Here is a 143,375-nt window from a genome sequence, read left to right on the forward strand (position 1 = left end):
ATGAGAGTTCAGTTCACTCCTATCCATGGAGATAAATTCTGTATAACTGATGAATCTAGAAGTAATTAATCTCTCTAAAATCCAGGATTCAGTTGCCTAAAAGCAGGCGTCTAATGCTATTTTAGGTGTCATGGAGTATCCTGGTTGGCATCCAGTTGCTACACCAAAAAGAACATGGTCTTCCTCTGTCTTGCGTCATGTCTGCCAGCCCTGTGCAGATGTCTCATCTGCCCTGGAGTATCAAATGGCATCAGGAGCCAATGTTAAGGGAACTGAAGACTACCCATCCTGGTAGGGCATCTGAATCACCCTCCAGGCTCCTTTGACTCAACCAGCTCTCTGATGATTATAATAGGAGCCAAGATACTAAATTTGAAGAGAACACAAAAGCCTAACTACCCAAAATAAAGCTATCTCATGGTAAAAAAAAAATCACAGGAGTTGGGACACTGAAAGCCCCTTTTTATATGCAGTTAGATGATTTATGGGTGCAACTGTGTGTGCCACCTTTCTCTTGCCTCCCAAAATGGCAGTCCAGCTTACATGCTGATGGTTATTTTTAATTCAGTTTTCCACAGTCCCTCCTGTTGTAACTGTACCCGTGCTATGAAGAGGTTTGAGCATCCCTTGCTACCTAGAGAAGGGTGCCATAGCATGCATTCAGCCAGGCAGTCAGCAGCAAAGTAAGACGTGAGGCAAAGACTTAAACTTGGGTCTTTCACTTGCAAGGTCGTCATGGTTTAACCTGAGCTAGCAATACAACCGTGATAGCCGCTCACTCGCTCCCCACCACCTCCACCCCCCAAATAGGGAGAGAATTGAAAGGGAAGGGAGAAACTTGGATTAAGATAAACACAGTTTAATAAAATAACAAAGTGCTAGTAAATATATATATAAAATAGAAATAGAATATGAAATAAAAAATACTTAATACAATTCCTCATGGACTCTGTCCACACCAAGCAGCCAGTCCCAGGAAACAGCACCTGCTCCCAAAGCTGATCCAGGAGAGAGGAAAGTATCTCTGAGAGCGAAAAGAAGAGCCAGAAAGAGAGAGAGACTAGAAGATCCCAACTGTCTTTAAATATGAATCATGACGTTATTGAGATGGAATACTCTCATTGATCAGTCTGGATGTCAGTCAAGCCCTGCCCCATCCATGCCCCACTTCCCTGATCGCTCAGAATGTCCTTGGCTCTCAGACCAGAGCAATTAAAAACTTTAACTCTCTCCCGGGGCGTTACCTTCTTCTTCTCAAACTAAGTCCAAATAATGACCGTGCTAGCTATGAAAAAGAAAGGTTTATAACTGCATGAAGAAAATTAACTCATTTTCAGCCAAACCAGCACAAAGGTGGAATAGATGGGAAAGCATCTCTTTGGGAAATCCACCAGGTCTTGTGCTTGGACAAAGCATTTGGATTTGACTAATTGTAACTATGGCCAGCAGCTGATGAAATGGAGATTCTACCATGGAAACAGAGCTACAGGCAGCTTAGGACTTAGCTGCCCAAGTGGGGCTTACAATTGCCAGTTGTGATTTAGACTTTTTCCTATCTTTGTCAACCCTTAGGAGAACTAACAGGTAAAATGGGATGGAAAGTATGTCCTCTCAATCAGTAAGCTGAAAAGGATTCTTTTCCCAGAAGGAAAATATTCTCTTTTCTCCAATCTTCTCTTCTTGGGGAAGATATCTAGGTAAACTTAGAAAGGTTTATGAGCTACAGAAAAACCTGTGTAGTTAGTATAATTTCTTTTTAATTTTGACTGCTAACTAGAAGCCATCCATGTAGTAGTCTAACTGTCGTGTAGCATAATTTCCTAAAAGTCAGAAAATTGGGTTGCAATTGCTTGTAGAAGGCCATCCTTACAGCCTAATGCAGGAGTAACTATACCTAAACCATTCCTGGCAGAAGTTTGTTTGTTCTTCAAGATCACCAGAGAGATGCAGGCTTCATTTTTCTGAGGCTTGTGATGAACAGCAGATTGCAGATGAAGGGCCATCTGAGGGTGAGAGCAGGTTTGCGTGGTTTGTTTTTGTACAGCCTCAGGTTGAAGCTCCAAATCAGACGATCATTCAGCAGTAGCACAGTCATTAAGGACATTCCAAATCCCATTAAATCCAATAAGATTAAACTGAAAAATATATGTGAGCACTTTGCTGAATGACAACTGCAAATGTGTGTGAACGTGAGGTGGGATTACTTGCCACTTCACCATATCACTCGATGCCTTGCTAGACTGAAACTTACACAGCAAGAGGCTACTCCGACCCCTTAAGAGCCAACAAGTTTGACAGAGAACAGTAGGTGTTGAGTGTCCTCCAAGTTAAACTGTGCTTCTTAGCAAGATTACAGGGAAAAAGCTAATTTAAAAAGAATTAATAGCATAGGTAGACAGATACAGTACTCCTACCCCCTCTAAATTTCAAAAGTATTTCTAAACTGAAAAGTTGATGTCACTCATTGGTGCAACATCTATTCTGACAGAGGAACACATAGAAGGAAACTTCTCTTTGGCACATTGTTTATTTATTTATTTATTATTTTTTTCCTTTTCCAAACTACATCACTCTGAAGACCGGGCAAGAATGTACTCACTTTTGAAACCTGGAATGAGATCCTGCAAACAGAGCTATATCCAGCAAAGTTTTATAGACTCAGAATTATCTCCAGCATCTGTGCAGGAAACGTGAGAAAGGACATTCTCCCTCTGAGGTTTACGATGTTGCTAATGAGGGTAAGGTTGCCTCCACTCCCTCTTGTCAACTCCCCTATGCACACACAAGCTATTCCATCATTTCAAGCTGTGCCCTTCAACACCAAACTGCTAAGTGTTTTTTTTCTAAAGGCTACCATCTAATGGGTTGGATGTGCTGAGTACACTTGGAAATGCAAGAAGACTTGTCTCAGAGCGTTCTCTGCGGCATCGGCCACACTTCTCTATAAAGCCAGCTCACTGTTTTGTGTGTTGTCCAGCTGTAAAAAACATTTCTGAAACATTTCTCTGCCACACTACTGATGGGAGAATTTGGGACCAGCTAGTCATTGCCTTAGTCCTTGGTAACAAAATGAATCTTCAAAGAATGACACTGGCATGACTATCCTGAGCATTGTAGCACAGCTCTTTTCACCCAGCTGCTATCCAGGACCAGGACAGCAATAGCCAGAGGCACCAGAGTCAACTGGAAGCAGCCAAAGCAGCAGAGAATTTCTTAAAAACAAACAAGCAGACAAAACTTCGCATTTTCTTTTTTTTTTTTTTTTTAATGTTTGACCAAAAAATATAGTCTCAGTTGAAGAGGACAACTCCTGCAAATGTACTACTTAGCTTACAGTGTTTTAAAGTTTTACTTCTGCACTTCTAGATTAATATCTGGCTATGCTGCTCTGAATAGAAGACTTGCTTCTATGCTCAGAAGCTCCTTTAATAAGGATCTTTGATTTGTTGGTTTCGAATTACAGCTCAAAAAACATCAAAATTCTTATTTGCTACTACTATATAATAAACAAAAGAGGAAAAACATGCATACAGCTAAGCTTGTCCTATGTAATACTTATCTTTTTCTTTAAATTCACCAGTGAGCAGTTGTGACCTATTATATAGTAGAATGCCATGCCAGTGTTTGCTAATCACTCTTCCTAACAGTAACAGATACCCGAGATGGTCCAACAAAGTGTAAGTCAATCTTAAGGTTCAGTGCAAAGCAATATCCTGAAAGAAAAATGACTTGGGTGGTTTGTGATCAGCAACTTGAATTACAGCCTTGGTACTCTGAAGATCACACCGTTTCATTTAAGAAGCATGACCACATGTTTGTCAAGTGAGGACTGGTTTTTTATTTCATTGCAGAAGCCAAGTTAGAAATCATAAAGATAGCGTGATAGCAACAACCTGCCTCATCCAGAGGAGGAAAAATCAGACACTAACTGTTAAGAGGGAAATAATTATATATATGTATATAATGGATAGACTAATTATAACATTGGTCTGATGTTTAATAAGAGAGCTTCTGTGCTTGTTCCATTGTTCTGATCTCTGAATGCAAACATGATAGTCATTTTTTTTTTTTCCATCATAAGTACCAATTCTTACCAAATTACTGAAAACACTTCAATGACTGGTGTCCTGTGTCTCCAGAAGGTCCTTTTGATATAATCTGGGCTCCAGAGCATTGCTCAAAGGTGAGACAGAAGAGAAGCAAAGGCCAGGGTCTGCCTCACTTTGTGTCCCCATTGGTGACATGAAGGACGAGGCTGTGATCCTGCAGGCTCTGCCCGTGCTGCTGGAGCTGACTTGCCTGAGGATGTGGGGATGACCTAAACAGTGCCCAGTGCCTAAAGGGAGAACCTGCTCCAGTTATTATTCTGGAGGAGTTCAGTAATTTCTGACGTGCAGTCCTCAAGGCATAATTAGCTCAGGCTGAGTTTCCAATGAGTCCTGAGACCCTCCTGAGTCAAGCATCACAACATCAATCACTGGATCCTAGATCTGACCTACTCAGCGCTCCGGGACAGCCTGCTTGGGCACCCAAGCTGGTTCCCAGGAACTCTCCAGGAGGGGGACCACCAGCAAGCCAAGGCTCATGGGGAGCTTGACACTGTAGCACCCACCTGCTCACCTGTCAGCGTATCGAGAAGTAGCTACCCTTGGTGCAGCCAGCTGGCAGATCACCCTCACTGAAAGCAGGACATCTTGTGGTGAAGGAGAGAGAAGAGGAACCACATTCTTGCTTCCAAGCACCATCTCATGCTGGCATGGAGGCTCCCATCCTGCCAAGAGTCCTGTGGCTGACTCATTTAAATGAATTTAGTGGGGTACTCACCAGGAATGAAGCCTGTGTTCTGAGGGCTTGTTTTCAACAGGAGAGCTGCAGCCGCCCCTTCTCTGTCTCTTCAAATACCATTTTTTAGTATTGAAATAGCTATCATCCTGCTTTATCCTTGGAAGAAGGACATCCTGTGTAATTATGGGCTGGAAAAAGGTTGTGCAGCTACAGACATATGTGATGGAGCTAGTTATATATGGAGTTGGACTCGATGATCCTTGTGGGTCCCCTCCAACTGAGGACATTCTATGATTCAATGATGATGATTCTCCAGCCAGATTTGGGAGTACCTGGATCCAGCACACTTGCATTGTACATGGAAAGCAATAGAGATGTTGAGAGGTCACCTCACTCATTTTTTCTTCATCCTCCTTCTTACCCCTGCTGTGTTTCCAGGATGCTCTCCTTACTTCTTGGCTAGAAAAGTCACTGGCAGTTTTACATGAGCAAAGACTCCATTCACAGAAATAGGAGCTTTTCTAATCTTGGCCTGCTTTAAAGACCTGCATTTAGACCTCTGACCACGTGCCTAATTAGTTGTTGTGGTTATTATGGTAGTTCTAGTTCAAGAGGACAGTGACTAACTCAGGCTGCCTTTTCAGCTGGGCTGCTGGATCATGGGGAGAAGTAGTCACACTACCTCCCCCAGGCACCTCAGTCAGGTGGCTTGAGAATGCAGGAACCAGGATTATTGGTTCCTGATGGAAAGCTATGACTAATAACCAGTCAAATGTAATTTAAACACACCTAAGAAGTGCACAAGTGCACTACTTATTGCATCTACACTACAATGTAACATGGCCTCAGCAGACCGGAGACTCTGGCCCTTCCAAGCCTGCTGAACTCATACCTAAGCAACTGCGTTATTTATTTTCACCTTTCTACTGTCAGTTACTTTCTCTTCTCGAGCAGTGTTGAATTTTCAAGAGAAGGGACCATGTCAGTTTGCCTCTAAAGCATTCAGCATAGTGAGGTTTCCGTGGCCAGCTGTCCTTTCGTCTCATCCAGTTGCAGATGTCTTGTCTGGACGGGGATTTCGCCTCCTCCTTCAGGTACAAGGAAGGAGAATGGAGAGGTGGTTAATCCTTTGAATTATAGACTTTAATATACACACACTGTAACTTCTCTGATTCAAAGCCACCTAGAGCAATGGGACACGTTTGTGCTGGAATGGAAACACAATCTTGTTTGTTAGAATAAAGTTCACTATACAAACCAGGCTTCCTAATTCAACAATTTTATTTCACTAAGAAAGGACCCCAAATTCTAATTCAATAAAGTTCATGGTGACACAGGTCTAGCTCGTCACTTGGACATGTGTAGCTCTAAGCATCAAATAATGCATGGCATGCTCAAGTTATGGATGTGCTTAAGAGCTTGTGTTTGACGTTGGTCCTCAGCAGCAAACTCCTTTGGATCTGACGTGGATGTGATGTAGTTTTAAGTAGTCCCTTCTTTGGTTAAATATGGCCTGGAAAGCAGCTGTTTAATAAGCTGCAGATGCATTTAGGGGTCTTCATATTTAAAATTAATTCTTATTTTAAAAGAGCCTGGGGGTGTTTATTTCTATCAGAAGGTGCAACTCTTCACAAGTAATTATTCTTGTCTTCTGCAGTTTCCCAGCTTCCCTCAGCAGCTTTTCCAAAAATCCTTTGATTTTACTGTATAGGAGGATCCTGAAAGTTTTGGGAATAACGTGTTCCCTTATCTCAATGCACTTCAGAGGTATTACCCTACTGGAACAGCCCTGATACCCCATTCAACGCTCCTGACTATACGTACACCTAAGATAAATTAAGTTTAGATTGAAATCCATACGTGTGTACATGGACTCCACACATACATGCGTACACACATTTCTTTTAAAAAATCCCTCACAAAGCCTTTGACATGCACCTATTTAAAAAAGCGCAGTGAGCTTTTTGAACCCAGGTGAACACATTTCACTTCAAGCACCCCTGAACACATCTGGATCTTTACCTGCAGCTGTATCCCTGCAGCACTGAGAAATACAACAAAGCTGGACACCTGACACGGCCAAGCACCGTCAGGCCAGCACTCCCCTGATTTTGCTCCCAACATTTCCAAGGAAAGAGGAAATACCCTGGCATGGTCCTTCCCTGGGAAACTGAAACCTGCAGTCAGAAGCACACGCTCCAGCCCCGCCGCTGCCTCACCTGCCGCTCCGCCAGGATGGTGCCAGAGCGTAGCTTCTGATATCTGTCATAGTGTCAGAGGGGTTAACACCCGATTACAGGAAAAAATAAGCTCTGCCACCAAGGGAAAAACTGATGCTGCCTTTCTGGTGTCCTACAAGATTTATCTCCTTGAAGAGAGGGCTTTTTTCCCAAGTGTGAAATAAATAAAATTACTGTGAGATATGCTTCCATTAAATTGAAAACAACGGGTTCTTTAAATGTGTAGATATTCTTCCAAAGTACAAGAGATATTATACACAGAAAGATTTTGCTAGTATATGAGAATTAAACTGTCTAGCATTATCAAAAACTGAAGATATCTTGATCAACATCTGAGACCTCACCAAGTTTTGGAAACATAATTTACTTTTCTCCATTTTTATTCTGTTAATTTGACATGTCCATTGGCATGGGTTTTTTATGCTTGCAGTTTCCAGGGTCTGTGGTGAGCTGTTATGTGAGTTATAAAGGCTGATGCAAAGAATGGCACCAGACATCACCCTCTGTAGATGAGTATTGAGGAACCCCTGGCTCTGCAGGGATTAGGTTACTAGTGAGTGAGAAGGCCTTCATGGTCAAAAATACCCTGGGGACAGTCCACTTCCCAACTTTCCATAATAAGCAACAATGAAAGAAAATCAGCCGTGTGTACCCACAGACGTAGCTGCTCTCTTCCCTCTCTCACACAGATTTGGGGTGTCTCTGCCCCAATGAGCTGGGGTTCCTCCCAGGAGGAACTGGGAGACACATCGTGTCTTGAGACACAATCCCCTGGGGTGACAGAGGCTGAGCTGTCCCTTTGCAGCTACAGCAATGAGATGGTGAAGTGCCACTCCTGGGACCAGGCTGTTCGACTGCTCCGACTACTCCTCTCATCCCACAGCGTGCTGATGCGGAAAACAGTGTGGGCAGGAAAACAACCCTCTATGGGCAAAACTAGGAAGAATTTTCTCCATCTTTTTGCTTATTCAGTTCCCTGAGTGCAGCAAGACTTTCTACAGGAGCATCATAAAGCAACTCATTGAAGGAACACAGGAGAGAGAAGGAAGAGGACCAGGCAGACAATGATGGGGAAGCAGAAAAGTTAAAGGGAGTGTAACCTCGTATGTCCACCTTCCCATGGGATGTGGACATCTTGTCTCACAGCAGGGGCTGAACCACATCTTTGTAACTTCCAGCAGTCAGAAGAAAATGGAAAGAATATGAACCTTTGAAGACTTTCTTCACAGCAGGAAGTCCAGCCCTGCTCACAGCCTCTCCATGAACTTGCTGCTCAGTCCCCAGCAGGGTACAGGCAGAGCGATCTCCCTCTCTGGTGACTGAAACAAAGAGAAAACTAGCCATTACCTCTTCTCCCACAGCCTGACCCGGTGGCATGCTGGGGATGTCTCCTGCCACCAAGAGGATTGTCACCTCTTCCAGACCAACCAGCAACTTGGGGTGCCGAGGACAAGATGGTGGTGCTCACTTGCCCAGAAAACAAGAGTCAAGCCAGGGAATGGGAGCTATGGGACACGATCCAATCGGGCTTTTGCAGGTACCTCTCCACAGCCTGGGGCGATACCCAAGCACAGCAGTGATGGAGGTCAACTCATGCATTTGGCAACCTTCTCCACAACCATTCCTGGCACTGCCTTCCTTGCCCTTCCTGCAGGCACCTGGCAATTTATTGATTGTTCCTGGTGTCATTTCAAACTCCACCACTCTGCTAGGCCAGAAAGCCTCAAAATTACTGTTTGGGACATGGTGACAGGAGGGTGGGAGGCTCCTCCAGAGACAGACATTGCAAGCAGTTAGGGAAGTGGGCCCTGAGAAGAGCTTTGTGCTCCCCCCAGACCACTCCTGTCTCAAACACAGCTTCAAACATGATATTGTATCAGCAGAGCAAACACTCTGACCTGCTTACCTCTTGGTCACAGAGCTGCCTACTAATGCTATGTAGATCAAGTATGGCCTGAGGAGCATATCTAAAAAATTATGTTCCCCGGGGGACACTGATCTTGCAGCATCTGAATGCTGAAGGCGAAGAGGATGCTGCTGCTGACTCCCGCAGCCCTGCCCAGACACAGACATTTTCTGAGGTCACTTGTAAGCCCTGCGGCACACATGAGGATGTGCTGCCCTCACCTCTGTGTCATCAGTGGTCTCTCCGGGGAGACCTTATTGTGGCTTTTCAGTGCTTAAAAGGGGCATCTAAGAAAGATGGGGACAGACTTCTTAGAAGGGCCTATTATGATAGGACAAGGACTAATGGTTTTAAACTAAAGGAGGGGAGATTCAGGCTTGACATGAGGAAGAAATTTTCTACAATGAGGTTGATGAAACACTGGTCCAGGTTGCCCAGATAGACGGTTGATGCCCCATCCCCAGAAACACTCATGGCCAGGCTGGACAGGGCTCTGAGCAACCTGATCTAGTTGAAGATGTCCCTGCTCATTGAAAGGGGATTGGACTAGATGACCTTTGAAGGTTCCTTCGAACCCAAACTATTCTATGATTCTATACATTTTGCCTAAGCTGCACGTTAGATGCCTTTTGTAAACGTGGTGTCCCTTGCACAAAGACTTATTTATTCATATAATGCTGACTGATTGATGCCAAAGGATCAGGATGTCAGGGAGATACTCCACACATGTTTCTGCCCTGTAGTTACGCCTTCAAGCTCATTACCCTAAGCACTGGTGGCCAGTTACCCACCGCAGCATGGGGTTCCGTCTAGGCTTTAAACCCTGTCCTACAACTGAATGAAACAGCTCAAGCTGTAGTTATTGAAGTGATTGTGCCACTGTACTTGGCGCTGGTGAGGCTCCGCCTTGAACAGTGGGTTCAGTTTTGGGCCCCTCATCACAAGAAGGACATTGAGGTGCTGGAGAGAGTTCAGAGGAGGGCAACGAAGTTGGTGAGGGGTCTGGAGCACAAGTCTGATGAGGAGCAGCTGAGGGAACTGGGGCTGTTCAGCCTGGAGAAAAGGAGGCTGAGGGGAGACCTTATCGCTGTCTGCAACTACCTGAAAGGAGGTTGTAGCATGGAGGGTGTTGGTCTCTTTTCCTGAGTAGCAAGTGATACGACAAGAGGAAATGGCCTCAAGTTGCTCCAGGGGAGGTTCAGATTGGTTATTAAGAAAAAATTCTTCATGGAAAGGCATTGGAACAGGCTGCCAAAGGAAGTGGTGGAGTCACCATCCCTGGAGGTGTTTAAAAGGTGTTTAGACGAGGTTCTTCGGGACATGGTTTAGTGATAGTTAGGTTATTGTTAGACTTGATGATCCTGAGGGTCTTTTCCAACCAAAATGATTCTAAGCTGAGCTCCATGCTGCAAGGTTTTACTGATTTGATGCTACTGACCTAGAAGCGTTTTTGAGGGGTTTATTTGAAAGGAGGGCACTACAGGCACACCTCAAGCTGTGTTCACAGCACCACTGCTCTCCCACTTCTGATACGTTTTGATGTGTTTTGATGCGTGTTTCTGCTGTTTGTGGAATATCTGGGGAAGAATTTTCTGAAGGGAGCAGCTGACCAGCAAGGGATCCAGCCACCCTCGAAGCTGTCATGTGAGATCTTTTACAGGATGCCAGAGAGGGCAACAAAATCAGCAAGCTCACAGGTTTTCCAGGCATGGCTTCCCAGTCACTATTAACACAAGCATTACTTCACAGTGAATGAACTCTACCTACTCCCCTTGCAGAGACATGGTATGAGGATCCTGCAACATTTAACGCTATTTAAGCTCTCAAAATAGGACTTTTAAAAGGTTTAAATGCTGAGTTTGTGCTAGACCTTCCAGAGGGTGTCCTGCAGGCCTAGTATTCATGAACTTGAAAGCAAATTTTGTATAGGTAAACAAATAAAGGTGCTGTTTTCCATGTCCATAAGCATATCTGCATATTTTTGTGGGTATTCCCATGTGCTGGTATTTGAAAATGCACCCCATTAAGTTTCTGATCAAAGACTGGATGATATAAATATAAACATGAGAAGAGATGAGGTGTTTTTCTGCTATATTTTATTGCCTGCAATAAGCACCATATTAGCACTGGAAATGAAAAATGGAAAGCTTCGAAACTGTGAACATAGCCCACCGATGTGTACAGATTGCAAACCTCCATGTGTACGCATGGTGCACTGGACAGGAAGTGTTACCAATGATCCCTGTGGTCCCTTGAAGCTCAAGATGCTCTGATCAGTCCTTGTGATTTGGAAAATCCTTTTATAAATTGCCTGCAGATTAGTCAAGACTTGCCTGTTGTCATATAAATGGTGTAATAAACGTACATGTATCTTCCAAAAATGTGGCCTTATTTATACAGCTGGTTTGGGACTGGGAAAAGGAAACTTTTCTTTATTATTTTTTATTTTCTGTCATTTGCTTCCCTTGCTTTTCTCAGCAGTTTCTCACCGTCTCTGAGACACAGCAGGAAGAAGCCTATGGTTTCTATGCTCCTGCAGTTCTGGCTAAGACAGGCTCCAGGAAGACCATGCACTTCAGCACAAAAAGCCAGCAAAAGGTCATCCATACAGATGAACACCTAACTTACTTGCAATATGTAGTAGCATTACCAGCATGGCTACCATTTTGGTGGCTTCAGTGCTCCTGCTGCTGAACCAATATCCTGTAGCATATGCAAGTGCAGCAGAGGCCAGGCTGCTTGCATTCAGTATGAGAAACTGTTGTCAGCAATAGTAACGTCTGATTAAGCCTTCCTCAAGCTGATCACAAAGAAACACGGCTGCCACTGGAAGATTTAGGGTAAAGCAGAGAAAGAGCAGAAAGAGGAGGGGAGGGGAGGGGAGGGGAGGGGAGGGGAGGGGAGGGGAGGGGAGGGGAGGGGAGGGAGGCAGGCAGGCAGGAGGGAAGGAAGGAGAATGAGAGAGAGAAAGAAGAGAAAGAGAGAAAGAGAGAAAGAGAGAAAGAGAAAGAGAGAAAGAGAGAAAGAATGAGAAAGAAAGAGAGAAAGAAAGAGAGAAAGAGAGAGAAAGAGAGAAAAGAAAGAGAGAAAAGAAAGAGAGAGAGAGAGAGAAAGAAAGAGAGAAAGAGAGAAAGAGAGAAAGAAAGAAAGAAAGAGAGAGAAAGAAAGAAAGAAAGAGAAAGAAAGTTGAGGAGAGTGTCCTTAGAAAGGTAAAGAAAGGGACGTAACTACAGGAGGAGAAAAAACAGGACAAGAACTCATAAGCACAGGAACTTAAAGGAGTACTTCATGAAACTGGGAAGTTTCCATCTCCAGGTTTTCCACATTCTCTGGGTGTTTAGCCAGTGTCTGGTGGTGAGACCTCAGAAGGGTTTGCAATTCACTGCTCAGATTCACAGAGTTCTGCATGTATCCAGGAGAGATGTCTGTCAGAAGAGACACTCGGCTGCTGACTGCTTGACTGTCACCTATCCAGTTTCACCACCTTGGTAACCAACAACTTCAGCCCATCCGTTTCCTAGGGAAGTAGGTGAGGGCTGACAATGCGGCACTTCTGACCACTCTGCCACCCTAAAATGTGGAGGTGGGCCTGCAACAGTTGAAGTCAGAGGACATAGAGATGTACGGAAGTCCGTCCAAGAAAGAGAAAGCCCCAAAATGGCATGTAACATCCTCCAAGTTCTTCTTGATGGATTCACCTGTACCCACCTGAGACCCCTGCTTGTTCTCAAGTCAGAACAATCTGCTCAGGCCAAGCAACCTGGGGTGCCCACAAACTATGCCAGTCTGCAGAAAATATGCCTGCCCTGCCAAAAGAAAGGAGAAACGTTCTGGGGAGTAGTTGAGTAAACACAGTATGAAACTGTGAGTACAGTTCAGTATTAAACATTATGAGATGGCATTTAGCGTTATACAGGCAAGCCCTGGGAGTGGGACTTTGCATTTAAATACTTTGTCATATGAACATTAAAATAAACATGCACTAACCTGCACTGTGTCTGCAAATAGAAAACAAGCAATTAGTTTCAAAAGAAGATACATGGTTGGTTGCACACTTCCGCTAGGCAGAGGGTGACAGGACAAATATCTGATGATAATATTCTTTAATATTGGGAGTGAGAGGGCTGAAGGGAGTAAACAGATTTCCTGCCATGTTTGTACTGACGGAGTCTCTTCCTTCCCATTTGGGGCTGTGTCACTGCAAACACAACGACTGCTGCCATAACAGAGTCTTAGAAGTTCTCAGCAGTCACCACAGCAAATGTCATACAACACTGTACTGTCAGGGACAGGACAAGATTACATACCTGGCTTCTAATTCCGTAATTTCTATGGTTTTAGGAAGATGCCCTACTACTTACAAGAGACTTAACTGCAGTGATGTCAAAGCATCAACTGAGATGTATTTCTTCTGTGTTTTGTTCAGTGGGATCCCACCAATATATATTGAAAGAAAGATTTTAGGAATTTTAGTAGATTGATGTATTAATGCAAAATTCATGCAAACCCATTATTTTCTTCCAACTCTTATCTGACAGATCAACTGACCAATCTCACCAACCAACTGAACTGACCTCCTTTACTGATACAAACTCAGACCTAGTTTAGATAGGGTACAGAGCACATGAGGGGCTATAACCTCAGCCCAGCATTTAGACAGGGCTAAGAGCTCAAAATGAACCAAGCATCTGAGAGAACGACAAGTCAATAAACACAGTTGGCCACCTAAAACTGATTTGGCCACAGTACAAGACTGGGATAAATCTGATCTTCATCCAAGCTGAGGGCTGATAGATCTCCCTTAATCTGGAAGTGATTCATTTTCTTAAGGGTCAAAATTCTGAACTGAATGGCCAGAAACCCAGCAGACATTCTCTCTGGAAAATGAAAAGAAAAACAAAACAAAACAACAAACAACCCACAAAAAACCAAACCAAAAACAAAACCACAGAGAGTAAATACCCCTTTGGAGCCTAAAACATTGCTGCTTTCAGTCCTTCCAATTAAACCACAAAACAAATAGCACCATAAATTCTATCTTGCAGATGATCTTTCTCTAGGTCCCCTTTTCACCACCCCTTTCATTAGCTCTGCCCCGTCCAGCACGCTGTAGTGCACAAGGCCAAAACCTCTTCGTGTGCACCAGCGCACGCTGGCACAGGCGCAATGCAGTTTGCCAAGCTGCCACCTTTTGCCTCCATCACCAAGTTGCCTCTTGACTCCAGGAGTGGTGTGCCTGATGTCACCGCTCAGACATCCTCAGCCTGATTTGCTGCCATTGGCAAAGATCAACGAATTCCCCATGGAAACAAGTCCTCCAACTTCTGAGTGTAATGTTACTATCCTTAGTGTTTTCCCAGAAGGCCAAAGTGTAATGAGCTTTTTTTTATTTTTGGTTGTTTTTCAGCTAATAGGGTTAATTGCAAAACAGACATGTGACAGACCTGTGATCTTAGATGCAATCTCCAAAGTAAACGACTTGGTTTTGCTTGTTGAAGTAACCAAGTGACCAAGGCAACGCTGCATGTCCCTAAGCTCAAAGGTTAAAACTGGGATGACCAGTCCCACATAAATAAATCGCGTAATTCTACAGGATCTTTGAAGTACTCACCGTAAGATGAAGTCCTGCGCTTCATCTTTCTTCTAAACTTATTTGTGTCATATAATCTATTGATTTATGAGTGCCGAGGAAAATAAGTGCCAAGCACGTCTGGGGCTAAAAGCTGTCACATGGACACCAGTTAATCTGTTGCCCCTGCAGCGTCTTGTGGAAGATTTTCCAACTGGCACTAAATGAGTTCCTGTAAAAAGCAGGCAGATTCTGTGACGGGCAACCCATAAATTCAAGTGGAGGTCAGGATACCTGACATCACTAACTTCACATAGCAAGAAGCTCACAGAAGAAATAGGTCAGGACATATTTAACGGCATATCAGAGAAGCTCTTACAATGTTCAACTTTATTTAAAATCTGGATTTTAAATGAGCCTCATGTACAATGTGAATGTTACTGCCTCTTGATTATCTACCAAAGGTCTTGGGAGTCTGGGGAGGTCCCTGCTGACTGGAAGCTAGTCAATGTTATTCCAGTCTACAAAAAGGGCATGAGGGAAGACCCAGGGAACTACAGACCTCTCAGTCTAACCTCAGTTCCTGGAAAAATTATGGCGATAATTATAATGGATACTATTGAAAGACATTTAAAGAACAATGTAACATCAGGGACAGTCAACACGAGTTCACAAAGGACAAGTCCTGTTTAACTAACTTGATATCCTTCTGTAATAAGGTCACCTGCCTCATGGATGAAAATAAGCCAGTGCACTAAGTGAAGAAGTGGCTGAAGGGCAGAGCTCAAAGGGTCGTAGTGAATGGGACTACATCTACATCTGGCTGGCAACCAGTCACCAGCAGAGTTCCTCAAGGGTCAATCTTAGGACCAGTTCTGTTCAATGTATTTATCAAGGGTTTGGATGTAGGAGTTGAATGCATCATGAGCAAGTCTGCTAATGATACCAAACTAGGAGGTGCTGTTGACTCTCTAGAGGGACAGGAGGCCTTGCAGGGGGCTCTAGATAGATTGGAGCATTGGGCTATGATTAATGGGATGAGATTTAACAAGTCCAAATGCCGGATTCTGCACCTAGGATGGAATAACCCTGGGTGCAAGTAATGATTGGTAGAGGACTGGCTGGAGAGCAGCGCTGCAGAAAGGGATCTGGGGTGCTGGTCAGCAGCAGCTCAGTATCAGCCTGGCAGCCAAGAAAGCAAACCCCACCCTGGGGTGCATCAAACACAGCATCACCAGCTGTTCAAAAGAGATGATTATCCCACTGTATTCAGTGTTGGTGCAGCCTCATCTCAAGTACGTGTGCAGTCCTGGGCCCCACCATTTAATAAGGATGTGAAGGTCCATAAATGTACCCAGAGGATGGCAAAGGAGTTGGTGAAAGGGCTGGAAGTCATGTCCTATAGGGAGTAGCTCAGAACTTGTGGCTTGTCTAGTTTGGAAAAAAGGAGGCTGAGGGGATAACCTCATGGCTCTCTACAGCTTCCTGAGGGGGGGGAAGTGGAGAGGGAGGCGCTGAGCTCTTTTCCCTGGTATCCAGTGACAGGATGTGTGGGAATGGTTCAAAGCTGGGAGGTTTAGTCTGGACATCAGGAAGCATTTCTTTACAAAGAGGGTGGTCAGACACTGGAACAGGCTTCCTAGAGAGGTGGTCGATGCCCCAAGCCTGTCAGTGTGTTAGAGGCATCTGAACAATGTAATTAACAATGTGTTTTAACTTCTCGTCAGCGCTGAAGTGGTCAGGTAGTTGAACTAGATGATCAATGTACACCCCTTCCAACTGAAATAGTCTATTAAACTATTCTGTTACATATGCCAATGCATGACAATGTGTAAGTTAAAAGAGGAAAATAAGGAGAAGCCAATAATTAGACCTTTCAGTTCAATTTCAGTTCCTAGGCACTTTTAAAGTAAATGGACTCTCTTGAATAGTCTCAAGAATGGATTTGCTAAGTTGCATCGAACCAAATTATTTTTCCTCCTATACCAGTGCAGCAGATTTTGTGAACAGCAGTAGATGTTGACTTTAGTAAACTTTGCTGCTGCTTCTGTCAAACTAGAGAATCCTAATATATATTAAACTTCCAACAGCAGACATGCAAAGCCAGAAAACCCTTCTCAGTGATGCAAGTGATATCCTATCGGAACAGAAGAATAAATCAAAGAGGGTTCCATGTGCTCCTTTCTGGAACTCACTATGTTTAGAAATATCTTGGATTACTGAGTAGATAATGTGCTTCTTAAATATACAGGTAATATGAGACTGAGAGGGATTGCTGAAATGCTTTGGAGAGTGGGGTTACAAGGCAAATGTCTGCATAAATGAAAGAAATTACCTGGAGGAATGATAACTGAGGAAGGTACGACAGACATTTGCAGAGTCTCAGGGTTACTCTGCAGTTGCTTGTGCTCTGACAGCTTCTGTACAAACAAAGAGCTTCATTTTCTAATTTGTGTGAATCTGTGTGAGTTAAAGAGAGGTGCAATGTCATTTTCTGCACCTTAGAATAAATCAGTCTGTTAATGGAAGTGGTAATGGCCTAGGAGCTTGCAACAAGATGCAAAATGAACTGAGTTCCCGTATTTAGGAGCTCTAACATGGTGTTTATAATTATAAATAGCAATAAACTCCAGATAAGTAACTCACTTGGATGACAGATGACATGAATGCAGAGGGTATCAGTTTTTTGGACTGAGAATTAAATGTTAAAGAGCCTCAGATCTTAACACAATGTTCACAATAAAGGTAATCCTAGCAGTGGCAATAACATTCTTTACCGTCCCTAACCAAGCTAATCCTCTGAAGAAGCAACTGACAGAAACACAGTGAAACTTCAAAGTGAAAACACACACGGAATTGAGTTCAGCATTCAAAGATTGTACGAACAAGCCAAAACTATTAATTCTTCCTTTCCAGCAGCGGGAGCAGAAAGGTTTGTTCCACTGGCTCCTGGCCAGGCCAGTTCACCATCAGCCAAGAGGAGAGAATAGCCGGAGCGACCTCCTGCCAGCAGTCCCCAGTGCAGTCCCAGCACACGCACGAATTGTAACAGCTGCCACTGGAAAACAACAGTGTTTGCATTAATTGAGAACAATGAGGGAATACAAAATCCCTAACAAAGACCCTGAGAAATGTATAGCATCTGAAAGTTGCCATCCAGAAGCACACGTTGTGATGACACCTTCCTTAATTAAAGTAAGGACCTTCCATTTAGCACAATTTCAAAGCCAGGAATGTTCCCAAAGAGTCTCGTGGAGTTCGAAAGGGAAAGTTTTTATACACTGCACATTTGTTAGCTGATGTCATCCATGCTCCCAGAGTTTGTGACCAAGACAATGCTGCAAAGGACACCAGTTCTCTGTACATGTCATAGTTTCATAAAAATCATTATCTAACAAATATGCATTACAGTAAGTGTGTTACTGTTGTATTACGGTGTGAATATGAATAGGGTAATTAACAATGGATGGATACAATGAGAAAGTTGAGATCACAGGAAAAATTAGAATAATAAAACAATGATATTGTTATTAATGCCAAGTGAATAAATCACCTAATAAATACATTTTGTCAGCCTGAATTACAGAATTACCAATAATAGGAATGGTTTCAGTTTGGCTGGAGTAATTCACCTTCTGACTAGCCTATGCTCCCAAGGGAAGTTACAGCCAAGACAGTTTCTGAACTTGCTGGTGGTTGACATCTGTCTCTGCAGAATGTTGGGCACACAGCACGGGCACGTGTTGCTGCGTATCCACGTGAATCCTCAGGAAAAGAAAAAATGTAGGGTCTTGGTCAAAAGCCGAGTTTCTAATTTGGAGAGAGAACTGAACTTTTGAAACAAGTATGTATATCTCCAGCCTAAAACAAAGAAACCAACGAATCCCTTTGTGATGGTCTTTTATTAAGAAGCTTGAGAAAAGACAAACATGGTCTGTTTCTCATCCCCACATACCCTTCAGTCTTTAGTTATTTTGCACTGAAATACAGTAAAAATCCTCATACTTTTTTATACTTTTGTAATTATTTTTATACATTATAACAAATCTATTCTGACACATCATTTGTGGGAAAGGCCACAGAATCACAGAATCTTAGGGACTGAAAGGGACCTTGAAAGATCATCTAGTCCAATCCCCCTCACTGAACAGGAACACCTAGATGGGGCTACACAGGAATGCGTCCAGGTGGGTTTTGAATGTCTCCAAAAAGGGAAACTCCACAACCTCCCTGGGCAGCCTGTTCCACTCTACTGTGAAGAAGTTTCCTCTCATATTTAAGTGGAACCTCCTGTGTTCCAGTTCGTACCCATTGGCCCTTGTCCTATCATTGGTTGTCATCGAGAAGAGCCTGGCTCCATCCTCGTAACACTCACCCTTTATGTATTTATAAACATTAATGAGGTCACCCCTCAGTCTCTTCCGAACTAAAGAGACCCAGCTCCCTCAGCCTTTCCTCGTAAGGGAGTGTGGAGGATGAACAGAGGACTCTGGCAGGGCACAGATCAAAGACCATTATTTACACAAACTTCTATGCTTTATAGCTCTTTCTGCTATCCACGCGCTATCAGCACTATGCTGATAGGCTAAAGCCTTGTAATCATGCGTATTCTTCTATCACTGTATTGCTTAAAGTCCTTTGTTTACGCAGTGCTGCAGCTCTGGAACCACATCCTGTTTCTTGCTGTTGCTTTCTCAAAACTTGCTCATTCTGCTTCTCAAGGGCACAGGCCTGTCTCATCAAGGTCAAACCCTTCCTCATATCCTATAAGGGAGATGCTCCACTCCCTTAATCATCTTTGATGCTCTGTGCTGGACTCTCTCCAGCAGTTCCCTGTCCTTCCTGAACTGAGGGGCCCAGAACTGGACACAATATTCCAGATGGGGTCTCACCAGGGCAGAGTAGAGGGGGAGGAGAACCTCTCTCGAGCTACTAACCACCCCCCTTCTAATACACCCCAAGATGCCATTGGCCTTCTTGGCCATAAGGGTACAGTGCTGGCTCATGGTCATCCTGCTGTCCACCAAATCCCATCTGTTGTTCCTATTGCGTATAATCCTAAGTCTCTGATACGAAAAGCTTTATTTATAATACAAGAAAAAGAACAGGGATTGTCTGATGTGCTACTGAAAGTTAACAGGTCCCAAGTTTAGATTGGGGATAACGTCATTCTTTGATAAACAGCCAGTGTTTCTTCAAACCTAGCTGTCTGTGGCACATCAAACCTGTCAGACATGTTTACAGCAGTGCATAGGTTATTATAACACACAACATATGTTCTCACTAAGACACGTCAGATCACATACCTGTCATAATTTTCATATTTGATGACAAATTTAGATTATTATGCACTATATAGTGTTTTCAGAATAAACTTTCTATTTCCAGAAGTGATGTAAGGTTGAAGTTATAAAATTATGACATGCATCTACAAAACCATGTTTTCTTATATGTTTATAACATTACTTCGGAAGTTCAGAAAATACTCATAATCAGGATTTTCAGAAGTGGGAACTTAGACTCTTAATTCATATTTAAGCATGTAAAGGAAAGCATTATGATTTTCAGTGACTCCTGGCAGCAAATACTTCTGGATTTCCAAAGCTATTCAGCACACTTCAAAATCAACCAGAATCTACTTAAAAGTCCTTCTAAACCCCGGAACAAAAAATACACCCATGACTTCGAATCTAATACATGTATTTATATCTAAAGTTCCTGACCTTTGGCATATTAGCAATACTTGGGCCACTGGAAAGGACTGTTGTCTTCCAGAAGTAAAACTATTGCAGAAAAAGCATGGCAAAAATAGACTGGTCTGACCGTGTTCCCATGGACCAGGGCATTAAAGAACGACAGAGTCTCTCCTTCCTCTGCAAATTCACATGTTCATGTGCATTGCTTAGGACTATACCAGTTCTTAGCCAGCCTCCCTTGAATGCTGTGCTTATGTAGACTTTTAAGTACTGAAAGGAGATCTGGGCTAAGAAAATAAACAGAGAAAATAGAAAGTACACTGGTGGCAGCTTGCTGTATGCAGAAAGCATAATAAAATAGTTTTCTAGTGGCAGGGGGTTACAAATGGATAGATTTAATAGGATGCACATTCCACGAGGACTGCTCTGGAAACAGCAGGTGAATAACCAAATGCAGGTGAAGAGGGAGGAAAAATTTAAAAAGAGAAACTGCAAAAATCAGACCAAGAAAGAAGAAAACCACCACCAAAAATAGAAACTATACCAGAGCACATAAGCGTCCATCAAGTATAGGAAAGAAAGCAATGAAGAAGGAAAAAGTAAGAAAACTAATACAAAGTTTTCCTTAACTCTTCTTCCTTTGTTCTGAATTGAGATTGAGGCTGAGGCTGCCAACTGCTTCAGGATAACAGATCTTCTCAGTTCCCTTTTGCCAAGTATCTCCTTTATAAAGCCTTTGTTGGTGTTAGGTATTAATTGGAATGGTGTGATCTGCACCCAAGGCAAGTAAATCTGGCATCAAACTGCAGCAATTTCTTTGCCCTGGTCTTCTGGGCTCCCTGAATGTGGCTCAAGGAGCAGTTGCCTCAACACCATCTGCAGCTCAGCTCCCAGTGAAAGGCATACAACACGTGCAGGCTGTGCTGGTGGCTTTCATTCAACTTTACATTTCTGCATCTCGCTTTAGTCTGACATTTTTTTAGGCAAGGTAGACACTGAGACAAATAAACCTCCCTGTCTTTTTCAGCTTGATTACAGCTGAACTTCTCCGGTTCTGTCCTTAACACGTTTTACGATAACAATGCCTGGGCTGGGAAATTGCCTGTGAGGCCAGCATACCTTGACGGCACGGGTGGTCACTGAGATACATCCAAGCTGCCCTGCTGGGTTCACTTCTCATGGGGCTGCAATATTTGGATCCCAGTGTTTGACAACACCCAGCACAGCAAAGGCAAGACACTCAGAGCACAGGTCAGAGCACACTTAATTTCCAGCAGATAAATATGTGAAAAACAAAGCTCCACTCAGTGATGGCATCTTCAGTCCACTAAATAATAGGGTCTCCTAATTTATATGTTTTATACACTGATAATGGAAGAAAACATTATCTCTGGCTAAACACCTTGCCATAGATAATTTTAGAAATGTTTTTTTACGTATCTGGGAAATACTCAATACATAAATATCGCAAAGCATTGTTGTAAAATACCGGTGCTCCCTTCCATCAGTTAAAGGCTGCTTTTACGAACACACTATTTTTTTTTGTATTATTATTATGCAATAAAGCACAGCCTAGGGGACAACTCTATGTTAGTACTTAAAACATTAGCCATGTAGTCTGTCTCTCCTGTCTGTGAATGCTGTGTAGCTCATGTGCTGACAGCTGCCAGAAAAACCACTTGATGCCACTCTAGGGACCCAACACACAGTAAGGATCACATCCGTGTTCCTTGAAGTCAGTGAGAACACGATTTTCTGAGCAAGTGCAAAGTAATTGTCTTTATTTCTTCCATATTATCACTAGCTGTCTATTTTCCACTTGCGGGTAAGAAGTATTTATGCGGATTGGCGTGAACTCTCCAAACCGCGTAACTCAGATGCAATTAATCCAGCAAATTAACAACGATCACTTTTTAAATTCCCTCTCTAGTCACTGTAAGACATGTTCCTTCTTGACAGACCAACACATTTATAAAAGCACAGTTCCTAGCCCCTGAGGCCCACACGATGTGCACAGAGTCACCCCGGTGACTGTGGCGCTGTCGCTTCGCTGCAGGCACCGACCCGCTGCCCGACGGGCCCCAAGCGCTGCGGGGTCTCCCCACGCCCATTCAAGGATCGCCTCCCGCCGCTCCCCGCAACATGCCTCAACCCGATCCCCGTTCAAAATTCCCTTCAGCGCAGCCCCCGCCTGCAGCCAACACCTGCCCGCCCCGGGGCTTGTGGCTGCCGCCTCCACACGGGCCCCCGTCCGCCATTATATTTCCTCACAGGCGCAGGCCGGCTCTTCACCCTTCAGAGCGGGGCCTTGCACACCTCTGGGCCAATCAGACACGGCGGCAGCCACCCACCTGGGGAAGCCCCCTGAAATGGCGGGGTGCTATTGGACACGAGGGTTGTCATCCGCGGGACGTGACGGGGGCGCTGCCAGGAGCGGGATGAGCGGGCCGGCAGAGGTATGGCTGCTGCCGTTAGCGCTACTCCCGGCGCCCAGCCAGCCCGGGGAGGGCTGAAACCAGCCGCCCGTGGAGGAGGCTGGCGGTTCAGGGTGTTTGTCAGGACGGGAGGCGGGCTGCCCTCCTCGGCCGCAGCCTGCCGAGGGGTCCGTGAAGCCCCGAGCCGGGGGCGGGTTTTGCGGCCTGGCGGGCCCGGTCGCCCTGTGGGGTCACCGGCCTTTGAGGCCGCCCCGGGCTGCGCTGGAGGGGCCGCAGCGCTTGGCCTTACCCAGCAGCTGCGGCTGCAGGCGGCCCAGCCTCCCGTGGGGGTTCATGTGCCTGTTTTGCCTTCGAATGTGTCAGGTCCTGCACCAGCTGCCATCCCGTTAGGAGCCTCTGTAGCCAGGGCTGGGTGTGCAGCCGCTGCTGCCTTCCTAGGAGGGGTGTAAAATTGAGGGAGTGTAGTATTTCCATCTTGATTGAAGAGAAGCTTCTAAATTAATGTATACTATGACTGAGTTACAAACGATGTACCCGTCATTAGCCAGTTGACGTGGTAAATGCTTTCTGACCACCTGCAAACAAGGGGATATTTTTCAAGTTTTAGAACCTTCTGCATGACAAGAGTGAGACAGAAGATTAAGTGATACATTGTTTAGAAGCAGAGTGCTTAGCTTATATTTAACTAATAATTAATAGATGTAAGTAAGAAACTAATTAATTATAACTAACTTCATCAATTATTTGTTAGTATAGATGTGTGTTCAAAATTTCCAAAAATCGTAATGAATATGAAGTAATTGTGTGAATATAAGCAATGCAAGACCATCCAGTCACTGGAGCACTTATGGAGAATAATTCCCAGTGTTCCCCAGTGCTGTCAATAAAGAATACCTGCTTGATAGAATAATTGACTCTGCTGTTAAGTTTATTTCTTTGTTTAATGATCTTAGTGTAGGCATGTATATATAAATTAATCCAAGTGATTAGATGGGTCCAGTTACTCGTCTGTTGTTTATACCTTCAATGAAAAGGTCCCAGGTGGCACAGTAGCTGATTGTGGGATGTTGTCTCCAGCTGGGTACTTCAGCTGCATAAACGAGAGAAATACAGGCCATAAAGACACAGCCCAGCAAATGTTTCTGAATTAGACAGCAGTAACCACTCAGCGGAGGAGCAGCCGGCATAAAGTCAAAAACTGAACTTCCCCAGGGACAGGAGAGTGACATCACAGGCTCAGACAAAGCCAGCATTGGGCTGGCAGAGGACCTCCAGATGTGACAGACCTCTGGAGGAGCTGAATGAGACACAAGATCAGCTGATGTTGAGCTGAGTGAAAGGGGACTGGACAACACATGTGCCCCTGTACATGCTGAAGCTTCTGAAAGCAAGAAGGAAAACACCCAGGGGATGGGATGAAATACTATTTCATGCCACAGCTGCCTCTCAAAGGCTCTTTTTGGCAGTGGTCCTACACAGACACTGTGCAGGGAAGAAGGAGGTTGTTGGTGGTGTCATGAGGCTGCCACCTTTACAGCCTCGGCCCAGCTGAAATGGGTGGAGGATGCCAGAGGATGGCAGTCAGATGTGTGGGGCAGCCGGCAGCCACGTCTATGTGGCAGAGATGTGCAGAAGCCTGACAGCCAGAACTGCTGCTGCTTCATTTTCTAATGGAGAAAATAAGGAATGGAGTAATGAGGTGACTTGCCCATTATTGCATAGAAAACCTTTGAGTCAGGGATAGAGTTACTTGTTAATACTCTTAAAGATAAGGAGTAAAAGTGGACTTGAAATTTTGGTTTCTTTCTAAATTGTCTGATTTTTCTTCAGCATAATAGGGGACCGAGAACATGCTTTCTTTTTGGTGGTGGTGGTGGTTTTTTTTTTGTGTGGGTTATTGTTATTGTTATTATATTGGGTTTTGTTTCATTTCTAGGTTAAAGTGACAATACCTTTTGGAAACAAGTATCTTGATGCTATCTTTTCTGTCCCAGAGAAGAAACCAACATGTGGAGTGATTCTTACCCATGGAGCTGGAGGAGATATGAATTTCCCTCACTTAGTGTCTTTGGCAACCTATCTTGCATCCCGTGGAGTTCTCTGCCTGCGGTTTACTTGTAAAGGCCTCAACATTGCTTATAGGACTAAGGCCTTCAAAACAGTTGTGGTAAGAAGTGACCGAATTCTGCCAAAGCTTAGATCCATGTGTGTCATCCTATGGATTTCTTAAATTATGACCAGAGATTAGTCAAGCAACAGTGAGAAAATAGAAGTGATAGTTAGCTAAATGGAGCACTGTCTGTGAACAGAAACAGCAGGAACAATATTTTTATGGGCAGTAGCTGGAACAGCTGCAGCAAGTATGTGAATTGAGTATTTCTCAAGCAAGCTTGAGAAGAGGATGTGAAGAAAGGAAGGTTGTTTTGTGGGAAAACTTACAGCTTGAAAAAATGAAAGTATTTAGACTGGAAAGAAGAGGTAGGTGTTCTGGGAGGGTTGGTGAAAGGAGGGAGATTAAGGGATACAGCTTTGGGAGTGGTTTTGAGAGTAAAGAAGCTGACCTGGGAATTGTGCTGGGTCTCTGAGAGTTGGCAGCTGGGACAAAAAGACTTGGGGGAAAGAGAAGGGGCCTCTGGGTCACAGGATGAGTTGAAGAAAAAGAGACTGGGAGTAGCATATGAGAGCACTAGAACCTAAATAGTCATTGATTTCAAAATCAGTTTAAACTGTTATATGCAGGTATTGATCTCTTTCTGCTGCTGCTACAGTATTTAAGATGTTCTCATGTACCTAGGTTTTGTTAAAATGAACAACCTTTTGTTATAATAGAATCAATTTAGAAAGGAGGAGGTGTGGTCTAGACAGTAGAGTACTGAGGTGGGCTGCAAACTGGCCTAAGGAGAGAAGCCAGAGAGTGGTAGTCAATGGTGCGGAGTTCTAGTTGGAGGCCAGTATCTAGTGGAGTGCCTCAGGGGTCAGTACTGGGGCCAGTATTATTCAATATGTTCATTAACGATTTGGACGAGAGAATTGAGTGTGCTATCAGCAAGTTTGCTGATGCCACTAAGGTGGGAGGAGTGGCTGACACGCCAGAAGGCTGTGCTGCCATCCAGCAGGACCTGGACAGGCTGGAGAGTTGGGCGGGGAATAACCTGATGAAATTTAACAAGGGAAAGTGTAGAGTCCTGCATCTGGGCAGGAACAACCCCAGGGTCCAGTATAGGTTGGGGAATTACATATTAGAGAGCAGTGTAGGGGAAAGGGACCTGGGGGTCCTGGTGGACAACAGGATGACCATGAGCCAGCACTGTGCCCTTGTGGCCAGGAAGGCCAATGGCATCCTGGGGTGTATTAGAAGGGGGATGTTCAGTAGATCGAGAGAGGTCCTCCTTCCCCTCTACTCCGCCCTGGTGGGACCCCATCTGGAATATTGTGTCCAGTTCTGGGCCCCTCAGTTCGAGAAGGACAGGGAACTGCTGGAGAGGGTCCAGCGTAGGGCAACAAAGATGATTAAGGGAGTGGAGCACCTCCCTTCTGAAGAAAGGCTGAGGGAGCTGGGGCTCTTTAGTTTGGAGGAGACTGAGGGGTGACCTTAGTAATGTTTATAAATATATAAAGGGTGAGTGCCATGAGGATGGAGCAAGGCTCTTCTCAGTGGCAAACAATGCTAGAACAAGGGGTAATGGGATCAAGCTGGAACACAAGAGGTTCCACTTAAATTTGAGAAAAAACTTCTTCTCAGTGAGGGTGCCAGAGCACTGGAACAGGCTGCCCAGGGAGGTTGTGGAATCTCCTACTCTGGAGACATTCAAGACCCACCTGGACATGTTCCTGTGCGACCTCACCTAGGCGTTCCTGCTCCAGCAGGGGATTGGACTAGATGGTCTTTTGAGGTCCCTTCCAATCCCAAACATACTGTGATACTGTGTAGGAAGGAGTGGAAATTTTCTCCTGATTATATAGCTACTTTTACTGGGGCATGGGAAGGTAGCTTGAGCTCTTTGCATTAAGCATCAGAAATTTCATAGGGGACTCAAGTCCAGTTCTGAAGGAATTAATTTGTATTATGTCATTTTGATTATATGTACATTAATTTGAAGTTAGACTTTGCGAGCTTTAATGTGGATCTGTTCTTTCTTTTTTGAAGCAGCACAGTGTTGTTAGTGAACTTATATTAATATGCTGCTGTATAAAGGTAATTCAAAGACCTCTGTGAAGATAGCATCTGATTAGTTACCTTCTAAAAACTGAAAAATCTGTTGCTGAATTATATCTTTTCTGTCAGACATAACTATTTGTGTCTTATACTTCTCATTGGAAGTATGGGACCTCAGGGAAGCGCATTTTTGCTGACTTATTTTGCCTTTTGATGTGCTAAGAGTGTGCATGCAGTCTCTTACTGTAAGTTGATAGACAGTAATAATTTATGTTTTGGTAACTTGATAGGGCATCTGATATTTTAGACTTGCTGAAATCTAATTTGAAGTTGCTTATGTTTATTATGTTGTTGCTGGAAAATGTTATGAACTCACTTCTGTCAAAAAACAAGAGAGCACCTTGTATGTATCTGTTCTTTGTTAAATCTGCAGTGCTGAAAGAGCTTCCCATTTTGTATTTCGTAGCTACCAGCAAAAAAGTTCCCGATCTCTCAGCTGTCTTAATTCTGACTTGTAATGTTAATGTTTATCTTATTTCTTTAGGAATACTTAAAGCTTTCTGATGATTATAAACTTTCGAGTGTCTTCCTTGCAGGTATTGTTTCAGTATGTATGATTTTCTCTTTATACTGCCTCTAATTATACCAATCTGTAATTACTCCATTTTTGAAGTCTGTCCCACTTTGGTAAGAAGTGAGTGAACAGATGTGCACGACAGGTTCCAGGTTGAGGTGGGCACTAAAAGCTTGCTGTCTAACATGGGAACAAGCTGAATAAAATCGCCCTCGTCAGTGTTGCCTAGGGAAAACAATTCAGCAGTTGGATGCTTTATGGCCTTAGTTAATTAATTAGAAGTCTGCAGACTGCCATGGGAGCATAGGTGCCAGACCCCCTTACAGATTTCCATTGGGGTGTCTGAAGGTGACCAGCCCTGTGCTGGTGGTGGTTTTGCAGCTCAGCTTTCTTGCAGCTGGCTGGGGCAGCTACCACTTCTCATGTCGCAAATGGAGACACCCAGCCTGGCGCTTTCACTGGATTCTCTTGGGAACATGGCTGTCTAGACCTAGTCCTCGTGATGCCACAGATCTTGCTCCAGAAGGAGGAAGGGCAGAGCAATAGACCATGTTTTTCAGGTACTTTGGGGAAAAAAAATCCTTGTCACTTGTAAGTGACAGGGTGCAAATTCTGTGATGATCCATGTGTGCTTTTTAACTGCAGGTCGTGAAAAATTCTGGTTACTGGTAAATGGAAAACCATTTTCCCCAAGCAGATTTTGGTAAATAAAGCCTAGTGGCAGATAGAAAATTGGTTATATTATGTGAATAAGGGAAGTAGATGGCTGTGATGAGGAATAACTTGATCTGGGAAACCCTGAATGTTCTCTGACTAAGCGAAACGAAATCTGTGCTGATGCAAGTTAATCCCACTGGAATCAGCCACTTCCAACACTCAATTACAGAGCATTGTCAGCTCATATGCCTCTTTGAGGAGGTATTTTGATATCCCCTTGCTATTACTGACTGACCTCAATGCTACAAGTTCACGCTTTATTTGTTTTTTTCATTTTCCCCTTCTGCTTTTAGGCTGAAGTTTGAAGTGTGTGTAAACACTTGCTGGATTCGTTTGGGGAGTAAGGAGCGTAAAATTTTGGTTTTAATTTGAGCAGATTTAGGTTGCATGGGAAAAAGGTACAAGATAATAGCATTGCTATCTGGAATTTCAAGTGTCTGGAGCATAGGACCTGTCCCTCTCTTCCCCTGCTCCCAGGATGGGCTTTTCCTTCCAGTATTGCAAAGGATCCATTATCATTTTTATATGTATATACATATATGTATTTTTTTTTTAGTGGGGATGTGAAATCGTAATATAACCAGACAAATATTTTAGCAGAAAATGTTGAAATTAGGATTAATATTTTTCACAGAGTAAGTGAATAAAAATATCCCTGGCATTTTGTACTACTGCTACACTGAAATACGCTCAGTTGGATTGTTTTTAGGAGTTGTTTCCTCAAACAGAATGTAGATGAAGTGACAGCAGATACACTTTTTTTTCCTTTATTTTAACATGGGAGAAAGGCCGTTCCATGGGCTCACGAGCTGCTGCCTCTGTGATACACCAGCTTAGCCTGGAGGATGATGATGACTTTATTCAAGGTCTAGTATGTTTATCTTACCCACTGCATCGACCAAAACTTCAGTCCAAGCTCCGGGATGAAGATTTATTGTTTATCAGGTGTCCGGTGCTGTTTGTCTCAGGATCAGCAGATGAGATGTGTGAAAAAGTGAGTACCCCTGTAAATCCTGCTATGAAGGGGCAGTATGGGGGAATCGGAATTCCAAGTCTGAGTGACACCTGGACTGATATACACAGCTGTGACTTTGATTAATAGCCTTCTCTAAGATATATATATATATCTAACTTCTGAAGGAAGCCTTGGGTAGAAAACTTCATTGGACATAAGGAAGCCTGGGGGTACTTGCTTTTGCTGCTTAAAACTTCTGGATTGTGCTTGATCATCCGCTTTAGCAAATTGATCTTCGGGCCACTAAAATACTGCTGATGTAAATGTTTTGTCTTTTTTGATAAGACTGTACAAATTAAAAGTGTCCTATGGAAGGAACGAGTTATTTGCTATTCTGTTTTAACCATTTCAAGTTACAAAACAAATACTGTGCTGTGCTATCAGTTTCATGTTTGGCACATTTTCATGACTAATTCTAGCAAAGCAGCTCTACCCACAAGTCAGACTTCTGTGGCAGTGATATTTTTGTAGAGATAAAGAGCAGGTGTGCAGAGATGAGAATATGGCAGTTTTCTGTGTTGTTTTCTTGCAAATAAGTATCTGTTTTTCGTGAACAGTTTAGATTGAATTTGGGACTGTGTGCAATTAGCATTTTCCATGCTTGGACAGTTTCTAAGGAGTCATAATGATTTCATGAGGAGTCACCACCAAAGTCAGCCAGGCTGGCAACCAGCACAGCCTTGGGGTGCCCTCTTAATGGGGGAATCGTTAAGACTTTTTGAGCTGGTGCTTAGATCTGTTTGCTGAGAAAGTGGAAGGTAATCAAAGCCTGTCTCTAGGGAATTATTAATACATTGCTACTCTGCCACTGTAGCCAAATCTGACTTGCGAAGTTCTGTGATTTTATTACTAGCACTATCCTCTGGCAATAAAAGTGGATTCCTTCATCAGCGTGGGGAAGGAGCCTGCACAGGCTTGTGACCTTTGCAGGTTTTGAAGTTCTAATTTTCTGTTGTTCTGTGTTGGAGTGAGGGCTAACCTTTGAGCAAATGCCATCACTGAGCACAGTATCATCACATCTTTTCCATCAGCGTGTTTTTAATGTGCACGCAGATCAGTTTTAAGAGCTTCCCATTATGTGTTGCACAGGCAAAACGAGAGACATCTATGAGTTGCACAGTTTGTAGCAGCTCATTCTCTAACTTTTTCATCCTTATTTTCTCTGTAGCAACTGCTGGAAGGTGTGGCAAGCAAAATGAAAGCCCCTAAAAAGATCCACTGGATTGATAAAGCAAACCATGGGATGGCCGTCAAAGGAAGAGCAACAGATGATGTCATGGAAGAAATAAATGCACAAGTTTTTTCTTGGCTTAGAGAGAATGTTGAACTGGAGCACGAATGATTTGCTGTGTTTAAGTAGTATCTTCATGTAGCTTTTCCTAAATGTAAATTGGAGTCTGTTATTTCTGAAAAGGGTATTTTCAGAGGCGTAAGTGTAAATGCAAGTAAAACTTTTTTGTGTGTGAATGAAAAAAAAGTTATGCAAAACAATAAAGAACTTTTTAAAGGAGGGACAAAAAATGTACCAAGTATCTAATATCACGGCAGCATTGTTCTCTGTATTTCTGTGCACGTAACTGAACAACATTTTGTGTTCTACATTAACAAGTAAATGCTGTTGACTGATTATTTCAAGTAATACAGTGGAAAGAATCTGTTTTGATGGCAAACCTTTAGATGCATCTCATTTTTGACTATATTACTGATTCTATACTTGTTTGAAATTAAAAACTCATGATTTGTAGAATTCTGCAGGCGCATCCGCTGCAGCTGGCTGGCACGGGGCGCTACTCCACCTTAGTGCTGTGCTCTGGCACTCCACTGTACTTCACAACCTGTGACACAGGTAGAGGAATCCTTCATCATTTACAATGTCACTTCCCTAAGGAGCCAGAATCTTGGTTTGTGTGGGGAAGAGGAGGAGGAGGGAAATGGGCATGTGCTAATGGAAGCAGGGCTGTGCATCAGGAGCAAAGAACACAGAACCATAGAATAATTTAGGTTGGAAAAGACCTTTAAGATCATCAGGTCCAACTGTTAACCTAACACTGCCAAGTCCACCTCTAAACCATGTCACTAAGAACCTCATCTATGCCTCTTTTAAACACCGTCAGGGATGGTGACTCCACCACTTCCCTGGGCAGCCTGTTCAAGTGCTTGACAACTCTTTCCATGAAGAATTTTTTCCTAATATCCAATCTAAACCTCCCCTGGTGCAACTTGAGGCCATTTCCTCTTGTCCTGTCACTTGCTACTTCGGAGAAGAGACCAACCGCCTCCTTGCTACAACCTCCTTTCAGGTAGCTGGAAACAGCAATAAGGTCTCCCCTGAGCTTTCTCTTCTCCAGGCTAAACAGCCCCAGTTCTCTCAGCTGCTCCTCATCAGGCTTATGCTCCAGACCCTTCACCAGGATGGATCACAGTTCTGAAAAGTCACCCTCCAGCAGCTTCCCTTGTGTGAAGGGCTGGCCACACGGGCCCTTTGGGGAGATGGGCATGGACTGTTGAATAAAAACTGATAGTAGACAAATTATGTTTGTACCAGTGGAGGAACTCCTGGGGGAGCAAGCAGTTCTGCCTCTGATGTGACACATTGCACAAGGCTCCTGTCAGGAAGACCCCAAAGAGGCATGTGGGGGTCTGGGCCTCATTACCCATTTGTGGGAGGAATTTGGGTCTTCAGCTGAGCTCTGCCATTGCAGGGTGGATAAAGCACTGTGTGAGCTTGCAGCTGTAGACTTCTCTGTTATGGGTTATGGGTAACCTGTGAGTATAACCAAAGGTAAGAGCAATATAATAATGGCTTTCAGCCAAGCCAATAGCAAGTAACAGCTGAATGATGACCCCCCGAGATGAAATAGCTGGTCGATCCTGAGAAGTGCTTCTGGGCACTGTCTCTTGAGACGGTGGTCTTATCTCCATGACCAATAGTCCCCCTGAAAACTGCTTTGCTCATTCTGCATCTTATGGCTTGCAGGTTGCTGAAGGTGAGCTGGCAGCTTTGGCTGGATGTTGGTCTTGGGAGGAGCTGTTGCATTTGACAATGCTGAGCTGCCTAAACATACGGTGAGTCAGTGCTAGAGAGCTGGGACAATGTCTATGGTGCTTTGGCCAGGTGCTGAGATCGGACAGCTGCATTTTGGTGCTGTATCATATATATTAAAAAAATCTATTCATGACTGTAGGTTAGTATATTTAAATTATATATACTGTTTACCACAATCAAACAAGCTATTCCTTAGGTGTGCTTTTACTATACTAAAAAATAATAGGCATGCAAAATTTAAAAATGTTAATCAGATAGATACAATATCATTCCACTGTTTCTCACAAGGTGCTTCAAGAATGCTGATCTCCCAGCAGTAATGTTGTTGAATAAGCACAGCACACATCTAAGTGTTTGCTAAGAAGACAGCTGTATGGATTTTTAAACTTGCTGGATGTGTTACAGATAAAAGAAATCCTCACTTTAGACTGGAAACATTTGCATTAACTTTAGAATTTGATAAATTTAGACCTGACTTTAAATCCATGTATGGATCATTTTCTGATGATGTTGATATGCTCAAAATTAACAGTTGAATTACTTAATATCAGTGGGAAGCGAGTATTTTAAAAATAGACTAGACTCTTGAAACAATTATATGTCTAACTTCAGTTCTACTTAATCATTTTCATATTTCTAAAGAGACAGAGTTTCACAGACAAAGCATCTGTTAAAAATCATATGGAACTTAACACTTTTATCCAATATTCCTGAAGTACCCAATAGGAACGTGCTCTTCCTTCGGGTTACAAAAGATGTATTATAAACTTAACATAATTTTCTTTGAGAATACTAATTCTCCCAGAAGGAACAAAGTTAGTGTCTGAAGAAGATGAGTTTGGATGGATAGATAGATAGGGTGGGGGGTAGATTTACAATTCTTATCTGCCCTTTTTTGCAGAACACACTTGTGAATAGACTCAGTATAACAAGCATGAGTAAAAAAAGCCCTGCATTTTCAAGGTATCTCAGGACAGTAACACATGACTGATACAAACATGTTTTTTATTAAAAAAAAGGTTTATGAAAAAGGCTCTGCAACTACTGCATGATTAAAAAGGCAACAGGGGTGGTTTTCTTCCATATGTAGATCATTATATAGTAAACTTCATATAATATCCATTGGCATTATCCACTGGCACTTTAATCCACGTTTTTCTTCTTTCCTTAAGAAGACAGTCTGAATGTAGATGAATATTTAAACAATTATTTTATTTCTGTCAGAGTTCATCTTTGGCCTGTAGTCAAGAAAGAAGAAGCATTTGTCAGTTAATTGGAAACTCCATTTTTAACTGTCTAGTCCTGCAAATACATTAAGAAAGGTTTCTAAGTTCGAAAGGTGTTAATGGTCTGGTAACTGATACCATGGGGTACTGAGCAACAGCTGTTCCAATCTGGTTGAATAAGAACCAAAGACATCCAGCATTTATAATTTCATGCTGTATGTCCTGTACCTTTTTTCTGTGGCAAGTACATGGAAAAAGGTCATCCTCAGGCTGCTGCACTTTCTCCATCCCATCTCTGATTTTTGGCTCACTCACTTGCAAGTTGGCATATTCCTAGTTTTTAAAAAAGGAAGGTATCATTACTTCATAAACTCGTAGACTGTACATCTAGTTGCACTCTGTTTCCCTGAAAATAAGCCCTACCACGAAAATAAGCCCTAGCATGATTTTTCAGAATTTTTGAGGACGCTCAAAATATAAGCCCTACTCCAAAAATAAGCCTTAGTTACAGTTCATAAAAAAAAAAGTCAATTTAAATAGTGTCCAGGCAGCTATACATGTAAAAAAGTACTACGTTTTGGAGCAAAAATTAATATAAGACCCTGTCTTATATTTGGGGTAACAGGGTAAATACCTCAAGAAATCAGCTGAGTAATTCTGTAAAAACTCTGGGGCTACACAGTCTGTTACTCCATATTGTGTCATGGATGGGTTAAGCAGATGCCTGAGTGCAGAGAAGGGCCGCTTCGGGTGCCTCACTGGAGTTTTGGTATGTCGGTGCTAATGCACAGATATTTTCAGCTGTGGTTCACAGGGTGTGTGCGTCTGACATGGAATTCTTTCATCATTGTGGGCAACATATTCTTGCAGATTAGATCAAGATTTATGGGATCTGATCACTTCTCTCAAAGTGCCAGCGTAGTCTGAAGGGTTTTCATAAGGAAGAACCACATGCAATGTTTGCAAACCAGCTGAAGTTCTTAATTGCTGCTGCTTGATTTGTGGCTTCAACTACTGGACTGGCCAATTTCCAGCAGCTCTGTAGCCCTAAATTCTTTCTGTGGGACTTCTGTTTTTGCGGTAGTAGCTGTTAAAAATATACCAACCTGGAAAAGTTTGAAATAGTAACAAAAAATGTGGTCTCCCATGAGATTATTTCTTGCAAATTCTTGTCCAGATTTTGCAATATTTTTTGCCTGTCAAAGAAAATAACATGTGTTTTTTTTTTTAAATTCTCAATCAATATTTCAGGATGCCAGTAACAATTCTGGAGTTAAGTATAGCATTGATAGTTTAGGATAACTTATTTTTATTTAATCATTCTTAAAATTAAGGCATTCTTATGAAAATACTCTTTTAATTTTTCCAAAGTTCAATTTAATTTCAAATTAAGGGCAGTATTATGTATTTTTCAAAAAGTGTTTTTCTTATTTGTAGAATTGATGACAATAATTTTCTAAGCCCTTCTAATAGATTTTTTTTGCTTTAAAGAAATGCACTTTTTGCTCTCTCTGTCTAGAAGCATTGCTGAGTGCTTCTAAATGTGTATTTACCTCTTCATCGTGCTCTTTTGCCCACTGTAGTTTTTCCAGTAGATCGCTCAGGTCGCTTTTAAATGGAATATAATGTTTCCATGGCTGCAGCTCATTATAAAAATGCTCATAGTAGATGGAATCTTGCTTCAGCACCACACTGTTTCCTGCCAGTAGATAAGGCAATCTGTATGCTGCCACTGTGCCATCAATATTAATTTGATATTTATACTGGAAAGAAAATAACCATTATTAACAAACAGAAGACCCAAGTAGCTTGGTTAGGTTATATTATTCTGAGGGCACTGGTATTACTGACTTGCCGATTTTGAGAAATGTAGGATTGGCTAGGCAAGCATCAATGTTTAAGTAGCTTTTATTATTTAGCTTGGAATTCATCACAGTGCAGGGAACAGGGAGATGCCCTCTTCATCAATTAAGTTCTCTGGAAATTCTTAGATGCCCATCCTTGGATGCAAGGGTAGATGTGCCACTTCATCCACTGATTTTCCCACTATGTTAGTTATGTTAGTAGTCCTGATCGCTGAATCAGGAAAAAGAAATAAAAAGGGATTTGGAGTTACATAGATTACATGAGGTTCTACAGAACCTTTAGATGTAAATCAAAAATTATTATCCTCAGCATTAAGGGCTACATAGCAGTTAATCCCACTGGAAGGATGCCTGCTCATGCTTGGTACTGGTAGTGTGCTGAAAAAACTAAAAATCACTTTATTAATAATATATACAAAGTTATTAGATAATAGGAAATACTGAGAACCCTGTTTAAGGCTTACCTTAAAAAAATCAAAGAATGAAATGTGCTTAACGATGGGGCCATAGAGGCTCTCATCATGTTTAAAAAAAAAAAAGTTTGTGAAAGCAGCATCTATGATCTCTGGGTATTTTCTACTCAGTTTCACAAGCTCAAGCCTCTCTTTGCGGCTGTCACGTCCTCTCCAGAACGCGGTGGTGTTCTTGTCTTCCCACGATGGGCCAGTATTTGCTTGAACTGACATCATATCCAGACTGACTCTGGAGGAGAAAGAAGTGATTTAACAGTGAAGCCTACTGGAAATTTTTTTAAGTGCAATTACTTAAAAGAGTTTACAGTACTAATAGGCAAATACCAATGATGAAGGTTAAGTTGTGAGCATGCCCCTATATATATTGTATCAGTATTTTTGCAGCAATAAAAATAAATGAGGAATGTCAAGTTCACAGGCTTGTGGCAAGATGGCATCGGTTCGATGACAACATCGCATGTGGAAAGAGAGTACCTGTCAGTTGTCATGGAAAAAAGTGGATAAAAGTGGATATGGATGAAGGTGATACAGGGTAACGCAATAGCTGATAATTGTGATGAAGCAGTCATGATAGCCCAAAGCAAGTTTTTTTAGTTAACTAGCTTAATACAAGATATTTCACTTCCTTTGCTAAATTAAAACACATAAATTGGAGGGGCAGTGGGAAGCCAATTTAGGAATAGTCTTGGTAATAAAGACAAGGAACCTAAATGGAATACAGTGAAATGATGAACAAGTTAAAAGTGGATAACTAAGATCTGGCTTTTGAGTGTTTCAAGACAGCAACAGAGCAGTTATGAAGGCCAGTTATCATCAGTAACCAAAGGGGAGATGGTAGGTCCTAGGTTGAGTTCTGGCTATGTTGGGCTTTAAAAGGTATAGAAAAATATTTTAGGAAAATCAAGAAAAAAGGTACCTGGCCAGTTGTCAACGTGTTCATAAATATCTACAAAATATCTACCCTCAAAACATTCCCTCTAAGTGCTGTTTTCAGTGACTTCACCATGTTTAGATTGATTTTGATCTTTGAAACAGAACAGTGAAGTATTTTAATATATGTCATTTATGTTACATATTACATAACTTGGCTAATACTAGGATGCTGGTTACGCAGCTATTGCCCATCAGGTGCCAGTGTCTCAATGAATAAATAAAGAGGAAACTAATTAATATACAAATATATTTTTAAATACAATTTTAAAATACAAATATCTTTTTCAGAATTTTGTGAAAATGTTAAGCAATTTCTTACCGTCCCATAGTCTCCAAAACTGAGTCTGTCAAGTCATATGTTGGCATGACAATGTCTTTTGACTCACTGGACCCACACCATGAGAAGATGGGGTGCAGGTTCTGTGGGGATTTCCTTTTCTCCAGAGGCCAGTCCCCCAAATTAACAAAAAATTCTACATCTGGCATTTTCACCTAAACAGAAGCAAAGTAGGCACAAATGATTTTAATATAAAACACTGTTTTCCTGCTGGCATCTTGCATTTTGAAAACAACCTCAGTAAAAGAAAAAACGTCAGGTCTCTAATATACTTAATGTACCCGTAATAAATAGTTAAACTTTAGAAACATGTTAGAAGTACTCAGACCACAGAGAAAAGCCTACAAGAAAAAAAAAAAATTAAGATTTGCACAGAGTCACATAAATGCCCCCTTTTTTTAAGGGATAGGACAATGCCAGTTTAGAGGATGTTTTCTTGTTATACTTCACAATTGGCCACAGGTTAGTACTGGAATCTAGTAAGCAATCATCTAGTTCTAAGGGAAAATGAATCAGCTTGTTGACTGTATGGAAAATTGTTGTTGGGTGGTAGATTAGTTTTGTGTTACATCCATGAACTGATTTGCCCTGTGTCTGCATGATGACTAAATCCAACAGGAGAGAAGTAACAGAAACAAACAGCCATGATGAAAAGTCCACATTTAGTCAGTGCTGGGGTTGATTAATAAGCTTAACTTCCTCACTTATTAAGAATAGTCGGTAGTATGGAACCATATCTGAAATTGCTGTTGCAGCCAAAAAGCAGGCCGGGAAATGTTATAACAACATGACAGGGGGCATAATTTTGCTGCTATGTGGAACTTTAACGCACACCCATCTTGAGCATTGTGTGTGGTTCTGGTATTTGCAAGTCAAGAAAGAGAAGTTACACCAAAAGGCAACTGCTGTGATAGGGATGGACCAGCTGCCTTGTGAGGAGAAACTGAAAATGGTGCGACACTTCAGTTGAGAGAGCAGAAGGCTGAAGGCGACATATGGTTGAGTTTCACAGAACCCTGAAGGCAGGGATAATGTGTGTGTAGAACTAATGCCACATCTGTTCTTAGTTCACTCTTATTGTGACATTGATTTTTTTGACTTTTTTAAATATAAAACTCCACTACATCCCTCAGTTGCCTCTTTCAAAGCAAAAGAATCCAACCCAAATTAGGTTATCTTTGCCAAAACATCCTTCTTGCCAGACAGTTCTTTTTGAGAAAGTGAAACAAGAACTGCGCTGTTTTCACGAGATAAGATTTCACGTCGCAAGTTTTAAACTGTCACATAATATTTTTTTCGTTTTTGCCTCCCTTCCTTAATTGGGTATTTGACTGTTACGAATATCTGATTATTATATTGACATTTTTGGGAAACTCTTAGACTAACTCCAATATCTCTGTCCTGACTACCAACAGGTAATTTAGAGATCACGATTTTATGTGTGAGATTAGGAACATTTTGTTCAAGTGTTATCATCAACTCTGTCAGTATCTGTATGAGAAAATACCTTCACTGAAGAAAAGAACACTTATGAATGTTAATAATTCTCAAATGAAAATGTATTATACATATACATGTAAAAATGAGTTGAAACATATTGCTGACTCCTCATTATATATATGCATCAAAGCATTTCTCCTCTCAAACCCCTTTATTCTTCAGGTCAGACTGGCTGGTCACAGCCTAACACTTCAGGATTCTTCTGTGTCCCAAATAGGTTTTGTTAAGTTACTGCTTTAATTTATCTTTATGGACAGAGATAGAAATGAAAAATTTGCCAAATATCAAACACCCTCCTAAGTGGTTTAAGATATTTTTCTCTGTCTTGGCGACATGGAAAAACCTTTGGCAGAGATATTCAGAAATTCTAAGGGCAAGAGACCCAAAGCAGGACTTTTTGTCTTCAGTATACAGACTGACAGAAAAGGTTTTATTGTACCTTAATTTCAAAGGGTGTTTGGCTACACATTCTAACCTTCAGCACAAAACTCTATTAGCACAGTGCCATCTAATGGTTATAATGGACATAGAAAGGCTATTTATCAAACATATATAAATTCTACATTTCCTTTCCAAACTAAGTAAAGTTGGCTTGTCCACCCAAGTAAAGACCGATAGTTTTTATCTTTAGTCCAATCTGGTGACAAATCACCAAATTCAATCACCTCTCTCCAGCACAACAGCAAAGGGAACAGCATAGATGACAGAACAGCAGTTCTAGAAGAGACAGCAGGCTCGCCATCTCTGTGAAGAACTATGTTTTGCTTTGCATGGAAGCGCAATTTGTTATAGACATCAATACTTTAAGATCCTGCAATAGTTCACACTTTACTAGCAAATATATGCACAATATCGACAGAGGTGAATAATGCCCGATTCAGTAAATGATAAGCAATCTTTTCTTGTTGAGAGCTAGACAATCCCAAATCACTTCACAATTCATAATTACCATTTTCCACATGCACCAATGGGAAATCCCATAAATTTAATATTAGTGTCATTGGTTAATTCTTCAATTTGATCTTTAAGTTGTTGATATTTCTTTACTTTCTCTACTGCTGAATTGGCCAAAGACATTAATTTACTTTCATATCTAATTGTTATGTCAGCTACCAGGGCCTGGTCTCCTTTAACAAATACCAGGTCCAGTTTATACAATTCACTTTTCTCCTCTTTAAATAACAGTTCTTGGAATACTACTTGTTCTTTCTTTTTAGCTTTGTCTATCAAAATTTCTCATAATTGGTTATGTCTTTCGATCCTGGCATCCTGAACTACAGGACAATGCCCAATAATATGTGCACATGTCTCATTCTCTACCTGGCAACGTCAGCATGATTTGAGTTTCTCATCTACCCCTTGGCAAACATTTTCTTGTGGGGTAGACATTTGCTCTTAATTGTAGAGCACTAATGAGCTACCTGTGGAGAATGTCTCTGCAATATACAATCTATTTACTACAGATTTTATCCCTCTCGAAGTTTGAAATCCCACAGATATAGGATAAGAGGCTGGTCCAATTTACAAATTCTTTTTTCCTCCAGTTACAAGGCCTCTGAAAGTTGATTTTTGAAGCGGGTCTCTCCCATTCTGAGTCTGGTTCCTCATGGCCCAATTCCTCTGATATCACAAGGATGGAGCTTTATCCTTATGCCCTCTTGCTGCAATCCATTATCTTTCAAATGCTTTTCAATACCCTCATGTTTAACGACAGCTCTTATTGTCTCATCCGAAGACTGTGCAAGTCTCTGTAAGTCTTCGAGCTTGTACATTAGGAATCAGTGCTGAGAGTCTGGTAATGCCCAGCCCACTGTTCCGAGTACTTGAATACAGGATAGCACCACAAGCATTTGTTGGTAGATGTAACCATTCCTCAACAGCTGTTTGAATTGCCAAGTCAAGGCTTTCCAGGTGTGGTTCTTTTACATTGGCCTGATCTGCTAAGTAGGTCAGTTGTGGAATAGCATTTCCTTTCAAGATGTCAGCTTTCTGAAAAGGCTCCCATGACACCTTTCTAATTTTTTGAATCCAGCCCTTTACTTCTTCCAGAAGTTCTGACTTTTATATTCCTTTCCAGAGGTCCACACATAACCCTAGATACTCTTCGGAGTTACCAGGTTCATGTTCAGTGAAGTGCCGCTGATCAACCAAAAAGGACAATTAATCATATAAGAGTCTTTTGCTGGCTGAATGTAAATGCTGTGGCACTTTTCTCCCTGTATTTTGAGGCCAGTTACATTACAAAATACCTTCAAAATGTAAATACTTTTTTGCATACCTGCCCATGATCCACTCAACAATACCAGGTCATCTGCAAAGGCCACAATTGAAATACTTTTTGAGCAGTGTAGGAATCCCTCTCCTTTCTCCTTCGATTTCCACAGCAGAGAGTCCAATGATAAATTAAATAAAAGTGGAGACATTGGATCACTTTGTTTCACACCAGTCTGGATCCCAATGAGATCAAACTGTTCATTCTTCAAGAAAATATGAGTACAGATGTTATGGTACATATTTTTATTCAGGGCAATAAGAAGTTGGTTCACGCCCTTCTGTTTAAGAGCTGTAATGATACGAGAATGCCTCACTGTGTCAAAGGCTTTAGGTAGATCAATGAAGACCACCCCCAGGGCTGATTTTTCCCTTTTTGCACTTCAAACTATAACAGTTTCAAATTTTCTGTACATCCTGATGACTTCATAAGTTCGCTTTGTTGTGGGTCGATGGGACTTGCCTTGGTGAATCTTGATGTTAAAATTGAGAACAATCTCAGAATGGTTGATTTGATGGTTACTGGCCACCAATTATTGATGTCACTTTGGTGGTCTGGTAGGGCCAGTTTTGCTATCAACACAGTCTGACGTTCGGTATTGTACCAGTTACCAGTTTATTAGTACAGTGCCATCTAATGGTTATAATGGACATAGAAATGATACAAATTATATATGATCTACATCCTCAATGACAGAATCATTCAACAGGTTAAGTCTTCTTCTCCAGCCCAACAGATATACTGTCTTTCAGTGACACTGTCTTAATAGAAATTCCTACAGTGTTTAATGGAGATGAGACAAATTGTGTTTTCTAGATCTGTAAACAGTTTCTGTCTTTGGAGCTAGCAAATCTTTTCCAACATTTACCTGAAATAGCTTTGATGCAATTTAATTCCATTATTTCTTGTCCAATACTACCGACATCAAGAACAGCTTACTTCCATCTTCCACAGAGCAACCTTTTAGATAATGAAAAGCTACATTCATGTCTCCCTTAGACACTGTCAGGTGAAACAATCCCCACTTAAACAAATCTTCATTTGTATGTCCAGTCATTCTTACCACTTCCCTGTGCATCATCAGTAACTGAACAATCTTGAAGTCTAACAGCCAAAGGCAAACACAGAAGCACAACTGATGCATTCCTAATCCTGAGAATAGTGGAAAGGTTACTTTACATTTCTTTCACGTGTTTGTTCTGTTAATGTGTGTGTTTAGCTTTTCGCAACAGCACACCACTGTTGACTCATGTGAAACTTGTGATGCTGCAACCTCCACACTTTCCTGCAGAAAATAATCACACACTCCCTATTTTAAATAGGTGCCATAACTACATGACGTCCAGCCTTTGCATACTATCCTGCTCTTGTCACTTATTTTATCCGTTTTTCCATACAATTTATCTCACTTGCTAAGAATTTTTTTATTTATTATGCTGTACCATAAAGTGCTTGCAGGTTCTTTCATTTTTGTTATATGAAAATTCAATAATCAGTCATTCTAGTCCATCATTCAGTCAAAGTATAACTAACTTATTCAATGGGGACTGAACCTAGGACAGTTCTCTGAAGAATGTATTTGTAACACAATTTACCTTTCTGGAAACATTGGCAACCATTATTTAAGTAAGGCTTTCCAAGCAGGTTACAGTAGCTTCTTCTAGGCAAAGTTTTCCTATCTTGTTTGTGAGAAACTTGTGAGACCCTGAAAAAAGCTAACTAAAATTAATATACTTGAGATCCATACAGGAAACTTATTATCTTGTTATAGGAAGAAATTACATAAGTATAGCTTGATTTTTTTTTTATGTTAAATGAATGTTTTTTCACACCAATTACCTCATCTTTCAGCTGTTTAATTTTTATTAGATTTTTAAGGAATTTTTGGGGGGTCAACAACTCCGTTTTACAGTAGCTCTTCTATCTTCTCTCTCTCCATTTTAAAGACAAGTGCTTTACCATTTTACAGTCAAAACCATATATTAACTCAGATATCTTCATCTTTCTCTTACTAATCGCTTTAGACAATGTCACATATTAGCGTGCTGAAACCTTAGTCTTTCGGTCACTAAGTACATAACATCAGGTTTTTTTCCAAGGTTTTCTTAAGGAAGAGTCTGTGTGGTGCTTTTTGCTTGTTCATCAAGGGAGTTTCTCCACATGTTGCATGTTGGGCTTTTGGTGCTCTTTCTGAACCCTTCCTGTCTTGTTTTCAACTTACAGAATTCAATGCAGAATGATATAAATTCCCTGTTATTTTCAGTCACCTTGTAAGATGCACTAGCAGAGACAGAATTTTCTATTAGATGCTACAGGATGATTTACTTAGTCTATAGAAAAAAAACAAAACAAAACAAAACCACAAAACACTTTGTCCAAATCTATCAAACTATAAAAGCCTGCTATTTAATTCACATTTGTGATACTCCACACACTGATCAGATAGCATTCTAGAATATGCCAGCTTCAAACATGGCAAATCCATCTGACTTTTCCATTACCAATCAAAGAACAAGAAAGTATTTTAACAGAAATATCCTATAAATATGCTGAAGTGTATTTGTTAATCTCAGTCTTCTATAAATTAGGACATGTAGAATAAACGACTGTACAAATGTACTCACTTTTCTTGTCAAAGAAAGCAGTATGGCATCCATGAAAATTCTGAAGCCAACATGCTCCCCATATGTCTTGATATAAACCTGAAAATAAACGAAGTTTTACTGGTCTGGTGTTTTAATTTCAGAGAACAGCCAGCACAATTTAGAGCTCTTTTAATCACTTAGTAAGTAACTAGTCAGATTATATGGCTGTATAGATTTATGAATCAGCTGAGAAGCTTTAGAAATCTCACCTCTCTAACTCATCACAGAAAAATGACAAAAAAAAAAAAAAAAGGACAAGCTTTGCTTGCATTTGCAGACATTTTAGGTCTGTCTCATGGAAACAAAAATTGGTTGCCTGTTTCTGTTGTGTTCCATTGTTCTTGTTTCCATATGAAATTCTACTGAAGTCAGTTGAGTTTTGTTAAAAAGAATTGTAGCTCTGGTCCTTGGTGGAGCCAAAAGTGGTATTTCTTTACCTCAGAATTATGCACAACATAATTTATTGATGCATGTCAAATTAGATGATGAGGACACTCCACAGCAATATTACTCACAGAATGGGAAACTGAATTACCATTTAGAAGACTTGGGTCTGTGCCCAGTACTCACATTGATTGCTTGGAGAATAATTTGCCTTCACTGTGCTACGGTTGTTTCAGTTATAAGGTGGACAAAAAGCACTTTACAAAGTAGGACAGATATTACTGAGCTCATACGCAAACTGCAAAGTATTCAAGGATAGAGAAGCAAGCAAATGAAGTTCCTAAAGAAGAGACAAGAAGCCTATCAACTGGGAAGAGCCAAGCAGCCTAGTAGTATGACATGCCACCAGATGCCTGTATGGACTTCAGATCATCCCATTCCGTACCTCATTATCTTTGATGGTGTAATGACACAAACTCTGTCTCTGTCCAAACCTCTGTGGAATTTCTTTTGCAATCTTATCTGGATCAACAATGGGAAAATTGGCTAGGTCTCTTTGAATCTGTGGAATGATTTGAGGGCAGTTCATCTCTTCCAGCCATACACTGCTCTCCTCCTGAGGGCAGTCACAGTTTTCATGGTAAATAGGTCCTATCAGGAACACAATTGTTTTATTTTTAGTAGATCACAGTATTGAGCTGTTGAGATCACAAAATTGGGTCAGGAACTGAGCATTCATTTCTTAGGGCCAAACCTTCAGCAATTCTAAAAGGACATATTTGAACTTTTTTTTACTCCAATGGTGTCATGCCAAGCTACACCAGTTTCCATGTGAGCCCTCTACAGGTATTTGCTAGGCAACAGCTTCAACAGCATTTGTTTCTCCTTACTATTTTGAATAGTACATGCAGGACACATAATGAATCCATAGTTCCAATGGGATTTGATAGTCTGGAGAAATACTGAGGTCCTGCAAAAAACCTACGCTTATCGTAGAAGACATTTGGGGATACAGTTTGTGAGAAAAAAACACAATAGAAATTCTACGTGTAGTGCTGCTTCTTACCTTTTAAAATATATGGAGACTTTGCAACATGTTTATCTCCAGTTTTGACTTCTATTTTCAGGGTTTTGTAGCTTGCATACATCCTGTATCTCACAAGGAAGGAACCATCTTTCCTGTCTAACACTTGTACACCAATCCGAGTGAACTGTTCATCAGGAGCCGTGATCTTCACCTGGAATGTATTTTCACCCGGTGTTGAAGTGAACCTACCCAGAGAATAAATGGGAGCTTAATAAAAAAGGAAAAACACAGCAGCTTTCTTAGTCTGATCACTGACAGATTTCCAGTGACCTTACTGAGCCATGCTAGGTCTTTATGAGCACATCCTAATGTTCAAAAGCAAGGCATGATTTTCCCAAAGGGAATTTTGTTAGGCTACCTAAAACATCTCTGTTAGAAGCAGAAGGTATCAAGAAAGTTCCGTTCAGATACTCAGTAACACAGCTTCAAAATTACTTGGTGCCCTATATGTTGAACAGTGTTGGAAATACAGTCTTTGATTACATGAGAACAGAGCACCTTTAGAAATTCAGCATAGTTTTTAATTACGAGTAGCTCAAGTGTAAAATGATGGGAAGGTAGAGAACATGCAGATATATAAATCTTGGTGGATGTATCTTGGTGTCCTGCCCCATAGCAACAGGAAAAGAGGCAATGGTTTTAAACTGAAAAAGGGTAGATTTAGATTAGATATAAGGATTAAATTCTTCACCATGAAGGTGGTGAGGCACGGGAACAGGTTGCCCAGAGAAGTTGTAGATGCCACATTCCTGGAAGTGTTGAAGGCCAGGCTGGATGGGGCTTTGAGCAACCTGATCTAGGGAAAGATGTCCCTGTCCATGGCAGGGGAATCAGACTAGATGATCTTTAAAAGTCTCTTCCAACCCAAACCATTCTATGATTCTCTAAAAAAATACCAGAATAAGCTTCACTTTAGCAGCTTAATAAGTCTGTTATTTTACATACAGGAACAAAATATTTCCAGCTTACTTTATTTTCCAGGTATTATTTAAGGAAGTGAAGAACAAAGTTAAACTTCTAAATCATCATGGTAGCTCATACAGGGGGAAAAAAAAAAAAATATTGCAAATGCGATATTTTGGTAGGGAAAAAACATTATAGTGGGATCATGTAATTCAATGTGTATGTATGACATTTTGGTAAAATTCGTCATACATCAGTTGCAGAAAAATCTCCATAAAACCATAAAATAATTTGAAAAATAATGAAGTTATCACATATCATAGAGGTATTAATAAAATTAGCACAATCAAAATGCTGCATCTGCCAATTTTCTTCCAACTCTTTAAACATGGTCCCAAATATGTAGGGAAAGTTTGGGATAAAGAGAGTTGGTGGGAGTGGCTGGACTGACAGATTACAGCCCAGCAGTCTCATCACCTTTCCCGAAACTTGGCCAGACATACTAGAGAGCTGCCAGTTCAACTAGACACAGGAAATATTTACTGCCCAAGATAAACTGAATTGGCAGCTTCCAGACTTGTGTGTCCCATGGTGCATCTAATCTGGACAATGTGGATGGAGCACTCTCCTACCTAGCTTGTACAGTCAAGGTTTCTTTCCTGTAGAAATGTAAAGCCATGAGCGTCCTCTAAAAGTTTACTTAATTTGTTCATATGAAATTTATCTAATGGCCTACAGAGTACTTCCTAAATGATTCTACTGATCTTGTGCCTATGTGTCTAGGAGAAATACTGATGTTCCCAACAATGGAACCAAGCAGGACACCTGAGCAGGTATATAATAAATGTATTATTGCAAAGGTGTTGACAAAGTAGAATAAATCATAAATTGTTCATAGAATGCCCTTAGTTGGAAGGGACCCACAAGGATCATCAAGTCCAGCTCCTGTCCCTGCACAGGACAACCCCACAGTTCACACCATGTGTCTGAGGGCATTGTCCAGTCTTTTCTTGAACACTGTCAGGCTTGGGGCCATGACACCTCCCTGGGAAGCCTGTTCCAGTGCTCCACCACCCTCTGGGGGAAGAACCTTTTCCTAAAGTCCAACCTAAACCTTCCCTGGCACATCTTCCTGCCATTCCCTCAGGTTCTGTCATTGGTCACTAAAGAGAAGAGTTCGGAGCCTGCCTGTTCCCCTCCCCTTGTGAGGAAAATATAGCCGCCATGAGGTCTTCTCTCAGTCTCTGTCTCCAATTATTGATTGGACCAATACATGTGTTTTGCTGTTGAACATTTTCATCATAGTTTCTTTCCTCATCTCAGCCCCTTGAGCAGTTATTTGGTACTCCTAAAAAGATTAATTAACATTTTTAAAGTGATAAAGAGAAAAATTCACGGGGGCGGGAGCCTTCAGCACCAGTAGTTTCCTTTTCTGCAAGAAAACCCCATGTGAATTTCTGCCTACAAGGCGGAGGTGTCGGGGGCACAGGCAGGGAATCTCAGCCCCGCCGAGGCCGGGCCGGGCCGGGCAGCCGCTGCTGTTCCGGGCGGGGAGCAGGACGCTTCGCTCCCTCACGAAAAATCCAGCAAGTACGATTTTGACCTAGAGCCCGCAAATATTTAAGTGACTGCCCAACGTGGAGGGGGTGGCGGTGCCCGGGGAAGGGCGCGTAAAAAGCTCTGCCGCTCCCCGCCCGATCCCTTCAGCCTCCCAAGCGGGACAGGGGTGGGAACGTGACTTTGTAACCGATCTCTCGGATTTTTTTTCTGCCCGCAACCGAAGTCTCCGTGAAAAGCAGCCGCCGCCGCGCTTACCTCTGCCCTTCGGCATCCACGGCCTGCACGTAAAAGTAGCGAGCGGGGAGCGCAGCCTCCGCCCGCAGCCCGGGCCCCCATACCGCGCTGCGCTCGGGGCTCGGCCGGCCGCCCCCGCCCGCCGCAACGGCTCCTAGGGCGAGGCAGAGCGGCCACAGCCCACGCATTTACAGCGCTTCCCCCGACGGAGAAACACCGCCGGGGCGCGGGAAGGGGCGCAGCCGGGACCTTCCTCCTGCCCTCACCGTGGCACCAGGGAGTCCCGCCCTCGGCGCGGCTGCATGGGGTGGGGGCCTGGGCGGGGAGGATCGCGGGGCCTCTGCCGCCCTGACTCTGGACCCGGCTGCCTGCTTGGCTCCTCACGGTACCATCCCCGCGGCGGCCGAGCGGAGCGGAGCGGGGCGAAGCACGCCTCTCCTTCCGCGGGAGCGGGGCGGACGGCGCCGCACTTCCCGCGCCGAGCGGCGCTGCCGGGAGCCGTAGTCCGGCTGAGAGGCAGTTGGAAGCGGTTGGCGGCAGTTAACGGCCCACGCCGGGTCAGCGCGGAGCTGCCTCAGTCCCGGAGAGGCCCGCCGGCTCCAGGGACTCCGCCGGGACCTACCACCGGGATCACCTCAGCGGAAGGGGACTTGGTAAGAGGCACAAAAATCTTTCAGAAACCCCCAGGCATAATGTAGCAAGACTAAGCTTAATGTAGCAAGGCTAGGCATAATGTAACAGAAATCTAACAGAAACAATAGCTCTATACGGACATGAGGCAAAGCGGGATGTCTTCGGTTTGCAAGCTGGGAAGCGTAATGTTGCACTAAATGAAGAAAGAGTTACATGGCTTTTGCTGAGTAGCTGCACAAAATGACACCACGTGTACTCAAGAAATTAGGTCAAGAAGCTGACTCTGGGGGTGGCACCAGGCCACGAAGACAAGAAGGCACCACCAGGGACCCCTGATGAAGACTCCAGAACACCAAAGATGGACTGCCAGCAAAGGGCAGGGTTATGGAAATAATTTATATTTAAAGTTATGTGTAATGCATTAACTAAGCAGTAGAAACAAATGAATATGCAATAGGTGTATGTAATAAATACCAAGAAGTGTGAATCATGCGCACGCTCGATTAGAGGAGTAATCCTCCAAGCGTCTGGCACGCTGCAATGAAAGTGCCTGCTTTTTAATGCTTTCAAAACAGCATTAGTCTTTTTGCTGACTTTTCAGTATCAGACTGGGGAAAGCTGCCTCTGCCCGTGTCTCTGACTTGGGCATCCAGATATGTCGGTGTCACCGTTTTCTCCATGTCATGAACTTGAGTGCTGCCATGAGTCAGCAGTGTGCCCTGGCAGCCAAGAGGGCCGCCAGTGTCCTGGGGTGCATCAAGCACAGCATTGCCAGCCGGGCAAGGGAGGTGATTGTCCCGCTCTGCACTGGTGCGGCCTCACCTGGAGCACTGTGTGCAGTTCCGGGCACCACAAGATAAAAAAGATATAAAGCTACTGGAGAGTGTCCAGAAGAGAAGCCATGAAGTTGATGAAAGTTTTGGAGGGGAAGCTTTATGAGGAGTGGCTAAAGTAATTTGGTTTGTTCAGCCTGCAGGAGACTAAGAGGAGACCTAATCACACTCTACGGCTTCCTCACAAGGGGAGGAGGGGGTACAGGCACCAAATTATCCTCTTTAGTGATCAATGGCAGAACCCAAGGGAATGGCAGGAAGATGTGCCAGGGGAGGTTTAGGTTGGACATTAGGAAAAGGTTCTTCTCCCAGAGGGTGGTGGAGCACTGGAACAGGCTCCCCAGGGAGGTGTCCCAGGGCTAATGAATGTAGTCTTTTCCAGCCACCAACCTCATTACAAAACACCTTGTGGCAGGATGCAAACCCCCCTATCTCCCCCTCCTTCCTTCATCATTGAAAGAGTAGACACATCTCCCTCTCTCTCTGCTACTTGAGGCTAACAGCTTTTGTTTGTCCCCAGAGCACTCTGGCCAGGGCCATTAGGAGAAGGGAGTGCCAAGGCGCCAGGGAACCGCTGGGCACCCGTGGCCAGCGTGGGGGATGTTTGGAGGCTTCAGGGGCACCCCACAGCCAGTGTGGGGGTGCAGAGAAGCTGTTGGAATGCCTACAGTCAGATCTGATCAGCCTATAAAAAATGGGACTCTTGTCGAGACTCCGCCCATTGTCGCGGGTCTCTCGGAGCACGAGATGCTGCCGCCGAGAGTCCCTCTCCCCGGGATGGAGACTCCGCTTGCCTTGCCGCCACGTGTGTGAGTAAAACTTCTCCTCACAGGACTGTGAGTGTATTTATACTTTCCATGCACATATACACATGTAAAATTAATCCTCGCGTAATCGCAGGTGTATTTTCCTCCCGTGCTTCCACATAAGCACGTGTAACTTTCTGTGCTCAATACGAGCACGTGTATAAATTATTTCCTCGCACAATCATGAGTGTATTTTCCTCCTGTGTTTCCACATAAGCACGTGTAATATTCTGTGCACATTTGCACGTGTATTAACCCTCACAGGATTGCGAGTGTATTATAAATTTACCCTCACAGAATCGTGAGTGTACACTTTCCGTACTCACTATGAGTACGTGTATCTCTTTAAAATAATCCCACACCGTGTACAGGCAAGTGTGTACTCCTCCCGGACTCAGAGACAGCTCCGGCATTGTTTTGGGTGAAGCCATGTGCATGCACTCTGTGGACCGCCTGTCGTATTAGTTGCTGCCTATTAATAATTTTCCTCAACTGATATCTGAACCTGTATTTAAGTCACTTTTGGAGTGCTAAAACTCTGTTTCTCACCGGTTTAATAAAAGTTGTTTTGGACCCTGTTGTCCCTTAAACTAACCTTGGGGTGCCTCCGTGACATACCTTAAAAAGTTATCAAGCTCTAGCTTCTAAAGGCACATTTTCTTCTCTCCTGATGTTCCCTTTTACACGATTTTTCAGGACATTCAGCTGTTAGAAGGCTTGCAATTTCCAGTCTAAAAATTCATGCAGGCCCTAATTTATGTCCATGGCCCCTGAGCTCCTCTTCCTTCCCCATCTTAACTCTCTTGATGTGTTTCACAGGTTGAAATGCACTCATCAGCTTATATTTTGCTGCATGATACAAGGCAATCTCTTTTAGTAGAAAATAACTTTAAAGATGCTTTTATTTAAAAATAAATTTTACACCTACAGAATTTGCAGAACATCATTCCTCTTCCTAGCAGGGCAGCATCATCACGTTAAAAAAAGGCACAGCAGAGATGACGTAAAGGTGACACACTTATACCCCCCTGCCGTTCTCTCCTCCAGCTTTTCTCCCTCACATAAATGCAGCTCAGGGAATCCATGTGGAGATCTGGCACTATTTGTCAGCACCCAAACAAGTTGTAAAATAAATCATACAACCTAATTTTAGTCCTGGCTGGCAAAGCAAGCATTGCTGCTATCCTAATGTCTATAATTTGGCTCAGAGAAAAATGCTTTGGAGGCAGAATTGTTTAATTACTTCAAAGGCTGTTGGCCGACGAAGGCTCAACAGGCTTCCAGCTGGCAAAGGCATGAGGGACACTCTGCATGATGAGAGGCAGGTTGCCTTGGGATGAAGCCACAACCAATTCTGAATCTGATCTAGGTCTGGTCTTACTTGTGTCCAGGGGGGATGGCAAACTTGGCTGTGCCAACAAGCGTGAGAGGACTGCCCTCTGCCTAACTACTGAAAACTATCAAATAAGTATTAACGTCTGAGGAAGCATTTTATTATTTTTTCCATTACTTGCAGCACCTCTCACAGAAACTACTGCTGGCAGCAGGGGCTCTGTGGGCTGAGGGCATCATGCTGTAATCACGAGCATCTAATCTTCTGCCAGCAGGACACCATATAACTTTTTGATCTTTCTCTGCTTTGGTTTTCATTTAAATTTTTACAACTACTTCATTATTAAAAACAAACATTTAATATTACAAACCTGAATATTTTAAAATAAATAATTTTTAAATACTTATGGCAGTACTGAAAATGCTCCATTCATGTCTCCAGTGTCATTGTGTTTGTTCACGTTGAAAATATGATGACTGCAGTGCAGATGAGATGGGAAATATTGGCAGCAGTTCCACATGCTGTTACCTGAAATAATCTTTTGTTCCTTTATACAGTTTCCCATAAGCATTTTTGTTACACGTATTCTCACTACTGTCAGGGAAACAAAGAGAAACCTGGTGCAAATAAAAGATCTGGACGTCTGTCCCCTAGTCCCCAGGAGGAATCCAACACTCACATTTATGCTCCTACATCTTCCCCACCTTGAACGGGAAGATTTGACCGCGTTAGAGGGCGATACCAAAACTGAGCCAAGATTTGCCGTAAGCCAAACCGAGCCTATTTAACCTAACGAAGCTCGGGGTAGCAGGGCCGGGAGTCCCAGGGCACCGGGCAGAGAAGAGCGGCCTCTGACTTTCCCACATGTTTGGGTCCTGCGCTGGGCCGTGCGGCAGAGCTCCGGCACCAGCACCCGCAGCCCGACGGCAGGGAAGCACCGACCGCGGGCCCCGGTACGCGGGAGCGCCCGCATTTCAGGAGGCTGCGGTGAGGGCGGGGGGTGACCCCGCGGCTGCCGGGGCCGCAGTTTCGGCTGTCGCCTGTTCCGGAGCTGGGCAGCTTCACTGCCAGGGATGACCGCCGGCGATGGGTAACTTATATCAGGATTTTCTGCGGTCACGTACCCATTACTCATCGCAGCTTCACGTTCTGCACCTGGAGCTCCCTGTCCCCACCAGGTAACGCTGCGCGTCCCGCTCCTCCCCCTCAGGCAGTGCCTCCTCTCGCTCTCTCATCTACCTCCCGCCTTTCCCGAATCCCCGTGCAGCACCCAGAGCCTCACCTCGGCGGGCAGGGGAAAGCGCTTCCCAGCCCCGGTCAGTCCGGGGGAGCGCAGCCGCCAGCCGGGGTACGCACGGCTGCCCCCGCGGGCCGACCCTCATCGCCATCCACGAGATCCTTCCTCCCTCCCGCCTGTGGGCCAGAGGCGGAGGAGACCATGAGGGCGAAGACGGGGGGGGTACGACACAAGGTTAAATATGCGTCTCTCACAGCGCCAAGGTGTAGTCGCTTGCACCGCCGTCAGACGCGCAGGCGGCTGCTCTCACACACCGTGAGAGGCCGCAGCGGGAGGACGGTCGCCGCCGCCAGGCCGCCCCGCGCCTCCCCCCCTGCCGGCCGCGAGAGTTGGTGCCGGCCGGCGGCACTGAGGAAGCGGGGGGCGGTGGGGGCGCAGGTGAGCCCACGGCGCGGCACCCTCCCCCCGCGCGCCGTGTCTGCTTCCGGCGCGGTGGCGTCCCCGCTCCGCCGCGGCCGGGGGAGGCGACGCAGGCGGGCGCCGCGCAGGTAACGGATCGGGAGCGCGGGCCGAGCCGCCGCCATTCCCTTCTGCCCCCACTGCTGGCTGCCCCCGCACCGCCGGCCTTCGCAGGCGCTGTGGGAGAGAACAGGCCCGCCCTCCCGCCGAGCCGCAGGCCTTTCTCGCAACCCGAGGCTGTTCACTCTGGAAGCAACTGTCGGCGGCGCGGGGGGCGGACCCACGGAGCCGCGCCAAGGTCTCGATTGGCGGTGCCTCAGCCCTCCCGCCCCTCCCCGGTGCTGGGCCCCGGTGTCCCGCACCCCGTGGGCAGTTGGGCGGGTTCCCGAGTGGGTGAATCCACACGGAGGTGAGGAGAGCAGGTTGTTCCGGGGCTGGGCGCCGCTGGGCTGTGTTCATTGCCAGCAGCTGCGGAGTACGTGCGTGTGTTTTGCTATTGCCTTGTAACCTTTCAAGTAGAGCCCTGCTTGTGTTTGGTCTCAAGACGCGCTCTGGCAGAGACACGCGCTGTTGGTTTGTGTTCCGTGACCAGAAGTCGGTGTCGCAGGATTCTGCTCTTCAGTGAAACTCCTGCCTCCGGCGTGCCAGGTTTCCCATCTGCTGTGTGTGTCTTCACACCACAGACGTGCAAGCTGCTGAAATGATGGATAATGAGTACTGTCAATTTGCTTTTTTTTTTTTTTTTTTAAAAAAAAAAATCACTAAAAGCAAGCCAGCCTTCTAAGTTTGTTTTTGGTAATTCTTAGCAACTATAAACAAAATCTGATGCTTTGCTTTCTCACATCTTGAAGAATTGGAGGCGCATAAAAATAAAAGGGAACGCTTAACAGCCGTGTGAGGACAGGAGTGGAACAGATTGAGGGTAGTAGTGTCAGTTTACAGTCAACAGAGGTAATAGTTACTGTAATTTTTTGTAAGCTTGAACTTAACTTTCAGCAAACATGCAGGATTCTTCAGAATGAAGTGATTTTAGGTTACTGTCTCTCTGATTTATTAATTTGCATGAATTAGTTTGTGCTCCACATATGCAAAGTGTTGTGACTATAATAGAAGTAGTCAACCACAGTTATGTAAATGTAGGAAAGTTTTTGGTTTAGTTTTGTTTTTCTTTTTACTCCTGTATTGCTTCACAAGTGTAATCACTCATGTTGTATTCACTGTCATTACCACTATCATGTGGTATCACTATGGTGTATGGTGTGGGCACCTCACACCTCTTAAGTACGTCTAGAATTCTACAAAGACACGGTGTGTGTTGTGATGTATCTGTAAAGGTATTTCAGCTTTTATTGTATATGAGTTCATAGATAAGCTTTGTGTATATTTTATATTGATTGAGACACTTGTACTAACTTGTCATTTTCTTTCAGGTACCTTATCAATAGCTTGCAGAGACAATGGAGGCAATGATGCAAACTCTGTTGTAATTAAAACATAAAGAAAAAAATATTCTTAGCTGTACCATACTCTTTTCAGTATCATTCAATGCCTACCATTTCAGAAGATGAAAAGGAGAATGGTTCTGGAAATAATGGGAACACTGAAAACAAACCTGGGAAAGCATCCCCAGAAGCTTCTCTTCATGATCCCTTGAAGCCATACTGCACGTCAGACGCCTCCACTGCATCCTTGGTGTCCAGGGGAGATGGGCATTATCCATGGGGATGTCCTGTGACTCATACACGAGAGAAATTTTATACCATCTGCTCAGACTATGCTTTTTTAAACAGAGTACCATCTATTTGTAAAAGCCCAAGTGCTTCAGTTAGTGCCTGTCTGTCAGGCAGTGCTGCCTTAAATGCTGGAAATAACACACCTGGCTTACTTGGCATTCAAACTGGTGCTTCAGAAATAATCTACAGGGAAGATACTGACTTGGAAAGCTTGCCTGGTGATCTTGGGAAGCTTCCCTTGGCATGGGAAATTGACAAATCAGAGTTCAATGGCGTGACCACAAATCTGAAGAACAAAGCAGGTGAGGTGGTGAAGATTTTATGTTGTGATATGAAAAGGTGTTATGTTTACAGCTTCATTGTGAAGGGGGCTGGTCAGCACAGGTATCTCTTGAGGAATTGCTATAGAAGAGCCTGTATGTCATTTCAAACAATTTGCTCATCGGGGAAGGAGAGGATGAGGTAGGAGGAGTAGAAATCAAGTGTAGCTGCTGGGGAAGTAGCTCTAAAACAAGGTTGGCCTTTGCTTAATTGTCTATGGGTTTTTTTTGGGGTATTGCTTGTGGTGGCTTTTGGTTAGAGTTTGTTTTCTTTTTTTTTCTTGGGTTTTTGGGGTGTTTTCTGTTTTGTAGAGCGTAACACATTGTGCAGTGATTACTATTACATGTTAAGTACAGGTTTGTCACTTGCAGAGATGTTTCAAGGTACTACAGAGATGTATTTTGAAATTAAAGACATGGTTTACTTACGACGTGTAAATGAAATAATTACAGTTATTTAGGAAAGCAGTTGTTTTCTGTAGTGAAAACGTATGTATTTTGATTTGATATATGTATACAATGTTAGGGAGCCCATTTCTTCAAAACTGACTTCTTTGCTGTTTCCTATGTTTTTTTCTCTGCCTGGTCACAAATTGCAACTGTGAATCAGGCACTTACATATGCGTTTGTGTTTTGTGTGGTGGGCTTTTTTGGTGTGTGTGGTGTGTTTTTTTTTTTTTTTCTTTCCCCCGTAATCCCTGTTCTTTTCTACAGCTGGCTGTAGCTGTTTTCCTTAATGGGTTGCCTAGCTAGTCAAGTTCCTGTTTTGTCTACTAGGCTGAAACCAGTTTAGCAAAACTTAAATACAGTTAGGAAGTTGCCATTGCCTTTTTATGTGTACATGTAGTGTCTTTAAGAAATAAATGATAATATTTTACAGGATGATAAATTTTGCTAAAATATATGTGGTATATTTCATTTGGATATGATGGCTTTAAAATGGAACAGAAATATTCCTGCTTTAGCCTGTGGCTCAACACTTTTAATTTTCTACCATCTCAGTGGCTTACAAAAAGGAAAAGACCTCACGAGTATATTATTCTCACTGGATTTGCATTTAAGTTTTCATCAGGAAGTGTATCTGGTTACAGGACTTGGCTGTGAAAAACAAGTGCTTCATTATATCTCCTTGTGCATTTAATGTTAGGAGATGGGAAGTCCATGAGACCTGAGAGTCTATTTTTGGGATGGATGATTTAACGCATTAGAATAATGAGATTTACTGCTCTATCTGAACAGTTGGGCAGGTCACCATTAATTCTATTCAGAAAAACAAGATGTTGTTTACAGAGCTAATGACAGCCTTACAAACGTGTTGACAATCTCGACTATGCATCTGAAATTTTTCATTCAATTAATGTTTAGTCCAAGTTTGGACATACTGACACAACCAGTGTCTCTGTTGAGGTTCATGCTGTAAGTAAAAATATTTAAGAAGATAGATACAAAAGGTAAACTAGGTATTCATTTGTTTCTGAAATCTGTTTTGCAGGCAACATGAAGAAGCAAGTGACAAAGAAAAAATCCCTAGACAAAAAAAGCAAACAATACAGGGAGTGTTCTCAGCGTTCTGCTCTTGAAGATGTGAAGGAGAGGAAAGTGTTGGACCTTCGGAGATGGTACTATTTATGAATTTTATTTAAGATTATCACCATGCAGTTTGTTGGTAATCAGTCTTGCTGGTTATTTGATTTCAAACTTCTTAGGAATGTCTTAATGCTTCTCTTTCAATTAGAAATGGAGATATGTTAAACACGTAAACTAAATCTCATACTTTCTACAAGAAGAATGAGAGCTTTCCTCCCATTTTTTTAAATAGTAAAAACATTTTTCTTTCTAAAAATTTTTTTCTCTTAGTAATGGGGATTCATTACTAAAAAACCCCAAGTTCATTAGCATGGTCAAGCAAAAAGTAACCTTAAACATGGTACTGATACGTGTTATTCCTGATTTTTCTTTTGACAAGGAAATACTTGATCAGAATTTGTCAGTTCTATACAAAATATATCAAATGAATATAGTTCACTAAATTAACTTAGTTTAATGAATCGATCTGGTTCTTACTGTATATCTGTGACATCAGAAAATTAGTTAGCTTAAAGAATCTGCAACCTGGAATGACATTCATTAGTAAAGTGATAGAGATGCAACTTACTACAAGTTCATGTGTTAGAAGAGAGTGGATCAAACTGTACATTATGTTAGTACAGAACTATTTTTTCCTACAGGATCTCTTGTACAGAACTCCCATGGGGCTGTTACAAATTTGACTGATTTATATGAAATAGGGCGGTGGTATCTGGCAAACTTAAAGAAATTGTTAACGTATTTGCTCTTTTTTTTATTGTTGTTGTTAAGAATGTACTATTCTTTCTTTCTTCTTTTTTTTTTTTTTAATACCGGCAAAGTAAAAACATTTAATATAACATGGCACTTCAATGGCATGACACACAGAAAAGTAGTTCAGGTTGCTCCTCTTATTAAATCAAGAATTCTTTCTAATGTGTTTGGGGTCTTGTTTGGTTTAGGTATTGTGTTAGTCGACCTCAATACAAGACTTCCTGTGGAATTTCATCCTTAGTGTCTTGCTGGAACTTCTTATATAGTACACTGGGAGCTGGAAGGTAAGTCACACACAGACCACTTTGCCTCTAGAGAGTCCAAAATATATTGCTAATCACTTCATAAAACAACTTCTTTTTGTTTTTTTGTTTTGTTTGTTTTTTGTTTTAGTTTACCACCTATTACTCAAGAAGAAGCTTTGCATATACTGGGCTTTCAGCCCCCATTTGAGGAGATTAGGTTTGGTCCCTTCACTGGAAATACAACTTTAATGAGGTATGTCTGGTGCTTTTGATGTGGCTTGATTGTTAATGTATGCAAAAATAACATAAAGCTAAAAGACAGAACCTTTATAGTAATAGTTCATTTATTTAGAAAAAAAAAAAGTGACTGACGTGAGTTAATCCTCTTAAGCTTTAGAATAATGAAGCATACCTGGGTATTCTGACAGTGTCCGAAGAAACCTTTCCAAGAGTTTTTTGTGCTAGCTGTTTTAGTATAGTGCAATGTGGCTACACAGATCAGGTGAACATGAAATTCTGTTGGATTTTTGGTTCAGTTTGTGTAATGGTTGTATAATAGTCTAATGAATCCAGTCTCCTGGTTAGGAAATTTTTTCTTCACCCTCATTTTCCTGTTTTTGAAAATGCACATTGAATGCTTGCTAATGTCACTGAAACAGCCTGAAAAGGTGATTGATATACTGGTAGATTTATGTAAAACTTAAATTAAGAATTAAAAATGACATAGTGAGTGCTGCACCTTTGCTGCGATGGAACTGTTCAGGAAGAAGCGGGGGGGGGAGGCGGGGGGGTGGAAAAAGAAGATATGGGACTGGAGTCACAGAAGACTTGGACTTTCAAATTCTGTTTCACTTCTGCTCTGCTGTTTCCTGATCTTGATGAGTTGGGCCTAAAATCTTTGTCCTTATTTTCTTGTGTTATTAAACTCATAAATAATTTTAGGATTAAATGGGGGCAGGAGCATATCGTACTTGAGTGCTGAGCATCTAGGCAGGGCTTTGGTGTGTTACCTTCTGTGAGATTCCAAAATTTTGCAGTGTTCTTGCCTGTTTCATGGTTTGCATTTGATATATTTAGTATTTTTGAAGGCAATATATAAGGTTTGGCGCAGAACATGGGTGCTGGATTTGAAAATGTGGCAGCAGTCTGTACTTTCATGGTAGCATAATGGCTAGATCATTGCAGAGTGTTACAAAAACTTCCTTCTCTGCCTTGGGAGACTTGGATGCAGATTTTGGATCTCTATAGGAGTATGTCAGAGTATAGCAACCCTCAGAGACTAAACTGATAAAATGTTCTGTCTCTTTATGTCATTAGTCTATGCAGATAAAAGTTAAACTTGGAATTCTTCTTCCTTTTTCCCTGTGAGTGCTTTAAGTGCTGCAGAAAAATTACCCTTAATAGGTGGTGTTCTTTTTTTTCTGTGTGTGTGTGTGTTTGTTTGTTTCTGCCTGGTTAAATTATTTTTAAGTACTTGGCAGACTGGGAAACAGGAGGGCTGAGAGCCAACACCATCACCCAATGTAGCTTTGTGATTGAGATATCATCTTCAGAGATGTGAATGTGCATCTTCTAATGTGGAAAAAATATTTGAGGAAAAGTCGTCTTTGCAGACCTGTCCTCACGCCCTGCTGCTGTGAGGTGCTGCAGTATGGGACTCTTGTAATGCCTTGACATTGTGAAGCTCATGTGATAGAAGCCCAACATGATTTGCAGAAAGTCTCACTTGAAGGGTCCTGCCTTCTGGTGTCTTAGAAGATTCCCTTGGTGTAGCTTACAAATTGTGGTTGAAGCTTGACACTTCAGAATTTGAGTGTATTTTGAAAAACTGAGTAACTGAAAATTAGAAGTGACTGGATGGAGCACAATAGGAACTTTTCACATCCAGTCCTTTGTTTATTATGGATATATGTTTGGTCTGAAAAAGCAAAGTGAAGAAAAAGCCTTTGTATATTTATTTGTCTCTCTAGGATATGCTAAGTTTTGTTTGCGTGATGGTCCTCTGCAATCTATATATCAATGTGGTAGGTACTTAGTAGCACACTGAGACTTTTTTCCTAAACTGTCAAGCAGGGGAAAAGTGAGAGAAAATTGCATTTAATAACTCTTGAGTTACTACAATCTCTAAGCTTATTGTTTCAGATGGTTTAGACAAATAAACGATCACTTCCATATCAAGGGATGCTCGTATGTTCTGTATAAACCTCATGGGAAGAACAAGACAGCTGGAGAAACTGGTATGTAGCTAATCCTAAAGCATTCACCTTACAGTATATAAGCTGAAAAATCCTGCAATATGTAGCATTTGACTGGACAAATTCTTCAAGTGGTATTTCCAGTTTGAGATAAACAATCAAATAATGCCAAGTTGCCTGATATTTCTGGTTTTACTCTTTCTCTAATTTTGCTAAAACTTAAATTTTTAGTTTTATTTTGATAAAATATATTCTGTGCTCTGAATTCTGCTATCACAGAACTAGAATTTTAAGGTATCTAAGAGGACACTGCCCTTCCAGTTCTGTGTTGGTGTCCTGGAAGAGGTGTTTGCTGTAATACATTGGGGGAAAAACACATTTTTATTTTAGCATATTAGAAATCTATGTTGCATAAAAACTTAGAATGTACAGCATGAAAATATTAATATCTTTACTAAATGTTTTATACTTTTAAAAATTTATTTTTTTGAAGCTAGTGAACTCATCAATTCTGCTTGACTTCAACAGCTGTCTCTAAAAGTTAGGTGATTATTCTAAATTGGTTTATGAAGCTGCATTTTTATGTCTACTTTTGAGTGTGTTACCTAAAGAAAAATTATACTTTGATACATGGTTTATTAGCCTTTGATATAGTCTGGGTAATTATCTTCTAACGGGAGAGTTTTTAAAAGGATAAAAGGATGCTGAAAAGTTTTGGGAGAGATTGTTGAAGGGAAAATCTTTGGTGTTTTTGTTCTTGATATCCCATTTGAGAATTTTGTCATTTTTCAGTGCCTTTTCTAGTCTTTTCCTGAAACTGAGCACTGCAGTCACATTACAAAATACTGTATGCCCAAGAGTGGGAGGTGTTCCTGAGATGGGAAGCTCCAAGAAGCTCATGATATCAATAAGTTTGAAAGCTTTCAGAGGTTTCAGCAGTATCATTGATGTGTGCTACATTTGACTTGGAGCAGTGGGACTGCCTTGTGTTGCAGTGTGTATTTCCTAGGTTAAGAGATGCTTCTTTTTTTTTGCCTTTTTTTTTTCTTTTTTTTTTTCTTCCCCAGAGCAAATAACATTTAATAAGACTTTATCTAGATACAATGCATACTTTATACTGCGTTTTCCTAGTACAGACTGTGTGGCAGATTTTAATTTTCTTGCACCAGGCAGGAAATTAAATACTAAGAAGTTTGAAATCAAAACTCTATTTTGTGCATGCCTGTCAGGTCATGTCCTCTTATTTTAAAAAGCAGTGTAACTATTTTATATTATCAAACAGGATCCAAAGCACTCTGGGCTGTAACCTCATCTTTCTTTGTAGCTGCAGGGGCACTTGCAAAACTAACACGTGGACTGAAAGATGAAACAATGGCCTACATCTACCATTGCCAAAACCATTATTTTTGCCCAATTGGATTTGAAGCAACCCCCGTAAAAGCTAGTAAAGCCTATAGGTAAGATACTGTGTTTATGCTTATTTTAGTGAAGGAAACATAAAGAAAAATTTACTGGAAGTTAATAACCATTTTTCTCCCGAAATACCATTTCAGTGTATGTTGTAAAAACATTTATGTCTGAACTAGCAAAACACTACTGTGTAATTTGAAAGGACTTAAACACAACTAAGCAAACTAGATTGAAAGAATGTAAACAGAAAACTGTGAATTGTAGGAAGAAATTGTTTAAAGACATTGTAGCCATATATAGAGAAGGTAGTTATTTACTTGAAGGACAAGTGAAGGTAACAAGCCTGAAAAATAAAACTAAATGGGCTGAGAAATCCCAGGTATTTTTTAAGAAAAAAAAAAAGAAAAGCCAGCTAATTATGGGGGGAGTCTGTTTCCAGAGAGCTTGGGAGAAACAAAAGAAGTGTGTCTGTGTGCATTGGCGTTTTTCTTCATAAACTATAAGCAAAAGACCTACAGTTATATTAATCCATTACGATGTGGATGTGAGAAAATCTGCATTTTCAGAAACCCATGTTTGTGTACAGTGAGAACAGGGGATGTGTAGGTATTGCAGGATGGTAGTTATATACTTTTTTGCAGTGTTGACTAATGATAAACTGCAACTACTGGAGTGTAGGACTTTAAAAAAGTAAAGATATCTGAGTAATTTGTTACCAAGAATTGTCGAGGGGCTAGAGGAGAGAGAACCTCTGGACTACCACAGTATGTTTGGAATGCTGGAGCACTTCTCAAGAATCAGGAGAAAAGTTAATGTGCCAGTTGTTTTAGAATAAAACTACAGTTACCTGAATAATTTCAGATTTGTCAGGGTGACATTACTCATGATAAGATAATGGAATAGTTGATACAGGTGTCAATTTAATGTAGGTTTTAAAAGCGGATAATAGCATTGATATTAATACGGAGTTTAGGGAAAGTCTTGTAATAAAACCACAAATTTTAAATTTGAAAAATTTTGTAATCTTGAGGCAATGTGTGTTAGCTTTTGTAAGGCCTTTACCTTTATGCTGAGAGTAGTTTGTTTTACCTCCTTCACAGGATCATATTAAATTAAACTGTTTTTCCTCTCTCAAAGTATTAATAGTTGCAAACACAGTATGTATTGGAGGTTTCTGTTGGACTTTCTCAAGGTTCAACTGTTGGTCAGTATTTGTTTGTATTATCATTGAGCATAAGAAGACAATTCCTGACAAAATTAGCAGATACCAATAGGAGGGTAAACAATGAAAAGAGTAGGTCACTGGTGTAAGGTGAGCCTCAGTCTTGCACTTCTCTTCCCAAGCAGTCTACCTTCGGCTGTGTTGAAGATGTAGAGTCACATTAAGCAATGGAGGGTTCTAGCTCTGTTTTAGAGTTCAAAATGGTAATTGTTTGGAGGGAATAAAGCATAACATCTGGATCTCGTTTGTTCCCAGTGTGAGTCTGACCGTAGCGTTAATGAAAGCTTTTAGTATATGAACAAAAGAATACAGAAGGTGTTTTAAGATTGCATTGACTGATATGCCAGGTGAGTGATAAGGGTGTGGAAAATATACCCCAAATAGAAGTCCAACACATCAGGCTGCTTAAGTTTACCAGAAGGTTCATGGCTTACTTACTTGATAAGTTACTAAGAGTCTGCACTGGAAGAGCAAAGTGGAAAAAAAAAGTTGACTAGATGAAAAATGCAGTTTGAGAAATAATACCGTCCAATGTGTGGAAACTTAATATGCCTTATATCTAGTTTGAATTTATATTGTTTAGTAATGAGCAAGAACAACAATGTAAATACTTTACCCATGGTTGAAATGGATTATATTTCTAAGTCAGTATCAGATTTTCTTCCTAACAACAAATCTCTTCTAACAATCTAACATGAAGTAATGAGTTCAAGGAGCTTTTGTAGCCTTATTGTAGGCTGGAGGCCAGACCAGAAGAGCACCCTGTTCTCTTCATATCTTTTAATAAATTACTGGGAAAAAATATGCTTAGGTTCCAGAAGCACTATCAGTAGATTCTGCAGCAGTTCTTGTTTACCTGTTTTTGCATTCTAGTTACAAAGGCAAGCTTTTTGTAAAAGATGAATCTAAGAAACGTAGTAAGTTCCGAAAGAAATGGGTAGATAGGTTGCTAGGCTAAGTTTAGCAGGCAGTTCTTAGGTCACCCACAGACTTCCTGTATGATCTTAGGTTGCTGGATTTGGACTCGGGAGACCTGGGTCCAGTTCCCAGTTCAACCACAGACTTCCAGTGTGACTTTAGGTAAGTCAATCTATCCTGTGTCTTGGTTTCCCATCTGTACAATGATGGCATACATTGTTATTTTACAGGGAATTATAACTAAACAAATTATAGCAAGCAGTAAGACCTTATGCTGTCTAATTCCCTAGGCAGAAAAATCTCAGTTTTCGTTACAGTTGAAACTGAAGTACTTTTTCATAGGATAATTAAACACAGGAAGTCATAGAACAGTCCTCCATATCTCATCATTCTGCCCTGATGACAGTCACAAATTTTCCCTGACAAAGTTACTGCAGGTTTTGAATTTCTTGGAAGCTGCTTACAAACCTGAGCTAGTATTGGTTAAGAGTTTTGTTTTTCCTATGTGATAATGGGTGCTTAGGAGTTGTTTTATGCAGGTTACAGCTGTCTGTAACCGTGATCAGCTGAGGTATAACTTAAAAATAGTGTAAGGGACTCTTTCGTGACTGTGTGGGACATCACAGATGGGGAGGAAGATGTTTGTTCCACGTTTGTGTGGCTTTCCATGACTCTTATTTCCATTGTTATGTTTATATTTGGATCTTACAGTAAACTGCCTTTCATCCAAGTAATGCTGTCTTTCATGAAGATCTTTTTTTCCCAAATAATAAGTAATAGCTTGTATCTTGCTTCCAGGCCTTGTGATACAAAATGTTTCCCTGTATGCAATTGCAAACACTATTTATAGTGTAGGAGCTGTTTTCCAGTTTGGCTGAGGAGACAATTTTAAATGTTAGAAAATCCTAAAAAGAACAATGGAATGTTAATCTCTCTTTTTCTTTTTAGTATGCACAATAAATCTTACTAGGATTGTATCTTCTATTGAACAGAGGTCGTGTCTTGCAGCAAGAAGTAGAATATTGGATCTTAATTGGAGAGCCAAGCAGAAAACATCCAACAATACACTGTAAACGGTACGTTACTTAGTTAGGATATAAAACAGTATGTTTTCTTTCAAAACCATTTGTATTTCTTTACTAAGGGTCACCAACTGACTTTTTAGTTCTTTCGAATGAATATACTAATATATGCTAGGCTTGGATAGGTGTAATCATAGATGGGTAAAAAAGTGGCTGGATGACTGGGCCCAAAGAACTGTGGTGAACAGACTCAAATCCAGCTGGCAGCCAGTCACGAGTGGTGTTCCCCAGGGCTCAGAATTTGGGCCAGTTCTGTTTAATCTCTGTATCAGTGATTTGCATGAGGGGATTGAGTGCAGCCTCAGTAAGACTGCAGACAACACCAAGTTGGCTCGAGTGTTGATGTGCTGGAGAGTAGGAAGGCCATACAGAGGGATCTGGACCGGCTGGATTGTTGGGCTGAGGCCAGTTGTATGAGGTTCAACAAGGCCAAGTGCTGCACAGGTCCTGCACTTGGGTCATAACAACCCCAGGCAGCGCTACAGGCTTGGGGAAGAGTGGCTGGAAAGCTGCCCGGCAGAAAAGGACCTGAAGGTGTTGATTGACAGCAAGCTGAACATGAGCCAGCAGTGTGCGCAGGTGGTCAAGAAGGCCAACAGCATCCTGGCTTGTATCAGGAATTGTGTGACCAGCAGGACCAGGGAACAGATCATTTTCCCTGTAATCAGCACTGGTGAGGCCCCACCTTGAATCCAGTGTTCAGTTTTGGGTCCCTCACTGTAGGAAGGACATTGAGATGCTGGAGAGAGTTCAAAGAATGGCAGTGAAGTTGGTGAGGGGTCTGGAGCGCAAGTCTGATGAGGAGCAGCTGAGGGAACTGGGGCTGTTTAGCCTGGAGAAAAGGAGGCTGAGGGGAGACCTTATCACTGTCTACAGCTACCTGAAAGGAGGTTGTAGCACGGAGGGGGTTGGTCTCTTTTCCTGAGTTGCAAGTGATAGGACAAGACAAAATGCTTTCAAGTTGTGCCAGGGAAGGTTCAGATAGGATATTAGGAAAAAATTTGTTCACTAAAAGGGTTGTCAGGCATTGGAACAGGCTGCCCAGGGAAGTGGTTGCGTCACCATCCCTGGAGGTGTTTAGAAGACATATAGATGAGGTTCTCAGGGACATGGTTTAGTGGTGGACTTGGCGGTGTTAGGTAGCAGTTGGACTCAATTACCTTAAAGGTCTTTTCCAACTTAAATGATTCTGTGATTCTATGGTATAAAGTTGGTGTCCAAATTAGACCTACAGGCTAGGAGAGCTACAGGGCACTATGTAGAAATTTCATTTCTTAGTTATATTTGCTATGATAAATTAATAAAATAGTTTTCTGAGCTTTACTTTGCATGCTAGTTCATAATGCTTAATATTAATTTCTGAAATTATGGAACAGTACAAAAGAACAGTATTTCTTTATAAACTAATTCCATGGCCAAAGTTTTAGCAAATAGATTCTCTGCCACCTCCTGAGTTTATTATAGAGTGATTTTTCTTGATATATTAGGAAAAGACCTGGGGGGGAAATCGCACAACTTCTTTGTTCTTCTCTATTTTCTAATTATTTTGGAAAATTGTTTGAAAGTGCTTATCTGACAGTTTCATAGCCAGTCAGATCTATCCCAGTATGTTAAACTCAAAAGTTTTTTGTTGTTTGTTTTGTCAGTGGTGTGACTATGTCAGTAACTGTAAATAGCTGGATATTTTTGGCTAATGAGATTAAATGCAACAAAATAAAAATCACATTATGCATGCGGTTGCTGTGCTGAGAAATGGCATAGTATACATCCCACTGGCAGAGTTTTGTTCTGTGGTATATGGGCTACAAATGGCACAGGAAAAGATCTCTGGATATAGAATCCAAACCTTTGTAATACTATTTTTGATTGTAGAGACATTATTTTTCCTGTTACAGTCCCAATGGGAGGTATCACAAAGTTTTGTGCTTAAGATAGGAGGGCAAAAGTTGGGCTGGAAATGGATTTTCTAAACTTAGAGAGCGGCGTTAGAGAGAGGCAAGTGATTAAACATTAAAAGAACTGAAAAGGCAATATGTAGGCTTAAAGAGGTCTGGAGTATGGGGATATTGGTTTCACTGAGGCTAGAAGGAGCTATGAAACTCCGAAGAGGTGAGCGGATGGGGAATGACTGAATAGGTAGTTTATTGCAGAAGGGAATTAAACAGAATGGAGAAACGAGTTATGGTGAGACCTGTCTGATAAAGCTGGATTTACTGGGTGAGAAAAACAGACAAGGGTTCAAACAAATTAATGTAAAAGGGTAAGAGAGGATTAAATAAAGTAAAAAATAATTTTTCTCCTTGTTTAAACCACACTTTAGTTCTTCCTTTCACAAATTGATGAATTGGTATGGGTAAGCAATGCAACTAATGACTCGTGGTGCTCATATTTTGGAAACTGTTTCCCGAGAAGATGAATAATCACTGTGAATGCTTTGATTAAAAATGATGCTTTTATATCTATCTGGATATATCTAATACTGAGGGTTTTATATCTTTGCGCTTATATCTTTCGTATATCTTTAAATCACTGCTAAGAGTATTTAAAGCTGCAAATCTGTATTTGCATGTGTATGTACATGAGTCTTAGTGGTGCTGAGGTTTAATAAATACCAGCTGAGTAGTAATAATCTTATTCTGTAGGTGGGCAGATATTGTCACTGACCTAAACACCCAAAATCCAGAATATCTAGATATTCGACACCTAGAGAGAGGATTGCAGCATCGGAAGACAAAGAAGGTAAGGTAAACTTACTAAGATGGGAGGAAATTCACTGTAGACTTTTGGCAAACTTATTCATACTTCAGCAGTTTAAGATTACTTCACTAAAAGAAATTCGTTATGAGCTACTGTTGAAGACAAAAGTCAAATATGGGGGTACTTACATATCAGAGTCATTTATATTTGCTTGCAGGACAAGATAAAATACAGCCGTAGCCTGGCATACGCTAGGATGAACCAGGGTATCTGTGTATACAATATATTTGGTCACAGTATTTAATCTTGTTGGCTTAAAATATAGCTGTAGCAAGTATAGAAGTACTGTACAGATTACAGACGGATCCTTTTGGCGCGTGGCCTTCTAGCTACATGTAAGCAGGAAAGTACAGTCAAGTAGGATCAAATTTAAAAGAATGCCTGTGTCTCTGTTGCATGGACTTACTGCCAATTCACATAGCTTGCTTTCTTATAGACAGGGCTATGTCTTGTGGGTGGGGGATTGATTTTTCATTTGCAGATTGAAATTCTATGAGAAATAATAGGCTGAAGAGAATATTTCAAATGTGGAGACCCTATGAAAGAGTGTCAGCAAGCTGAGAAGATGCCAAAAGAGATAACTTGAGTGAAAGTGGCAGGAGAGTAAAAAAGACTGACAGAAAAGTTACACAAGCCATGAAAGATTAAAAGGATAACTTTAAAAGATGAGAAAGAAGGCAGTAATTGAATCTGGGAAACAATCAAAATGGACTGAGCAGAGTTGTTTGTTGCTATGATTTTGTGGAGGGTTTTTTGTTTGCTGATGTGTTGTTTTGTTTTTTTTTCTTTTTAACAAATTCTTTTACCTGCCAAGATGTTAATTTCAAATATTGATGTATGTTAGAAATGCGTCTGTGTGCATTTAACAAAGAACCTTTTTACTTTGATTAGGTTGGAGGAAATCTTCATTGCATCATTGCCTTCCAGAGACTTAACTGGCAAAGATTTGGTCCTTGGAATTTTCCACTTGGAAATGTTAGACAGGATAAACAATCCCAAACACAAGGACATGGAATTTCCAAATCTGAGAGTGAAGACAATATCTCTAAGAAACAACATGGACGACTGGGTCGATCTTTCAGTGCTGGCTTTCATCAAGAATCAACGTGGAAGAAATCTCATCTTCGTGAGAGGAGGAACAGTGGGTATCAAAGTTATAATGATTATGATGGGAATGATTAAAATTAACTTCAGAGAATGGAGTTGATATCTTAAAGTTAGTTTTAATCAAGACATATTAGGGGTTATTAGTCTTAGAATGCATATGAATAGAAATTATGGTATAAGATACAGCTTCGTAATTGTTAAATACAACTGATGATACGGTTGTAATGGATGAGATCTGTATAAATTCACAGAAAAGCACAGATTATTGTAGTTTTGCAATCAAAAGTATGACAGAAAAATCAATCATTTCTTCTGAAATAATTGTGCTGTGTCCAGATCCGTGAAAACAGAAAAGCAGATTGAAATTAGTCAAAGTAATAAACAGACTTCATTGAAAATACTTTGTATTCAAAAGCATGAACATTTATTACATGACTTTATAAAAAGGGTTATTCTTCAAATGATATAAGGATCAAGTAACCATTGCCTTCCTTTTTAACACTCCATTTTATGAAGGCTGCCCATATCCAGTGAAAATTAAAAAATCACATAGGTTAGAAAACCTCATCAGATTTCTGAAGTGAATGTACATTCCCCATTTAGTTCCCAGTAGACTTCTGTCAGATAATCATATTTTGTCAAGTAGATCTCAGTTACTTTTCCAGTAGCTAGATGACTGTTTTAGACTGAGAGGAACTGCCTGTGGCAGGGAAAGTTTGAGGACAGACCCTCTTTCTTGCTTTTGCTCTGTGGGTACAGTGGCTGAATTCTTATCCTGGAGCCTCTTGAGAGCACAGACTCGCTTAACACAAGCTTGTGAAATTTGGTATTAAAAAACTGCGTTTACCATTAACCAAATGAGCTAGCTGAACATTGTGTTCTGTTGGCAGTTCTTGTCCTTGTTCAGTCTTAAAACCTGTTGTCATTTTTTTCCTGCTCTTTTAATTTTGTATGAAGAGGATGCAAGTGCCGAAAACTGCTGGCAGCCCTAATGATATACCTCTCAGCCAGCAAACAATTAAAGCTTTTTCAGGTGTCCTTCTGCAGTCTCTTTCTTATTTTCACCCTCCTCCTCCAATTTGAAATTCATTCAGTTGTTTGCCCAAACACATCTCAACAGTTGTAGCTTTATGCATACAGACGTTAATTCATACTTGCTCAAGTATTAATTTTTTGACATTAAAAGATTTGTCATGGAATGCAGGGGTTTTGTAGGTTGCTGCTTTTGTTAACCAAAAATGGGAAACTTTTAGTCTTTTGTTCATTCAATAAAATTTGTTTTCTATTTTGTTGTTTGCTTTTCATTTGTCTTGGGAATGGTGACCTTATGTTTAGTGAAGGTTTTCAGGAAAGCAGGTAAACAAAGGATCAGATTTGCAAACTCTGCTTAGCAAAGTAATTCTGGAGGTAGGATCTCTTTGCTCATAAGCCTGTGGAGCTTTCATGACTTAACCTCTGATATTTAACTTCCCAAAGTGTACAGGCTGACAATTGAACAAAACCCACGAGTTTTGAAAGTCTAGATATTTTCCAGATGAACTATTTTCAGACTTCATTTTTGCAAGCTGAGGAGTCAGATCTTCTTAGAATACTTCAGTGGTGTTCTTTAGGGTACTTCAGGCTTAGATGAGTTGTGTAAATGGCTCCTGCTTTTCCTTAATAATGATAGCTGCACTTAGGAACAGAGAGTTGGGTCTCTAATATCAGCCTGCTGCTGTTCTTTAATAGGTGTGTTGTGAGGGACCTGATTTTTACTGTCACTTTGTTTGCTTTTGGTTTAGGGACTCACACTTCATTAAGTAGGTGGGACTGATAAGAAGAACAAAACTTTTAGAAACCCCTAGGCATAAGCTAGCAAGACTAGGCCTAATGTGGTGAGAATAGGCATAATGTTACAGAAACCTAACAGAGAAACAATAGCTCTATGGAGACTGGACATGAGGCAAAGTGGGATGTCCTCAGTTTGCAAGCTGGGAAGTGTAATGTTCCACTAAATGAAGAAAGACCTACATGGCTTTTGCTGAGTAGCAGCACAAAATGGCAATATGCATGCTCAAGAAATCAGGTCAAGAAGCCAACACGGGGTGGGGGTACCAGGCTGTGAAGACACTGGGGACCACTAGAGACCCCTGATGAAGACCCTCGAATACCAAAGAAGGTCTTCCTGCAAAGGGTGGGGTTATGTAAATAACTTATGTTTAATGTATTAACTAAGCAGTAGAAACACGAATATGCAATAGGTGTATGTAATAAATACTAAGAAGAGTGAATCACACGCATGCTTGATTAGAGGAGTAATCTCCGAACGTCCGGTGCGCTGCAGTGAAAGTGCCTGCTTTTTAATGCTTTCAAAACAGCATTATAGAGTCTTTTTGCTGACTTTTTGATATCAGCCTCTCTAACAAATGAAAGATGTGTATCCTTGGGGACACGCTGCTGGCACTGGGCAGAGACTGCCGGCAGCTTTCCAGAGGGATTCCTGGGTGGGAGAAGCGGGTGCAGTGAGGTGCATGGGGGAGGTGCTGGGAGGGGAGTGGGAAGAAGGTTGGGCTGCAGGGTGTGTATCCTTGGCATCCTTCCAGCGAATCTTATGAGAACCGTGCAGCAGTGTTGCCAAAAAACCCAAAACCAACCAAACAAAAAAAAAGTGGGTTTTTTTTTTCTTTTTGTGACGCTGTGTTTGGCACCTCACCTCCGTGCAGGCGAGGGTTGGGGTGTATCAGAAGGGGGGTGGTTAGTAGGTCGAGACAGGTTCTCCTTCCCCTCTACTCTGCCATGGTGGGACACCATCTGGAATATTGTGTCCAGTTCTGGGCTCCCCAGTTCAAGAAGGACAGGGAACTGCTGGAGAGAGTCCAGTGTAGGGCAACAAAGATGATGAAGGGAGTGGAGCACATCCCATATGAGGAAAGGCTGAGGGAGCTGGGTCTCTAGCTTGGAGGAGACTGAGGGGTGATCTCATTAATGTTTACAAATATATAAAGGGTGAGTGTCAAGAGGATGGAGCCAGGCTCTTGTCGGTGACAACCAATTATAAGACAAAGGGTAATGGGTTCAAACTGGAACACAAGGGTGATGGAGCACTGGAACAGGCTGCCAAGGGAGGTTGTGAAGTCTCCTCTGGAGACATTCAAAACCCGCCTGGACACATTCCTGTGTAACCTCATCTAGAGGTGTTCCTGCTCTGGCAGGGGGATTGGACTCGATGATCTTTCGAGGTCCCTTCCAATTCCTCACATTCTGTGATTCTGAGGACCTGGCGGGCAGCCGCTGGTCTCCTCACTGTGGCCCCTCCGCCTGGGGTGTCCCACAGGCAGCCACGGGGGTCCCGCGGGGAGGGCAGCTGGAGCCTGGGCGGGGGTGGCTCCGGGCCCGTCAAAGCTCCTCGCCTGCTCGGCAGCGCGCCTGCCATGACAGCCCCGGCTCCGCCCCGCGAACTGCGCTTCCCGGCGGGCAGCGGGGCAGCGTTGGGAAAGCGCATGCGCACACAGCGCGGGAAAGGGCCGGTGAGTCTGCGCGGCCTCCCCAGCCCTCTCCTCATCCCTCTCCTCATCCCCTTCCGGACGGGCCCCTGATGCCGCTGCCGCTGTGCGGAGCGCCTCAGCGTGTCCCCGGGGCGGGGGGCGGTTGTCCAGGGACCATGGCGGTACCTGCAGAGGGAGAAGCCGAGGCTCCTCTGAAGCTGTCGGCCGGTCAGCAGCTGTAACGCTGCGCTTGACGGGATTTTTAAAAGGTTTTTCAGGTACCGGAAGGTGAGGGGATCGTCCGGAGCCGGCCCGAGTGGCTGCCGGGGCGTCCTCACCAGCCCAGCTCGCCTCGGTATTCCTGTTAGCAGTGGTACTGCGTTCTCGTTAATAAAGTTATCTAATCATTGGGATATTCCTTCTTTTCTTCCTCATCGACCACTCTTCTCTCAGAGTGGCTGAAAAAGGACAATGGGAGTCCAAGGACTTTGGAAACTGCTTGAATGTGCTGGGAGACCTATAAACCCAGAAACGCTGGAAGGAAAAATTCTTGCTGTTGGTATCCTTTAATAGTATAGCTGAGGAAACAGATTTCTGAGGGAGATTACTTTAACTATTTCCCTTATTTCTACACGATCTATTGTGTTTAGTTTTTTTGTTTTTTTTTTTTTAATTCAATCATGGCAATGTTTTGATAAGTAGCTTTAATGCTTTATAGTATGTGGAATACTAAGCTTTTTTTTTTTTTTTTCAAGATACATTTTTTATACCTTACTTACACAAATGTTGGGCTGTAGGGTATTGTGCTTTAGAAATAAATATGCTTCTCTCAGTAGGATTATAAGATGAAAAAGTTTAAATACTTTTGCATCAACTTTCCTATCATATATACTTGGTTAAATGCTGGAAAGCTGTGGAAAGAAGTTACCCTTCATTTATTTGTGAAAATAACTGGGGAGGTACTGCTTGCTGCACAGTTATTTCAATTCTGCTTCTTGTCCAGGGTAATAGTGGCAATATGTTTTTCTCTGAAGTTTACAAGTGTTTGGATAACCTTGGCTTTGATAAGCCAAGCCTGGAACACTGGGCAAAAGCCAATCAGTCAAGTATGTACGCTTTATAGAAACTATTAATATGACATATGCAGAAGATAGCACATTTTTTTCTCTTAACGGTTCTTTAAGATATCAGTATTTGGTTGAACCAAGCAATAAAGGGAGCCAGAGATCATGGTGGTAATTCCGTACGAAATGCTCACCTCCTCACTCTGTTTCATCGACTCTGCAAGTTACTTTTTTTCCGAATTCGGCCTGTCTTTGTTTTTGATGGAGAGGCACCGCTTCTGAAGAGACAAACCTTGGTAAGTACCTTTGCTGAGTCAATGCAATACAAAATAGGATACATGTCTGCTGATACTAAGTAACCATTTTCAGTTTCCTTCTTATTCTGCTTGTGATTGATTCTGAGCCACAAGGATGGAAGGCTTGAAGTGCACTGCTGTGCAAGTGTTCTTTGCAATCCTAGTCTTGGTCAGCTGTTGGAGATGCAACAGCTCCTTTTTGATATATTCAGATTTGATTTGCCTAGAAAACAAATTGCAGAGAGGTAAATGATGGCATATGCCTGAGTCTTGCTTCATAATGGACTTGAACACAACGGTCATGACCATTTGTACTCAGAAGCTGAAAACTGCTCCCGAGTCCCACAAAGGAAACCGACGTAGGGAGATTTGGAGGATCCGAAGGCTGTGTCCCCATTGATGTAGGATGAGTTAGGAGTTGCTTGTAGACACAGCGTACAGAACTATAACATAATTCACTGGATATGTATCTTCAGCATTCAGCAATATCTTGTTTGTGTTAATCTTATTTTCACAGGCTAAGCGAAGACAAAGAAAGGAAGTTGCCATCAGTGATTCTAGGAAAACTACAGAGAAACTCTTGAAAACGTTTTTGAAGAGACAAGTTATCAAAACTGCGCTTAAAGGCAAAAGGCAAGAACAAAAATTATTTTCCCCTTGTTTGTAAGTGATAGGTGAGTTTTTACGTAGCTGTTAATCAATATTGTATTTTTTTCTTTTTCTTGCCATAAGCAATGAAGCTTTTCCTAGTATTACACAAGTTCGAAGAGAAGAGATTGATGATATGTATGTATTGCCTTCTTTAGAGGATGAAGAGAAGAACAGGTAGGTAGAATTAAGAAAAATAACTGCAACAGTTATAATAAACTCAGATAAAAGTATAAGCCTCAGGTTTAGATTCTGCTGGAAGGCCTTTGACCCATGAGACTCCATAAAATATAAAGTATATCTCTCTAATTTATGTTTTCTTTCAGTTTCTTTTTGGGTAGTTTGGTTTATAGCTCTGAAAACAGAAGCCTTCTGGTTATATATGGAAGGGTCACAGAAGAAGCTTTCAGCCCACAGATTAAATTTCTACACTGGATTAATGTTTAAGGGTGAAAGTGCTACCTCAGTCTCTGTGGCCATATCTATATGACTGCATGGAACTGATTTATGCAAGCTTGGGTAGCTGGTGTGGAAATGCAGAGCTATCCATTAGATTACTCTTTGCACAACTTGTAAATACTTTTCTATACTTTACGTGCTGACCATGTAAGAATCAGTTAATGATTTAAACAGCAACAGTTGTCTTAATCTAGTTCTAACTGAGATAAGTCAGATCTGTTCAGATCTTTTTGACCTGTGTATGTATTTGTATGTGTGTGTGTGTGTGTTTGTATGTATATGTGCATATATGTGTCTGTGTGTGTCTTTGTATGTATATGTGTATATACGTGTGTCTGTGTGTGTCTTTGTATGTATATGTGTATATACGTGTGTCTGTGTGTGTCTTTGTATGTATGTGTACATATATGTGTGTCTGTGTGTCTTTGTATGTATATGTGTACATATATGTGTGTCTGTGTGTGTCTTTGTGTGTATATGTGTACATACATGTGTCTGTGTGTGTGTCTTTGTATGTATATGTGTACATATGTGTGTCTGTGTGTGTGTCTTTGTATGTATATGTGTACATATATGTGTGTCTGTGTGTGTGTCTTTGTATGTATATGTGTACATGTATGTGTGTCTGTGTGTGTGTATGTATGTGTACATGTATGTGTGTCTGTGTGTGTGTATGTGTATGTGTACATGTATGTGTGTCTGTGTGTGTGTATGTGTATGTGTACATGTATGTGTGTCTGTGTGTGTGTATGTGTATGTGTACATGTATGTGTGTCTGTGTGTGTGTATGTGTATGTGTACATGTATGTGTGTCTGTGTGTGTGTATGTGTATGTGTACATGTATGTGTGTCTGTGTGTGTGTATGTGTATGTGTACATGTATGTGTGTCTGTGTGTGTGTATGTGTATGTGTACATGTATGTGTGTCTGTGTGTGTGTATGTGTATGTGTACATGTATGTGTGTCTGTGTGTGTGTATGTGTATGTGTACATGTATGTGTGTTTGTGTGTGTGTATGTGTATGTGTACATGTATGTGTGTCTGTGTGTGTGTATGTGTATGTGTACATGTATGTGTGTCTGTGTGTGTGTATGTGTATGTGTACATGTATGTGTGTCTGTGTGTGTGTATGTGTATGTGTACATGTATGTGTGTCTGTGTGTGTGTATGTGTATGTGTACATGTATGTGTGTCTGTGTGTGTATATGTGTACATGTATGTGTGTCTGTGTGTGTATATGTGTACATGTATGTGTGTCTGTGTGTGTGTATGTATATGTGTACATATATGTGTGTCTGTGTGTGTGTATGTGTACATATATGTGTGTCTTTGTGTGTGTATGTGTACATATATGTGTGTCTTTGTATGTATATGTGTACATATATGTGTGTCTGTGTGTGTGTCTTTGTATGTATATGTGTACATGTATGTGTGTCTGTGTGTGTGTCTTTGTATGTATATGTGTACATGTATGTGTGTCTGTGTGTGTGTATGTATGTGTACATGTATGTGTGTCTGTGTGTGTGTATGTGTATGTGTACATGTATGTGTGTCTGTGTGTGTGTATGTGTATGTGTACATGTATGTGTGTCTGTGTGTGTGTATGTGTATGTGTACATGTATGTGTGTCTGTGTGTGTGTATGTGTATGTGTACATATATGTGTGTCTGTGTGTGTGTATGTATATGTGTACATATATGTGTGTCTGTGTGTGTATGTATATGTGTACATATATGTGTGTCTGTGTGTGTGTATGTATATGTGTACATATATGTGTGTCTGTGTGTGTGTATGTATATGTGTACATATATGTGTGTCTGTGTGTGTGTATGTATATGTGTACATATATGTGTGTCTGTGTGTGTGTATGTATATGTGTACATATATGTGTGTGTGTGTGTGTATGTATATGTGTACATATATGTGTGTCTGTGTGTGTGTATGTATATGTGTACATATATGTGTGTCTGTGTGTGTGTATGTATATGTGTACATATATGTGTGTCTGTGTGTGTGTATGTATATGTGTACATATATGTGTGTCTGTGTGTGTATATGTGTACATATATGTGTGTCTGTGTGTGTGTTTGTATGTATATGTGTACATATATGTGTGTCTGTGTGTGTGTTTGTGTGTATGTTCTTTGGTGTTGTGTGTGAATTTCTATACTTACTGGTGAAGGGTTGACAAATGTGCTTTTACTTAAAATAGGACTTTTATTTTCCTAACTAAATATCTAATTTTTTTTTTTCTCTTTGTGATTTTTAGCTCTGAGGAGGAAGAGGAAAAAGAATGGGAAGTGAGAATGAGCCAAAAAAAGATGTTGCAGGCAAGTGCATCCTGATTGCCCTGTTACTGTGAACAATCCCATCATTCATGAACTATGTTTAAAAAACAAACAAACAAAGAAGTTCAGAAAAAGTGTTTGGAGGTATAGGTCTTACTATAGCATTACTTATCAGGTGAACAAGTTAATTTTAAGTAGTGAATGAACTCCTGCTAATGAGGAAAAACAAATGTAATTTTTTCCACTAGAGCACAGCAAAATAGGCATTTCTTATGGTACATTTTTTTTCTTCTTACTACTTTCTCTGGACTTGTAAAGACAAAATTGTTTTTTGTAATAATATAAGTGAAATTATTCATTTATGCACATGTATGCACATATAAGACCACATATTTGACAAAATTCCTGTGCTTCTCCAAATATGAATTGATATTGAAGCACTTTGATCCTTGAATTTTCTTGGATAAATTCCTTATTCCCTTCTGATGTGCTGATCTCATGGCAAGAGGAGAAAAGAAATATTTAACCTAAGAAAAAGGCATCATGAATAATAAAATTATCTCTGCTTTTATCAAAGTAAAAAAAAAAAAAAGAGCTCTTGTAAATGCTGTTTATCTTTGAAGTAGTTCACATTCAGAAGGAGAACCTCTTTGGAAAGATAAGATCAGACTAGCTGAGGCTGTAGGACTTGCTTTTGCAATTTATACTAAATATCTTTATAAAAAGAACAAAACCCAGTTTCTTATATACTGTACATCAATAATTATGTACTCTGTTAGGTAGTCGTTACCTTATTTTTTTTTTTTCCCCTAACTGTTGTTATTTGAAATGATGCTCCAAATGTTTTATTGTCCTTGCTGTACTGTGATATAAAATACATGTTTGTGTTGTTTTCCATTTTTGTAGGAAGAGTTATGTGAAAATCCTAATTCTGTAGATATTGAATCAGAAGATTTCAACAAGCTGCCTCCGGAAATAAAACATGAGATCCTGACTGATATGAAAGAATTTACGAAGCGAAAAAGAACACTATTTGAAGCAATGCCAGAGGTAATATTTAAAGTAGTTTTCAAGCCTTCAGAATTGAGCTATTACAGTTAATACAGATGAAGACTACATAAGAGTATCACATCTGAAAAGCTTTATTACCTCTGTATTCAGAATCTTATCTCTTGATTTCCACTAAAATTGGCAGAGCTAATTCAGTTTGACAATAATGGAAAAAAAAAGAAAATCATGCTCTGTCTCATGCCTCATCAGCATTACATCCAGGATTTCAATTTTAAGAACATTTGACAGATGTGGATAAACCAGACAGAATGACCACAACTTGGATTCCAAACCCTCAGGTTGTTTGAGGAGCTGGCAGCTGGGAAAAGGCTTTTGTAGCTCAGGCAGGTGTGTTACCGAAGCCATTCAGAGACAAATAGGAAATCCCATAGTGTCACTTCTGCAACAGCTTTTCAGAGCACAGTTGGGTTTTAAAGGTGTAATATATGTTAGATCATATGATAGCTTGTGCCCGAGTGTAAGCTAACAACCGTCATAATAAAACCATCTACAGGTGGATTCTGTTATAATTGCAACGTTTTTAAGATGGGGACCTGCTCCTTTAGCTAGCAAATTTCGTTGATCATGTCACTAAGACGTGATTGTCACCTCATTGTGTTTAGCCATCATTCAGAACTACTTAATGGTACCTGTCAAAATTGTTGTGTGTTACCAGGCTAGTGTTGCTATGACTTGGCAGTACAGCAGTCAGTAAAAGACAAATGTTACCTGCTTAAAGGAAGCTCTTAAAATTCACTCCAGAGCATGGTAAATGAACTTGCTTAAAAGGCACAGCTAGTGTAATATTATTTGAATTGACTGGATCATTGTGTTTGTTTTTTGTTTTCTTCGTGTTGTTTTTTTTGTTTTTCAAGGAGTCCAATGACTTTTCCCAGTACCAACTTAGGGGTTTGCTTAAGAAAAGCAACCTCAATCGATGCATAGAAAATGTACAAAAAGAATTAAGCCAACAGCACTCAGGTGAAATCCAAACACAATATGAAAATGAAGGTGGTTTTGTGAGAGAAGTGGAATCTAGCAGGGTATTCTCTGAGGATACTTCTCACTATATCCTAATAAAAGGTATGCCAGGTCTTAATTTTGTAAAACTTCTTGTTTAGTGTGTGCAGTCCGCAGCTATCAGTTTTAAGAAAAACTTGAATATTATTTACGGGTGCATGTAACCAATACTTTTTATGAAATGTGCATTATTCTTAGACATAATTAACTGTGATCTATAAACGGGTAGAAAACTGGTTTATTAATCTTTATATAATGATGTCCATTATGTAAAAAGCATAAAGCAGTTTTTTACTAAAAAAATAATCAATAAAAAACTTTCAGGTATTCAAGCAAAAGAAGCTACAAGTGGAGACCTGGAAACTGCTGCAGGACCCTCATCAAAAATATTTGAATTTACTAAATTGATGAAAATCGATGAATCTCCTGCTGGTCCAAAGCCAGTTGCATCTGACAAGTTGCAGACAGAAAATGATAACAATGTGGTGACAGCACCACCCCCCTCTCCTCGGACTTTGCTTGCTATCCAGGCAGCTATGGTAGAAAGCAGTTCAGAAGAAGAACTGGGGGATGAAGATACAGGACGATTGAATGTGGACCAATCTGTAGAGGAAGGCAGTGTGTCCCCAAGAACGCTGCAGGCAATTCGGCAAGCTCTGAGTGATGGTGATAAAAGGGAGGAAGTTGTTACTGTTAGAACTGATGGAGTGCTACCACAAAGATCAGAAGTGAAGGATTTTCTGCTTAGTAGCTCAGATGAAGAAGATCAGATTCTTGAAGTTAAGGAGGGAAAAAAATTACCTACATCTGCAATTCATTCATCAAACCAAGTGACTATGCAGGACACCGAACTTAAACAAAAGAATCAGGAGTTGGAAAAAAATCACATTACACCCAAGGACACCGGTATATGCAGAACTGAAAATTATTCTTTTATTGACAATAGTAAAAAAGGGAAAGATGATGTAGACAAAGAGGATGGTTCCAAAATGGACTTAAATTCTTTGGGAGATAAGGATATAAACTTGTGCACACAGAAGCCAAGCTGTTCCCCTGTACAAACTAGTATAGGGGCTTTGATTCATGCTGAAACAACAGACTTGTCTAAAAAAGAGGAAAATTTGAAAATTTCTGAAAATACAGAGGAAATAATTTCACAAACAGAAGAAAATATATCTGAGGTACAAAAGGATGTTAGATTTTTTCCAGAAGCAAAAGGTCTTGAGGAGGAAAGAGAAGTGATATCACAGTCTGAAGACAGTGATTCTGATGGTATGTGCTTTTTAATTGTGTAAAAATATAAGAAAATAGGACCTAATTGTATTTGTAACCGGTTGAAAATAACCTTTTCTCCTAGTAATAAATGCTTTAAAATACTTTTATTCCTACTGATGTAGGAAGTGGGAAGAAAATCTGATCTGTGTTTTCCCTTGGGTGTTATGTTTTGTCATTGAAATCTGAGTATAGAATATGGAGAGTCAGGAAAACATGCTGTTCTGTACATTGAACTTAACAGGTGTATTAACGGTGAATCACTTAGTTTCTGTAATTTCATAATTCTTATATCTAGTTACTGCATATAGCAAAATGAAAAATCACTGCCCAAGTTAAAAATGCATACAGATACCTCTTTTTGAACAAACTGAAGCTTGAAATCTAAATTTTCCTTCAATAGGAAGCTTTATTGAAGTGGATACTGAAATCGGTAATGAGGCTGAGTCTTCTCCTAAATGTGATGAAGAACTTGGTGATAAAACAGCAGTTCCGGAAGCTGAGGCAGACAAGCATGATATTGTCACACAGGACTTGCTGAAGGAGTCTGATGAAGTGCAGTTGGCAAATGATCAGAATGTTGAAAAAGATGATGATGGTGAAGATGCAGCAGATGAGTGGCAAGACATCAGTTTGGTAACTTCTTGTTATTTGTTTTGAGCTGGTAATGAAGTGCTCTGTCCCCAAGCAATTTTTAGGGAAAATTATTGGAGAGCTTCTTACTGTTTCATTGCTTTCTCATGTATGTATTTCAATCTATGGAAACTGATTTTTCTTTAAATATGGTGGTTAACTGTAATCTCTCTGAATTCAGAGGGAAACTTTAAAGTTTTAGCACTCTGATGAAAAGACCTATCTCTGGTCTTATAATTTACTGCATTAGGGAAGCTATCATGAACTTCTAAATGTGAATTAATGGAGCGTATACTACTAGAATAATTGTACTTGGAGACTTAGTGCTTTACTTAACTAAATATTCCTGAATTATTGAAACGATGAAAACCTTGTTTTATTTTTCAGGAAGAGCTGGAAGGATTAGAAAATGACCTTTCTGCTGAGCAGAATATGCTTCATGCGCAAAAACAGCAGCAGGAGCGCGTTGCTGCTTCTGTAACGGGACAGATGTTCTTGGAAAGCCAGGTAGTACTTGTTGAACAATTTTGATTGGATATAGGCCAGAGGTGTCAAACTAATTTTCACCAGTGGCCGTATCAGCCTCGCAGTTGCCTTCGAAGGGCCAAATCTAATTTTAGGACTGTGTAAATGTGCGAATACTCACATTTATACAGTCCTAAAATTATATTCTGCCCTTTGAAATCAACTGTGAGGCTGATGTGGTCCCTAGTGAAAATGAGTTTGACACCCTTGATAGAGGATGATGTGGTCATCCCATCTACTCCAGTCAAACATTTTCTCAAAAGCTGTTTGTGACTTTGCTTAATTATAGGTAGGGGATATTTAACTGGGGTTAAATAATGTATTTCATAAAAGCAAATTGTGTAAAATGCATCAAAATGTATGTATATCAAAGCATCATCTAAAGGATGACTAGTCTGTCCAGTGTTTTCTACTTGATAGGAAAGTTTCTAATGTGTTTTCATACTGTTTTCTAAGCTAAGGTGACTATTTTTGTTGGTGTTTGTTTTTAACCTGCATCTTCATTTCATGGAGCCCACATAATTCTAATGCATGGACTTTTCTCCATGTTAAAGCAGTGGTTATGGAAAGCACAATATTTAAGTATGCTTATGTAATTAAGCTAGTAGATTCTCAAACTGTGTAGTAGCAATATGATCAAGTAGTGCTTGACTGATGAGGCACTGTCTACCCAAGAAAAGTGGGATTTCCCCCTTGACTTAACTGCGCTTGATGCTTTTTAGTGGAAATTAAGATTTTCTATGAAATATTAAATACCAGTGTGAATCTAGCAGTTTGAGTCAAGGAGAGGTATAATAGAAGTCCATTTTTCAGATGAAATACGAAGTGATTTTTCTCTATCCTACAGGAGCTTCTCCGTCTGTTTGGCATTCCATATATTGAAGCTCCAATGGAGGCAGAGGCACAATGTGCTGTACTGGACCTTACTGATCAGACCTCTGGGACAATTACCGATGACAGTGATGTGTGGTTATTTGGTGCACGACATGTTTATAAAAATTTCTTCAGTCAAAACAAATATGTGGAATATTATCAGTACGTTGATTTTCAAAACCAGCTAGGTAAGCCTCAGGTACTGATTTGTTAGATACAGTCTTTACTAAGACAGTGCTGCCATGTTGTCTTTTTGAAGTTGTGTTTCCTACAGAATTTTGTGTGTTTGTTATTACAATGCGTGTTCTTTGGAGAGTCTCTAAAGACGTTCCATTGGGTTCCTGTTTTTACTGCCAGATGACCCCTCTGATTTAACAGCTATTAGTTCCACTTGCATTTAATATACTGGTTTAGTGTGATGATCATTAAAGCTAGAGGTGTTAACTATGGTACCACTTTCTGTGTAAATGTCAGCATGACTTTTCTGACACGGTGGTAAAATTATATTCTATTGTCATCAGATTTATACACTTCTGGAAACTGAAATTAATTTTGGACATGTTGACACATAGGGTATTAGAAGAGGATCTAGCATATCCATATCCAGCTGTGTAAAAGGTTTTTTTTCATTTAAGTAATAGTGGCAGCTTTTTTCTTCTTTCAGATTGCTCTTGTGCCAGTCTAATCAAATTGTTGCTAATGATGTTGAACTATGAAACTTCAGTGTCACGTAGTATATTAAGGGAAACATGAGCCAATTTTAACTTACGCCTTTTTGAAGCAGAACTCTTAGAGTCAGTTTTGACATTCTAATGTCTTCTGCATGTAAAATTTCACAACATTTTTATGCGGTGAAAAATATGTCTTTTGTTTATTCTCCCAGCAAATTGATTGAAATATCTTTCCCCTACTTATACCTACTTAGGTATGCTCCAGTACGTTACTTGGAAAGGACTGCTGTAAAAGCATGTGTGTGGTGTTTGTTTTGCTTTGGTTTTTTTTTTTTTTTTTTGGTTCCTTGGTGTGTTTGTTTTGTTTTTTTTTTTAAGCTGTTATTGAAGCAATAAACCAGATTATTTATTTATTGGGGAAAAATAGTCACAATCGGTCCTCATGTCACTTTCCTCTGCAGTCTTGTACTTCTGCTCCTTCTCCATGCATTGTACAATTCTTTATTGACAGTTGATGGATATTGCTTTGTGTGCTTAGACACACATCCCTCCTTTTCTCCACTGTTTTCTTTCTTTTTTTTTTTTTTTTTAATGATTTTTTTTTAAGTCTAAACTCCTAAGGCTTATCACTGAAAATCAGTCTGGTTGACTTGGATCTCATAATGTACCAATTAGAAGTGGTCCACTGCGTTCTTCCTTCTTTTTAGCTGTTTCACAGGCTCTTTAAGTTGACTTAATAGCTGAAGTAGCACAGAGCAAAAGGCTTCCAGTTTGGGAACACTTTTAAGATGCAGAGACGTTGATATTATGGCCTGGAATTCAAGATTGAGGACTTGAATGTTTTTATTTTTGATTCAGGAGTTACTGAATTCAGCTCAGAAGTAGATGAAAGCAGGACAGTAACTGGAGAAACTTATGTAAAATAATATCTCTTAGCTCTTTTAAAACCCAGAATTTCCCAATGGTCTTTATATTGTAACATTTTAATTTAGGCAAGATGTATTTACCAATTTAGCATAGTTTAGCACAGCTACTGGTGCTTCTGATGCTTGAGCTAGCTGTTGGTTATCAACACTGCTCCAAAATATAATTTAGCAGATTCTGATGTTGAATTAAATGTAATTTTACAGAGTTAATATCTTTGTTTTCCTTTTGTTTTGTTTGTTTGTTGGTTTTTGTTTGTTTGTTTTTCCTTTCAGATAATATGTTATTTTTTAATTTGTAAGAGAACAGATGCTGAATCCCCTGGTTTTATTTGGTTTATGCACTTTCTTTTACAGGGTTGGATCGAAGCAAGCTAATTAATTTGGCATACTTGCTTGGAAGTGATTACACTGAGGGCATCCCAAACGTTGGCTTTGTAACAGCGATGGAGATTTTAAATGAGTTTCCTGGGCATGGACTGGAACCTCTCTTAAAATTTGCGTATGCTTCATTCTATTTTGCTTTTTTTTGGCTCTCCATAACACAAATATTAATGAATATACTTTTCTGTGGCTTAAACACACAACAAAACAAATGACCATTATTAAGGAGACTACATTAACTGTTAAATATCTGACTCCATTATATCATTATTTGAAATGGCAGGTAAATAAGGTGACATGTTGATACAGCAATTACAGTGAGACTAATGAAGACGATAGAACAGCTATAGAACTGTGCAACGACCTCTGAGTTCATTGCAGAGCTGGATCCCTAGTGGAGTGGAGGTTGTTTGTCCCTGAATTTGTGAGAAGGTGCTGTAGCTTGCTCGTAGAGAAAAAGACTTGATGACTTGATGAGTGAGGAATGGATGACCTGGAAAGAGACAGACAGGTAGGCTGTGGGGAAGAACAAAATTTGAAGAGGGCCAAGCCAGTTGTATTAGCAATGGTGAGGATGGTTAGAAGCCTTGTTTTTGTTTTGATTTAACCAAAAAAATCTCCAAAATGATCACTTTATATGGAACATCCTTCCCAAGTGAGGCTGAATTCAGGGCCTTCTGAATGTAGGGCTTCTGGCAGCTTATGGGGAATCCAGGTGATGTTTGCTACTGTGGCTTACAATGGCTGCATTTACTCTGTGTTTTGTCTTTTCTGTTTTCAGATTAATTGTCCCTTTGTCTATTTTTATTTGAAATTTCCCACCTCATCTCGTGCAGTAACTAAAGTAGGGAAACTAATCAAGGCTACTGAAATTGGCATGGTGGCTCTTGATAGTCGAAATTGTATTTTATGTAGGCAAATAAATACTTCCTTTTTTTTTTTTTCTCTCTCTCTCCAGTGAGTGGTGGAATGAGACTCAGAAGAATAAGAAATTGAGACCTAATCCACATGACACCAAAGTCAAAAAGAAGTTGCGGGAGCTGCAGCTTTCTTCAGGTTTCCCAAATCCAGCAGTGGCAGAGGCATACCTGAAGCCTGTGGTGGATGAGTCAAGGAGTTCATTCACCTGGGGGAAGCCTGATGTAGAGCAGATCAGAGAATATCCTTTTACTATAGGGCTGCTTCACTTGGCCTGCATAAAGAGTCTCATAGCTGGACCGACTAGTTTGTTGTGGTGTTACACTTCTGTAACTGTTCTGGGTCTATTTCTAGACTTAGAGTGGGATTGTTTGCACACTCCTGATGTACATTTGCTGTCTTTCACAAATGAGTTTCAAAACCTAGTCAGAAATGGTGATTCAGTCTGCGCTTTATCCCTAGCCATTCACTGCATTTCTTGCAATTATGTCTGTCTCTTGCATCTGCTGCAACTTGAGCTGCCGTGGATTATTAAAAAGTAGATGGCAATGCATGCAGAGCTAATAGTTTTTTAAGTGGTAAATAAAACTTCTGATGTGTGCAAGTATAAAAATAAGGTTTATTTATAGCTATTTTGCCTTATGGCAGTACTGTATAGCCAGAATGAGTTCTGTGTTCACTGAGACATGCTTTTGGAAATGATGATATTAGAGAAGTTCTATAACTAATAAAGATCACAGAATCATAGAATGTCCTGAGTTGGAAGCGACCCACAAGGGTAATAGAGTCCAACTCCTGTCTCGGCATATGACAACCCCCAAAATTCACACCATGAGATATAAGTGTGATTAAGATACATAGTGTAATATTGGAACCATCCATGTAAGTCAGCTGTAATAAACTTAGAGTATTTTCTCTGGTTTTGTAATAGAAAAGGCTTTGAAGTAGAATAACTTTCCTCCAGACATTGTTTATTTGAGGAATTTTCATTTTATGTGTTTTACAAAATACTAGTATTAAACAGCCATTTTGTAAAGTTCCTTAACTTTCTGCACATTCTGTCAGGATCACTTTGGCTGGACTAAGACAAAGGTAGATGAAATCCTTTTGCCTGTGATAAAACAGCTGAACCTGCAGCAGGTAAAGTATGTAAAACTATGTATAGTTTAAGGGTAACTGGAAAGCTGTGAGAGAAGCATTTTAAAATGAACAGCAAAACTGTAAAATACATTTCTCAGAAACTGGGCTTTGGCCAGTTGCAAATTTTGTTGTCTATCGAGCACCTATCTCAAGTCCAGGTTGCTGTTTGTTCTGGATGTAGCTGAAACCACAGGTACCTCAAGCACCTTTAGTACTTTTAAAAGGCAGTGTGCTGTCTTTGGAAATGATTTATAAAAATGCCCCTAAGATTTTGGTGAAGTGAAACTGTCCATTTGGTACCATGTACAGAAGGAGTGCAGACTGCACCATTGGTTAAATGTCCATTACTAATATTACTCTAATTTCCAAATAAATGTATTGTCAACATTGTAAAACTTTAAAGTGACTAGTGGTGTATTCTGTGATACTGTGAAAGTCAGTTGTAAAACTGATCACCTAAGGTCACATTCTTTTCTTCTTCTGCTGTGAGCAAGATAGATACATTGTCTAAACCAGTCTTCTAGGTTCTCTCTATTGCTCAAAGGGGTGAAAGGTACCAAAACCTGTAATTAAGTCAGTATATTTTGACTGGAACATCTTTTGGAAGTGTCTGTCTCTCTTAGACAATTTTATGGAGAATATAGGTGACTAGCTTAATCGATACAGCAAGCCTAGATGTGGCTGGATAACACAGACCCATTGTGTGTAACTAGTACTAGTTCTCCTCTCAAATCTTGATACTGTAGCAGCATGTGTTACCCTGACCTAGAGTAAAATTGACCGAATTTGGTTGCACTAGCATATGCAAATGTCAAGTGCACTTAAAACATTTGGTTAGTAAACATTCTGTTGTTTTAACAGCTTGAAACTAAGGATGTGTTTGAAGGAAATATTTAAGAGCACTACAGACATCACTGTTTTAGGGTTGAAAATAGCAACATATGTCTGATCATTAGTGCCACAATGTTTATAAAATTTCACTGGAGTTGGTTTATTATTTAGTTTCTGTAAAGGTTCTTGTTACATATTTTATTATTAAAGTATAAGTATTACTATAGTAATGCATCTTATTGTTCACATCTATTTGCATGTGTATTAATTTTATTAGTCCATTGTCCTGCTTTATTTTGGGATACTTTAAATTATAGGTGAGATAACAACTGAGTTACCATCACAAGGCATCCAAAGGTGTTTGTGTGTTTTATTTTTGGTAGACTCAGCTTCGAATTGATTCATTCTTCAGACTAGAACAGCATGAAAGACAAGCTATTAAAAGTCAAAGGCTACGCAGAGCTGTGACTTGTCTGAAGAGAAAGGAGAAAGAAGAAGCCGATGAAATTCAGGAGGCTGCTGCTGCTATGGAGATTGAACTTAAACATGATGAGGAAAGGAAAGGGAAAAGTACTGCAGGCTGTGCACATCATCAAGCGCTGGCAACAGAAGTCCAAGGTGGAAAGAGAAGAAGAAAACATTCAGATTCCAGAAAAGAACATTTATATGGAGGTGGTTTTATTGGGAATTTGCACCTTTCAGAAACTTCTAGTGACTCCTCAGTAGAGGAATCAGAAAGCAGAGATTTAGGCAAAAGCAAAAGGAGGAAAAATGTCTCTACAGTTGGGACAGCAGACCATAAAGAGAAAAAGGGATGTAGTAGCTCAAGTGATGAGGATGAACTGAGTAATGTAGTCATGGTGACTGCCAAACCTGTGTTTGAGAACAGAAAAAAGAAATCACGGAGTAAAAGAGCAATAAAAAAGAAAAAGTCTTAAAGAAAAAAAGTCTTAAAAAAGAGAGACTCTGTGTTTTTATGACTTAAGCTTTGTAAATATTCTGATGAATTTTGGATTAAAAATAATAAATTATCCCTATTTGTCATGCATTTTGTGTCCAGAACTTAAATAGGAGGGATTTTAAACAATAAAAAAATATATATATATATTAGCACATTTACTCATGAAGACCTAGATTAGACTTTAAAGTTTTCTGTTTTAAGATTTTAAAATTGAGCCCAAATGTCATGTCTATTCATTTGCATTCTAACTGAGGCAAGAAAGCTGTTAAGATGATGTGCAAGCTGTTGCTCCCTTAACTTCAAACTTACATGAAATTTTGAAAACTACCTGGATTATTTCTAGGTACTGAGAGAAGGAAAATCAGTTGAATTAGTGTTGTTTTCCTTATTCACTGTTCCTGTCTCACAAGTTTTGTGCTTAAAGTAATGTTTCTTATTGAAGGGTTCATGAGACAATGTAAACCCTTGTAAATTCTCATGGAAAATCACACAGTACAGTAAGACCTTATAGAATCTGAGGTGCAGTAATTGTTTATGTTTCAAATGTAGATGTCATGTTTCTAGACGTGGAGGTACATGACCGTGTCCAAAGACAGAATTTGTCTGCAAAAGTGATTTTCAGAGGCAGCACTTAACACTGGATTAATTTGTGAGAGAAACACTGTGTTAAGCTCAGAATTCCCCCCCACCTCACTTGTCTCTCTGAACAGTTGTAGAATTTCCTTACAGCTCCTGTAGACTGAGATGGAAAAGCACTGAATGCTTGCAGTTGTACTTGTGCTCTTACATTACCTTTTAGACCTCCTTGCTCCTTCTGTCTTCTCATTTAATATTTCTACTTCATATCTTTTTGTTACATTGTGTGAAAGTCTGAATCTGTACAATTTAGTTTTATATGAAACATTAGCCTCCCCTAAAAGGACTGAGGTGAACTGGGTAGAATTTGGCCCTTATAGCTGCAGAGAGTCTAATACTTCATGCACAGTGTTTACTGGGATATGACTTTTATGAAAGATTATGGTATTTTAAGCAAATTCTCAGCCTGGACAGTCAGTTTACAGCAGTACTTTCTAAATCAGTTATTAGTATTACTGAATTTTGCTTTAAAAGTGTAGCTTGGGTCTTGATGATGTGTTTGATAGTTTCTAAATGTAGTAGAGATCCTATTAATTTATTCTGCCAAGAATGGTAAAGCACACAGACCTTTAGTTCTCTGTAGGGCTTATTTAATATTCTTGTTCAATTGCCACCTACAAACCCCTGTTGAGGTTGGAGTCTAATTTTACTAAAAATTGTGTAACGTAAGAGACAGTTCCTGTGTCGAATTGATTATGGTCTGAATAAGAGGCGTCTTAAAGATATACCTGTGTTTGTTCCTGTGGCAGTAAGTGGTTGTGATCTGTTGAGCAAATGCACATCTCGTATGTGCAAAAGAGGAGTGGTACATGTGTAATTATGCATGTTGACAGCTGACTCTTCAATATTTGGCTGTAAAGTGGGCTAGGATTTGGCGGGGGGGGCGTGTTCCTTCTTGCAGTTCTGCATTTCATTGTGCATTTATATGTTCCTGTCACACCTGCGCCCCTGCCCCTTTGCAAATTGGAAGACCCCTTTCACTCTGAACAAGGGCTATTTGCTCTTTGTTTACTTTTTAGTAACAGTGAGTGGTTACTAATCCAGTGCCACCATCTAATTTTTGTTAAGAAATCCCCCAAACTTGGTCACTTCGTAGGTTGGCGCTCCCTTGCGTGGGTGCCCGTGGCTGTTACAAAATCCACCGCCTGACGTCAGGGCGGGGGGTGCGGTGCCCGCTTTGTGCCGGTGCTGCAGCTGTCGGGATTTATTAGCGCTGCTGGTGTGGGGATGTTGGCTTCAGAGCAGGCGTCTGCCTGTGAGGGAAACCACCGGGCGAATAAGGACTTTTCTCTTCGCCTGCCGTCTTTGGAAAGCTGCAGCACATTCAGGTAATGTCAGTGAAACATAGATGCCAATGGTATTTCACTTCTCTCTTGTCTTTTACTCAAAATTACTTTGTATTATTTACTTTAAGCAGCATAACTCAGCATCTGAGCTTTTTCTGCACTCTTTAGTTGCTTGCAGTACTCCTGAATTAGTGTGCTAAAGTCAGACAGGTTGTTGTGTGGTTCAGTGTACCTCAAGGCTATTTTTAGAAGGAAAAAAATGAGGGAGACCATAGAATACTAAGTTTTTCCCTTTTAGGGTGATTTTATAGTGCAACGTTGCTTGTCCTTCAGAATGCAAAGGGACTGATTATTAACCCATTCTTTTTATCTTCTAATGGGAAGAAAAATTGTCTGTTTTATAGTTCTGAGGTAGATGACAAGCTGATGGATGTGTATAACAATTACTGCTTAATGTCCCAGTATTTTCTAATGCTACTTATTATTCTGAAGATCCATACAAAGACTTTGAATCCCACTGAATCTCTCTTCTGTTCCCCATCTGAAGGTATTGCTATTGCTAAGCTTACGGATAGGCATAAACCTAAGAGTAATATTTTTGTTCTACAAGTTACAGTGATATGTAGAAGCCCCCTAAGTTATTTTCCACCTTCCAGTAGGTTAATGACTGCTGGCACTGTGGTGATGAGGTTAAATATCACACCCACGTGCCTTTTGTAAGGGGAACTCAGGAGTTCAGGGTGCATCTTGTCTCAACAAGACAGGGTTTTTTTGCACTGTCCTCTTTCACCTGAAGCCTTGAGAGGAAAACCTGCCCAAGGCTTTGCACTTTGAGGAAGTTTTCTTGATATTCAGCAGTTTTACTTTGATTTTTTTTTTTTTTAATAGATACTTCTTTATCCATTGCCTTATTAACTTGCATCCCTTTGGGGTTTTTAGCCCTCAGTAGATTAACTGTTTGCTGCCTATAACCACTCCTGCAAAAATTAGTCAAATTTCCATCAAACAGCGCAAATGTTTTAAAAATTATCAAAACTCTGTATTTTTCTAATTGTAAAATATCAAGAGTTAGAAACTATTGGTTGTCTGTCTGCTTTTCTGCAGATAGTTGGAAATTGTGTTGTCCTCTGTCATACTTTTCCTATTACTTTTTTCTCCAAAGTCTCCATGTTCTGTGCCTGATTATAGAGGTGCATACACATTCTGTTCTGCATGATTTCTATAGATCCTGCTTCCTACTTATTCTCATGTACAACTTTTACTAATAGATAATTTCCTTCCCTTCCAAGCAAATCAAGATTAAATCCTTTTTGTGCAATTTTTCTTCTTTCTGACATTTGTTACTACCTTTCCCTTCAATTGTCAGTAAGCCTACTGACCCTGATTTGAATTGGTTCTAATTTTAATATTTCATAAAATAGATTTAAATATTTATCAGAGCCACTTTTTTCTTTTTTTAAAAATCTACTTGCTTTTTCACCTCTTTGAGAGTAGAACAGTCAAATTGTTTCTTTTATGCTTTGAGTATTGACGTTTATATCTACATGTCTTTATTACCAATAGAAGTAAGTTACAGCATAATACATGTAAAAGTAATTACAATCTTTTTGTGAAGGAAAAAGAAACAAAATCATTTTATTCAGACAGGTTTGTATTTCTCTCTCCGAGGTTTTGTGACACAGTATGGATTTGACATCATCACAACATAATCATCTACAAAATGAACTGATAAGAAAATTGGAAAGACCAGAAGGTAAAATATTTCTTACTTCACTATATTTTCTTGTTGCACTTGGAAGTACTGTTAAGTATAAGGAACAAAGTGTCTTTCTGACAATGAGCAATCTTCTCATTAATTTTTCTGAAGAATTTTGTTTATGACCTTTGTACAGAAAATGCAACAGATAGCGCTGCTATGGTATTCTAGCCATGCAGTCAGTGTATGCTGTGCCAGCAGACTCTGGTCCCGGCAGTTTCCTACCAGTACCTGGCATCTTGCCTGTGACTGGTTCCAGGGAATGAAGCTGTGACTATGATCAAGCTATTCAGGAGATGTCTGTTTTCAGGAAATCAGTTAGGGAGAACTGGTTATTACAAAATTGACTTCTGTCTAGAGAGCCTCAAACCTAATTTTCAAATAACTTCAGGGGCTGCTGGAAGCTTTTTCTTTTAAGCAAGTTTATGGCTGTGTATCTTTCTAGTTCATAGAATCATAGAATAGTTTGGGTTGGAAGGGCCCTGTGACGGTCACCTAGTGACCGGGAAATTTTCTTTAAAGCAATTCCCTTTCCTGTTGTGTAATTCTCACTTGAACAAAGAGCTCAAGTTGATCCTACGCAATGAAACATGATTGTTGAGCAAAGAAATATCTAGAAATATAAATATTAAACATAGAACTACTAAAGACTGAAACGTTGATGACTGCCATTATGTAATCTGTAGTACATGAGGACCAAGGTGAAGTTGCACAGGCATTTTAATGTTTCTGCAGACTTGGCTTTCTAACATTGATACTGTCTACGTGCAGGATTCAGGGTAAGGAGGATTAAGTCTGCACATAATTTCTTTGGCTTTTGGATTATGAAAATAAATTGAGTTCTGGGACATTATTTTGATGTATGCAAAATTAGCTGGTAGAGAAGAATCTTAAGATCAAATGCAGGAATATTTCACTTAGCTGACAAAGTAGCTGTTTTGGTAGCAATAGCAGGTGGTTCTCTTCCATGTCTGGAAACACTAGTTTAAGAGGATGAGGGGGGCATTAATGGGAAACGGCATAACTTCACAGTTTAATCTGACACCAGGCTTTGGCATATTAAATTCCGCAACAAGTTCTGGAGGTGAAGAGTGCTGAACCTGCTGCATGGAGACTTACCTGCTCGATCACTCTGAGCTTGTGCCTTCCTTGTTCTCATCCTTTTCCTCTATCGCCTTCCCCATTCCCATTTCATTAACTTCACCTACTTGGTCTCTTTTTCTCAGGGTTCTTATTATAGTTCAGTTTCTCTGCAAGTTCCAGTCTGAGCTCTTTATATTTGGTGCCTTTCCCCTTTCCTTCTTAATTGGCTTGTCACTAGTTGTCCAGGTTAAAACTCCTTATTCTTGTTCATAATTCCCATTACTACTGTCTTTCAGCTTACAGGTAGGTCCTTATCTGGTCTGATCATTCCTTTGGTGTCTTTATCCAATCAGTTCTCCATCCCACGTGCATTGTTAGATGTCTCTTTCCTTTCATGATTTCTCTTCATCGTTAGCTTTAACTCTCTTCGGCTAAATTTTCTGAGATCAAATTCTGCCACTCCCGTCTTCATTTCTTGGGATACTAATTACTTTACCACAGTTATACTATTTAAATTTACCCCAGAATAATTTTATCTCTGAGACAAAAGGAGGAGAACAAGTTTGCAAGGCATACTTGTCCTTGAGACTCCATCGTCTCACTTCACTTGGCCAGGGCTCAGGTTTTAATCCATAAATATCTGAGAAAATGCTGACCTGGTAACCTTCACATAACTCCCGACATTTTAGAAGGGACACACTCCTTCTGCTCACCCTGCCTGACAGATGTCCTAATTGGTGGCAATTCCTGCCATCATTTCAAGTGTCTGAGTGAAGTCCAGAAAGGTGCCCTAAATGGGACACAGTTGGAATGGAGGCAAGTGAGAAGCAGCCTAATCCTGTAACTTAGAAGTTCAGATATTCAGCTGGGAAGAGCGAGTGACTTAGTGTCTCATTCTGATTTTCTGGGTTACTTCTAGAGACACTTATCTTTTTCACTCCTTTCCTCACTGACATTTTTCCATTAACTTCAAAGACTTTTCTATAAAAAAAGTGAAAAAAAGTCCTGGGACCAGAGTGTGGAGCCCATGCCTGCCCCTTCAGACCTGAGTACCCAATTCAGAGGTGGGCTTTTCCTTGCTTGTCCTTTTAGGATGATTCTTTCAGCCCTGGTTTCCTGATGTCCCACCTCTGGTAGTGATGGATGGAAGCAGTTGGTTTTGTAGGGCACCTCGAACTTGCCCTTCAGGTGAGTTGTGAATTTCAACCCTTCTGAGGAAGATCCAGCACCCAGTTCCTCTATTTTCTGAGCACGTAAATTGCTGAACCGTTCTTTATATAGTGGACTTTGATATTAATGGTGTTGGTTAAAAAATGAGCCTATTTTACTCTATATAAATGACACTTTTGCTATATCCTCCCACCATCTGCATTCTCTTATTTCATCTTCCTCTTTTCTTTTATTTTTTAAAATTTTCTTAGCTTTGAATTATGCTTCTATCTTAAAAACAAAACCAAACCAAACAAACAAAAAACCGCAAACCAACCAACCAAAAACCCCTCAAACAACAAAAACCAACCAAACAACTTCTTCCGTTAACTCTTCTCTCAAAACTATTAAACTCCACCCCTGCCCCCAACTCATGAAGTCGCACCATTAGTTACCTCTATGTCCTTTTCTTCACTGCAGGTTTGACCTGAAATATCAGAACTCAAATTCTACTCCTTTTAGGCAACAAGTTGCATTCAAACAACAAAAAAAAAGACTAAGAGAGGTGGCATGGAATAGGACTTGAGTATAATCCAGTTAAGGAGTGACTAGAGCTAAACTTCGCCTTCATAGAAAATCAGAATAGTCTAAAAATACCTCTTCTATGCATTTACATCTTGGCTATCTTATAGTAACTTATCTCTGAGCTCTTTTGCTTAAAAGTGGCAGAATTCAAATACTACACTAAATCTCAGTTGTACAAATCTGAATTAACATGTATTTGTTCCTTTTCTGCCCTCCACAACAAGGAGACCTGCTTTTGCTGAAGACATTACTGAACTCAAATGAAAACTTGTGTATGGATACAGCAGAAGTTGGAGGCAACACTCAAACAATCAAAGCGTGTATTAAGTCTTTAGAGAAGCCTGTAACATATTCTTCCCTCTCAGCCATGTGCCTCACTTTTCTGTTTTCACATCTTTTCACTTTGCAGTAGCTGCATTTCAACAAGAAATAAAATATTTCTCAACTGCCACATGAGTAAGTTGGTATGTTTGCATGCATTGGTGGTGTTAGGTTGCTTTCAGGTCCTTTCCTCAAAGAAATATTTTAGAAATCCAGAATTATTGGTAGGGGAAAATTGGCAGGTGTTTTGTTGAGTCCCTTCTGTTATGCTGGCTGTGGTACTTGGCATGGTCTGGAATGTCATTACAGGGAAATAAGAGCTTTGAATGGCATAAAGCCCTCTTGACCGGGCAAGGTAAGAGATGTGAAAGATTAGACTAGTCAGTGGCTTACAGTGTCTAAATTACTCATCCAGATCCTTCCTACCCATCAGGAAACTGGCTGTCAGTCTTTTCTAATGTATATTAGACCATCTAATTTAAGATCACAGCTTGCTTTTGTAGTCAAAGGGAAATTAGTTAAATTTAGAGGTGAAATAGCTGCTGAGCCTACACCTGAAGATGTTTTCAGTGCCAGCCAACCATGACGAAGTAACAAGGGAAGTACTTGACCCATTTGAATTCAGTATGTGTTCACGAGATAATCTGACTGTGGTAGTTCTATTTTCATCCTTCGAATGGTTTTGTATGACCTGTCACTTGGATGGGGCTGGGATATCAGTGGTGTGAATTTCAAATTGAAAATGCCCCTCTTAAGCCTGGTAAATACATACATAGACTGGATACTGTGAGCATACACCCCCCCTCCTGTTCTTGTCTCTGAGCTAATTGCATCTTGTCTCTTGGCGGAGAAGAGGCTGCCCTTGGGTGGCAGTTCTGTATTTCTCCATTTCAAAGTATAAGGTTTCAAGCATTATATAACCTTGATGTCGTATCTCAGGTTAATCAATATAATATACCCCATCATTGCCATTGGTTCAGCAAGTTGAGCTTGTAATGAATGTACTGGAACACCTACAGTGAGTTACATGATAGTTTCCCTTTTTGTAGGTAGGGATGAAGTAAGGAAAAATTAATAGTGTAGTTTAGATAAGTACTGGAACAGAGCTTTGCTTTATATTCTTAGAAAGGTGTAGGTTACATCTGACTTCTGGAAAGTCAAGGGCATGATTAGATTTCCCTCCTAACCCCGTCCTTTAAGGATCCTTAGACTGTAATGGAACAGAATGAAATAGAAATAGGTGGAATGAAATAAAGATACTACAGTGATTCAACCTGGAATTTGGGGACTAGTCTGTGATTCAGGATTGTTTATGTTTCCATGGAGCTATCTGTAATGCTTGCAAGACCAGGGCTCTGATCCCGAGATGTCAGTAGCTCATAAAAAACTTGTGAGACTTCAGAGTCCCTTAGAAATGTGACCTAATGTAGATTTGAGGTAAAGATCTTCTGAACCATTGAAAATACCCAGATTGATTCACAAGGCTACCTTTTGAGAATTTCCATCAGCGCAGTAATTAAACTCTTCTCCAGTCATCTCTTACAGGTACAGAGCTAGGTGCGGATCTATTCCACAGAATCACAGAGTGGCTGGGGTTGGAAGGGACCTCTCCTTGGAGGTCATCTAGTCCAACACACCTGCTAAAGCAGGTGCAACTAGAGCAGATCCCTTTCTGATCTTTCTATGGGTGTCTTCCTGACACTGAGATAAATACATAACTATAATGTATATATGTGGAATCTACATTATATCTATTATGTATATGTTATATATATAAAATATGTCTTGAATTTTCACTTTGGGTGGTGACTCCATTTCCGTGCGTCCAAAGTGGGCATGTCTGAAGAGTACTGTTATGAATTCTTGGAACTTTTGTGCATTACTTAATCAGTAATGTCAGCACAGGTAGTCCTCCTGTGTTCATCAAACTCAGAGGAAATCACTGAGAAGTCTTAGAGGAACCATGTACATCTTCACAGCTGTTGATACATGTTGTTTAAAATATTTTTAAGTACAAGTCTAAATGGTATATTTAAAATGTAAACTCTACAGGTGAGAGTATACTGCTCTGAAGAAGGGAGAATATGTTGCTGTAGGGTTGAACTTTGTCAGGTCAAGTTCATGCTGAAGGCTTGAATTTCATTCTTTTTGCCAGTTGGAGAAGATCCATCAAAGCAGGAGAGATGCAGAAGACAGCTGTGTCTTATTTCCTTGTCACCTTGAGCTGTGACACAATTTGACCTCAAGAGATTAAATAAGGTCAGGCCAGCACTCAAGACTAATCTGTACTTTTCCCTCTGTAGGTTATTTTGATGAATCATCATATGAAACTATTATTTCAAAATCATTGCTGTCCTAATCCATTAGCACAGAGTACTTGGAGGATGTTTTGTTACTCTGTGTGAATGAGTCTTGAAATGGAGATATTGACTGTTAGTATATTCTTCACAGCTTTTATGTGGAAGGATTACTTTACATCATTTTTTAGCCACATTTTCATTCAGGTATCTAGACAGTGGAATCTATTTCTTTTTTAATATTATTTTTATTCGGTACCCTTGTCTTTACTGCTTTCCCTGCATTTTAAGTGCTGTTTAACAGTGCCTGTCTCTGTTCCCTTTTTATTCAGTGGAGAGTGCACTACTGTAGACAGTATCATTAGTTATGTAGTAAGAGATTTAATATATGCTATCAACTGATGGAAGATACGCAACTGAATTTTAAGGTTACTGTCTCCCAATGGAGCTGCATATTCCCAAGTATGCTTTTATGGGACAATTGGTATAAAGAGAACAGCTGATCATGTAGCACATTTCTAAACAGAGGTACAATTTCTACTCATTTCAAGCAAAAAGTGTGCAGATAGAGCTAGCCTAAGGTGTGATTTGCTTAATTGTTAAAGGAAAAGATGCTGCAGTTCACAATTTGTTCCATTCTGACCTGGCCTTTTTCTTGCTTTCCCTTCACCACTTAAGGACTTTTCCAACTCTATCTCAGCAGAACTCACCTGTTTTTGTTTCTTTACGTTTTGTTCTAATATAAAACTTTTCATTTGACATTTGAATGTGTCAGCAAAATCCTCTGGTTCCCTACAGAAGGTTTTGCAGCTTGACATGCATTTCTCTAACTAATCTGTCACTGACTTCACAACTCCAGTCTTCCATGTGATATAGTATGTCTCTTTGGAAAACTATATTCTCATTTCAGTTGTAATAATGGTGATTGCATTGTCTTTGAGAATGATGTTTGTGGTGTTTTTTTAATGATGTGGTTGATATAGTGCAAGATGTGTCAGCGGTATATGACTTTTCTCCCTCAGCTCTGATATTAACTTAAAATCAAGGAGTTTCAAAGAACATGCTTCAAAGACGTTAGACTTTTATGAAAAACAATACCTGAAATATTTCAAAGAATGCTATAAGAAATTAATATAGTAGGCAGAAAGTTTTAAGAAACTTAAAGACACTCAAATTCTATTTCAAGAACCACTTGGGACATCTATAGATAAGAACTTTGCGAACCCAAATTCAAGGCCAAAGAAGAGCTGTCTGTTTCATTAACAAAAATTACTTCAGTTTCTATACGTTACCTGAACAGGATGAGACTATCTTATCTTAATATAAAGTTCTAGCACCTGAAATTCCAGTGGTTTCTATGTATACCTGCTCATGCAAAGAGACGAATAGACTGAAGAAATTCATTCTATGTACATACCACCTCCATGCCTCTCCAAATCATGGAAGAGGAGTGAGGGCAAACCTACCAGTTCAAACCCAGGCAAATGAGAAAGGGAGGAACCAAACCAGTTCTAGCAGACTTTCAAGTTCTTACAGTTTAGTATGGCTGATCGAGTAGTATTGCTGGAAATCACAGAATGGTTGGGGTTGGAAGGGACCTCTGGAGATCACCTAGTCCAACCCACCTGCTAAAGCAGGTTCAGCCAGAGCAGATCACACAGGAATGTGTCCAGGTGGGTTTTGAATGCTTCCAGAGAAGGAGACACCACAACCTCTCTGGGCAGCCTGTTCCAGTGCTGTGACACACTCAAAGTAAGGAAGTTTCTCCTCATATTCAGATGGAACCTCTTGTGCTTCAGCCTATGCCCATTGCCCCTCATCCTATCGCTGGGCACCACTGAAAGGAGTCTGGTCCCATCCTCTTGACACCCATCCTTGAGATATTTATAAACATTGATGAGAGCCCCTCTCAGGCTTCTCTTCTCCAGGCTGAACAACCCCAGCTCTCTCAGTCTGTCTTCATAGAAAAGGTGCTCTAGGCCCCTAATCATCTTTGTAGTCTGCCACTGGACTCCCTTCAGAAATTCCTCATCCTTCTTAAACTGGGGACTGAGAACTGGACACAGTTCTCCAGATGTGGCCTCACCAGGGCAGAGTAGAGGGGGATGAGAACCATTACGTGCTTCCATTCTTAGAAAAATTGAAGGCCAGATCAATCAAGTCACCTCTTCTCTTGTCTGACCCTATTCTACTGATGAATCAGCCCTCGTTTTCTTAAAATATCATTAAAATCATTAAAATCCATTCATTGAACCATAATTTCAACAATTTTTCTTCCTGAAAAAGAGAATATGGACTAACAGAGAGATAAACACTCCCAGAAGAGTAACTTCCTATCAGCTTTTTACATCTATTATTGAGAAACTAGTTTGATCAAAGTATCAGTAAAACTTTCTTAATGTTTGCAGATGTTGAAAGACTTAATCTCACTCACATTTTCCTTACTCTGCTAACAATTTTCTTGTTGCTGGAAATATTTCCCACTACTTTGTTATTTTTCTGTTCTGACTACTCTGCAGGCGGTTACAGAAAAAATAACTTATTTCCTTTTGTGCAGTCACACAAAGAGCTCAGTTATTCTGAATGATATAAAGCAGAAAATAAGAGTGCCTTTTGCAGTATGGAAACTTGTAGGTAAGTAAGCAGGTCTGACTAAAAGTATGTACTCCTTATTTTGTCAGCACTTTTCATTAGAATCATTAGCATCCTGGTCCTGATAAAATTTCTCATTAGAATTTTGAAGCCTGTCTGCCACATGATGTCTCTGATGAAACAAATACTCTTGCTGATTCTCCACAATAGTAATATCTTCCTAAGGGAAAGACAAAAATATATGAAAATTATGTGAACTTCTCCAGATGACCCACTTGGGGGATTACCAAAGGGGTAAGATTTAAGTGGTGTTTTTAATCAGCAGATTTTGGATTCTTCTTTCAGGGATGTGGACAGTTTAGCTCAGGTAGGGAGCAGTGGTCTGAAAACTCTGTTAGTGTAGGTGCTCTGCAAGGCTTAAGTAGAAATATTGCTGATAATGTAGGGAATAGGTGGGAAATGTTTATTGATCACTAGAGGGGTAGCTGTAATACTGCTAAAGTTTTATAGATCTTCTGGCAGAAACTTTATATGTTAAGACTTAATAAGTTATGGCTTCTCAGCAAAATTGAATCCAAAACAGATGTCAAGGGAGGAAGAATCAAGAAAAATAGTTGTAATTGGGAGGTAATAGAAGGAATAGCTTTTTACTTCCACTGCTAGTAGTGATCACAGAACAAGATCACTGCTCTAAGCAATCGGAGAAGATTAAAAGCAGGCAATATATGGTATGCCTGGAAATGGGATGATTAATTAAGTACACTTATGATCTGTGTAATAAGACAGCTTCATATTAATTCTTTCATAAGAAAAGATTAATTTTGCCCCAGAGTAGCATTTCCCTGACACTTAACTCATGTTTGTGCAGAGTTCCCTGTTAGCAGTCACAATGACGCATGTGTTTTCTCTCGACATTAGAGACTTGCAGAAGATGTAATGACCTTGCCACATGCTACTTATTTTCTAATGTCTTAAAATATAGCTTCAATTACCTTTACAAAATTATACGGTTTATATTTTTTTCAGTAGCATATGCATTATGCTCTTTTTAACTTTGCTCTGTCCCGTGATTAGGGTTCCACCACCTAATAAATTCTTTGAGCAACGTGGGTTGGTTAATTTTGTTTGTTTGTACGTGGGGTTTTTTGTTTGGTTTTTGTTTGTTGTTTTGAATTTCAGATTGTCTTAGCATCAACATACTAAGATTGAACATGAACATTTTTGCCTTTTAATCCTTGTTTGTCACTATTCTCTAGTTTCCTCTGATGCTCAGAGCAAGTTGATTTACAAACAGCATTGGTTTACAAGCTTGAACATCTTCCTGATGTGTTTTTGTTTGGTATCATCACTTTCTTTGTTCACCCCTTCTTTTGTCCCTTCTGTCACAAGGAAAGGAGAGAGACTTTGTCAATAGGTCGTGGCAATAAAAATACTGAGGCATATGGCAGACTGAATGTCAACACTTGAGGCCGTTGCATGTCCTGTGACTGCAGTGACTTGAAGGGGGAAAAACGTGAAGAATCTTCCGTAGAACAATGTGTATTATGATGATGAAAATATAAATGTTTTAATCTTTCATAGTCATTGGGCCTGCAGTTTCTGTGCAGATACTGATCTAGATGTCTGTGATTTTGATTGTAACTGCAGGCTTGATACAGAAACTCTACTCTGGACAAGATGGTAACCCAGTTATCTAAATCTCTAGCTCGCTCTCCAGGAGATGTAGCTTGTAAACATGTTTTGCTTTAGTGAATTTGCCAAGAGACCATAGTTGGCTGTGAAAGTAAATTTCCTGTGAAAACTTGGAATGATTCTAGACTTTGCTAAGAAAGTACTCTGGGCAGCTTAATTTACATTATATATATATATATATATATTTTTTTTTTTTTTTTGTGACATTGTAGTTCAGCTTTGTGTGATGATGGCTAAAACTGAAGCTGACTTGGTATTCAGTTAAAAAAGAATGAATCCTCTCTTGTTAGAAGAGTTATCCGGATTATGTTAGCTATCATAAATATCCTTCGCTTAGCAACAGGGATGGCATTCAGGATATCAAGCCAACTGGAAAGAATCCCTCTGACAGGGCTCTGTTGGGGTGGGTGGATAAGCTTTCCTGACAACACTAGTGCTTTCGCTCCTGTCTGTCATAATTTGGGTTGCTAGGATCTGTTTCACAAGTTTTGTGACAGACTTATAAACGATAATGTGGCTCCTTTTGTTTACTGTCAAGAAGAACTGTAATGTGGGGAAAGTGAACAGTAAAGGATATGGAAAATAATAAAAAAATCCAGGCACGTAAGACCATGAGTGTCTATATTATGGCAGCTGTTCTTGAAGGGAAAAAGAAGTGAAGAAATTTCCTTTGGATTGCTGAAATTGAAAGAAATATATGTTAACATTCCCCTTCTTTGCTTTTTTATGAACTTGGCTTCTTCAGCAAAACAGGAAAGAAATTATTTAGTCATGAACTGAAAACCTCAGTTAGAATTCAGGAGATTTCCCATGAGTCAAGCTAACCATTAATGGTGAAATGTATTTTTATTCATAGATGTAATTCATATTCTTGCTTCCAAATCAGCTTTTCAATATAAATTTATAGTTTCATTATCAGTCCACTCAGCTTGTTTGACCTTTTATACTTTTGCTTCCAGGGGAAAAAGAAGATGAACAGATAGTTGCAGAAATCATGAGAAGACGGTTTTTTCCTGCTTTTATAACTTATAAGGCCTGGGAAGGCTTTCACTTTGCTGGCCATGAGATAAGAATTACAGAAGCCACTGATTGTTACGGGGCAGTCGTCTGGCCATCGGTACAATATTTATGCACTATTGTTATATTTCAGTTTTGGACTCTTCTAGCACTTCCAATTTCTTTTGCATGATAAATTTGTTTTGTTGTATGTCATACCCAAGGTAAACATTCTGTGTTTCTCCGTCTCTGTTCTGCAAATCCCAAACATGAATTTAGCCTGGTTTCATATTGCTTCTTGATTCTCAAAGCTCAAATGGTAACTCGTTTGTGACCCTATCACACAAGATGTTTGATCTCTTGTCCCCTCTGCACCTACCAGTAGCTTTTGATCCTATTGGCCAGGCATATTTTGAAGGAAATATGACAGTCTTATGGTGATCACATTTCTGTATATTTTAGAAATACAGATGGCTGTATAGCAGGCAGAACCAGGTTGCAGAAACAGCTGTGATATGAGCTCACAAAGTATTAGCACTCATAGAAGCTACTCAACCTACTCATGTGAGAAACAAATTTACCTTATAAACATGCAGAAGTGGGAAAAACTTCAGCTGGAGCTTCTGGTTTCTTAAGCAACCAGAAATCCAGCCGGAGACAACCCTTGTCGTTGGCTCTTGATATAAGAATCATCAACATGCCCACCACACAAAGAGCCTTCTCCAAGGTTTTGAATCTGTGCAATGCAGCTGACTGTTCTGAAATAATTCAGAAATAAAGAAACCACTGTGGTCCACTGAGGTACCACAATGCACCATTGACGCTTGAGATATTCAAAGAACATCCCTGCAACAGAATTGCCTCCAGGGGCCCACATAAGACGGAGAGGACTAAAACCCAGGAGGCTTCATTTCCTTTCCCAGTGGTATCAACCACCTAGGATTGTGCTGTTTTTAAGAAGTACAGCCCTAGTTCAGCTGAATTAGCATACTCTGCTGTTTTGAACTCAAAACAATTTTACTTGTCTTAGCAGACCTGGACAAGTAATTTCTACTATATCTCTTAGTGGCCTCAGTGCATGTCTTCAAAGAAAGATTGGTTGACAGCCAATTATTTTCACAAAAATCATGGACTCTACTGAGAAGCTTTTTTTTTTTTTTTTTTTTTTTTTCCTGGAAGGATTTAGCCAGTTTTGCTGTGGAAGGAAGGCAACCTTTCTGTCTATGTCTCTTCATGTTCTCCCTTCCTGTTTCATCCAGCAGTATTCAAACTCTTCTGAAAAATACCAGTAAAATTTATCGAGAGGGTGGAAACTTTATTTTCCTTAAAGTTTCTGTATGTTTAATGGAAAGGAAGTCAGATTTCAAAGTTTCTCTAATTTAACCTACAGAAATTTTGATTCTGCCATCCAGTTTCTACAACAGAATATGGCAAAAAAATGAGGGAAGAAATTATAGGGATATATGGAACTAACAGGAAATCTTACTATAATGTGTTTTTAAATGTCAGTTAAACATCAGACACCATCTTTAGGAACCTGGCTTTAATTAGTCCTGGTGCTCACAGACTTATTTCTATATCAAAGCTTTGTTGATTACAAGATAAACATGCGTTTGCATAAAAGACTCTACTCCTTTTGCTCTGATTTAAGAGGTAGAAAGCAAAAACTTTGCTTGAATTTCTAGCATGTTAACACTGGGTCAACAATCCTCCTGCTCCTTTCCTTCTACTTTTTAATTGATTAAAAGCAAAACTAAGAACATAATTTTGTTGCACCAGACTAAGGCACTGTTTGTCTTTCTAAACGGTCATCTGTATTGCTAGAAGATGTAGTGACCATTATATGTATTTGTCAATGGAGACTATTGAATTACCAAAGTCTGGGGAAAAAATGTGGGAGACAAACTGGAAACTATGTTTGCCAGGGAAATAAAATTAGCAATTTCTATTTCAACAGTGAACTAAAACTCACTGGTCAGTATGAAACAGGGCAGAAAAATTGAAGAAGCTTCTTAATTAGAGTTTATATAAGGAGATACATATATATATATATATATATATATAAAAGGAATCTGTTGTAGAGGATTCTTTGTGACTTTGTTTGCTAAGCTTAACAAACTGAACTGGAAGAAAAAGGGTTAATCTATTGGTCCATTTTGAATCATTATGGTAATTAATTATTGTTAGAAATAATTAACTATTGGAAGAGTTTAACAAGGGTTGTTGTGGATTTTCTCTCACAAGCAGACCTTATATCAATATGTCTTTGTGAAGGACACATTTTAACTCAACCAGAAGTAAGTTCAGTAATAAGCAGGAATTGCTGACTGGAATTTCATAGCTCATGTTATGCACCGTGACAGATTAAATAATTGCAGTTGTTCCTTCTGGCTGTGACACTTTGCAAATCTATACTGAGGCTTGTTGTGGCATTTACTTTGACAGCCTATAGAGCTCATAGTGAACAGACATGAATTTTTGAAGAGACAAGATTTTTTTTGCATGTTTTTCAATTACAATGCATATTTAGTGAAGGGATTTATTTATTTGTTTTTATTTATTTTTTATTTATTTATTTGTTCAGTATGTTCATGGGTTCCCTTCCCTACAGGCTCTTGTTCTGTGTTATTTTTTGGAAACTAATTCTAAACAATACAATTTGGTTGACAAAAATGTGATTGAAATTGGAGCTGGAACTGGGTTGGTCTCCATAGTAGCCAGTTTACTGGGTGAGTACATGCCATTGCTCTTATGCTCTTGGACCCATCTCTCAGATGAATGCTGGAGGATGAAGAAAGTTGCTCAGTTCTTCTAAAAGACTATTGTTTGAAAGCTTTGAAGAGCAAGAAAAAGGAGATTCCAAAAGTCTTGTTTGGAAACCTGTTCTGTTTTTTTATTTTTCTGTAAAACTGTAAGAACATTGATGCAATAAAGGACGTCCCAGTAGATGATGTTGTCATTAACAATGTTAAAAAGGGGACCAAAATAAGAAACTAGTGGCCTCACAGGATATTAATAGAAACCAGGCGAAGGCAGATGTAGGTGTGACCAAAGAGCTCTTGGTTGCCAGGTCACTTTCTTTCCCTTTGTGTTCCTCATTTTCTTTCAGCAATTGATGAGCAACTTGATTTTCTCCTGCTACAGACACTGTTGTGTTTTCTCTCATGGTAGCCTATTCTTCCTCAAGAATAATTCAGATTGGTGACTTCTGCATTTTAACAGAATTTTAGCTTTATGTAGTCCAAGAAAGCTTTTTCCTATGTGAACAGGAAAGAATCTGAGGCAACGCTTAATGCTCATGCTGACTTTTTGGAATCAGTAACTGGTATTCTTCAATTCCCAGTTACTCACTGTACTTTTAACCAATATGATATCAAGATGCAGTAAGCATCTGGTTTCTTCCCACCTGTCCCTAGCTGCATTTAGATGTCAATCTGTAGATTAGAACCGCTTGGAACCAAATATTTATCTTAAGCACAAGGGGCAAGAGTTATTTGGAGCATTTATGTTGTTCTGTTTTCCCTCAGTTAGAGCTATCTAGTAAAATCAGGTCCTTGTGCATTGGCTGTTGTGAATGGGCTTTTACTCAAGTCTTGAAGTATATTCAAAGATTGTTTGTTTTCTTCCTGTCACAGGTGCGCTTGTGACTGCCACTGATTTGCCAGAACTGCTGGGAAACCTTCAGCACAACGTTCTCCAAAATACAAAGCTGAAGTGCAAGCATAAGCCTTGTGTTAAGGAATTGTCTTGGGGAATAGATCTGGAAAAAAACTTTCCTAGGTCTTCCTGTCACTTTGACTACATTATGGCTGCTGATGTAGTTTACAACCATCCCTTCCTGGATGAACTCCTCTTGACTTTTGATCACTTGTGCAAGAATGACACTGTTATTCTGTGGGCCATGAAATTTAGGTTGGACGAAGAAAACCAATTTGTGGGCAGATTTCAGGCACTATTTGACTTAGAGGTGATTTCTAATTTCCCCAGTTTGAACATAACCTTGTACAAGGCTATGAGGAAAGGTGGGATGAAATCCAGACCTTCCAAACTGACAGTCTGAAAGAGAGATAAAGGGAGGTGACAGTTTCAGGTCTTCTACAGTTTGCTCTTGTTTTAATAATTTCCATGTTAGTAGTTGTTAACACCTGCTTGAATGACATTTTTCAAGATAGCTAAAACAAAACATCAGATTCCTAGTAAATCCCTAACAAATTCCTAAATTCAATTTACCAAAAGTTTTATACATGGAATAAATGTATCTTAGACACTTTCATGACTTTTATGTGCTATGCTGACAACACCAATAACTTTCACAAGTCTTACCATTATTGTTATGGCTTACATGATGAATATTTCCAATAGCTTTCAATTGCATCTATGAATGGTGTCTTATCGGATCAACCAATCATTTGAAACTATGATAAATCTTCGTGTGATAAATCTTTGTATTTAAAAACTGTGATGTTAAATCTGATCTTTCTCCATTCTCACTATTGTATAAATCCTTTGAGTAACCTTTAGAGGACATTAAATTAGCTGAAAAAACCCACGTGGGAAATATACTGTCATAATAAAGGCACAGAATATATTAGTTACCTTTTGATTTAATGATGTTTTCTTCCCCTTCCATTTTTTATTTAGATTCAGGGATTCTTCAACAGACAGCTGCACATGTGAGGCAAGAGGGAGTTAAATGCTTTGTTGCTTGAACAAAGCTCTTGGATGAGAAGAGTACAGCATATCATCAGCTGCCCTTTGCAAAGACCTTAAATTCTTGGAGGACTGTTCCTCCAAAAATAGATGTGTATCTGGACCTCAGGGAACAATGGAAGAATGACAGTGGCCATCGAGAAAGCAGTTTTGCACTGCCAGCTGATGGTGACTAGGGGTAAAAAATGAAACCAACGTGACATGATGTGGTTGAGAAATGAGCAGGTTTAGATTTTTTTTTTTCTGTTTTTGTAGTTTGAGCAAACAAAATACTTTTCTTACAGCTGCTCAGTCCTGCATGTTCCTGTTTTCAGTGGTCAGATTAATGTCCTTGAAAGACTGTCAGAGAACTTTTTTTTTGTGAAGCTTAATAAAATGATTCTTTTCACACCTCATATTTTCTGGTTCTCTTTGTAGTTCAGTGTAAGGGACCCTCAAGTCCCTTGCAAGCTAGAGAAACTTTACCACCTCTGTTGTAGCAGGCAATTGCTCGAGTAACACATGGGCTTTGGGGCTGTCAGTTCCCTCCAGGAACTTTTTTATGTATTATCAGATTTGAGCCCTTCTTTTTATGATGAATTCTAGAACATATTAGTGTTTGTTTGTACCTCTTCTTGTGACAGATGCATGTCTGGCACAACTACGGGGCAGAACTATGACAAATGACTGGAATAACTGGAATGTACTCTTACATTTGGTTTTCTTGGGATGAAGGTGCTCAGCATTAAAGATGAAGTGTTGCAGACAAGATAATCTGAGCTGCCAAACTCTTCCAATGAAATGTGGGGATTCCATGTGTGAAAGGAGGTAGTGTAGAGGATTTTGGGGGGAGGATGAATGAAGATGTGGCAGGAGGGATCTGGAGTTTGAGGGAGGATCACAGAATCACAGAATGTGAGGGATTGGAAGGGACCTCAAAAGATCATCTAGTCCAATCCCCCTGCCAGAGCAGGAACACTTGGTAGAGAAAAAGCAGCTACAGGGAGAAGGTGAGAAGGAGGAAGAAAACGAGATAGCAACAGTGAGACTGACTTCAAAAAGGGTTAAGAAACATAGCAGAAGTGTAGAGCATCTTTCTTGCTACCAACTGCGTAAGGAAGGCATCCTTGGTGAGCCATGGAGGATGACTCTGTGATAACACCAGAGCAAGCAGTATGTCTTAGCCCAGGACAGCAAAATGGGAAGAAAGGAAGCCATGTACATTGACTCTACTTTCTGGCTCTCCTGCTGCGACATCACATGTGAGATTTTAGCTTGGAAGTTATTAATGAAAATCTTTTAATCCTCATCAGTCAGTTTCCTGGGACAAGGCTTGTAGGTAGAGGTAACATCTTTTATTGGGTTAACCAGTATAGGTAGAAAATTAGACTGAATGCCAGCTGGTATGGAGTATTACTTCTACTTACAGATGTTATTACACTTATGTCCTTAGATCATTACAGCTCTAGAAAAACACAACTACAGAATGCATTTTTTTTTTACCATGCTCTGTAATAAAAACAGTGCGATTTAAGTGAATAAAGAAACAAACATGGATCTCTGCCATTTCTAGATTTCCTCTCCTTGCTTACTTCCTTCTAACTCCCTTGCAACTGTCCAGTCCACTGCAATTGAAATTCTAATCCTTGCATCCCGAAGGGCATCTCTATTTAGAAATGTTTTGTGGATAAGTGGCACTGTAATTAATGGGTGAAGCAAAAATATCTTGTGAACTTCAAAGTGGTGAAGGCTAAAGAGGAAAAGGAAGACTACAACATAGTTAAATGTGATCACTTTTAAATAGCTGTTCTGCCAATTAACTCAGACTGTCCCCTGCTGAGCTGCTGCTGAAGTTAACAGAAGACATATTTGTAGAATTGATTCAGGATTGGGCCATTTAGGCCCAACAGCTTGTTAATATTTGCTGTAATGTAACATTAGTCCTGTTTCTCACAAGTCTGTCCAGAACTGCTGTGTAAAGCTTCCTGGGAAAGCTCTCATGGCTGCTCTAGTGTACAACAACCTTTTGTCCTCTGGTATGAGGGGCATGTTATTAGCTATGACTGATGGAGGGTGAGGTTCTACGTAGCAGTTGCGTATAGACTTTATTTCTGCTCTTTGAGAACAGGTCTCAGATGAATGGCAAGTATTACTGACTCCTGAAGTCAGTTATAATTGTAATAATCTCTTATTTTTTCCAATATTCCAAACAAAGAATCAAGTTGTCATTCAGTACATGATGTTGTTAATACAAATGACATTTATATCTGTAGTTTGTGAAAGGTGGAGTGAAAAAAAAGGTCATTTAAATTTGTGGATGGAAGAGCTCCACCTATGAGGAATGCCTAAGCTTGTCAACTTTTACAGTGTTTCACAGGTGTTGTGGTAATCATATTAATGGAAGAGAGAAATTGGGATGTATGGTGTGGGTTCAATCTATTCATTGGATTTTCTGCATTCCAAATTAAGAATAATTTATTGAGCAACAATATATTTAAGTAACATGATGGTATTTGTTATATTTTCTACAAACAATATTATTTTCAAATGCTAATGTTTTCATAAAGGATTGTTCTTGCATGAAGTATTTATAAAATCATTATAGTGATTTATTTTGCTGTTTATTATGTAACATCTCCATCAAGGTATTTTTCGAATCATTACCTTTTGGTTCTCAGAATTAAAATAACAAACACTTTCAACATTGTACAGTTTCCTTATGGTCATATTGAGTTTTTGAATTACGATGTTGCATTTCTGAGTGGTTTGGTTTCATTTGCATTATTAAACCCGCCAATTTGGGCTTTTGCCTCTTGTAACAGCTATAGCTACTGAACGTTTAGAAAAATCATTGAAATGACAGCATAGATCTACTGTGTAAACCTTGTTTTCATTTAGAAGCAGTACTGGAGGCCCAGCCTAAGAAATGCAATTGCCGAAAAATACTCAAATAACTACCCCTGGCACAAATGTCAATTGAATGCTAAACAACTTATATTAGCTGTTGAGTATGTCAGCACATGAGACACAATCATCTGAAGAAATACTGCATTTACCAACCAAGAGAGGATCCTGAAACCTGAATAGGTTTGGAAGACCCAGATTCAGCTGAAAACCTTTGAACTCCGGAGACCAGAGAGATACAGGATTTTTGCCCACTCAAAGCCACTGATACTGCACTGGTTAGCCATGAGGTGATCTCAAGTTCAGTGAAAGACAGATAAATAGATACATAGGTAGATAGATAGATAGATAGATAGATAGATAGATAGATAGATGCTGTGAAGATGTCATTGCTTCATGGATGTACTTCAGAAATGGATAAGTTCATTCTTATAACAGCTCTGTGATGTCAGGGAAATATTGTTACACAGGTGTAAAGCAAAGAGATAACTGAGCTAAATATCAAGTAATTTAAGCTCAGTCACAGTGGAGAGTCCAGTACTAAAATTCTTTCACAGTAAAAATAACATTTTCTATACTCTATCTTGTTCAAACTTGCTTACATTAAGGAAAAATTTGAATGAATTTTATTATTTCATTTAAAAATGTTTTCCATGCCACTCTGAGAATAAACTATGAAATTCCTAAGAGCATAAACACTTAGCAATAGATAAGAATAAAATCTCACATTTCCCTTTTGCATAGTTATGCCAGCCAACCATACAATACATAGATTGTATTGGCTACTGTGGAATTTCAGAACCATTCAGGTTGGAAGGCACCTCTGAAGGTTACTTAGTCCTACCTTGTCCTAAAATCTGGGCCACATTGAAAGTCTGAACAGATTGCTCGGGTTCTCCATTTGGCACATGAAAATCTCCAAGAAAAGAGATTCCACAAAATATCTGAGCAACCTGTTGATGTTGACATACCCTGTCACATCCTGTCTTCTAATCTAGCTGAGCCTTGGCTTTCCTAAATCCACCACTGAATGTTTTAGCAAAGGCTCTGCATTCCTCCTGAGTAGCCCATCCTTACTTTCACTTTCTTGGTACTTCCTTTATTTCCATTTGAGCTCAGTCAGGATATATCTCTTTTTCATAACAGCTTTCTGCAGAGCTTTCCTAACTTTCTACATCATGGGATAGACCAGCCTTCTTTGAGGAGGTTGTTCCTGAAGATCAATCAACATCTTGGCCCCTTTGTTCTTCAGGGCAGTCCACAAAGGGATCCCATCTACTGGTTCCTTGAGCAGTCTGAAGTCTCCTCTCCTGAAATCTAACATCTTTATTCTGCTACTTGCCATCCTCACTTTCCTCAGAATATCTTCAACCACCATCTCAGGGTCACTGCAGTGAAGGCAACCGCTAGCTGCATTCCTGACCATTATTTATGAGTAGCAGATTCAACAGAGCACTTCCCCAATCCAGTCCAGCACCTGCATCAAAAATATTGACCCCAAAGCACTCCAGAATCATCTTGAATTTCTTGCAGTGTTTCAAGTTGCCTTTCCAACATGCATCAGAGTTGGTTAAAGAACCAGGGACCATGATCCTGATGTTTTCTCAGATTGCCTAAAGAAAGCTTTGTCCACTATCTTGTCTCTACCAGATGGTCTGCAGCGGATGTCTCTGTTGGTGTCCCCTCTGGTCCTTCCAATAAGCTCTTGGCCAGCCCACTGCCTCATAGATAGCAAGGTGCCATGCATTTGAACCCCTACCTCACTGAGTGCAATGTCCCCCCTGCCCCGACATGTTTTTCTTCTCTTGCTGATATTCTTAAAGATGTGTGGATCACAGGACTGCATCTGAAAGACACAGCTCTGAAACATACCCGTGTGACTTTGTTACTATCTCTGAGGAAGAGTGATAATTGGAAATCAAGAGGCAAGTAAATCAGGATTACTTAAGAGATGCTGCAGACAGATGCTATACAGATGTTAAGTCTGAATGTACTGAAATCCTGAGGGTTCACATTCTGGGAGGTCCATAATTACATGAGTTTTCTACAGAACATATTAATCAATTGTTAGACATCATTAATCTCAACTATCAGATTATTGTATTATTGAATTACCCAGATTATCTATTATCAGATTATTTTTATTACGAATTAGCTATAGGCCATCTGTCCTCTGTGTTATTGACTCGGCTCACGTTGGTCTCAGCCTTGAAAGCAGTTCATCAAAACAGAAAATGTTGTTGCTCTCATGATGCTTGTGATTATTACACCCATGTGTGCAGCAATGACTGTTGCATTCCGAGGTGCTCAGCCTTGGCAGCAGAGTAAAAAGGTCATTAGATATTGGTTGCCTCCGTGCCAGGAGTCAGCTTATAGTAGCATTAGCACTCCTGTATTAATTGGTAGAAGTGTATGGGCAATCTGGGTAACTGAAAGGATTTCTTGATGGTGCAGGAAACCGTCTTTGTTTGAAACACATGATTTCTCATGATTTCTTCCACTGATCTCTCAAAAGAGTGACCCAAACAATCGCAAAAGGTGCTCCCAATGCCCTGACAGTGAAATCCTGGGATGCTACCATGCTGCTGTAAAAAGTAAAAAAAGACACATGGCTCCATTCCAGTCAATTGAATCTTGGACAGTGTTTTGATTTTTGTTCGCTGTGATTTACAATGGAAAGATACAGATGGAGATAGACAGTAAATCTGATTTAAAGGCTCAGAGATTACAAGCAGAAAGAATACTTTCTTGGACAGTTCAGCCTGATATGAATAACTGAAAATATGTGTATTTTCTAAGAATTTTCTAGCCATTTCCAAGCTGGAGTTCTTCATCAAAGAAAGGAAGTTTTGGGGCAGGGTTTTAGTCCAAATTTAGATGAGAAACCTCACCGTTTCAGAGAGTCATCTGGGATTTGGGTGGTGACAGTGAATGTGTGAGGAACCCTGTTACAGCCCTGTCTCCCAAGATGGGTGGTACCAAACCCTCTAGCACAGGTGCCTGGAAGACTTTGACTCAGACTACTTGGTGGACAGAGACTCAACGACTTTTGAAATCTGGTTTTCCTAGCTGCATGGTAGGCAAATAAATAGTTTTGGTCAAAATGTGTTTGTTGAAACTGATATGTTCTGCAAAGCCTCTGTTTCGTCCTGTAAGATAACTCTGTCAGAATGGTCCCAGCTAATTCTAATTAGGAAAATGCAATGGGAAGAAATCTGTTGAAGAAGCTGTGCAGAAGGTTGCAGAGATAAAAATCATATGGAAATTATCACTGAGCTATGTAAAATAGCCCAGTTTTATTCAACTTTTGTTTTTAGTCTAGTGCGTATTTTTCAGCAAACTCCCAGCAGATAGACCATATAGTAGCCACAAGTGACTGAATAATAGAGCCACAGGAAAGCTGATATAAGAAAAGCTATCTAACACAGCCCATGAAGAGAATTTTGCCTTTTAATAAGTATATAAGGATCCCCATTTGTAATCTCATCACTATCTATATAAAATGTTTAGAGGCTTTCTAGGGTGTAACTACAATTTAGTAACGTGTAGTCAGGGAGAACAAAGGTTTCTTTTGTGAGGGTTTCATTGCTGGTCTCACATTAATACCAAACACAGAAATTCTTTGTTTCTGCCCTTTCTCTATAGGTGTAGTTGGTCCCCCACATTTGTTTATCTCTTCCTCACAGGTTGTAGTATTTGGAGAAAAAAGAGATGACAGAGTATAGAAAAAGAAGGAAATAATAGATTTGGGAATCTTTTTTACACATATGGCATTCGTGTTTTTTTTTTTTTTTTTTTTTTCCTGGCTCATAAAAATTAGATATAAAATGTCTACACATTTTAGAGTGTGGTCTGAAGCCGCCTTGCTGCCCGTTCCCAGTTGAAAGCCCTTTGCCATTCATGCAGGATTAGGCTTACCCTTGGGTCTTTGGGTTCTGGCCCCATGCCTCCTACATTCCTGGATGCAGAGCAGCCCAGACTCAGAAACAAAGCAGAGATTGTTCCCACCTAACCCAAGGATGAGAAAAGATGTCCAACTTCAGTCTTCCTCTTCTTGAATAAGTACTGTAACCACTAGACAATTACACAAAATTGTGTACCACCCCTTCCCAGTCTGGATCAAGAGACATCTTCCACTCCTTTCAGTGGGAGAAGGAAATACCTAATTTAAACAGACTAGATCATTTCCAAAGTGTTTAAGTTCTGTGTAACATAAATGGAGAGATAGAGGCATTTGAAGACTCAGAGGATCTCTGGAGGCATTGTCTCTCTACTAATTGTCTAGGGAGTCTTGATAATACTGAAAGGACTGGATTTGTCCTTGCACCTTCAGACAAGTATCTAATACTTGAATGAGATGATGTCTAAGTTGAGCATGTAAGTTAGGAGAACTTAATTTCACCCTTTTTTTTTGTTGTTGTTGTTTTTGTTTTGTTTTGTTTTGTTGTTAGATTTCTCTTAATCCTTAAAATAATTTACTGGACCAGTTCATTGGATAATTAGTTTTTTTTCTTCCTGAAAGATCATCTCTCCAGGTAACACAGCACTTCAGATGTAAGGCCCTGAGTTCAGTCTGCTGTGGTCCATAAGCCAAGTATGAAATGACCACAGGAGATGCAGATTCCTTATTTGTATAAAACAGATAATCCCTTGAAGTTTTGGCTCTTCCAGGTAGATACAAATGACAACAATTCTGTTGTTAAACCATCTGTGAAACCTGATGCATATTTGGCAGTTGACATTTCTGATATCAACACAGTTTCCCTCAGATATAGACAAGTGTTTTGACTACATCATGTTTGTGAGGCTTTCACTGTACTACGTATAAGCTTTGGACATATGGCAACTGCTGATTAACTAGAACTACATGCAATGCTGCAAACTCCATTGGATGCAGCCAACATCTTCAATCTACGTATTTGATCCTACTGTGATATGTGATTTTTATTGACTGGATTCTTCCAGTCTTCTAAAATATGTGAAGCTAACCACTCGTTTTTCAGGAAACAACCCATTTAATTTTCATGTGAAGGAGGCTTATCCTCCATGGAAAACTTCCACTCCACATTTTTATCTCCAGACATCCTTATTTTACTTCATCTGATCTGATCCTTAAGCCATCTCAGGTCTTTTATGTTTTCTTATCTTTGTCTTCCCCAAACCATGAAGTTCCCACACAGAATCAGAACAATGTGTTGCCTGAGCAACAGGTAACTTGAGCCAAAGCAAACACTAAGATACCAAGAGCTGTGAATCCTCTCTTCTACTCTTCTCTTTTATCTTCTGCCTCTCCTCTTGATACCATAATCTGTGATACACTTTTTTTTTTTTTTTTTTTTGAATGCAAGCATCTAGGTGTTCCTTTTCCTGAGAACTAATTATCACAGAGAAAAGCTACACTTGGTATAGTATCCCAAGGTTGCACGATGTTATTTGTGTCTCCGATGAATGCCAAACACTGTTCTCCGGTCTCTTTTCAGAGGAATTCTTATGAGGCTCTCTGCAACAGGAGGGCAAGACCTCCCTTGTGCAAGTGGTCCCACTTGATCTTGTCTCAGTATGCGGAGTTCATGTCACCCTTCTGATGTTCCTTGTCATTCAGGTTGACAGTGGCAGGTGTCTCTTCCTTTAGCCAGGAAGTTCTTCCCAACCAGCTAATAGCCTGTGCTCTTCCTTGAAAGGTGATCCCCATATAAATGTACTGAAGCTCTGGGAAATAAGAAATAGGAATTGTGCCATCTTTTTGCATGTTTAGGGCCACCTTGTGTCATTAGAGATGCACAGTACCATCGTGGTCTGAGCCTTCCCTCCCAGTGGTCAGCAATCCATCCATACAGGGGACCAATACATTGTACAGTAGGTACGTCTGTCACCAGTATATTTTCCCAAAGCCAAAGTGACTGGCCTGAACGATGAATGGAAAAGTTATGATAACATCTTACAAGCAAGGGATGTAGGATGGGCTTTTAATAATGGGAGAACAAGACTCTGCAGGAAGACTCTGGTTGTACTTGTCTACAACTGAAAGATCTAGACAACTTGGGACAAGCTCCTTGGAAAGCCATTTATAAGAATTAGAAGTGGAGTCGGTCACTGTCTAAGCAACTTTTCTGCCTCCCTTTTGGGCATTTATGTGCTGCTACTTGGAGTTTTGTCATGTTACCAGAATGTGTGAATTTGATGCTGCCTCTGTTGTGTTTGTTCTTCAGCCTTGTTATTCAACCAAGAACCTCCTCGTCTCTCAGGGGTGTGCTGCTGGGAATCACCTGAACAGTGAACGAACCTATAGGCAAGTTCTTGAAAGAGAAAGAAGTAAAAGCTGCCCCTTTTGAAGATGTAATCTCTGTAGTTACTCTGATACATGTCCTATCAAGGCCTAGAAAATCTGGAAATCTGACACTGAGATGGAGGGACAGGAAACAACATCTTCAGAGCTGTAGGCACTTCTGTGGAGGGGATTGGGAGCCTGTATATACCCCTACAGATATTGTGGAGGAGAAAAAAAAATGTACTCCCACTATTTGTGACTACGTACATGAACTCAGTGGCACCACATCAAAAAGGATCAGTTAGAATTGCTTTTCCATGACTTGATCTCATCTTAAACCCACAATTTTTCATTTATGCCTGTGAACAGTCAGAGTACTGGCTGTACCAGTGTATGTCCTTGAGAACCATTAGCCTGACAGTATTTTCTTAGCTTGGAAACCACAATGAAGAGTGTCATCTACAAAAATGAGTGCTGGGTGAGAACGTAGCTGCCGTCTCAAGCTGAGCCTGAGGAGGCTGAGCTTGCTGGCTTGGCAATGTGTGTGCATGTACATGACAGTACATGCAGGGGCTGTTAACAGAGTAAGGTTTGCCATACTGTGGGCTATATAAGGGACTACACCATTACATCTGTTCTCCCACAAAATTTCATCAGTCCAGTGTGGGAGAGGTTTATCACATAAACAAAGCTGTTGCATGCATCAGAAGCTGAAATACATGAAATTGTTGAACTGTAGTATCAGAAAGTGTTTAGCTGATTAGTGTACACATTTCTGCATTCTTCTGCCATACATGAGCTGTTAATTCTTCTTTTATTTTGCTTTGCCATATTTTACAGTATTTGATTTTTTTAATAACTTGTGATATTTTTCGTGTTTGATAAGGACACATTAAATTTATCCCACTAAACTCTCACTGCAGATATGCTGTTAGAAGGATTTATAGATAGATAAACAAGCCTTGTTTAATTAAAGGCATACCAGCTAAAGAAACGGCTAGATAACGAATTGTTTAAACTTCTCTTTTGTTACCTAATTCGAGATAACATAGTTAGTCTTAAGCTTTGATCCAGAAGTACACGAATTCAATTTCTGTCTCCATTTCCAGACCCACCTGTCACACATAGATAATGATCAGGGATAGTTTTACCTTTCCTAAAATAAAATTTGCAGCATGAAAGGCTCATGTTGACCACTGGAGGTCACTGTAGTTCTACAAAAAAATGAGACCCATTGATTAACAACTGACTGGAGACAGGTTTAAAGATTGAGTGTTCTGGGAATTTCTGTGTTTACAGTGTGAAAGCCGTGGGATAAAAACAACAAAATCTTCTTGCAAAATGCGACATATTTTGGCACATATTTTCTAAAATTGTGCATGTTTAGGATTTATTTTGAGCAAATAGTGTAGGAGTCCACTTCCCACATGCTCCTTCTCTACATTCTGTGAAGATTTTGAGTACGCACCAGACTAGTGCCTATCCTCTCATCTTTACATAGGGAAGGGATTTTCCTATCAAGAAGTATTTCCGGCCTAATGTGACTATCTGAAGCTTCTGCTTCCCTTAGCTGGCCACTTCTTTGGGAGATGAAAACCACGAGGATATAGGAAATGTAGATTACTGGTTTATTTTTTGTTTTGCTTTGTTTGTTTTGTTTTGGTTCTGTTTTTTTTTTTCGTTTTTGTTTTGGTGTGATTTTTTTTTTTCTTTTTTTTTTACGATTTCTTGAAATGTCCTATTTGTCCTTCTCTGTGCTTTCCAGACAGTGAAGTGCAACATCGTCCTCCCAACAGGCAGATGAGGTGCTCTGTCACAGCAAGCCCTTCTGCACCCAGGCTCCTGGGGCAGGACTCAAAAGCGGCTCTCATTACTCCTGGTCACTGATGTGTAAGCAAGCATGGAAACCAGCTATAGCTGCTCTGTGACTGAGCTACCTTGACATAAACTTGTTACCTGCTGTGTGTATAGCAGTGACACCAAGGGAGGCTACAAAACCTGTCTGAAAAGGTGATTTGACTTTCTGGCCTTTATTGTGCCCTGACCTCCTTGCTGCTGCAGCAGTGCTGCCATCAGCTGTTAAGCCCGCCAATTTAAAGGCAGCTTGAGAAGGCTGACATTTTGGCAGTAATACACAAAGTACTTTCCTGCAGCAAAGCACTTTAGCATATACTTATGCTCAGGCATAGCTATGTCCCTAACTTCAAATGATGCGTAAAAATAAGGTTGGAGAATGTAGAAACTTTTTAAAAGATGCAGAATCAGTTAAGTTCTTGTACTAGGGTGCTTATGGAGCTTCCTGTCTCTTGTACTCTTAATAGTTGCTCCTTGGAGATCTCTCGCAGAAAGACAGAGATCTTGTCTCCAAAAAACCTTCATCTAAAGGCAATCAGTCAACAGTTAACATGAAAATTACAAGTGATGGAAAATGCAGAAGCACTGAGATTTTTCTCCATCAGATACACATCTACCAAAAGCACTGAGGTTGAGGTTCATCCTACCCAAGGTACAGTTTCCCATTAAAATTTAGATATGAGGGAATTCCTACCTCTCTGCCTCCTTTGAACTGTGCAGAAGAAACCATATGAATGAGTGAGGGTTGACACCTTGCCAGTATGAAATGCCCACCTTGAGGTGACAGTCATGCCTGGTGGTGGGTGAGATGAGCTGTGCTGTCAGCAGCACCAGAGACTTGACTTGGAGAAGTCTGTCTGTTTCACTGGGAATAGGCTCGTTGTGAGTGAGGCAAACTGACAGACAAAATGGCAGAAAAGGTCACAAATGTGCTCTGTTGCAGAGAAGGCAAGGTAACTCACATCTCTTTCTCTTGAGGGATGTGGTAACAAGCCAGTTTGATAGAAAATTCATGCATACTTACATGGTTGCTTATTATGTGTATTAACATCTGATAGTTTATGCAAATATCTCTCATGCATGTGCCTGAACACTGATAATGCAAAGGGTGGCTCACAGGTTTGGAAGACAAGTGTGTTGTGGATTAAGATTAAAGATGACCACATCTTGGAATGGAATGTGTCTCCATATATATGTATACTGCATGTACTCAGTGTGTCATGCTTGTAATGGGCTCATGAAGAGAAACACAGCCCTGCAATGTATGTGGGATAAATATGTAATATGTCTGTTACTGTATTGCAGCTGCTGGTTTTATGTTTGTAGTGCAACAGAGGCACCCAATTTAGAAAGGGCTTGAGATTTTGATGCTTCCATTTCAGATCATGTGTTGCCTCCTTTTCCCTGGTGACAGAATGTCCAAAAAGCCTCTTTGTTACCTGTCAGAGATGCCCAAAATGACTATGAATAGGGCTTTCATGTGTGTCCATTGACCCCTCCCTTAGGAGTATTGCCACTTAGGTCACATATTTTTAAGGCTGATGTTATCTGTTAGAATTGTTTGATGTCTTCATGGACTCACACGGCATATTTGTCTAAGGAGCTGTTAGGATGTTAATATTGACATATTTGACTTCACTATGTGCATAAATGCAATCAATATGTCATTAGAATTGAGTCCTGGGCGAGAGTTTGAAGGAGAATAGAGAAATGCTATTCCAAGACGGCATGTGGCCCATGCACAGAAGATGGCTAGTTTAAAAATGCTTATGAAGACATTTGGGGAAACCGGAGAATAGGGGAATAAGCTCATAGCTGGTGTCGTTGCTGGGCAATGGTACCACAAGATGAACAGACCCTCCAGCACAAAGGTGCTATTAAATCCTTGTCTGCACAAGGCTTGTCTCGACAGGATTATAGACAGAAGGGAGAGGCCGGTACAAAGGACACTATCTGAGGGGTCAAGGTGTGTGTTCTGCTGCTTCCAGCTGGCAGAAACTGGAGAGGTTTAAAATGCTGACTTTGAAGTTTGATCTGATTTACTAGCCTTCTGAGCTTGTTTCTTTGAAAGTCCAGTGATGGAAGAGAATTTATTTGGGGGCTGCAGGTTTCCTTCTACTGTGCGAGCCTATGTTTGAGTCACATCAGAGAAAAGCAGAGAACAGTGACACCAGGCTTGCTTGGAGGGGCCCAGGGAAGGCTGCCAGAAAAAGGTGTCTGGGCTGAATGCAGAGGGTGGGCTGAGTCTGGATACTGCACCTGGGTTTCCTAGATAGACCTGGAGAAAAAAGGACAAAGAAGCTGCCAGGCGCAGTGGTGATCCCTGCATGTGCCTGTACCCATCTTTGGGGCATGTGCAGAAGGGAAACTCCCAAGGGGAGGCAGGAGCTGATGCCCCTGCTCACTATTGAGAAACTTCCAACATTTATTTTAATAAAGAAAATGGAAATTATGCACTTCTCAACTCATCTGTCAACTCAGTTGTTTTCAAAATGTTTTGTGTTTAAATAATTTTTTTACTATTCAATTTGAATATCAGACAGGGACAAAGATTTCAGAGGAAGAGAAGGTAGTTTCCAAGGGATTTACAGGAAGGATTTCACCACAGGGTTTTTCAAAGGGAAATTTTTTAGACAAGTTATTATTTGATCCTGACCTCCACTGTAATTTGGAAAATCAGCTCTCTAGCTGCTGATTATGAAGTGTAGCTGACAACTCTGTAAAAACCAGCCATGCTTTAAACAGGAGACCTGGCATCTGAAAGACACTGTCCATCAGTCTGTCCATAACATCACATCAACACCTCCAGGAGAAGCAGGACTAAACACAGGGTGATGTATCTGAAGCCCAGCTTCTCTTATTGTTTGTAACTGAGTGATTTTGGGCAATTCTCTGCACTTTTGCTTCTGTTTTCCTATCAGTCAAACATTGTTTTCCTGCCAAGTGCTATGATGCCTGCATTTTCTCAGACATTCCAGCATTTTAAAGTCTGTTTACCAGTTTCTTCCTCTGTTTTTCTAGGACAGTTGCTTGACCTGCTACCATACATTTGACAGGGATATCTGACAGCCAAGGCATAAGCTATCTTTTCCTCCTAGATCTTCCAAATGAACCTATAATACATCTCATTTTCTGTAAGGCTGTGTGACACCTTCCATTTCAAATGGACACATGTCCACCAAGGTGACATGTCTGAGAACAATATCCAAAACCTTCTGGGTCTGTGGTTTCAACCTGCTCATGGTCTCCCTGCTCTTTCTACCAATACTAACCCTAATATAATGGTAGGTGTAACTTCTACCCACCCTTTAGCTTAAGGAGATGAACAGATTAAAGAAAGTCATCTTTGCATAAACTTGTGAGTTTGGTTCAGTGAAAAGCTTGTGGTATCATGGATCATGAAACATAACAGAGGGAGGTGGTAGTGACAATCACATGTGTCAATCCATGCCAAGAGTTTCATCAAGTCCTTTCTTGGGTCCTTCCTGGTAAGTTGCCTTCAGATGAGCAGTTCAGTCTCTGGCTTTCTCTTCCCCTTTAGTAAACTCTGTCATGTGTAACCTCATGTGTTGTTTCCTTTTATTCCCCTGAAATTTCTGAGACTACGTTGTCTCCACTGGGATGATTTGGAAACACAGATGGGTTGTGGGGGTGTCACTGTCATCTAGGGGAGGTCACGGTCAGATCCTCACTCAGCTCCAGAGCTCAGGCTGCTTGAAGTCCTCTTCTTATCAAAACAGGTGAGCCTTATCTGCTGGCTGCTGCAGATGCTTAAAGCATTGCCGTCAAACGCAGAAATTCTGTAATGGTCTTTGCCAGGACATCTCTGCAGTAACAGTGAACCTGTTTCTGTTCTTCATGTTCATGCGGAGGTGGAAGGATTGCCCTCATTGTCTATTATAGCAGCTTTATACGAGACAAGGGAAGGGGCAACTGCCTCTGCTTTCTAAGCCTGGCTTCCTTTCTGCTGGGACAGGCATGCCAGGACAGACTGCCAACCTCCCTGTTGTCCTCAGGGTCTTGGCTTTTTTCCCAGCCAGCAAATGCTCTATTGCACTGGACCTTGCTCCTCTGGAAGCTGTTTCTGCTGGGAATTCAGAGATGAGGTCATCCTCTGTAGCAACTTGCGTATTTCTATTTTTAACATTATAAATTAAAAAAATAACACCCAAATGCCCCCAAATGAACAGTTTCTGAGGTCTGAGTCATCCGCCAGTGAAGAAACATCATTGCCTCAGCAGCTTGATGTGATTTGGCCATGTGGCAGTGGGTGTGACAAAGACCCAGAAAGAAGGTGCAGATGGACATGTACATGCAATCATTCATGTGCTTATGTCATGTGTATCATTGCGTTGGAATAGAAGCTCACTTCCCTGCTTTACTTACCTTGCATGGGCAATGGAGGCATTTTCTCTGATTGCTCGTGGCCCTGTGTGTTCTTAAGCCACCAAGGGTGGGCAATTAAGAGGGCTTATTTCTAGCTGTTGGGATTTTAGTTGCAATATACACAATTTTGGACATGCCTTTAAAAGGTCCTCTCTTGGAATTAAAAGATCAGAAAGGAATTTAATCTTTTATTCTTGTTCCTTCTCAAAAACAAACAAAAACATAGATCTTCCTGTTTTGTTAAAAAATTGCTAAAAGCTGTATCCTGGACTGCTTTTCTCACTTCTTCATGGTAGATACTGCAGGAACACATGATCATACATATCCAGCCCATCTTTCACTACACATTGTACAGGGTGAATAATAATGTCTGACTCTGGTCCACAGCTTAGAGAACATAAAGTTGGGCAATTTGCAGTAAAATTTGGATTTAGACACATTACTGCTAGTCTCCACCATTCCCAGTATAACAGATGGTGGAAAAAGGCATTAAAATAATAAATTGTCCACGGAAAGAGCTGTAAATCCAGACTTTGCTATGAATTCGGCATCGCAGAACTGCCTTAATGAGCCATGGGCTGCCACCTACTGACACGCTGTTCAGCAGGAGGCTGAAAGCGAGAAGTCTGTAATGTTAGAAATGTTACGGGATTCACTGGCGAGCTGCAGAGGTATGAAGAAATAGGTAAGGAGCATTAGTCTGTTCATGTTCAGAGCAGGAAATAACAGCTGCAGCTCAGGGAGGTGGTGTTGTCATACTGTAACTGCTTTAACATCACATAACTTTGTGATAAAATTTTTCCTTAGGGTTTATTTGCCACTGCCCTTCACCTTGCAAAGTGGGCAGGATATCTGGTTGGTGCAGTCACACCAGAGGAATGCATACTGCAATGAAAGGTGGCAGGTAGGCATTCATTTGGTGCAGTACAACCTGAAAAGGTTTTCAGACAAGTCTCAAGATTGTGAGGGCTTGATTTAGTACTGTGGAAATCTTCAAATTACCAATGCTTTAATTGCTCAAGCAGTTAGATGCAACCAGAATTGTTGAAGAAACTGTACTCTGAGCTGGAAATCAGAAATTTATATATTACTAAGGGAATTGTTATTATTTAACATTGTAGATGTAATTAGCTTAATAAGGGAATAATTATATAATACACAATATCATTTTGACATTAAGAAGCACTTAGATATTAATATTTAGATATTAAAAGAAGTGCAAAATTCCCCTGTTGAGTGTGCAGTTTAAAGAATCACGCTTTTTATACCACTAGGGGAATTCAGCTTCTGCATGAAAGGACCCAAGCCTTAAACAGCACAGCAAAAGGGTTTAAAATGAAAGCAAAGGTAAATTATTTTGAACTTCCATTTTATGTCTCCCGTGATAGGAGATACTGAGGAATGTATATTTCCTGAAACATTTTCGCAATGCATGCAGGAAAGGCTTAGATCACTATCTCTGGTCTAGGATTTATCTTGCATAGTTTCAGGCACTTACATTGTCATCTTTTACATTTTCTGCTAGATAGCACTCTTCCTGAGTCCCTTAAAATAGATGCTTGAAAATGAGATTTGCCTGTCCTGCTTTAAATGCCTACCTAAGGATGAGTCGTGTTCCTCGCTGTTGGCAGTGAAGGCAACTGACACAGCAAGTTCAGACAAGCCCACCCCTTCTCTTACTTGACTCCTGAGAGCAGGCACGGTTGGAAAGAGTGGCAGAACATTTCCTCAACTACCTGACCACTTTCTCCTGCCCTTGATTTAGAAAAACTATGCAGAAAGGAAGATTCAATTTCTCTAACCGGGTTTACATGATCTGTGATGAGCAGCTGTGACATCATTTACCAGCACAAGGTGCCCTTTGGCCTGCCCAAAAGCTGTGCCTACTTTTGGGCATGTGTCCTTCAGGAAGTTCATTGGTGTGGTGAGGATTTCACGGTCTGCTGTCCTTGTGGGATGCCCTTCACTTGTACCCAGGCAGTGCTGGCAGCTTCTGCCCGTGCACACTTTGGCACTTGGTTTAACGTGGCAGCTGGCCAGCTCTTCAATACTGTACAGACATATTTCTCCTTCTTTCAATTTTTGGCTTTTCTGTTGTCAGGGGAGTCAAAAAAGACCAATCAGTGTGACAATTTTTGTGAGGAAGACACACAGTCATGACAACACTAACTGAGACAATTTTTTCCCAGGTGAGAACATTCAAATGAGAGGCTGCTTTAGCATAAGAGAGTGAAGGGACTGAAGTGGGGCACACAGTCCAACTAGACGACAATATACTTCAGAAACTTGCAAATTTTTATGAAACTTTAGCCTTATTTTCTATCTTCTCTATAACGGTCCCCCCTTACATCTTGCAGCTGATCAATAATTTGCCATGACATCTGAGTTGCAAAAAGAAGGGGGAAAAAAAGAAACTCATGGCAATATGCCACCTAATTATATCTACAACACAAAATCACTGCTTCAGCTGTATCTGACAAACATCAGGGAAGCTTTAAACCTAACTATGCATGAAATTTCTAACAGACTTACCACATGTGTGAAAATTGCCTGCAAAACACTAGAAAGGATAAATTCTACACTTTATTGTGTTCTAATTAAATAGACAATGAGGCACTATATCTTTTTTCTTTCTTCTATTTTTTTTTTAAGCCTTAGATTCTTGCATATCTCATTATAATAATTAACAATAACACTGCAAGTGAAAATCAGTTTAGAGGGAGCTTATGCCCAACTTGTCATGAAAGAGAATAGTGAGGAGAATTGCTTTCTACTTGAAGAAAAGCAAGCTGTGAGATTTCAAAAATAATTATCATGACTGTGAAAAATTTGCTTGGCAGCTCATTTCATTTGTGTCTCAGGGCTGCCATTCTTTCTTTTCAATGATTTCTTACTAGGTCTAAATACAGACCTCCACTCTGAAGTTAATTCCCCACTTCAACTTTTAAACTCACTTTTGAAGAGAACTGGGAAAGAATTATGTTTGGTGATTTCCATGATAGTCAGCTTTTAACTGCACTTCATTTTCACTCCTGGATCTAGACTTCAAAGTGCCACCGAGCTATTAATCTATCCTCCAGTGTTTGCCATTTATTCCTACTCTAAGTTCTTGTTTTGCTGTGGTTGGCATTGGAAAATGCAGGCTAGCCTTAGAAGGGGCATCAGGAGCATCTGTCCAAGAACTTCACAGTTTGAGGTCTTGCATTTGTGACTCTGCGTGCAAATGTTTAATTTTACTCTCCTTGGTAGTCCCAACCTAAGCATTAAAGTTTATTATTTTTTAATAAAAGTGGAAAATGAAGAACCCTTATAAAGGGTTTCAAGTGTTAAGCCTTGTTGTAAAGAATCTGTCAATGCTTTACAGTGTAGAAACAGTGCTCTGTTGGTCACATATAGCGCTTGCCTAGTTTGTTCTTCGTGTGATGCTATGGGGATTGTCAAGGGTATTCATAGCAGGGGAACTGGAGTGAGAAGTGCTTATTATGGATGCCTATTAGGACTATATACTTGAAATAAAATTAAACTATACACTATTAAATTTTGTTTTGGCTCTGCCCCTTGGAAAAAAAAAAAGAACTAAAAATCAGGAGGGTTATGGACCCCCCAAAAATGATGGGCTTGAATGGAGATGTTGCTGGTATTTTTCTAACATAATTGAAAATAAGTTATTTTGTGAAAGACCTGTCATTAAGCAATTTTTTCTCCCATGACACCTATTTTACTTTTTAAAGAAAATGGACAGAATGCTTCGATCAGTGTCCACCATGATACAAAAGAAATGCACAGTATACTTGAAAGAGTCAAAAAAGACAGAGAGCATCGTTGGTGGGACATGCTTTTTGGGTGGTCACTCACAGCAACTGGAGTATATAACCACATGTTACGCCCTGTAGTAGTTTTACTAGGTTTAGTCATATTCTACCTCTTGTTTTAATAGTAGTAATATTGTTTATAAAACTTCAGAAGATGATCACACATTTAGAAAAAATTCTGTGAACTCTGCTTCACAGATTAACAGGAAGGCTTAACAAAAAACAAAGGGAGGACTGTTAGGAGATACAGACTGTCTGAGCCTAAGTTCAGGACTTGCCTTATTTAACTTGGGTATGCTACAATACTTTTTATAGAACTTGCTTAGCATAAGTAACTAAGTTTCCTTAGGCCACTGGCTGTGAATATTCAAACTTTCTGCCTGGTTAAGGAAAGAAGGGCCCCAGAGTCAGTTCAAGCCAAAAGATAAGGGAGCTTTGATCATCAGCAGAAGCTGCATCCCCAGAGATAAGTAAAGGAATGGAATGACAAGTCTAAAGAAGACAAGAAACAGCAGAATGTGAGAACTTACTAATGTTTTGGCTGTTGCCCAGGCCTGATTTTTCTTCCCAGCTGCAGATGCAAAGTAGCAGCTAACTATTGGTACTTAGATTGATGCCCACACAGATAAGAAATGGCTCACCTGAAGAAACTGAAGGGATCCAACGAAGCATGGGGAAACTCCAGACTCTAATTTTACAATTTGCCTGAACTGGCATGCAAGGAATGGGAATCTTAGATTGTAAGGGTACAATTGCCCAGGGTGTTATTTGCTTGGGGTCTCTCTTCTGGAGGCACCCAGCTCAAGCTGCTGTCTACGCTGTACCTTACAAATAAATTATTTATTTTGGAGGAATTTCTGGAATTCATGCCTGAGATGCTGCTTTGGGACACCTAGGGCAAAGAAACTCCCTTAACAGGTAATCCTTGATGCCAAATATCCTCTGAAATCACTCTATAAGCATGTACATGGCTAGCAACATGGCCAAGTGTGATCGTAACGAAGTACAGGCAGATGGGGGAGAGGATTTCCCTTCCCCTAGGGAAGAGGGGCAGAAAAGCACTTGGAAAGATGGTGTTTTGGAACTAAAATTGTCTCTCTAAGGCTCTGGTTGCAGAACACGTCACTTGTCAAAAGAGGGACTCTTTCTTTTGTTCCGCTTCTTGATCCCACCTGTTTGTTGCCTTCATTTGTCTTTTGCTACCTTGACAGTGAGTGGATGGTGGCAATGACTGTCTTGTGTAAGTGTGAGGTTTCAGTACACATAAGCAGAGCGGGATGTCATACTTTCTGCCTTAGCATAACAATAATTAATACTGAGAAGACTGGCACTGGATGTGGCACAGATTCTGTCTTAATTGGAAAAGGCATGTTGAAAATTTTATACATTTTTCTGCAGCTATTATAGAATGACAATTTTGAGAGTAACCATGAAAGGCTCTTTGGTTTATACAAGACTCGTTATGTCTGAAGACTTGTCCATAACTTCTCCATGAGGTTTTTTTTTTTTTTTTTTGTATTTATATTTGCAGAGTTTTATACTGTGTAATTTGAGGAGCTTTTTAAAGACATGACATCACTCCTGTTGTCTCTACGTTAACAGGGGATAATACTCGATTTTTCCTTACTTAACTAGAAGAACAGGGAATATACGAATATGAACCCATTGGCTTGGAGACAAAATATCCCACATCTTTGGGCAAATGCTCAGGTTACCAGGCAGTGATACAAAATGAGGGCACTGATCCTTCCCCCCCTACCCTGTTACTGGTGGACTCGGGGTGGCTGACACGTGAAGTCCAAGGTTTGCTGTCCTCAGCTGTGGAGTCTTAATTCCTCCTTGGTGCCCTAGGACTGTCGCACACCAAGTTACGTGGACGGTGACACACGACAGCTGCTGTTTTGAAGTAAAGCAAATAAACATCTCAGAGCGAAAAACTATCTTCAAAAAACTCTAGTTATTCCAGTGAACACAACCTCATTGCTTGCTTATAACATTTGAAGGATGAAAGCCATCCTTGGTGCTCAAACCATACTGAAACACTGTTTTCCTTGCTTACAGCTCTGAACTGCTCTCCTCTCCTTCTACTGTATTTATTGTTTAAAAGAGACCAGTCTATTAGTTCATGAAGAAACCTGGGAGGCAGTTTCTAAGAAGAAATCCTGTACAAAAATAAAGATTATTGTATTATAAAGCTCTACATTGCAACCCAAATGTTACTACTGGCAAATCAATAACAAAACCAAGTGATGATTTGCACATTCTTCTTCTCTCATGCTAACTAAAAGTAGCAGACCAGAAAGGCACTGCCATTTCTTCATCTGGACATCAGAGAAAACTCTATGTACCTATGTAGTTGTTTGCAAAGCATATATTGAGGCATTAATGGCCATTGCATCGGATTGACTGATCCCTCCATTTGTGGAAAGCAGAGTTGTCTCTGCCCCTTCTTTTCTCCTGTCATAACTCTGACTCACCTCTCAGACTTTTGTCAACACATGCCAATCACCAGCTTTGGTCATATGAGTCTGTCACTTCAATAAATGTATGAAAAAGTCTGATACGATGAAGAAGCTACTGAAAATGATGTACAAAAAAATCACACTTTTGATTTCAACTGTTTTAAATGTTTTCTCTCTACCAGTAGAAATAAAATGACCTATGACTGCTTACAGAAGTTATAAATTCTTTAACCAAAACATTGGCAATGCCGTAAAAATTTGAAACAGAAATATATTTATTATCCACAATATTAAAAATAAATGTACATCTTAGACCACTGAGAAGAGTAAAGAAGGGTTTTCACACGCTGTTGAAAAAAAGAGTTAAAGGATCCTTTTCTCCCTCTTTGATGCAAGGCTTTTATTTTGCTTGCAAGCCTATATACATTGTGTGACCATTAAGCACCTGTTTATTACTTTTATTTCAATGGTTTTGCTGCAGCCAGGTGACACTGCCACCCCATTTTTGCTTCCTCAGGTACTGCTCTGATAGTGTGGAGTCCTGCTGAGCCCTGAACCAGCTCACGGTGCAGGTGACTGCACTGACTTTATACAGACAAGGTGGCTCCCCAGGGACCTCCTCAGATCCTGCAGCTCTGCTACCAAGCTTCTGGTGTCTGGATTTTAAGAATTTGCATTTAAAAATCACTGTCTTCCAATCCTTACAGAAATAGGACAAACAGATACACAGTTTAGTCCTGAGTTTGAATATGAAATACTTTCAGCAGTCTAGGCTATAAATCCTTGGGCTGGATGAAGGGAGAGTTCGTCAGGGAAAAGATTATGTTTAAATCCAGCATTTCCATCTTGATAGCAGCATTATTATTGCCATCAAGAGCATACACTGCATATCTCACCAGTAAGTAGCTCTAGCATATCTTTCAGCTTCAAGGTCTGTTCAAAGGATTTTTTGTTGTACTCTTCTTAGCTCTGGATTGACCTTGCTTTCTTCTCCTTAAGCTTTTGTTTGTTTGAGGGATGAATTTTAGAATAATTTTATAAGCATCTACAAAGACAAAGCTAAATCTACTCAGGCCATCTCATGTCATTGTGCACAAATATTGCAGCTGAAAATAAGGTGTGTTATACAGTTAGGTTTCAAGTGTGTGTGTGTGTGTGTATAAATTTTAACAGGTTAATATTTAATATTTGGCTTGTCTTATTTAGATGTACCTGTTGCAAGGGGAAGAGCATCAGTGTTCTTGGCTGAAACTTCACTGTAAACAGATACTTATACATTTACTCGTATTTTCTTTTAGTTTTTGCAGTTAACCTGATCTGGTTGCCCACAGTGCTTCTTGCTGGTTAGCCTAGGCCCTGTGGTGTGGAGCTGGGCTTCTGTCCAATATGTTTGGATGATCTGTGGGCACATATGAAGAGAATATCTGTAAACCCCTTCTTTTTTTCAGATTATATACTCTGACATCTTCAAGGATACACATCATGTGCTCTTTTTTTTTTTGCCTCCAACACTGCTGCTCTTTCTGAGGCTTCTCAACAGCGTCTCTTTCCTTCATTCTTACCAAGAGTGACACTCATTCTTAGTCCTACCAGCAGTGTCCCTGTTGTTTAAGACCAATTGTGCACTGCAGCTGTTTCTGTTATCACATGCTGAAGTTTGAAATGACCAGACCTCTGCAAACCCATTCTTCTTTGGCTGATTCTGCAGATTGCACCCAGTCAGTATCATGCACAAATTATCTTTTTTCAGTTTGTTCAAGGTTATTCGCAAACAATCTTCTTTGTGATTACTTTCATCAGCCTCATAGTTGTCCTAACAAGTAGAACATGCGGGAGCATTTGTTGATTAATGTTGTTTTAAACATAACACTTGGTTGATGTTTTGATATTCCTGAACATGGGAGATTGAAACAGTATATTTGCATAAAGTAAATTAATGGAAGTCTTCCCCGTCTGTCTTCTTAATTCCTAGTCAGTCTTGGTTGGTCTTGAAAAAGGGTTTGAAGGATATTAGCATCTTGGGTTTTTATAACCTGGCATCCTTAAGCGACATACTATATACTTTTAAAGTACTGTTATTCTTTAGACTTTAGATATCAGTTCTAAGTGCCCGGATCGAGAATCAGTGTAGAGAGTCCAGGGAAAGAGATACTGGTTCTGCACACAGACAACCTTGGTTTCCAGCACAGGAACCTGCCTCAGACTCCTTGAGCTCTATTGTGTTGCAGCAGATGGGGCTGTTCACTGTATGGTTTGAAATTATTCATTGCTTAAACATGTTCAACTATACATCATTATCTACTGAGTGTAAATCAGATGAACAGGTTTTAATAATTCAAATAATCTGTCCTATCTTGCACATTTGTTTAAATGAAAACTTGCAATTAGGATGGGAGACTGTTGCATTTTGCTTGGCAAAGTCTTGGTGATAAACTTTAGGGGCCAGTGCTACAAATATTGCAGTCATACTGAACCATAGATTACCACTTGACATGAAACTATATTTGCTGAATGATTTTTCTTCAAGAAAGAAGACTTTAGATGGTTTGAAAAATTGACTGAAATTTCTTTTGGTTTTATGATGACATTGATCCTCATAACATGAAAAAACTCTCGTGTCTCCTTTATAAGCCTAGTGTGTTGTCATAAAATGAATAGTTTCATGTGAATGACTAAGTCATATGATTAATGATAAAACTGAAGAATTTTTTTATAGTACAGGAAAACATCTAGCTCTCTCCGAAAGAAAACACCAAAAGGACAAGCAGGAAATTCACCAAAGTGGCAGGAAACTTTGAGAGAGAAGAATTTTGTGGTGAATGAAGACTGTGGTTTTGCAAATTCTGACATTTGCTTTGGTTGCTTGTATCAATATAATGCTCCTATTAAGTGTAATTTGTGTAACTGATAATGTCAATAGCTGTAGAACAAGAAGTGCTGCAGAAAAGTGGGGTTTGTACATATACAGGGTGTTTTAAAAAATGGACACAATTTCAAAGATACGGTGATTTCAAATTGGGTCCATCTTTTTGAAACATCTTGTATATCTGTGATGGCTTTATGTCTTACGTTGGGAGTGGGTTCAGGCAAAGGGTTTGATGTATAAGCTTTGTAACTACAGTGTCCAAGGAATCACCTCATAACACAGTAGTGCCTCACTCAAGAAAAAACAGAGGTCCAAATTCATGGCTCGCTCTGTGGCAGTTCCCTTGCTCCTTGGCTCTCTCTAAGCCTAGACATGACTTCAGCTTTTGCTACTCCTGCTGCTCTTCACTCATAGCTATAGCAGTGCCCAAGTGGCCTGGACTCATCTTTCATGACTTCAGGCCTTATGTGAAGCACAGAGAAGTGGTTAAGGTTCAGCTCCTAAGTGCCATTGGGGATTCTCTAGGACACCTGAGATACCTGCTTGGGTCTGGCAGATATGTCATGGGACTTAGGAGAGATCTGTGTTCTTCCAAAGGGGCAGGTACAGGCCAGGTGGGTACTCTGGGGCACCTGAAACAGTGCTGACTACCGGTGCTCAGGCAACTAAATCACACTCCCAGACCCCCTCTATAATCAAAGTGAAGCAATAATCATTTTGAGAGTTCAAGATACTAGGTAAGTTGGATCATGCTGCTAATTTTTTTTCTGTCGACTGCAGAAGACTCTTCAGATGATAATGCTCCTAATGCTAAGCATCTCAGTTTGATTAGGTCTGGGTTTGTATATCTAGCTGTGCCAGATGACATGGTAACTGTGCAGAAAAGCATATGCTGATTCTAATTAGTTTCTGATTAGACTCAGGCAAAGTGTTTTTCTCTGAATAAAGTATTTACAAAAAAAACCCTACCATTTCAAGGTGGCTGAAAATAATTCATGGTATTTGTCTGAGTTTTGTCAAAAGACTGGCTTACATAAAAGTGACAGCATGCTGTAAGTAAAAGTCAGAGGAGTTTACTTTCATCTTTTTCAAAATTGTCTGCTGGGCGATGTTCTCATACCAACAGGAGCAGAAGGGGACACATACCATGTTGCCAGAGGAGGAGACATATGCTTCCTCTTCTTCCTCATAGCCCTGTAGCTTGCCTGCTGATGGTAATTCATATCCTTATTCTCTTTATTCTTCAAATCCCGATTAGAAGCCTGTTATTCCTTGGTGGTGCTGGGTTGGCTGACAGACTGCAGCTGTGGTACATCCTTTCACTTAACACTGCTGATCTGTACTGCTGATTTGTTTTTATTCACTTGCTGCCTCTGGGCAGGTGTCAGATGCCTGGAGGCAAGGCTGGCTTCCCTGCCCTAGGGCTGCCCATCTCACTCAAGGTGCTGCAGACAAGGGTTCCCCTTCTCCCTCTTCCTAAAGATTGTCTCTTCTCCTCCTTTCCAGGGACGAGAGGTGAACATGTGGTTCCTCTGACAATGTTACCCCAGCATCTTCTGCTAATACTGCTACCTTTGTAGCAAAGAAAGACCTGGCTTAGGGAGAGGATTGGAGCTTAAGTTTCCCCCTTACAGACTCACTCTCATTTTGCTTTGAGCATTTCAGAATATCACACAAAGTGGAGAGGCATGAACAAGAGGGATTACAATCCCATCAAGAACAGCCCACAGTTTGGTCATTAGGAAGCTCTCCTGGAGCAGGGTGATCCCTTAGGTGGGACCCACATATCCCCAGTGTGGGTTCTGAAACCATGAGGCTGCTAGCTACAAGTCGTGCTGCCTCCTTCAGCAGGCTTGCAAGTCCAACCATTGGTTTTCATTTCCATTCCTTTTTATTTTTTTTTTTTTTCTTCTTCTTCCAGAGAGAAAATGTCAGGATGACAGCACATTTTCCAGGGGTATTGTTTTGCTGACTTGTTCTGACAAGGACTGATGCATAGCATGGCTCCATCCCCAGGAATGTATCGGTGTGTGAAATAATGAGCAGCAGTCATTGCGGAGCTTTCAAACTCCACACAAAAAAGGCAGGAGTAACCCAAGATATCTTAGCCTAAGCAGCCAGGACTGCTGAGGCTTTAAAAAGAACATAATTGTCTCCATTAGCTACCCAGGGAATAACCAGTGAGTCTAGGGGAGAGGGACTGCTTCCCTCTGTGCTGATCCTACCTAGCTGCAAGATGAGTGTCTAAGGAGGGAGCACCAAATGCTGTCCCTCCACCTTTGCTGTACGCATTGGCAAATCCTATGATAAAAAGATGCCATGACATTAGAATTTAGTAATAAAGTATTAGTAAGAGACCTTGGGAATTCAGTTCACTTGGGAACTTGAGTAAATTGCCTTTTAAAGGCTTTCTGTCTATCAACAGGGATTGCAGTAGAGGGGATGTTTAATTTATTTACTTGCTGTATTAAATTAGGTAATTTACACAAACTATCAGCCATAAATTGTCCATGGAGGAAATAAACCTGACCTCTATGAATCACTTTTTCTGTGACCTGTTTTAAGCTACCTGATAGGATTTTGATGCATAATTAATTAATTAAACAGGACAAATGTTGTCCCACTGAATGAGGTTCTAGCTTACTCGTCTTACAAATCACGACTATAGATGTTCATCTCATTGAACATATTATATACTCCTCATCTGAAAGATTGCTCTCTCTCAAAAAAATCTATAAAATATTATATTTGATACCCATCGACCCAGTTGCTTATTTCTATACTGCTGAACTCATTTCCTCTGAGGTAATAGAGTCAATCAGTTTCTCATTATTTAGTTGATACAGCCTTGGCATTTTAATTTTAGATATTCAGTATTTTCTACTCTCTCAGCTTCTAACTTTGATGTACAGATCAGTTTGTTACTGTATGTTGACAATTTCCTTATTATCAATTTTGATGCAGTTGATATTTTATCACTAAGGAACACCTAACCATTACTTGTGAAATTACCCTGTGTTTTTAATTATGTTTATAATGGATTTATTATTAATACATATAAATAACTTGAAATGTGAAATAGAGGTACATACATTTCTATACAAAATTATAGACACTAAAGCTCAGTTTAGTGGAAAGTTGAAATAGCTATTTAAAGGTTGTTATGGCTGAAGAATAGTCAGACGTTTACAAGTATATTGTACAATGACATTTACAAAAGTATTTGTAACTATTAACACATATTCATCACCTACAAGAGGGACAAGTGCTTAACAGTAAAGAGAGAAAGTAGTGATATACAATACTTACTATATAGTTTTAGATATAAATTGATGAGCATGTGTAAGAAGATGGTGTGAAAGAGAGAAAGGAGTGTGAAGAGAAAAACATTCCTACCACACAGTGTCCTATTTTTTCAAAATACTTTATTTTTCTCAAGGAAGTTGTTCTGCCTCTCTTTTTCCTCTACATTTAACTGTGGAAGCTTTCAGTGTGGAATCCCAGAAAATCCTTTTGCAAGTCTGTATAAATAGCCCTTTACTTGCAGCAGGTCTAGAATGCCAGCTTTTGAGTTCCCCGACTTTCGACACTTTAACCCTCTTGTCTTCAAGGATGCGTCTGGGATAAATTAGCACTGAAAAGATAACTTTCAAAGCAATCCTGAGCTAGTGCCAGCTTGCTAACTTGGTCCCTGAATCCAACCTTTTGCTGGAGCTACATGGAGTTAGTACACTCTGCTTGAAAGCTGTTTCATGTTGACTTATGATGTAAACATATTTCTATTTAGGCACTCTGGTCATGCTGTAGTCCTTAAGACAGAAATACATGTAACTTTGGTGTTGCTGGCCAGTTTTAATGAGTGGTGCAGTTATATCCTGATAAGACAATGACTGAGAGGCACATGCAGACTAATGCTCCTTGATCATGGTGGCCTGGGAAAGGAAACCACTTCCTCTGCCCTAGCAAGCAGCACCCTCATGACTGAAGTGTTCTGGGGGCTGAGTCTTGCTGTGACCTGACATGGTCCCAAGATGGAAGGTTTTACAATAGACATTGCGCACTGAGGTTCTGCCTACATGGCTGGCCTTTGCTACTGAACCACAAGCATTTACTGACTTTATCTGATGACCTGATGTTTGCCCTACTGAGTGCTGAGGTACTGCATGTGAATTTAATGCAGGGGGTGAGTCTGGTGCTGGAACCAGAAATGTGGTGAAAATTACAGCTGCAGCACAAAAAACTAGACAATCGAGGATGTGGTGACAACAGGCCAGGCACAAGTCATGCCAGCTTCTGGGAAAGGTCAGTCCACTGCATGCAAGAGGGGAAGAAACCCTGGGCCAATGAACTGTCATAAACTTACTTTTGGCACTCCATTCCCTCTTGGGACTTTAGACAATGTAACACTAGCAAAATGCAGACAGAAGCTTCAGTTCATAGTCTCTATTTAAAGAAAAAAAAAAAAGAAAGAAAAGGTTGAACAGAGAAGAAGGCCACTTGTAGTATGTAAAAGGGAAGAGATAATGACTGCTGAGGAATTCTTTCCCCTGTCTTCTCTCTTGTGTGTTGGAAATTTCATCCCAGTAAGCCACACTTTCTTGTCACATCTTGCAAGCCACTCTGCACTGACAGACTGTGTCACTGGAAAATTGTCACCAATGAACAAAAATGAAATGGCTTCCCCAATTGCCATTCTCTCTGTGCTTTGCACAGTTCAAAGAATACTTCCTGTGAGAAGGCATGAATGACAAATCAAAACATGCAAAGTAACTTAAATTCAGCGTCATGAGAGGATCAGGTATACATCATGTAGACATCTATGTCTGGGTTCCTCAGGTCAGCTTCCTCTATAGGCAACAGGAAGGAACAAACATCACCAGACTAAACAAGGGAGGAACGAACATCTCCCGTCCAAAATAAGATGCCAATTATAGACTGGACAAATCATATCTGAAAATACACCCACTAACTAGGCACTTGGGATGGCTCGCTTAGATGTAGATTGTAGACATGGGAAAAATTAGGTGAAGATGAATCCCACTACATCTGACATCTTGTTTTTCAGAGTATGTACATTATGGCAACACTTATTGCTCTAAGTGCTTTTGATCAGTCCCAAGAGTTATTTGCTTCTGGTCTGGTCATTTCTGCTGAGGTAAGCATACCTGTAGTTTTTCTGTTTTGAGTCTACTTTAAGAATATAAATGCTGCATCAGTCTAATGTTGTCCCTCACTGCATTAAAATTTGTAATTTTCCTTGAGAGAACTGAACATGCAGTGTATAAATTCAATTCATTACATTTCTAGATGTGCATATCAGCAAAAGCTTGTTCTATAGAGCGTGCTGTATGCAGAGTCAAGGGTCATGAAATATGAGATGGTTTAGCATTTCAGTGGAAACCGTATACCACCTTTGCTATGTCATTATGTTGCTGAAGGAGAATAAAAGAAATTAGTTTATTTACTTACTCTTTATCAGGTACAAAAATGCTGTTACTGTTTACTATTTTTCTGAGCTAGGTATATGTTTCTACACCTTTAGAGGAAAAAAAGGGTTGAATCTTACTGAATCTTCTTAGTTTCTCAAGTCAGGTGAAATGTGGGTTTGTGGCAAGCTACAAAAATATGATTAAAGGAGGCAATACACAACCCTCCTGGGAAGTTTATCTACTTCTGCTACAAAGACATGCATTTTTCTTACAAATTTCTTTGTAATGAAAACACAGTAGTGGCAGAACAATTCAGATGTATTTCTGTAGCAACGATAGAAAGATATTACGGCCTGGTCGATTTTTATTGCATGCAAGATATCAGTGCATTTTCACCCAACAGGAAATAATCTTGTTTCATGCTGTTTATCATCACTATTATGCAATCTGTCAGTCTCAGTGTTTCATATATTCTGGCACCAATTATGTGAGAACTCCAAAGCTCAAGTCTCCAGTATTTCCTGGAAGTAAGAATCTTGGGGAGAAAATGAAGAGATATATCATAAGCCTACCACACAGCTCACTACAGTTCCTGCATTGAACTGCATTTAAACCAGGGGGCCTTGAACTCTTGACAACATCATGAAGCAATGTTAATCAGTTCTTTGCTCTGGGCAGCACTGGTTTCTATAACTTGAGTCACCTTAAAGTTAAGTGCCTGGACTCCGTTTCCAGTTACTGAAGAGAAATGGCCACTTTCACAATGTGATTCATCTCTGCTGGTTTAGACATCTTGGCTGGGGCCTGCACTCTGCCCACCCGTTTCTATGGGATCTGTGGATAAATAAGATACATGAACGTACTCATGTGCATGGGTGGCTCCTCTGCAGCCTTTTATGAAGAATAAATGTTCACCAAAAGAAAGAGAAATTGAGAACTTTTTAATGTGATCAAGAGAGAAAGAACATTCTTTTCAAAGGTGAAAAAAAGGATGCATGAGAATCAGTATGAAAGAGAGAGAGAGAGAAGATGGCTAAAGTGAAGAAAAAGCGAATCATAACATCCTGGAGAGCAATCTCACTCTGGATCTGCTTCCATTTAGTTTAATGGTAACGCTCCTGTCTACTTCATCGCATAGGATAGAGCCAAAGGCAAAGACAGCATTACAAATGAACATATATCCATTAGGGAATTAAAGATCACTGTGATAGGAACAGTTAGAAGACTGAAAAATCAGACCAGCTTTAAACATTAAAATTTAACTCTACTAAATTAGTTAACTATCAGCATACTTCTCTATAATGGCTAAATCTTATGTGATGTTTATCATCACAGTTTTGTATACAAACCTTTTTAACGCTGAATTAGCTGTGAGCTGATGCTGTGTAGTTAGCACAGATGGTTATGGTTGCTCATGGTCTTTCCTCACCAAGGTTGATGTGATCAGGCTTAAGAGCTCACTCATGAGAGATGTCATGGTTGAAGTGGGCTTGTTTTATAAAATTAACCTTGTTTATGCCGCATGTTTTCCTGCTATTACCCCTCTCTCTTGCCCCAAAAAGGGGTCTTCTCTACTCCTGATACAGTTTATCTTGTTTTTGATCTTACCAGTAATCCTTTGGGATTTGGGAGGATGTCCTGCCTAGTTACTGTCCCTTGTGGTTATCTTGTTGTTTGTCTAGCAGATTTTTGTCACATATTCATCCTGCATACAATGACACCCATCTTTCTCTGTCCCTGTGGTGATCTTGCTTGCATACTTGACGTAAAATGGTTGCACATTCTCTCTGGTGATACCATCAACATGTTATAAAACACTTAAATGCTCTTGCCAGTTGTACTATTATAGTGTTTATGCTTATGATCAAGGCAAGTTAATATTCACTATACCCTTTTATAGTTTGCAGGGTCACAGCCCTCTGCATTGGTTACCAAGGAGTGTCTGATAAGCATCAGTTACAGTGGGGTATTCTTATTGTGATGACAAAAAACTACAGAGATGAGAGTCAGAGCTCAAGCACAGAAATGTCTGTCTTATCACCTAAAACTACTCTCAAAGTATCTGAGTCAAAGTAAAAGTCAGGAAACCCACAGGAAGGAAGCTCACCTGTTTAAACCTGAAAGGAAGTGAGATGTTTCTGACATGCACTAAGGTTGTTGCTTACCACAGTCTAAATTAAAACTTGGAGTCCTGACTCCTCAGCAAATCAGAGATGCCTTGGACACTGTGTAGGGCTTTATACAAAACCTCAAATCTAATCCAAAGTCTGAGTTTTGATTTTGAAGGAGCTTTGAATCTTGCTTCTAGACCTAGCAACTTCTCAGTTAAGGACCATGGTCAATAGGCAGGAGGATGATTTGCCTAGAAATTCCAGATCATCTCATTTAAGCCTCATGCAGTACTGACCTTTTTCTCTTTTTACTAGTTTTGAAATAATGCAATATTACAGGCTCCTTGTTAGTTCCTTTTTATGTATACTGATGTACCTGCAACTGGCGTAACATCTGGCACCGTGATTACCCAGGAACCAAAGTCTGTCTCCTCTTCTCTTGTTCTACTCCAGGCTGACCCAGGTGTCAGCTGGGTCTAAACTAATCCACACAACAAAATGTTAGTTTTCATCCCAGGGACTGATGCATGAAGTTCCAGATGTCATGGGGATGAAAGCCTGAAAGGACTGATCTTTTTAAGCAGCTCATTTAAAGCATTTTTGATGAGGTTAAGGCGTTGCTGAGCTCTGTTTGTAACTACCTGATGTGTAGTGGCATTAAATTAAGATTCTTGTGTTTTTTAACTGCTCACCACCATGAATGGTACAAACTGATATAGTCCATAAAAGTTTTATTTGGATCGAAGGCAATGCCTGTAATGTATCTGAGAATGTAAATCTTGGGCAGTTCTGATCTCTAAATTCTCTAAATTCCAATGAACAGTAGCTATAGAACTATTTTCTTTCGTGATGCAGTACTCATTTATCAGTAACTATCTTGAACTTTATCCTTTTTTGATTTTATAGAGTTAACAGTTGATGAAATCAGAGTAGTACAGTGCAGGCAGTATTGCTGGAACTCATGTAATGATTAGCTTGACAACATACCCTTAAAGTGAACAGCATAAACTTGCTCAAAAATGTTTGTTGGTTTGTTATTTTTTTTTTTTTTTGGTGCATGAGAGGAAGAAATAGTAATAAATAAAGAATGATCTTGTGAAAAGAAGCTTCAAATTAATTTTGTATTTTCTCTCTATAAATTCTGAGTGGGCTCTGACAATCTCTCTCTTGAACTCAGGGATAGTTCACACTTTCTAACTTTGGGTGCTAAAACTTTAGGTACTCAGTCTATCTTAGAAAGTATTCTCCCTCTGAGTCTAAATATAAACTCTCTTTAGAGAGAGAGAGAGACTACTTTAGGGGGTGATATAAAGCAAAAGTATAACTTTCAGTGCTCTGAGATTGCATACAGGAATACAGCAGTCTCATGCTGTCTCACCATGGCTAGTTTCCTCAGCAAGGGAGCCACTCGGCATGTCCAAACGCAGAGCCAATGGCAGTCAGCAGTGCAGGTATTGTCCACTCCAGCTAGGGCTGTGGAGTGAAACCAGGCAAGCTTAAATGTGGCAATATCTTTATCTCCCTATTGTGCTTACAGAAAGCTTTGGGATACCATCTCGGTTGGAAATTCTGAGTGCCTAAAAGCAGGTGGTCAGTGATTTTCCAGAATGACGAGATAAGTGCTTGTACCATGCCTGTTTTGCTAGCATCTGATGCTTCATGCATCTCCGCACACGTTTTAAAAGGAGTGACAATACCTGCTGAATGAAACTGCAGCCTTTTGCAATCACTTTATCCTCTTTTTATAGAAAACTATATGGCAACATCAAAAGAGCCATCTTTGTCACATGGAATATTTTGGGGGATGATGTGAACTGTTACAATTACCATGAGATACAGGTGTAGCAGAGGAAGGCTTCAGTTTGAACATGGTTACATAGGCTCCTCTTCCATTCCAGTAGATCAAGATTAAACCTATCATGTTATCAGTGTGTTAATACTGCTATCTAATTTATCTTTGTTGTTGTTTGTTGCTGTTGTTGTACAAATGTGTGTACTAATAGTTCATTAAATGTTAGTCTTCAGCTTCTTGATATTTGAAAGTAAATGTGCTTTCACAGAAAGTATTATCAAGCTAAAAACCATTTAGTGCTATACCTTCCTTCTAAGTACTAGAATTCATTATTTAAATGACTGCCAGCCTCACTATTATTTAAGGACATCCCATGTATTCAGTTTTGGGAAAGAGCATGAAGTAAGAAAGTTTATGGGAAAGCCAACCAGTTGGAATGATTCATAAGCAAACATCGTTCGATCACACCTGATATAACATCAGCAGATTTTAAGGCATGGGACAAAAAATGAAAATGAGTGAGTACCAGAACACGCTTGTAATATCTGGAGAGAATGGAAAGTTTATATAAGACTGGGAATCAAAATAAGCTGAAATGCTCATATTTAGAAGGTCAGGAACACGCTAATTCACACACATGCAGTTCATCCTCTTGGCTGGGATGTAGGAATGTGGCAATCAATGAATTTACTTCTTTCAAAATGTCGCTGCATTATGAAAAAACAATTATTTGTCTTCCTGGCGATTAAGAACCATTAAAGGTGCTATGTACAATTCAGAGGCTCACTCAGAAATGCCTGATAGGTTCCTGTGTGGCAGCAGGCTCTGGAGGCATTCTCTGCCCATTGCAGTGCGAGGCTGGGGCTAGCTCTTCACACTAAAGCCCCCTGGGGCTTTCCTGTCCATCCTTTCACATGTTGCTGGGCAATGTGATCATGCAGAGGTCCAACATGAATGTCCGATGTAATCTGATGGCTCCAAATGGGATTGAGGAGGAGGGTGCGGAGTCCCCAGGAGCCAAAGGCTCATCATGTGTTGCCTTGGGGCAGCTGTCCATCAATCTGCGCAGTCTCTGCCCAGATCTGGTACACAACCTTGATCGCATCCTTGCAGGATGGTAGCAATGGACTTTGTTTCAGATAAAAGGTTTTGCTCTGAGAATAGCAAGTGGTGGAGTTCTCCTTTGTAAATGTTTTCTAACTTTTAGCTCCTGCCTTTACCTGTCTTATTCTGTTAACCTTTTCCAGACTTACTTACAGGCAAACTTCAAATCCATCGTCTAAACTGCATAGGCTGATGTTTCTGTTTGTTGTTGTTTGAGCATTCAACTTGAATTGACGTGTCTAAATGCCTTTTATATGTGATCAGCGTATTTTTAAAAATTACTGGTGATTTTCATAACGACAACTTACCATCTTAGTGCCAGTAGCTGAATGGTAAAGTTTTTCAGTGACAAAACAGTGGAATTAGACTTCAATAATTTCTGGGAATTTTTCTTCTGTAGGTTTTTTCATGGGTTCATTTTTAAACAGTTCATAAACAAAAAGAGACGTGAAGAGCTAGAGTAGAAAAAAGACCACAGACCCTCATAATTCATATTGTACAAAAAGTATTTCCAAACCTTCTAGACTTCAAAAAATGGTTACTTCACTAAATAAGAAACACGGGTTAGACATGATATTTCTTGCAGTGGACACAGAATTAAAAAAAACCCTAACTAACAGTAAAATTCAAGAGCTGTGAAAAAAGGGTTTGAAGAAAGTAAGACATAAGTGATATCAATTCCTAGAAAAGATTTTGAAAGTCTTAAACTGTAAGTGAAAAATGAGCTCATTGTGTAAAACCTTTAGAGATTTATTTCAGATGAATGATCAGTAGAAAATTCCCAAATATTTCCAAGCTTAACTTTTTTGAGCTACGTGGGTAAAATCAGGAGAGGATTCTGTGGAAAGTGTTAAGTATATGGTCAGAAAATATAAAGATAACTCCTATTTTCACCTGAATAAAAGGGCAAATATATTTTACTCTTGCAATATATAAATGGTTCTAATCAAGCTTTAAAGAAATAAATAAAATATCACAAAATACAATGACAAATGAAATAATTTAGGAATTCTGTTTGCTCCTGGTTCAATACTGGTGCAGATCTTCCTGAATTAAAGAAGAAAGATTATCTGCAAAGTTACATAGAATTAAATGTTTTCCATTACCTGGAAGACTGTGTGTTTGCACACTGTACACTGTATTGTGCTTGGTAGGAAATCCCTGGTGAATTCATAATCAATAGGTAACTAATTTAGGAGATTATTTTTAAATATAATTCGGAGTTGTTATTTCAAGGGTATGGTATGGAAAGCTAAACTGGTTATTTAACAATTCAATACAATGAACTTGACTCAAAAAATGTCCTGCAAGTTTCAAAAGACCTAGATATAGCATTGTGAGAGTACTATAGCACAATTCAGGATGATTTATTAGGATCCCTGGTTCTAAGGCTTGTGGGCAGGAAGATAAAAACTTCAGTACTGGCACCTTGAAAGCCTTCTGAGACAGAGAGAATCAGCCGTGTAGAAGTTATAAAAAGAAATGCAGGTCAGGAAAATGCTTTGATGAGATGCTGCCCAGTCATCTTCTTTTGAAGAGAGAGAAAATGTAAGCTTTGAAAATGAATGTGTTAAGAAACCTCCTAGGAAAAAAATATGGTTTTCTCTACCATAAGGTTATATAGTGTAGCCTTGATAATTGCAGTGAAAGGAAGGGGACACAGTTGTAGAAAGAAGGGGAAGAGTTGAACACAACCA

General features: G+C 40.3%; 5 protein-coding genes across 18 annotated transcripts; 4 read left to right on the forward strand and 1 right to left on the reverse strand.

Annotated features, from left to right (window-relative positions):
* Nucleotides 1-22,437: 22,437 nt before the first annotated feature.
* TEX30 (testis expressed 30) lies at nt 22,438-30,763 on the forward strand. Of its 5 annotated transcripts, none has more exons than XM_071807174.1 (6): nt 22,438-22,652; nt 24,568-24,798; nt 27,332-27,394; nt 27,759-27,921; nt 28,867-29,072; nt 30,262-30,763. In XM_071807174.1, exons 1-6 carry the CDS (start codon nt 22,566-22,568, stop codon nt 30,433-30,435), a joined length of 924 nt encoding a protein of 307 aa, XP_071663275.1. In that variant the 5' UTR covers nt 22,438-22,565; the 3' UTR covers nt 30,436-30,763. The 5 variants fall into 5 exon arrangements, with proteins under 5 accessions (XP_071663275.1, XP_065685762.1, XP_071663269.1 ...); XM_071807168.1 differs by lacking the exon at nt 22,438-22,652 and adding an exon at nt 24,183-24,330; XM_065829690.2 differs by lacking the exon at nt 27,759-27,921 and having other exon boundaries at nt 22,449-22,652; nt 27,332-27,383.
* Nucleotides 30,764-33,127: 2,364 nt separating this feature from the next.
* POGLUT2 (protein O-glucosyltransferase 2) lies at nt 33,128-52,566 on the reverse strand. Of its 3 annotated transcripts, none has more exons than XM_065829686.2 (10): nt 52,446-52,566; nt 44,841-45,046; nt 44,220-44,425; nt 43,370-43,447; nt 36,956-37,128; nt 35,695-35,932; nt 34,919-35,128; nt 34,472-34,561; nt 33,594-33,698; nt 33,128-33,377 (listed from the first exon to the last, which is right to left on the reverse strand). In XM_065829686.2, the coding sequence occupies exons 2-10, from the start codon at nt 44,920-44,922 to the stop codon at nt 33,360-33,362; spliced, it is 1,200 nt and encodes a 399-aa protein (XP_065685758.1). In that variant the 5' UTR covers nt 44,923-45,046; nt 52,446-52,566; the 3' UTR covers nt 33,128-33,359. The 3 variants fall into 3 exon arrangements, with proteins under 3 accessions (XP_065685758.1, XP_065685755.1, XP_065685756.1); XM_065829683.2 differs by lacking the exon at nt 52,446-52,566 and adding an exon at nt 47,580-48,004; XM_065829684.2 differs by lacking the exons at nt 34,472-34,561; nt 52,446-52,566 and adding an exon at nt 47,580-48,007.
* A 245-nt stretch (nt 52,567-52,811) lies between these two features.
* Nucleotides 52,812-69,473, forward strand: BIVM (basic, immunoglobulin-like variable motif containing). 4 transcript variants are annotated; one of them, XM_065829678.2, is made up of 11 exons: nt 52,812-52,948; nt 54,290-54,894; nt 56,405-56,531; nt 57,441-57,536; nt 57,646-57,750; nt 59,640-59,734; nt 61,017-61,149; nt 63,333-63,404; nt 64,235-64,318; nt 66,967-67,063; nt 67,973-69,473. In XM_065829678.2, the coding sequence occupies exons 2-11, from the start codon at nt 54,405-54,407 to the stop codon at nt 68,261-68,263; spliced, it is 1,590 nt and encodes a 529-aa protein (XP_065685750.2). In that variant the 5' UTR covers nt 52,812-52,948; nt 54,290-54,404; the 3' UTR covers nt 68,264-69,473. The 4 variants fall into 4 exon arrangements, with proteins under 4 accessions (XP_065685750.2, XP_065685751.2, XP_071663302.1 ...); XM_065829679.2 differs by having other exon boundaries at nt 52,868-53,268; XM_065829680.2 differs by lacking the exon at nt 52,812-52,948 and adding an exon at nt 53,316-53,334.
* Nucleotides 69,474-71,701: 2,228 nt separating this feature from the next.
* On the forward strand, nt 71,702-87,695 carry ERCC5 (ERCC excision repair 5, endonuclease). The gene is made up of 15 exons (XM_071807216.1): nt 71,702-72,211; nt 72,837-73,012; nt 73,530-73,645; nt 73,745-73,837; nt 76,389-76,449; nt 77,314-77,457; nt 78,333-78,540; nt 78,802-79,749; nt 80,153-80,385; nt 80,770-80,889; nt 81,755-81,968; nt 83,732-83,876; nt 84,717-84,917; nt 85,732-85,816; nt 87,031-87,695. The coding sequence occupies exons 1-15, from the start codon at nt 72,124-72,126 to the stop codon at nt 87,583-87,585; spliced, it is 3,387 nt and encodes a 1,128-aa protein (XP_071663317.1). The 5' UTR covers nt 71,702-72,123; the 3' UTR covers nt 87,586-87,695.
* Nucleotides 87,696-89,421: 1,726 nt separating this feature from the next.
* On the forward strand, nt 89,422-107,106 carry LOC136111915 (protein-lysine methyltransferase METTL21E-like). 5 transcript variants are annotated; one of them, XM_071807241.1, is made up of 6 exons: nt 89,422-89,572; nt 91,199-91,283; nt 101,965-102,122; nt 104,613-104,730; nt 105,637-105,968; nt 106,643-107,106. In XM_071807241.1, the coding sequence occupies exons 2-6, from the start codon at nt 91,214-91,216 to the stop codon at nt 106,676-106,678; spliced, it is 714 nt and encodes a 237-aa protein (XP_071663342.1). In that variant the 5' UTR covers nt 89,422-89,572; nt 91,199-91,213; the 3' UTR covers nt 106,679-107,106. The 5 variants fall into 5 exon arrangements, with proteins under 5 accessions (XP_071663342.1, XP_065712428.1, XP_071663329.1 ...); XM_065856356.2 differs by having other exon boundaries at nt 89,423-89,572; nt 91,174-91,283; nt 105,637-107,106; XM_071807228.1 differs by having other exon boundaries at nt 89,423-89,572; nt 91,178-91,283; nt 105,637-107,106.
* The last annotated feature ends 36,269 nt before the right edge of the window (nt 107,107-143,375 follow it).

The sequence above is a fragment of the Patagioenas fasciata genome, chromosome 1 (assembly GCF_037038585.1).
Source record: "Patagioenas fasciata isolate bPatFas1 chromosome 1, bPatFas1.hap1, whole genome shotgun sequence".
NCBI classification, from domain to species: domain Eukaryota; kingdom Metazoa; phylum Chordata; class Aves; order Columbiformes; family Columbidae; genus Patagioenas; species Patagioenas fasciata.

Coding starts and splice junctions, on each gene's coding strand:
- TEX30 (XM_071807168.1), top strand. CDS start 24,196: ATGCCAGAGGATGGCAGTCAGATGTGTGGGGCAGCCGGCAGCCACGTC. Junction 24,799..27,331: donor AGGCCTTCAAAACAGTTGTG/GTAAGAAGTGAC, acceptor TTATTTCTTTAG/GAATACTTAAAGCTTTCTGA. Junction 27,922..28,866: donor CAATAGACCATGTTTTTCAG/GTACTTTGGGGA, acceptor CATGGGAGAAAG/GCCGTTCCATGGGCTCACGA.
- POGLUT2 (XM_065829683.2), bottom strand. CDS start 47,746: ATGCGTGGGCTGTGGCCGCTCTGCCTCGCCCTAGGAGCCGTTGCGGCG. Junction 45,047..47,579: donor GTGGATGCCGAAGGGCAGAG/GTAAGCGCGGCG, acceptor TTCTCTGGGTAG/GTTCACTTCAACACCGGGTG. Junction 37,129..43,369: donor TGCTTTCTTTGACAAGAAAA/GTGAGTACATTT, acceptor GCTTCTGTTTAG/GTGAAAATGCCAGATGTAGA.
- BIVM (XM_065829678.2), top strand. CDS start 54,405: ATGCCTACCATTTCAGAAGATGAAAAGGAGAATGGTTCTGGAAATAAT. Junction 57,751..59,639: donor GGAAATACAACTTTAATGAG/GTATGTCTGGTG, acceptor TTATTGTTTCAG/ATGGTTTAGACAAATAAACG. Junction 67,064..67,972: donor AGCATCGGAAGACAAAGAAG/GTAAGGTAAACT, acceptor TACTTTGATTAG/GTTGGAGGAAATCTTCATTG.
- ERCC5 (XM_071807216.1), top strand. CDS start 72,124: ATGGGAGTCCAAGGACTTTGGAAACTGCTTGAATGTGCTGGGAGACCT. Junction 72,212..72,836: donor AGGAAAAATTCTTGCTGTTG/GTATCCTTTAAT, acceptor CGGTTCTTTAAG/ATATCAGTATTTGGTTGAAC. Junction 80,890..81,754: donor AGATGTTCTTGGAAAGCCAG/GTAGTACTTGTT, acceptor TCTATCCTACAG/GAGCTTCTCCGTCTGTTTGG.
- LOC136111915 (XM_065856356.2), top strand. CDS start 91,214: ATGGATTTGACATCATCACAACATAATCATCTACAAAATGAACTGATA. Junction 91,284..101,964: donor AAAATTGGAAAGACCAGAAG/GTAAAATATTTC, acceptor TTTTGCTTCCAG/GGGAAAAAGAAGATGAACAG. Junction 102,123..104,612: donor GGGCAGTCGTCTGGCCATCG/GTACAATATTTA, acceptor CCTTCCCTACAG/GCTCTTGTTCTGTGTTATTT.